Here is a 131,319-nt window from a genome sequence, read left to right as displayed (position 1 = left end):
AAAGACTGTGCCATCCGCCTGTTTTCGCACATGCCATGGAGTGAGCACTTGTAGTGCCTTCTGACAATGAGAACCAATATTCTTATTGGGCATGGGGAGAGGTGGAAAGAAGGGAATGATCTTTGTTGGGGAGGCAGCTTCATACAGAATCAGGGGCAATTATGAATATGATATTTACACTAAATTCCAAGACTTATTTGAACCAGTCAAAATTTCAAATGCACCAGTTTGGCATATCTCATGATATGTGTGTTCATTTTGTTGGCCTTGAGCTTGTGTGCCCTTACATTTTGCCCATTAACATTTTGCACAGAGAATTGTGTTTGTAGACAGGCATCCAAACTATTGGTGAATTCAACTGGGGTAGCTCTTTGGTTGCACAAGCTTGTTTTGATAATTTGAAATACCCCATAAGGAAGCAAGATACAAAAATTTGACCCCTGAGGCTGACAAGATGGACATGAAGCTCTATGAAAACTATCCAGTTCCTGTCCCTGCTCCCATGGGGAAACTTTCTTGGGATGTGCAAATACAACAAGTTTAAGTCTTCTCAGAAGAAAGAGAAGGAGCAGGTATAGACAAGGAGGCACAGTTTTTGGGCTTATCTATGTCCATGGGTCAACACACATCAGCAAAGGATGCTTCCTGATGACTGGAGAGCCAGTCTCCAGTCATAATATCATAGTTATAATGCCTAATCTGTACTGGAGAGAAAACCTGGAATTGTGGGCAGTAGAGGAGGACTTCAGGCACATGGGTAATACTTGCAGCCCACAGTGGTGTGTTTGAGCTTAACAGGTAAAACCCATTCCCTTCTCTTTCCCATCTTGAAGAACTTAAAGGATCCCTAGGGCATTTGGGAGCAAATATGTGATCCTATAGTATTATTAGGTGAAGCGTGGGTATGGGGAACTTCTCCACTATTTATTCATTTATTAACAAATATTTATTGGCCAGATACCATGTATCAAATATTATTCTAGGTGCTTGGGTTATAGTGATGAACACAATAAAGTCATTGTATGTAGGAAGATTGTATTCTGGTAGAGAAGACCAGTGGTGATAAACCAACCAGATAAACATATAATGTGAGATAGGAATAAGTATGGTTCAAAAATACAAAGTAGGCTATAAAAATACATAAACTATCAAATATTGGGGTGGTCATTTCAGAAGAAGTGATGAAGAAATGCTTCTTTGAGAAGTTGACATTGGAGGAGAAAGCTGAATGAAATAAGAAAGTGTGCCATATGATGGTAGAAGGGAGAGTGTTAGAAGATGAAGCATCAGATGCAGAAGAAGCCTTGAGGTGGGATCAAGCTTAGGTTTTTAGATAAGCAAAAAGGAAGTCAGTGTACCATACATGGAAGGATCACAGGGAAGAGCATGAGATTGCAGGCAGCAGAGAACCAGGGACCCCCATGTAGATCATGGTTAGAGTTTAGGTATCATTCTAAGTGTGATGAGAAACTATCAAAGGTTTTTGAGGAGGTGAGCAATATGATTGTTTGATATTTTCAATTCATTTTTGTGCTGCCATGTAGAGATTAAATTTCTTGGGTCAGTCACAGTGTTCAAGCAAGACTAATTATCTATTCCCTCTCATGATGTCTAACCTACAAAGAATATCAGTTCCTTAAGAGCAGAGAAACCATCTCTACATATTGCAGTTCCAAGTGCTTTGCCTTAACCTGATACTTCATAGGTACTTGGTAGATATTGAATCTATTCTGTTTGGGTAAAGAAGAGATATTTCTGATTTAGATTGGGACAGAAATACCTCAGCCTCATGTGATTTAGGACACTTCTTACAAATGTGTCTATTCCCATGAAGAGTGAAGTGGGTTCCCTCTGTTTTCTAGAGTCTCCTAAGTGATTCCCTGGGATCATGGGAAGATAATTATCACAATGGCCATGTGGAACATGCAGGGATACTTTGGAGAAGCTTTGAAAGCATCATATGAAACAGGGACAAGAAAGAGTTTGAGTCATACAGAAGGTTTGGCTTGAGGCTGGAAACCTAGACTAGATGGGGCAGCTGGTTAATTTTTTGTCATGACTTGAAAGGTACTTTGCAGATTTAAACCATGGAATCATTAAATTTTTTCTTCACCCTTGTCAGTATAAAATGTATTTGATAAGATCAGTGAGTGTTGGATAAGAAATAGGTCTTCTTCAATGGGCCCTTCTGGAGACTTGTCTTGACCTGTGTCCATAAAATCATCCTTTTCTAGCTAAATAAAGGAAACAAATCTGTGCAAGCCTCCTCATAATTTTGACTTGTGGGTGTCAGACAAGTCTGAGCTACTGCCCTTATTATAAACACCATCTCCAGAGGAGGTGAATGTCCTTAATGTTTACAGTCATGATGCAGTCATGCTTTGAGATCATCTGAGAAGTGCTGTAGAAGCACAAAGCATTATTACTATTATTATGGCAGTAATGACTATGATTATATAATGCAGTTTGGGGGAGCTGAGGAGGAATGGCAGTTAAGAGTGAGTAAGTTTTAACCCCCTGGCCCCATATATCAGTAAGTTTTGCCATATCAAAAACTTCAAGGGTTTTTGTATGCATCTGGGTGTGTATGAGGTGGGTACAGGGAGGCAGATATGGGTATTGAGATATTATTACTGGAAGATACATACTCAAATCCATTTTAGTGAAACTGCATTTAGAGAATATCATTCTGTTCCATTTACTTAAAACATAGAGTGCCACTTTGCCTGGTTTCAGTAATAATGTGTTAGTGTGAAATATGATTTCCCTGCATTATCACTTGGGATGTGATGGTGATCTCAGGAGGTCTGGGTGCAGCAGAAAGGTGTGACATGAAGTATTCATTTCACATATTACTCTAACTAATCTGGGGAACAAGAAGATGTGACAGAAGGTCTAAAGTCAGGCATCTCTGTTGTGTCCTATGTTTCTGCCTTCCTTCATCTTCATTTTTGGGAATCCGTGATTCTGAAAAACTAATATTTATTATTTCAACAAATATTTATAGAGTACTATTAAAAGCCATGCCTGGTGTTAGTTGCAGGGATGAATATGGTTTTTTCCCTGCTTAAAGGTTTTATAGGTTGGTGAAGGAGTCAGACAAGAATATCAATGGGTCTGATGTATTCAATTTCAGCTCTCCCATTGCCTGAGTGCAGTGATCAAATTTGCACCTTGGTTGTCTCCCTCTGGGGTTGGTGCATAGAATGGACTTAAGTAGCCTGGACTAGAATCAGGAAGAGCCTGAGCAAGGCCATTACAGAAGTACAGGTAAGAGATAGGTATCTGACTGTTAAGTCCTTTGAAGGATTTGATTTTTCATCTCTGAAACTCAAACATTTGGCATTATTTATCATGGAGGGAATGACTGTCTTGTAGGATTTGAATAATCTGTGGGGTTGGAATATTCAGTTCCCTGGTGGTGTGTCCTGACTGTGAGGAGAAGAGGACAGGGGTCATTCTGCAGGGGCAGGAGATATCTGGACGTTTACTTTGATTTGAGGGAATCTGTGCAGTTGACTTACTCAGCAATGTTTTGTGAGACATTCTTATAGATGGCTAGAGTTGCATGTGACATTTTGTATGTAATCCTGAATGTTGCCTAACAGTGTATGCTCAATGATAATGAATGGCACTATTATTTCTTGTTTACCAGAGTGGATTGCCAAGGGAAATGTTAGAGACCTTCTTTTGGTATTTGAGAATTATTCTAATGGGAAGGGGACAGAGAGGATGAGAGAGAGAGAGGCTACATATTTGCCTTGTCCGGGGTAGGTACAGTAGGTAGATGCTGGTTGTTCATTTCAGGCATGGAATTCAACAAGTAAACAAACCCACAGGGCTATACGAGATGCACTCTATAAATTCTTCCCTATTGTGAGAAAGCTATAAAGCCCAGGACTTTATGATTATAGAGTAAAGAAGCTCATTGTTTTGAGTTTATTATTTCAAAAGGCTGAGTATGCCTTTGTGTCACTGGGAAGACTATAATCACTATGAATTAATGATGCAGAGTACATTTACAGGGGCCATGTTTTACCCACTTAGAGATCAAACAGCTTTTGAGGGACTTCTGGAACTTTGTTTGTGTGCAAATATTTTCTGTTAATTACAAAAGAAGCATAATTGAAGTCAGTCTAGCTTCACACCTGACCTGAGTTGTAAAGTATGACCAGCTGCTTTCTATTCTCTCTGGGAGTATGGGAAAGAGGAATAACTTTAAATTGAACCAGGAAAGATAAAGTTAGGAAGCCTCTTTCTTGGTACAAGTAACATAACAAACAGACAAACAGTAGAGGACTGATTACCAAGTTGTCAAGAAAAATCTTGATGGCTATTGCCGCAAGACCTGAAAAAGCCTGCCTCAGTTTTACCATACTTCTCATTTTTTAAGAGTTTCAATAAGTCTTCTACCTTTTAGGGAACCTTTCAGGTATGGCTCAGGGACTGGAAAAACTCTTTAAGTTCTGTATTAACCTAATATTATATTTAATTGGAAATTATCATTGTAGCATTTACAGATGCTTGGGCCATTTTAAATTTAAAGGAGATATCTATTGTTTCTAAGTAAGGAAAGGCCTTCCAATGCTATTGTCAGTAAACATCTGTAACGGAGCAGAAATAATATGGATTACATAGGGACACACTCCATGGTATGAAATCACTCCTTCCTACGGCTACCTAAATGATTTTCTTTTAATATCTTTAGAAGAAGCAGAACATGGTCCCCCATTAAGATGCCTAAGTGTGGTTCCATTGATATTTATTAATGGCTTCTTATAATAGGCACCATGCTAAATATTTTCATGTGCATCCTCTCATCACATCGTATTTCATTAAATAAAGAAACAGGTCTAAGGGACGAGTGTTTGTTTTTTTCAGAGACAAAGAATGTGGGAGAACTGAGACTTGAATCTTCTGATTCTGAGATTCAAGGTACTTTCCTGTGCATATGTATAGCCTTCTATTCTACTGACACACTGCTGGTAACTCCCTGGCTGTTGGACAGACAACATTTGTATTCCATCCACCAGCATCTGCAACCCTCTCCCCAACCCCCAAGCTAAATTCTGGCCTACTTATGAAAAGTGTCTATCTCTGCTTTTAATTCCTCAACTGCTATTTTCATCCACACCAATATCAAGCAATAAAAACTTCAGGATCCCCTTTACATTCAGAAGTGCTGGTTTCAGAGGTCTTCTTCACATACAGCTGTGATGTTAAGAGCCATACTTTAGAGAATCTGTTTGTTCTAACTCCCAATATATTTCAGATCTCGATTTCCTCTATTACCACATTTTTCATCCTAGCTCAAGCCACCATCTTGAAACAGACAAAAATCTGGACCATTGTAAGAATATTCTCATATTTTACTATCCAGAGCATGGTCCATGGATGAATAGCATTGGCATCACTGGGGAGCTTGTTAAGAATGCAGAATCTCTGCACTGCCCTGGACTTGGAGAATTAGAATCTGCATTTTAACAAGATCCCAAGGTATTTATGTGCACTTTAAAGTTAGAGATCTGTGAGGATAGATCTCCCACACTTTCTTTGTCTTCTTCATTACATTTTCCTCTTTACATTCAATGTGATCTTCTAAAAATGTATGTTTATACCATTTCTCCACTTTGAGTCCTTTAAAGGCTTTCCATCTCACTTAAAATAAGGCCCAAACTCTTTACAATAACCAACAAAGTCCTCCAAGATCTAATTTTTACCTACTCCCAGGCACATTGACTTCCTTTCAGTACCTAAAACACACCACAATACTTGTCTCAATTATTTTCTCTACTCAGAACACTCCCCTTTTGCTCTTGGCATAATCTTAGTTTTCTTAACATTCCTCTCAGTTTAAATGTCACTTCTTGGAGAAAATTTACTCTTAGGTTCCTCTATTTTTCCTCTCTGTCATAAACATGCTAGTTTCCTTCAGAACTTATATTTCAGTTTGTTGTTATATTATCTATTTATGTCCTAACCATTGTTTACTTCCTTTCCCAGGGTATCTGAGGGTAAAACCCAAACTATTTCCCCAGTACTTAGCATATTGAGTGGCACAAAGAGGATATTATGTAAATATCTGTTGAACAATTGAGTAAACAGTTATGCTTCTTGCTTATTGAATTTTTTCAGGAGGATATAATTAAAGAGAAATTGTTAGCATATATAATTCTTGTAATTATTACTAGTCATTTGCAGTTTTGTTTGGATTATGTTCATTTGGCTATACAGATTCTAGAAGGCTCCTAACATAGACTTTCAGCTACTACTAGTGCAGTACTTTTTATTTCCAAGCTATTTGCAGATGTAGGAGCTAGTTCTCACTTATTTACTATAACCGATGAGTATTGCCCTCATATCAAATAGCCAGCCATCTTCTTAGTGGAAACCCAAGAAAATGTTGTCTATAAGTATAATCGTTTTCGTCCAAAGTGAATGAAGGAACGTGTTGGACAAATTTCATTCCATTTCTTTAAATCTTAAGAGAGAGTGAAGGAAAAAAAATGAAATGATAATGACTTCAAGGGCTGATGTCTGAAACTTCAGGCTACAACTGATGGCTAACCCAGGGTCAGAAAAAGGAAACTCCCTTGTGATGCATCATTGCACAATTACATAAAGCAGATGTGTAATAGAGACTATATCTTTCCCTGAAACATCTGGCATTAGTCATTATGAGAAGCAGGTGCCTAGGTCGAACAGATCACATGTGTATTCCACAATGACACATTTCTGTTGTTTCTGGGTTGCATTTGAATTTTCTTTGGCTCCCGTCAACCCAAGCACATTAATTATCAAAATGATAATGCAGAGAAAGATTGCCAAAGAAAGACAGTAAACAAGGTAGCTGCTTCTTACAGCATGATGAGGTTCTAGGTTTCAGAAAAATTACTATGTCTCCTGGTGATTGACAGCCCATGACAGTCCAGATGTAATGTTCGTATGCTTAATGCAACAGGTTGAGTTACAGCTTCCATAGATGGGACTTGTTGCAGAAGACAGGGTTTGCCTGCTAGTTAGCCAAAGTCTTTGTTAGGATTTAGCCAACCAGAGGTCAAAGTGTCATAAAAGTTAACAGAACGGTACCCTTTCTTGTCACATCAGCCTTTGTGCCTACTTTGTTCCAAAAGTACTGGAACAAGGTTTACAAATGTATAAAACTGAAACCAGAGTACATCTGTAAAAATTCACTAAGAGGACATGGTGAAGTCACCTGTTCTGTTACGCCTTTTCCCCTTGCTTTCCTCCAGCTTGGTGTTAATTCACTGTTATTTCCAGGATGAAAACCATCTGGTTATTCGGATCCATGCACATGGCTTGAATTGTGATCTTCTGGAGTCTCGTGTAGAGTTTGGCAGGAACTTGTGAACATTTGAGGTTCTAATAGCAGCCATATTTCTCAAGGTGTGATGTGCTGATGATCTGCTTCAGAATTATCTGGCATGCTAGTGGAAAGTGTAGATTCCTGGGGCTGTCCCTACAAATCTACTGAAACAGAGTTTCTGACAAAAAGTTTAACAGTATGTGTTTTTAACAAGTGCTCCAATGATCCTTATGAATTTAAAAATTTGAGAACTATTAGCTTCTGTTGAAGGTAAGTGTGCAATTTTTAAATTATTTCTAAAAAGCATTAAATAGAATAAGGGATTAAAATAGTAAACTCTAAAATTAAAAATTTTATGGATCAGCAATAATCTTAAAATCCATTTTTGGCTTGTGAACTATGGTGCTACTAGGAGTCTACAGTTAACACTTAGAAATTAAGTATATGAGTCCTCAGTGCTGACTCTTCATAGAATCAAGACTTGTTTTCAGAGATAGTGGAGTGTGTGTGTGTGTTTTGTGCACATGGGCAAATGTGTGTAGAAGAAAGGAGAGTTAACTGGGGGCCTCTTTTGTATGATTTTAGATCACTTCTTCTTATCCCTGAAATGAAGTACAGGGACTAAGAGGATTTGTCTTCTTTTTTCCTTTAGTGAAGTGACTTCAAGAGGATTTCTTTTGTCTTTTTCTTTTGCAAAAGAATAGATATCTACCATCCCTAAGTTCTTCTCATGACAATTTTTTAAAAAATTCATAGTGTGAAGATGCAAACAGTCATCATTTAAAAAACATTCAGTATGCTTTAGTCTGCACTGTCAGAAGTCAATTCTTACAAGTGTTTATTGAACTGTAATAATAAACAGAAAACAGACACAAACTGAGTGTCGTCACATAACCAATGCTGAGAACACTGACACCCAGAAAGTCCCTCTTTTTCCTGGTTCCAGTCACTAAGCCTTTCTGAGAAGAAAATATTCTCCTGATGTCTAGAATTCACTTTATTTCTAATAAATATCTGCTCGCTTTACTTATTTTTCTGTAAATATTAGTTTTTCTGTATATATTGGAATCTTAACATCTTAATTATCAATGTTGATTCAATTTGAACTTTCATGACTAAATGCTGACTTTTAAAAATACTTTCCTTATGCTATTTTATAATTATAGAGTTTTTCTTTTATTGAGTGAAATTCTCTGAGTTAAATGTGAACACTTCTGTTTACACTCTGTTTTGTTTCTAATCTAAAATATACAAATAAAAATTTCAGGATGGTAGTAAGTAGTCATTATCAACTATGAAACACTCAGGGCAATTATTTGTACTACATTATTTTAAAACAACTAGTTGACATTTTTTCCAATGGGAAAATTTGGTCAACAAGCAAACCAATTGGTTGAATATAATGTATTTGGTGTGGTAGTTTATTGGGACTAGGGAAAATCCAACAAGAATTGAGACTTGGTATCTTAGGGAGGTACAACTAAAAATAAATATGGAGCTATTGAAGACTTCACATAATGTTTTTCTATTTTAGTCATAAATAAGACTGGTATTGTCAGCAAGGTATAAGCCTATTGTCTGCAGAATTAGAAAGAAAGGTGTCATATCAACATGAAAAAAATATTTTGTTTCAGGTCTGACACCTGGTTGCATGACCAATGGAAAGCCATACAACTCACTTTCAGACTCAGTTTTCAAATCTATAAAATGAAAATAGCAATATTTTTGACAGGTTGTGCTGAGAACTAAATGAGATTAATGTTTCTAACCATCTAAAAAATGCCCGAATACAGTAATTGCTCAATCATTGTGGGCTTCCCCTATCTTTCAGTGTGGCAGCATAGCATTTTCAAGGGAGGACTAGTCCAGTAAAATATAAAGCAACATTGTACTATACCCTTTTTAAAATATATTATTTATTTGTTATTTCAAAAGAAATGCATGCTAATTACATACAATTTCAAAATAGAGATATGAAAAAAAACAAATCACATAATCTCACACTCTTGGAGATAGACATAGTAAATATTGGTTTTTATGATCATCTCACTTAACACTATATTTCCTTAGTACCCCTCAGAACACCCTGCTCTGAGTAGGTATATTCAACACTTTAGAAACTGAACAGTTCCAAGAAGACAATAAAGTGGTTGTAAATCCTATATATATATTAATTACAGGCTTAGAATGGAATCCAGCAGACTTTTTGGTCTACCTGTTATTTTTTCATCCCTCAAGGACAGATACTTGTCCTGTTAACTCCTCAAGTAGCTCCAGGGACCGAGAGTACGTCTCTTTTTACAGCAGGGTAGATCTAAGAGCAGATGTTAATAAATTAAATCATTTAAAAACTCTATTTTATTAGGCTTTCATTATATTTTAAAATTAATAATGGGTTTTTTTTTCTTTTTTAAGGGAGAACAGCACAGTGGGAAAAACTGAATTAGGAATGTCAAGAGCTGAGTCGTAGCTCCTGCTAATTCATTCATTCATTCTCTCCTATGTTCATTTCCCTGCCTTAGAATCCAGGTAAGTAGTAATACAACTCTGCCACCTTGTAGTAACAGGGGAAATCATGCCTGTGCTGCTTTGCTGGTGTGTGGCAATTGTGGAAGTCAATTGTGATGATGTATGTGGTGATGTTTTTCATGCAGTATCGAGCTGTAAGATTTTTGTATTGATATGGTAATAATAGGGAAATTAGTGTATATAACATTAACATAAATATTCTGTTGGGCTCTAATTGAAAACAATGAGCAGAACTGACTTTATTTTCTGACTTTATTTCACAAAGCAGTTTATATCTAGGTCCTTAATCATTCTAGATGAGTGTAGCAGGTTGGGAGCTGTACCTAGAAGTACCAAATTCCCCAACTGCTAGGACTTTGGTGGACTATTATGCCATCTCTTTACTGAATTCCAGTCTAGAAGTTCAGAAAACATAATTAGAACAACAGCAGCAAAAAGATAATACATTTTCCAGCCCTCATGTTACCCAGGACTAAAGGACCATTTGTGTTGCCATTTCTCCCCAGTTTTTATCCTTAGGTATCACATAATGATAATAATAATGGTTATTTAAAGCATTAAATGGGCTACATAACATTTGAAGAAAAATAACATTAACCTCCAAATATTATGATCATGCATCCTGTAAACATGTGGTAAGGCTTCTCTGTTTCTGTGCAGAACGAATATACATTTTGAAGTTAGAACACACTGGGTTGAAACAATGCTCCATCTTCAGCAATGTGACTATGGGGGTAAGTCATTATCCTCTCTCAGCCTCAGTTTCCTGAGGACTCAATAAATGGCACATGCATCAGGACAAGGCTTAGCCCATTTTAAGCATTCTGTAAGTGCCACTTCCTTTGTCCTTCTCATCACAACACCAAAATGTTTACTCATTTTAACAGATATTAATGTTTGATCACTTAGAGTAGCATGGAATATCTATTACATCTATTTTAGCTAGGAATAGTGTAAAAATCCATGCTTTTATCTACATGAATTAAGAAGCCAGAAGTTATTATTTTTTTTTAAAAAATGCTTTATTGGAAACCTGCTTGCCTTGCAAAATGCACAAGTATAAGCTATGATTGCATTAATGACTTAAATGTGAAACTAAGCCACAGCAAGAAGAGGAGGGGTAGTTTAATGATCCTGCATTGGAAAAAAAACCCTTCTTCTCATGATAGCAACTCAGGTGTCATAAAAAGAAAATGTCATGTTTTATTATACTAAAATTTAAGACCTCAGTTTGGCCAAAAAAGAAAAAAAATAGCAACCATAAAACAAAATGCATACTGTGAAAATTTATTTACAATTCAGAAGCAAAGGCTAATATCCTTAGTATCATGAAGGTGTTTTATAAAGAGCTTCTGCAAATCAATAAGGAAATATAAACAACATAGTACAGTAAGCAAAGGTTATGAAAGGGCAGGTATTTAGGTGACTCACTCTTTCCACCTGAAAGCTTACTTTGATAGTCTTGAGTCTAGGTGCAGAAAGAAAGGATAAAATTATCTTTATATGTGAATACAAAGATCGTGGTACTATATTGGAGTGTTGTGATTAGCTCTGTTTTGAATGAGTGAGTTTTCTTGACTGGCTGGGTGCTTATGGGTGTAAGTTTCCTGAAAAAATTTGTTTAGAAATGCTAGTTCTTAACTGGTGACCTTTCTAAACATTTGTGTTTACTTTGTCTTCTTTGTCAGAGCATTTGATAGCACACACATAATTCTTTCTTGATGGCTTAGTTCATCATTAAGAGCAGTGATGATTGTGCTTTGCTAGAATGCAGTGCAATGAGGTCAGGAAGGGCAGTTTATTCTTAATGCTGGTTAGGTTCAGAGTGCTATGCATTTTGAATCCTTAGGGAGATATCAATGCTAGCAACAAAAGACATCCAGATAAATTAAAGTCACCTTTGGAAGTTCCCCTAGGAGGCTTCTACTTGAGGGAGGAATGTATAATCTGTCTCTCCAGAATAGCCCAGAAATTCTGGATAGTAAATCCAGAATAGCCCATTTTTCTTTTGCATTGGAGAGGATTGCTCTTTTTTTGATTCAGGCTCAGATAAGGTAGTTGGTTCAAAATGCAGTACCAGGTTCTATATATACACATATTAAAAAAAAACCCTGTATTTAAACTCTGGGGTACTTGCTTTGTGTTTATACTTTACATGAATGTGATGATATCTTCACACCTATCCTATGAAATATGCCCATTTTGCAAGTGAGAAAATGGAGGCTTTGAAAAATTAAATCCCTTACCACCTAGTACATGGGAGCTGGTAAATGGAAGATCCTGTGATTTAGATTGAGGTTGGTCCAATGCTATACCAACTTTTTTAGAATTGTATGTAAAATAAAAATAAAAATAAAAATGCTCTGAGTGAGAGTCTAATGAACTCCTCACCAACTGACATATGGAAATCTGAGGTCTGAGCCTTGGGAGTAAATGTGTATGAGCTATCCAGAAGCATGGCTGTCTTCTGCTTCCCATCAGCATATCTGTCGAGATGATATGCAGAATGATAACTACTGATATGATAACTACAATATGAGGTGTCATAGTTTACAGAGTTTTTGATCATGTATGCAGCTTGACACATGGTATTATATAAAACACATTGTGATTGAGCAATGAATAAAAATAATTTCATCTTCTCCTGGGGATTTCACATTTCACACCTCTACCCTGGCATTGTTCTCATTGTGCCTCAGAGTTGGGTAATAGAGTTGAGCATATTAGGGACAGAAGCTTCCGGGGAAGGATGTGTATAATCAGCTGATGACTGAATACAATTGACAATTGCATGATGTAACTCCTGTTATATACACCCCACAGAAAACCCTGAGTAAGGAAGACAAAGTCACCACAGCATGCTTACTATTTATTCACCACTGCACAGTTTTTGGCTTCAATGCTCTGGACTCAAAAATGGTGACGTAAATAGCAAGAGTTACGGTGAGACTGAGAAACAGGGGATTTTATATAAACCTCTTTTGTAATGATTATGATTAAATTATTTAGTGTTATTTTTTTCTAAAAAGAGATTAGCTAGAGAATTATTTTCTAAACCTTACCTTAAGCAATTAAGTCAAATACTTGCCCAAATGGTTCAGATTTTCATGATGTTTAAACTTTTCCTGATCGCTTTTTCATTGCTCTTGGGGTAAATCCCTTGCATTACTCTTAGGATTATCTGCTTTTCCTTTCTTCTCAGCCTTTATCTTCTCCATCCTCCTCTTTGGTCTCCTCCTCTCCTTTCTCTTCTCCCCTTCCACCTCCCAGCACTTAGCTGCTCCACAGAAAGAACCAACTTAAACACATTTGTTAAATTATGCATTTTATCTACCTTATAAAGTCAATTTTATGCTTTTTATTGGCCCCATGTTGCTACAGAAATTACTTAATTTTTAATTTATGAGCTGCAATGGATTACTCCAGTATTTTTAGCTTTTTTCTTTGAATCACCCTAATTTCTTTGTAAAATCCCATGGACTGACAGCTGTACATTTTATCCTTCTTCCCACTTCCCACCTTCCCTTTATGCCTGAGGAAATGCTGCTGGTGGCCTCACATTGGAAATCTTGGCTAAAACCACTGGGTGACCTTGGGTTCTTGCAGAACTTCTCTACATCTGAATTTCTTATCTACAATATGCAGATGATAATAATAATACCTTAGGAGTTGATGTGAGCATTAAACAAGGTGATGCATATAAAGTTTTTGACACATTGTATGTGTTAATACATATTAACTATTATGATCATCATTTTACTTCTGAGTTATTTTTACTTGAAATACAATCTGTGTTTTGTAGTTCATATTTGCTTAATTACACACACACACGCACACACACACACACACACACATATATATATAATGCTGTTTTGATTTCAGTGTTTCTACACATTTTGATTGGTCTTTACTGACATCATTCTCTTCAAACTATCAATTTATTTTTCTCTTTTTGTTGCCATATAGCTTGAAGGAATCTATATTATCAGGTCTCGGTTCAGAATTTTAGAAGCCCTTAAAGGCTCTGAAAAGACTGTGGTATCTCTAATGCCAATATTCACCCACATGCAAATAAAAATAAAATAGTATATTTTGAAATGACACAAAATTTAGTAGTAAATTACCTCTTATTTAAAAGTGAGTACTATGAGCTTTAAAGTGATGAAATGAAATTAGATTTTTAAATTTTGTTATAAATTCCTGAACCATTTCACTGTACCTGAACTTTTTACTTATTTAGATGGGCAACTGTTGAGCTGATGTTAGTCTCTGTGTAATTCAACAATGTAAGCCATTTCTTTAAGAAATATACAATCATACATACATGCATGCATACTGCTATATTTGTATGTAAACACTTATATTCATATATATGTATATATGTACACATATTATATATATAATCATGGTATATTTTAAAGTACCTAAAGTCTGGAAGGAAATGATACAGACATAAAGACAACTCTTGCATCTGTTATTTCCTAGCAGATTTTTATATAGATTTCTCAAAATGTCTGTCTCCTTTCCTCATCTGTGAAAGTGGGATTATAGCAATATTTGCTTTTCAGTGTTGTTATGAAAATTAGGGAAGATTATGCAAGTGACCCTACTTGAGAAGTTATTAAGCAGTACATAACTTTAGTGAATTAAAATTAAATATGGCATGCTTTCTTTTTCTCATTAAATCATTTAGATGTGAGATCAGGGTCAGTACAGAATAATTCTTCCTTGCCTATCCCCAGCTGTTTGGTAACGCATTCCTGGATGCTTAGTGAGCACAGTCTCTTTTCCACCAAAGTGTTGTTGCCAAGTTAAAATTTTGTTTCATGACAAGGGAAAGGCCAAGGGGCAGGTGTAGAAAGTTACATTGATGTCATACACTTGTTGAAGGGTTTAAATTGAATTATTTTTAAAGTATTTACCATACTGCCAAGTGCATAGGGAATGCTAAGTAAATGAGACTATGCTAGATTTTTATTGATAATGTCTTTGGAAGCAAGGTCCATTCTGATTTTTGGTTAAAGTCAGATGTGAGGTATAAGGATTAGAGAAAGTGGAGATGAGAATCAAATCGAGGATAGAACAGCCAGAGTTAATAAGGAAACAGGCACAGTATATATAAACAGCAGTGTCAGTCTATATAATTTTCATGGCCAGTGATTTTTGGATAGCCAAGCTTAGTTTTAAAAATACTGCAAGTTCTCATTGGCTGCTATGGAGGGTGGGTGATATAAATTAGAAGGCCTTTATTTTTCTGAGTGTCATGGGGTTTGGGGTACAATTTGGGGGTAGTACCTGAGGAAGAGCTGAAATTTTCAGCAATCTAAAGGTTTTTGAAGATCCTGAGAAAACTAGGGAAGGAATAGTAGTCAAGTTTGGGCAGCCTGTAGCAAAAGAGAAGAGAAAAAGAAATTCTGGTAGTGATTTGGGAAAGAAAATACATATCTAATGGAAGCCTTCAAAACTTTTTGGAGAGATGTGTAATTTAGATCTCTTCCATCATCTTTACTACACAATCTTTAGTAAAATCTGCACTGCTCATGAATGCTTTTGTGTAGATAATTTCTTTAGAAGAACTATGAGATACAGAGGCTCCACTGACACAGAGCTAGTGCAGAGCTGGTGTGTTTGAGAACATCTAAGTCATGGTCTGCCTGTTCCTGGTCCCTTTTCCTCGAACAACCATTGTTCTCAGAGGCTTCCATTCTGTAGAGCAGGATGCCACATGTATAGCTTTGACGTCTTCAAGTTAGGCTCTGATCTCTGGAACCCCCAATTCTACTTTAAATTGCCCCAGAGTATGCATACTACTTTCATGTGAGGGTTTGGATCTGTAGTTTTGAGAATATGGAGGCAAGATCACAGGGATGGTGGTAGTGGTAGTAGCAATAATTGCTACCAGCTATAGAGAAAATCATGATATAATGATATAATGAACAGATCCATGTAATTTTTGAGTTAGATCCACTTGAACTTGAATCGAGTTCCTGTCATTGTTTGTACTTTGAGTTCAATTAACTTCTCTAAAATGAAGGTGTTCTCATCCATAAACCTGTTCTTTATGGAATTGTGAAATATGCACAAAGGCAGGCAAAAGTGGTAGGAGAGCAACAGATTGGAAGAGACCGGTAGAAACTGGAACTGCCCATTAAAGGTAATGTTTTTCTTGATTTTAATGAAGTGATATTTCTCTTGGCTTAATATTTTATAGAACATGGTTAGTTCTACAATATACCAAGAGAAACACGTACTTTGATAAGTGTTGATTTACTCTCTTTCATAACAGATGCTTGTGATAATCAATGAAGTATTTAGGTATTCTAATTTTTAAAATAATTTTTTAAAAGATTTCATTTATCTTTAGAGGGGAAGGGAAGGATAGAAGGAGAGAAATATCAGTGTATCATTGCCTCTCGTGAGTCCCTTCCTGGCAACTGGCCTGCAACCCAGGCATGTGCCCTGACCGGGAATCAAACTGCAATCCTTTGGTTTGCAGGCCTGTGCTCAACCCACTGAGCTACACCAGCCAGGGCTAGGTATTCTAATTTTTACTTAAATTGTGAATAGTCTGATAAATTTACATAATATTCAGATATTTGTACTAATAGCTACTATTGACTATGTATGTATGAAATTCAATTTTTAAAAATTATCATTATTAAATTAACAAGAAGATAAGCAACTTGTCAGTTTCTTTCAGCATAGTCTTTTAGATATTGGTAAATTTAACATTTCCAACACCAAATATGTATACCACAAAATAGCTATAACAATATGCAAAAGAACAAATAGCAATGTTTGCAAATGTAGTCTTAAGATTTTTATTATTTAATTAGCACATCGACTTAAGGTATAGTTCAAGTACTAAGGGGAGGACTACTGAACCATTTATTAGACAAAGAAAATGGAATTATTCATTCTCCCCAGCCAAGTTTATATTTCTAGTGCATCTGGAGCTAGAAAATGCCAACCTATTTGAAAAGGAAATAATCACCATCTTTCTGCCAATATTTTCTGTCTTAATAGAACTAAGGATTATGGCTAATGTTTTTCATTTAGCTGTGGCTGGGCAAAAATTTACCTTCTATAAATCTTGCTCACATAACCAATATAGTTTTTATTAAAGAAAATGATTGTTCTAGTGTTTAAGCATTTTTGGAATAACTAAGGGTTTAACAAAGAAAGTTCATTTACAAATTTCTCAAATCATGATACTCATTCATCTCTCAGAATGTCTTAAGTTTCTATTTCTATTAAAAGGGATAATCAAATATTGAACATAACTAGAGACTCCTCTGATCAGCCAATATACAATCATTTAGTCAGTAAAAGGAAAATTAGGAGGCTTATAAAATAAATCACTTTTTTCTAAGTGGAATTTAAAAAATACTTTTAACCGGGATGAGATAGCAATTAATAGAATTCATTGCTAAGAATAGATGACCTGATCCAGTATTTTTATAAGCATATTTACCTATCTTCAAAACCAAGAGAAAATGCTGTTGGAACTAGGTAAAAGGGAGAAATGGTTTTTCTTAGAATATTGTATGATCTAATATTGATTGACTTCTATATTGTAGAGTAACAGACCACAATAAAGGTATCATATGATTTGTTTATATTTCAAAGAAACAAATAAAAGATTTTATTTTATTCTGTAGAGTTGAGACATTCTTTTTTTAATATATTTTATTGATTATGCCATTACAGTTCTATTTCCCCCCTTCATTCCCCTCCACCCTGCATACCCCTCCCCCACCATTCCCCACCTTTAGTTCATGAACACATGTCTCAAGTTCTTTAGATTCTATATTTCCCATACTATTCTTGCCCTCCCCCTATTTTCTACTACTGTCTATGCTACTTATTTTCTGTACCTTCTCACCCCTTCTCCTTCTCCCACTCCCCTGTTACTAACCCTCCATGTGATCTTCATTTCTATGGTTCACTCCTGATCTAGCTGTCCTCTTAATTTGCTTTTGTTTTAGGTGTGGTTGTTGATAACTGTGAGTTTGCTGTCCTTTCACTGTTCATCTTTTTTATCTTCTTTTTCTTAGGTAAGTCCCTTTAACATTTCATATAATAAGGGCTTGGTGATGATGAACTCCTTGAATTTGATCTTATCTGAGAAGCACTTTATCTGTCCTTCCATTCTAAATGAAAGTTTTGCTGGATAGAGCAATCTTGGTTGTAGGTCTTTGGATTTCATGACTTGGAATACTTCTTTCCAGCCCCTTCTTGCCTGGAAGGTCTCTTTTGAGAAATCCGCTGACATTCTGATGGGAACTCCTTTGTAGGTGACTGTGCCCTTATCTCTTGCTGCTTCTAGGATTCTCTCCTTCATTTTAATCTTGGCTAATATAATGATGATGTGCCTTGGTGTGTTCCTTCTTGGGTCCAAGTTCTTTGGGACTCTCTGAGCTTCCTGGATTTCCTGGAAGTCTATCTCCTTTGCCAGATTGGGGAAATTCTCCTTTATTATTTGTTTAAATAAGTTTTCCACTTGTGGCTGTTCCTCTTCCTCTTCTGGTACCTCCATAATTCGGATGTTGGAACATTTAAAGATATCCTGGAGGTTCCTAAGCCTGTCCTCATTTTTCTGAATTCTTGTTTCTTCATCCTTTTCTGTTTGGTCATTGTTTTCCTCTTTCTGGTCCACTCCTTTGATTTGAGTCTCAGTTTCCTTTCCATTACTATTGGTTTCCTGTGCATTTCCCTTCATTTCAATTAGTTTAGCCTTCATATGTTCCTCTAATTTATGACTAAAATCAACCAGTTCTGTGAGCATCCTGATTACCAGTGTTTTGATCTGTGCATCTGAAAGTTTGGCTATGTCTTCATCGCTTAGATTTATCGGCTCTGGGGCTCTGAGTTGTTCTTGAGCCATGTTTTAATCTGTTTGTGCCTGTAACATATGAGGAGCAGCACCTTAGTTGTTCACCAGGGCGGGGCCACCCAGGTCGCTGGTTTGTGACGCTGTATGTGGGGGCGGTCCCCTCTGCCACTTTCCGCCACTGGGGCCTGCAGCGTCTGTCTCACTGCTCCGCTCCTTCACCGGTTTATCTGCACTCGACTGTGTGACTTTGGTCAGCCCTCAGTGAGTCCACCACCTTGTGCCCTCAGTGGGTCCACCTGCTTCTCCACACCTGGGATCTGCGCACAGCTGCTGGCCCACCTGGGTTGCACGCCCAGGTTGGTCCAGTGGATCTTTCCTGCCCGACCCTGCTCTGCTGCTGGCTCTGCCCCTCTTACCGGTTTGGCTGAAGGATTCGTTATTGTCAGACTTCTGGGTAGTTCAATTTTCTGTGGTTTGGCTGTGTTTTTATTGCTAAAACTTTGTTGTTTTTAAACTTGGTTGTGTGAGAAGGCACAGTGCTTCCACCTATGCCTCCATCTTGGCAGAAGTCTGAGTTGAGACATTCTGATTGTTGAGATAAACTGATTCCTTTACAGTTGATTCCAGGGCTTGTTAAGGACCTTTAAGGACAAAAAGTTTTCTCATTTTTTTCAGGTCTTACCCCGTGTAATTTTTGATGTATTAAAATTAGAATGATCACAAACACTATCAAATTTTTAACCAAATAAGCAAAATTTCTGATATAACATTTTAAAATAATCTTGGTTCATTATGTATCAACTCATATAATTACAACTTAATGTTGTTATATTGATATATAATATAACCATTTCAAGAGTTACACTGCAATTGACTAGTTGTCACTGTAGGGAGGGAAAATTTTTCTTTTACCCTTCTAGGTTTGTTGGCTGGTCTAAAAATCAAATTGACCTAAAACAGATTAACAGGAGAAAAATAACTTTAATTTCATGTGTATGGGGGCCTTACAAAGGCAATGAAACCCAAGGACAAGTAGAGCAGTGGGTCTTGGGTGCCATTCTGAGTTAAGGAATGGGATAGGGCCCTGAGCCTTCAAAGAGGAGGAGGGTGATTTACAGAATGGTAAGAACAGATGTTTAGTAATTAAATGTTTGTTCTGCCATACAGATAGTTCATTTGGAGATAAAGTTCTCTCTCTTTCTGGGCCATGCTCCCTGTCTAAACTTTTCTAAGTAATTAAGGGAGAGGGAAAATTTTTTCTTGATTCTGCTAGGTCTTGATTGCCTTCAACTCAAAATAATCCACATGCCAATGTGTACATGTGAAGGAGGTTGTTCTGACCCCATTCAACATAAAATTACATTTTTTGCACATTAAATAGAGCATTTATAAATTAAAATTTTTCAGTTTACTTATCATATTTTGGGACCAATATTTTTTTTATATCTTTAACATTTTTTGTAGTCTATAAGTCTTGCACCCATAAACACATTTTCCAAAAAAAAATCTACAGTTATTTCCTTCTATCCCTCCCATGTTTCACAACTGATTGCTCTCTATCTAACAAGTGTTTGTGATTGCTGACAACTGCTTGTAATATTTAACCATATTTTAAACTTTTCATCAAATTTGCAATAATTATCCATTTACTGCTCATGATGGTTTGTACTTAATGAAGGGTATTAGAGTTAACCTCATACAGATTCAATGTAATCCCTATCAAAATCACAGTTGCCCTTTTTGGAGAAATTGACAGCTGATCTTAAAATTCATGTGGAAGTACAAGGGGACCAGGATAGTTAAAACAATCTTGAAACAGAAGAACGAAATTGGAAGACTGCTTTTGAGGTTCATCAATGTAGCATGTAGCAGTATTTCATTCCTTTTCAAATTTCAAAACCTACTACTTTCCAGTTTCAAAACCTACTACAAAGCTACAGTGTTACTGTCAAAGGACAATCATGTAGATCAATGGAATAAATTTAAAAATCAAGAGAAGAATGCTTAAGTTATACTTCATGAAATTGAAGTATAAAGATGTTTGTGCTTCAAAGGATACCATCAAGAAAGTGAAAAGACAAGTCACTGAATGGGAGAAAATGCTTGCAAATCATATGTCAAATAAATTAGTTGAATCTAGAATACAAAAAATACTCTTGCAACTGAATAAGACAAGCAACCTAATTTAAAAAATGGGCAAAAAGTATTTGAACAGGAAGTTCTCTAAAAAAGATATGAGTGTCTAACAAGCACATGAAAAAAATGTTCAACATTATTAGTCATTAGGGAAATTCAAATCAAAACCATAATGAGATACCACTTTATCCTGACTGAATGGCTATACTAAAAAAGAGAGACAGTAATAATTGTTAGTGAAGTTGTGAAACATTGGAACTCTCATGTATTGCTGGTGGGATTATAAAACATCTACTCTGCAAAACAATTCCTCAAAAAGTTAGGCATAGACATGTAACACATGACACAGCTATTCCACTCCTAGATATCTACCCAAGAGAGATGAAAACATATCTTCACACAGCAATGTGTATATAAATGTTCATAGCAGCATTGTTTATAATCACCAAAATAATGGAAGCAAGCCAAGTACCCAGCAATCGATGAATGGAAAACCAAATGTAATAAGAGCTGTACAATAAAATATTATTGTTATCTTGAAAAGGAATGAAATACTGCTACGTGCTACAACATTAATGAACCTCAAAAACATTACACTAAGTAAAAGAAGCTGGTGAGAAAAGATCGCATATTGTATGGCTCCATTAATATGAAATGCTTAGGATAAGTTAATCTACACAGACAGGACATTAGTAATTGCCTAGGGATGGGAGAAGAGGTAAGGAGTAAGGAATGGGGAGTGACTGCTAATGGGTGTGAAATTTCTTTATGGAGCGATGAAAATGTTCTAAAATAAGATAATGGTGGTGATTGTACAATTTTATTAATATACTAAAACCCTTTGAATTATATATTTTTAACAAGTGAACTTTATGGTATGTAAATTACATATCAATAAAGCTGTTAAAAATGAGGTAATCTTCAATATGTAATAATCTAAGTGATTATGAGTATTTCTAACAGTAGTATTCATAATAATTTTTAGCATTTGTGTTTTATCTTTTCTATAGAAATATTCAGAATATGTCCAATTTCATGATTTTCATCTCTTTTTCTATATCGTTTTAACTCTGTCCCCATTTTTATGTCTCTCCATATAATTCAGTCTCTGAAATTAAAACACTATAGTAATAGATGTCTTAAAATCTAAGTAATAGAGTTAGGTCTTATTCTCCTGTTTTAATAAATATTGGTTTAGGTTATTTCAGTTTAATGTATGCTAAACTAATAAAACCACTTTCTGTTTATACTTAATATTAGCAGACACATTTCGCAATTATGGAATATAGCTGATACTGAATAGCCTCAGATGAATTGTTGCTTTCTCAGTCTTGACATTTCTTATTAAAGTATAAAAAATTTAGATTAATTTAAGAGACAGAATGAAAGTCATTAGAATTATTTCACCTGGGGAAAGAAAGTATATTGAGGATCTTCTAGTATTTGAACGATAGTGGCCAGTTAGTCTCCACCTACTCTAAGAAATACTCTTAAAGATTAGCAAGAATAATTTTGTGAATGTCTAAGATTTCCTGAGAGCAAGGATTTAAAACACTGAAATAACTTACCAGAGGTAAGTCTGGTATTTCATTTTTAATCCTTAGGAAAAAGCCATGCTTTAGAGTCATGGTGGGCATGATAGCTAGAGGCAGAGGAATTCCCAAAATGAACCTGTCCCCCAACACAGAGACTTACCCCCCCCAAAAAACCCACATTTTTTTTTATTGGGAGAGTTCAGTATGGACTAAATATTTGAATTACTTTTGATGTGTTTCACATCAGTCATTTCATGATTAAGAACAATTTCTAGTGAAATATATCTGTTGAATTGATAACCTAAGCTAGCTTTGGATAAAATTTGAAAGTTGCTAAGGCTTTTCTTTGGTATTCTTTTTCTTTTTTTCTTGTTCTCATGAATTATTTCTCTTCCTGGTAGGTAGCATGGTGTAGTAGAAAAGCACCAGACCTGAAAACAAAATCCAGTTTCCTACACTGAAGTTGTTCATCTGGTCCTAGTTGCGGAACCTGTCTGAGTCTTTGTTTCCTCACACTGGGGAGGATTATCAGTCCTACTTTATGGAGCTGATGTGAGCATTAAATGACATAATGTCATAATGTACTAGAAACAGAAAAATGTTTCCTTTCCTTTTCTTTCAAGTTCTCTCCTGCCACAGAAGAAAGCAGTACATTGAAATCATCCTGAGATGGTATCATCTTAAGTTATTCTTTTTTCTTTGAGTTTATTTGAGGAATATTTGAGTTTAAATATAGCCTGTCTAGAATTTTAAATATATCTGAGGTGAGGAAGGGAGACATTAGCAGGCACAAGAAACACTCTGAGTTCCCATAAATAATATTATGGAGGTGATCATGTACATCATCTAGACAAAATTTTGTCCAGCCTGCTTATGATATTATAAAGTTATCAGCTGGTTGGCCAGGATTTTGTCCTGATGCCTTTAAAGTAATGATCATTTGTATGATATTTTTAAATGATGACATACAGCTTCTGGCTAAGATGTAGGCATAGGGAGATGCCTTTGCTTCCTGAACAACCAAGAGAAGGGTAATGACCAATTTAAAAACAAATGCAGGGGCTTTGTCTGCATGGCCTGGTGCCCAAGGCTGCCCCAGCCCCCTTGGCCAGTGAATGCTCTGACCCATGTGTTTGTGCTCAGAAGGGTTCAGTCCAGGACCTTCCATGCAGCATGGAAGACATGGCCCAGTGCATTAGACGCAACCTCATTTTGAGCTAGCCCCGCACCAGGTGTGAGCTAGCCCTCCCTCTGTTTAAATTCCTGGCCCCAAAGTCCTTGTGCTCCAGAAGTGCTCAGCTTCCCTAGCCAATCTGTCCTTTTGTCAAGCTAGACTGACAGGTCTACACCTGCCCCTGTCTACCATGCTCGGGAAGGGAGTAGGAGGGCTCTTACCCTCCATTAATCATCGTCACCAACCCGCAGAGACTCTGCCCTCAGCATCCCCTCTCTCTAGGCCTCAGCCCCGGGGTAGCTGCACTAGCTTCATCCTGTCCACCTCCATTGTTTTCTGAAATCCTTCTGTCACTCAGAAATGCAGCTTTTTGTGCAATGTCTCGGGGCCCCTCTCCTCACCCCGGGGCTTTCTGTATCAACACCACTAGTTGTGCATGTGAGTTCTGATTGCTTTGCATCCCCACTGGCCTCAGCAATTTTGTTATTTTTCTGTTTTTTTTTTTTCAATTTAGCTGCTTTGGTGGTTAAGTGTAGCCATATCAAGTCATATCATTTTGAAATGGTTTCCTGATTGCCTCAGTCATACATATCTATATGTTTCTGTGTTTGGTTAGGTTGATGCTCATATTAAAAAAGAAGAAACAACACAACTCCCTTTATTCTTTTACCTTACACTGAAATTCTTATTTTACATCTTTATTCATATATAAAATAGTGGATTTTGGGTCTAGATCCCACTTTTTCTTGCGAACACTTCAGAGTGTCTGGCAGCATCAAGGTCCCCATGTCCTGGTATCAATAAATGAATGATTGTCTCTGCAGAGATTAAAAAAACTAGCTTAATCCTTCTGAGATATTTTTGACAACTGTTATACTGATGTAAGTGATTGGATAGCCTGTTTTTATGGAGATAGAATATTGGAATAGCTTGAGATGTTACATGAGTGAAATTATGGATAATAACTGATAAAGGTTAATCATATAAATAGTAGGTTTTGGGATGTATAGAAAAAAATTGCTCTGTATCAACTAGCAGCTAAAGAAGAATCATGCTAAATTTTACTAATTCCGATTAATTGAGAGACAGTCAGATAAGGTTAAATTTAGTTCTATTAAAATTTAGTTTTATATCTTCCTAGCATATACTATATAACTGGTCAAAAAAGTGTTTGCAATTAAAATTAAAAGTGTTAAAAGTGTTTGAGGTAATTTAGTAATTTGCTAAATTTCTAAAAACTGAATGAGAAAAAATTCATAATATATTATTTGTTTAAGCAGTGATAAAAATAAAGTATCAAAATTTATTTTTTCCTAGTCAGTTAAACATAAACTTTGTAGTACCATTTATTAGTGATTTAATATACCATTTCCCTTTTGTTTTAGTCTTTTTCTGATCTATCGAGGATTCAGAATGAGTAGCTTATGAATTAAATAATAAAGTGTTTTGTAATACTTTAATCTTCAGGGATTCGCAGGATTAAAATTACATGCTTCCAAACTAAACAATTATTTGTATATCAACTTATTTATATAGGTTGATAACATGTGCAAATGAGTTTCTAGAAACCAATGAACTATTATTATGCATTGTTATAGCTGCCAAACAGCATTATACTATTAGTAATGTGTTTCTAGACACTCAACCATGTTACAAAATCCATTAACAGGTCTGTCAGTGTCTATCCTCAGCTGTCACTTTAAGAACAAGCAGTTTAAAGATTGAAGATGGGGCGGGGGGGGGGGGTAGACAAAACTGTACTTGAAAAATAACTAGATTGAAGATGGCTTTTCATGTTTACACTAGAATTCAAGCCCAGGGTCATACCACTCTAGGATGGTTATATCTCTCTGATTTTGAAAGGAGAACCATCACATCTTCTTACTTAGCTATCCTTGAAGTGCATAAAAGGATGCCCTTCAGGTATTTAACTAAACGGACCCATTCTTTTGTAAACCACTCTTGGGTTATTGGGGTTTACCAAAGGAATACATACTTAATTGATACTTCAAAAGGCTGTGTGCCAGTTGAAAAATTATGCATTACAGTTTTCGATTGAGCAAGAAATGAGCCAACATTCCAGGCCATCCCATTCACCACAAAACTGCCAGAAGTGCTCATCAGTTGTTATTTCCATTTGTTATAGTTAAAGTCATTCTTGTTATTCTTTCCTGTGAATATGATTCTAGGAGATACTCTTTATTTTTTACTTCTTTCCATGTTAATTTTCTGACTTCTATAGATCATCTATTCACTTATACTCAGACTAGGATAGTTGTCATTTCTCTTATTGGCAGACATTGTATGCTAAAATATAATCAGGAACTTTTGTCTATTTTGTTCATTGCTATATGAGTCTAGATTAATGTCAGACAAATTAGCTCCCAGTAAAATTTGTTGAATAAATGAATGAATGATAAATGTCAATTTTAGCTTTAGGTAATTGTTGCAATTAAAAAAATAAAATGAAAATAGTAATTCAAATCCAGTTTTCTATATATCTTTGATAACAGGATACATTTATTTTACTTAAAACTTTCAGATAATCACAGAAGGCAAAACTCATGAACTCCTCTCTCCTTTTTGTACCTAGTCCTCGAGCTGAGGGCCTTTCTTATTTCCTTTATTGGCAAACTCTGAAAGAGCAAAATACCTTTATTTCTTTCCCGATGGATCAACCTTCTTACCCCCTTCTCCCATTGCACTCTGTCTTCTCCTCTCCCAATTTTCCTGGAGATCATGTCACTAATGTCACCAAAGGTCTCCTATTTATGAGATCCAATGGTCTCCTTCTAGTCTTTCTCTCTCTTTCTCCCTACCTCTCAGCTTCTAGAGCATTGGTTCTCTTAGTCTGCTCCTTTTTGTGAAACTCCTTTTTAGTGAGTTGGCATACTTGCGAATGCAGACATTGAAAGTACTGTACATGTAAAAATCCCATTCCTTCAGCTCCATTGTTTATTTCAGAGACCATTTTTTCCTGAGTTATTATACTATTTGCCTAACTGTTATCATTATCTCAGATATTCATCGACTTTAATTCCTCCTTCCAATGTTTTCTAGAACTCATCGCTGGTTTTGCCACATTGCAATGTAAAAACTTTCAGTGTTAACTCCATTAGGAATATATTTAAATATATCAGCACAACATTTAGATTAACCCCAACCTACCTTTTCAGTCCCATCCTTCATATGCAATGTGAGACCTAAAAAACATAATTTTTCTTGTCCCTTCTGAATTCTTGTAGCTAGGTGAAATGTCACATTAGTAGAGACAGATTAGCAAGAGAAAATGTCTAAGGTACTGTACAAAAGGACATTTGGGGGTCCATAAGAATATGAAAACCCAAAGAAGCACTGAACAGTTGAACAAATTAGAAAGGAGGGAGATAGGGACCTGGGACTGGAAGGGGAAATTGGCAATTTATGGAGCTGAACTTGTGTCCAACAAATTCTTTCTAGGCAACCCAGAAACAATGGGACAGAGCGGGCAACCTAACCAATACACTCCTACTTGAATCCCTCCTTCCTTCCTATCTAATGCTAAGGTGACTGTCCTAAGATTCCTTTCCCTGAGCACACCTTCCCATCTTAATCTCTTAGGCAGGAAATGGGGAGGGTCAGAGGTTCTTTCTGAGTCTTCTGTTTTGTAATAACCAGTTTAAAAATCAGTATCCCAAAAGGAACTTAAAAAATTTTTTAAAGATTTTATTTATTTATCTTTAGAGAGGAAGGGTAGGAGAAAGGGAGAGAAATATCAATGTAAGGTTGCCTCTCGTGAGTCCCCTGCTGGGAACTGGCCTGCAACCCAAGGCATGTGCCCTACCTGGGAATTGAATCGTGAATGTGTGGTTTGCAGGCCCGTGCTCAATCCACTGAGCTACACCGGCCAGGGCTCCAAAAGAAACTTTTGGGGGAGACAAAACTTTGGTCCCCTTCACCACATACACTATTGTCTTTTTGAACATAACTATTTAGTGCTTAACAAACACTACATTGTTATTTTATACCTTTAGGCCTTTTCATGTTTTCTACATTCTCAGTAATAACCTCATCCCTCTTCATTGTTGGATAAAATAGGCCTCAGGTATCATCTTCTTTGAGCAGCCATTTTAATCTTTGTCAGGCAGGTAGCTATCTCTTCACCTTGCTTTTATAGATTATTGTAATAAACCTGAACTCTCTTGTTTGCTGTGTCTTTCTTAAAGAGGGAATCATATAGTATTCATATAATTTCTCTTTTCCCACTCATATCCAATTAGTTATTAAGTTTTATGAATTCAGCCTCTAAAATATCTAATAGTATATCAGGTTTAGCATCTGACCCTTAATAGCCTAACAATAGATGTTTGCAGATTAAATGAATGCATGAATAAATAAACAATTAAATGTTAGTCAATTTATGAGGGATTTTTGATTGGTCATATCTGTTTTATCAACAGTTCATAAAAGAACATAAACTAATAATCCAGAACTACTATATCCTAAAAGTAAAGCAACTAGAGTATATAAACATTTACCAACATTTATTCCTAGTATAATCTGTCTTTATGATTGCACCTCATTTTCTGTGAAATAAAAACAAGATGACAGACATTTTGAAATTTACTCTAAGCTGATACTGCTTGTATTGAGTTGGAATGGGTCAATTACCAATTTCTTTTTGTTGTTAACAAAATTATTTAAAGAAACAATGAGAAATCAAATGTGGTAAGAGTCTGAAGAATATTGACTTACACACATTATTTTATAGTTAGTTTCTCAGGGGGAAATCATAAAACAGTAAATGATAATATCAAGAACAGCTCAGTGAAATAAATTGTGAATGATAGCATGAAAAAGTTGACTTTAGTTTTTCCTTGGTAAGTAATAACATTTGAAATTATGGATGTCTTTTGCTGTGATCCATGCTTACATCTAGAAAAGTCATTTATATGCTGATGAATTTAATACCCTTTGCCCTCATTTTTAGATGAACATCATTGGGTTACTTGGATGTTAGTGAGAAAAATTAAACTTCTGAAATGCTTCAATCAGGAATGAAAAATGGGTGTTTTATTGTATTTTTCTGTAATGAATGAAAAACTAGAAAGGATACATTTTATCTGCAGGAATCTTGTTTTTATATCTAAAATGTGTTTTACTATTGCTTGGAAGTTATAATAAAGCTTTTATCTCTCCCTGCGTTCATAGACGCTTGTGCATATGTGCCTATAACAAGATAAACACCTCACACATCTGATATTATGTGTGTTTATCTATTCATTACTTTCTCCTTCTGGGATTGGGATTCACAGTCAAATACTGAAAAGGAGAAGTAGAATTGTGCAGTATAATGGAAAGAGCTTTGTTCTTGACCTTGGCTGTAGTCTTGCCTCTGCCTTTACTGATAAAATTGTGTTACTTAGACACAATTGCAAGTCACTTAGTGTCTTTGGGCTTTCTTTTCTTACCTGTACAAATGATTCCATTGGACAACACAGTTTCTAAGATTGCTTTATTTTTTAATTCTTTGATAAAAAAGTGACAATTCAATGACTATGGGGATGTTGACAGAAAGATTTATTCCAAGCATGGAATAAACATTTAATACATTGACTGACTACTTGTTAAGTGAAGGAATTCTATATAATGGGTAATTTTATGTGTCACCTTCACTGGGCCATAGGGTGCCCAGACATTTGGTCAAATATTACTCTGTGTCTATGAGAATGTTTCTGAATGACAGTATGTTTTAATTGGTAGACTGGGTAATACAGATTGCCATCCCTATTGTGGGTGGAACTTCTCCTGGCCAAACACTTGATCTGGACATTGGTCTTTACTGGCATAAAAATTAGTTCTTCTTGGGTCTCAATCCCACCAAATCTTTGGACTGGAGTTATAGGTTGACTGTCCTGGGTTTCTAGCTTGTCCACTTCAGATTTTGGGACTTCTCAGCTTTCATAAGTGCATGAGCTATTTCCATATAATATCCATCCATGCATTTATCTATCTGCCCATCCTATTGCTTCTGTTCCTCTGGACAACCCTAATACATCTCGTATGTATTCCCCTTATGCTCTCCTTCTCTACCTATTTCAAATTCATCATCAATATTTATGAATTCTGTTTCCAAAATATCTGGCATTTTCCCAAGCTAGATTTTTCTGAAGTGAAGTTCTTGTTATTTTTTAAAGGTAGGCACACTGTGTCTTCTTCATTCAATTTCTATTTTTACAAACCTGTGTGAAAAGTAGACTAACAATTTTCTGAAGATACATTTCATTATAAATATACATAAGTGTTTGAGATTTTTATTCATGGCATGTGCTCTAACAAAGTTAAAACACAGGACTACTGTACAGATTATTTATTTTTTAACAGCATAATTAATTAAGTAAGCAATGTTCTAGTACTGCAGAAATATGAAAAAATATATAGTTCACATTTTAAAGAGTTAAATCTAGTAAAAAAGCAACAGATAGGAGATATATTTATATTTATATATATATCTTATGATATATATCATAAGTCCTTTAAGTAGAGTTGTTTTCAACCATTGTTAAATGGGATAATAATAATAGTAGGTACCTCGTACCATTAAGAGGTTTAGATTAAATGGAGTTGTGTTAGCTTTTGCCCAATATCTCAGTGACTTTCTAGAATCAAGTTGTGTTTTTTTCTCTTGTTACATGAGGGCTGAAGATTTTCTGTGATTCTGATGGATTTCATTGATCTCTGCTGGGCTTCATGTCTTCTCATTCTGGGAATCATGTTAAGGGAGCGTGTTAAACATCCTGTTCTCATGGTGAAGACAAGAGTAAGGGTGACAGAGCCAGACTACGTGTAGGCATGTAAATCTTCTGCTCAGGGCACATCTGGTTTACACAGATATTATTTTTGGGTTGGCCATATGCCTTGATTTGGCACAGGGAAATCAATGGATAGGGAAGAATTCTTTGCCTTCATGGAACATGACATAAGTGAGAAAAAAAATAAATATTTATGAACAAATGCAAATCTACCACAAGATATAATAGCTGTAAAACATGTACAGCAGTACAATATCAGGCACAGAGTGATGCATATAATATTTGGTAATGGTACAATAATAACACCAATGATAGTGGCTAAATTCTATAGAAAACCCAGATAGTGGAGTAATTTCATTCTTTCAGGGGAAAGTAAGACAGTGTTACAGAAGGGTATTGGGCCAGTAGTTTAGGGGAGAAAGGAAGGACGTGCTAGAAAGAAAGAACACAATGGACAAAAACTAGTAATATAGAAAGGAATTCAGTTAGAGGCTAAGTAGGTGTGGAGTTTACGGCCCTTCCTGTAATTGGTGTCTAGTGTTTAAGCAGCTCTAACTTATGATAACTTCCACGGCAAGTAACAGAATATTTAATTAAAAGTATCTTAACAAAACAAAACATGCATTATTTTACTAAACAGGAAGTCTTAAGGTGGTGAATTTCAGGATTCGCTCAGTATTATAAGGATGTTGTCAGTAACTTAGGGTTTTACCTTTCCATCCTGCCACCCTTGGTGTGATGGTTTTGCCCTTGGATCTGCCTTTCCTCTTGTGTTTTAAGTTGGCTTTTGTAACTCAGGGTTTCAAGTCCTCACTCAACAGCATCTATACGTAGAATGAGAGTTTCTTCTTTTGCATCTCTTTTAGCAGGTTTGAAAATATTTGTTTCAGAAGCCCCCTTCAGGGCTGAATTCTTATGTCTAAATAATTACTGGAGAAAAGAGATAGGATTGCCATGATTAATTTAGAATAATGAGTCTAAGGAAGTTCTTAGCTTCTCTGAACACATATTTTTCTCCTAGACAAGAATAAGATCAGGAATCTCCTAGCAAAATAAATAAATAAATAAATAGCAAAGAAAAGAAGATAACTAGCATCAATGATGGCTACTATGCACAGATGCAAGATTTGTGTTTTCTATTCAAGATTAAATGTTTGCGATGGTGACTGTCTCAGCAAATATTACCTTGACTTTAATCATTTACATTGTGTCTTTGAATAACTTCTGGCACTAAATCATAGTTAAGAACCGCAAATCAGTTAGTGATTCAGGAATGAGGCAAATAGATTTTTTGCAGACTGTCTGGATGTGTTGTTAACATAGAGACACATTATTGGGTCCAGGGCTAAGGTGTGTCCTCTACCTTTACCTTTAAAACTTCCATGAAGTTTTGCAAGTGTATCATTTGGTTTATATGCTAAACTGAAATAAACGTCATTGGGAAACTGTTGTTACCTGCCTCTATTTCTTAATATTCACATAGAATAAATCCCTTATTTTAGTACTTTTTTGTTTACTCAGGTGCTGAGCTTCATCAGTATTGTCAACTGTTGCTACAACAAAAATATCATAGACTGGGTGGCTTAAAAACATTTATTTCTCACAGTTCTGGAGCCATGTTACCAAAGGTAATTTTGTAGTGAATATTAAATGTTGACAAAATGATATGAGTCAGTATTTAGACTCACACTCAGGATTTTAAAAATGTTAAAGCTTAATTTATTTACAATGGAAAATAAATTTCTGAAGCAAAAGATAGAAATTCACTTATTTTCCTTTCTTGATCCGTATTCTAATTTGAGACAGCATGGTTCTGTGACTCACTGGGATAATCCCCCCATTTATGACATATTTCAATGCCCACACATTTTTAGTTCTCATGACTTTCTTTTGTTCATATGTTTGAATCAATTATGTTGGCTATTCATCAGTGTATCAGACAAGTGTATACTACTTTATCCTTCAGTGTCTCTCATTATAAGATTTTTGGCCCCCCACCTCAACTGCTTGGTGGAATTTAAATCACACCATGGAGCAGAGAGGAAGAAATCAGAATGCCTGGGCTTTATGAGAAAAATTATTCTTCAGAGAAGAGCTGAAAAAATATGACAAGGATGAGAACAAAGATACAACACTGGCTGTATTAGTGGGTGGGTCCCTTAAGGAAAAGGCCTTCATAATCATAGAGATGTAATGAAGAAAGAGGTTTAACCAAAATAGTTAGTATTTGCTGGACAGATCCTTTTTTTCCCCAGTTTGAATTGGTAATTAAAAAAATTTAAAACATTGAACAAATAAAGCTTTCTTTTAAATATTTATGTCAGGATTTATGACCTATCTCTTAATATTTCCTGCTGAAAGGAAACCAAATTAGCAATAACAAAAAAAAAGGCATAACAGTTTTTAGATTCATTCAACAATGTACCAATATATTCTCATTATATAAATTTTAAAAATACCATGAATAGAATATATTTAAAGTAAGTGAAAGTTTCTCTAGGAGTTAAGACCTACTAAGAATCAAATACTGTGCTAGGCAACTTCTATTCATTATCTCATGTGGTCCTCCCAACAGTGTTGAGATGCCTCCTTTATGCTCATTTTACATGTGAATGAACTTAAACTCACAGAGTATAAGTAAATCACAGTTTTCAAATAGGGAACTAGGACTTGAACCCACTTCTCTCTCACTCTAAAGGGTGTCTGAGTTATTCTCTATAGTGTTTTAAAAGAAAGCTTTAGAGAGCATTAAAATGAACTTGTGAATAAATATGTCGATTTTATATACTTGCTAGTTTAAGAAGAGCTAGCCTTCCTTCTTTTAATTATTATTATTTTATTGTTTTTACCTTCTTGTTTGGTTCTAGCTGGAAGCAGGCACTGTTATGTTGCTTCAACTTAAGGATTTATGTTTTGTTTTTCAATCAATGTAGATTTATTGTATACAGTTAGTGGAAAGACAAGTTGGTACAACCTTAATTGGCACAAGTTAGCAATATATATGACATGTTAAAAAAGTTTGTATCCTTCAGCCTAATAATTATCCATCTTTATACTTAGTCTAAAGAAATAATATGATATATTCCCAAAATTATGTCACAGATGCTTATTGCAATATTATTATAATTGTAAACAACTGAAATGACTAACAGTGAGTTAATGATGGAATAATTTTTAGGTATAGGAATACAAGGAGATTATATGCAGCCATTAAAGAACACAACTTAGAAGAGTAATAACTCATGTAACTCTTTAAGACTATCAAATGAAAGGTTAGTTTACAAAACAATGTATAAAGTATAATTTCAATTTTATTTAAGTTTACATAAACCTATGAAAAATATAAACATACATGTTAAAAGGCTAATGATGATTATATGGGTTAAATCAGTATGGGAGATTTTAATTTTTCCTTAGTTTTGTCTGAAGGTCCCATTTATTCAATAAACATATGTTGCTTTGTGGTCTAAATAAGTAATTAAAAATATTAAGATTGCATATTTAAAAAATGTTTTCTAATTTTAAATCAACAAATAAATCACACAAAGAATCATATCCTTTGGCATTTTTTAGCTCATCTTTTCCAACCTATTTCTAGTTTGGACTAGATGTTGGAATATATATATATTTCTATTCTTTTAATTCAATTATTATGCCCAAGACTTGTATAAGATTTCCAAATTAACCATAAAAAAACCTATAATTTATTCCTTAAAAATGTTTGAAGTTGCCTGACATAAAGGCAACAGGAAGCATGAGCTGAGGGTTCTTTTCGCTAAGAAAACTGACACTCTAATTAAAAATAAAAGATAATTCTAGGTATTGCTCTGCTCATTGTTATGCTGAGGCCTTATATCTGAGGCAGTCCAGAAACAATGTGCATTTTGCTTGTACTTAAGACTTTTCCTCCTTGGGTTGCTATTGTTGGAATTGTAAAACATCTCATAAAGGATGTGTACATTCCATGTAACAGTGCTTGAGTCTCTCTAAAACACCTTTTTAAATTAAAAACTATTTTAAATATGTAAAAATATATACTTACCATCTATATTATTCATATTCCATGAACTAGAAATAAATATATCTTGAGACAGCTGCAATTCTGGATTCCATGTCCACATTCCAAATAGGGAGTTGAAATTGGAAAATTGGAGGATAGATTTCCAAAGTACACAGCAGAGTCTCATACCTTGACTTCTTTTCAGTCATCTCTCTAATGTTCCCCTTGACTCACGCATAGAGTGGGGTCAGGCTGAAGAGGGAATTGCCTCTCTTTTTCCTCAACGTCTTTCCCTCTTTGCCATTATTTAAATCAATTTTTGTTAGTTTATTTTGTTCATTGATTCCATACATAAGTGAAATTATGTAATACTTGTCTTTCTTTCACTGGCTTATTTCTCTTAGTATAATGTTTTCCAGGTCCATCCATGCTATCACAAAGGGTAAGATTTTCTTCTTTTTTATGGCTGAGTAGTGTTCTGTTGTGTAAATGTATCACAGCTTTTGTATCTACTCATCAATTGATGGATACTTGGGCTGCTTCTAAATCTTGGTGATTGTAAATAATGGTACAATGAACATAGGAGGTTATATATTCTTTTAAATTGGTGTTTTGGGTGTCTTCAAATATATTCTCAGAAGTGGAATCACAGTTCTCTTTTTAATTTTTTTAAAATATTTTTTATTTATTTATCTTTAGAGGGGAAGGGGGGAAGGAGAGAGGGAGAGAAACATCAATGTACGGTTGCCTTTCCTGCATCCCCTGCTGGGAACTGGCCTGCAGGAAACCAGCCTGCAACCCAGGCATGTGCCCTGACTGGGAATCGAACCGCGATTGTCTGGTTCGCAGGCCCGCGCTCAATTCACTGAGCTACACCAGCCAGGGCTCTTTTTAATTTTTGAGGCAACTACATGCTGTTTTACACAATGGCTGTGAGTGAAATTTTGTCCATTGGCTTTTTAAGAGGGTGCCTATGGGCAATCATGCCATGCAGATTGAAATCTTCCTGCTTTTCACATCCAGTATTATGTGGGTGCCTCATCCTTACTCTGGTACTCTGGACTGGAGAGCCTGGCTTGGGGTTTAGACCCCACACTCTTTGGGGGCAACCACATGTAGCTGAGTTATCCCTCTGAACTCTCAGCTGCTACCTGTGGAAGTAGGGCCAACACTTTTTGTGTCTTCTGCCCTTCCTACCAGTATTGATGCAGCGTCTTCTGCAAATTTTTGTTTATAAGACTTCTCCTCAACTAGTCTTCGGTTGGTTATTCAGGATAATTATTCTACAATTTAGTTGTAATCTAGTTTGGTCCTGGGAGGAGATGAGTGTAGCTTCCACCTACTCTGCTGCCATCTTGGATTTCTCTCTAAATCAATTTTTAACTGTAATATGTAAAACTTATGTTTTTGTGTTTAGTTATGCATTATATTTTTCTCTCCCTTTCTTACAACAGCCCTGTCCCCCAATTAAAATTACCCTGGACACCTGGATTAGGTCTCCACATTTGGCAAAACATGGCAGCAATAAACTAAAGGAGCTCATTCTACTTAAATAACCAATGGATCCAGAGCCTTTCATTTTTTTCAATGTAGGAATAGAATCAGGGAAGCTTTCTTCTATTGAAACTGGAAAAGAGGCTGGCATTTGGTCTACCTGTTACTACCACACCCAGTAAGCAATGACAGTGATTGAATCTTTATGGGTGCTTTATTCAAATGGCTGGCGATCTGAGAAGATGGTGGGTACATACCCTAACAGACCATCTTTCCCTCTCTTTCCAGGCCAGACTTTTTATAACAGGGAATAAACAAGATGCAGTGAGGGCTTTGAAATTCAGGGAGTATTAGAGGAAAGAAGCTGCAACATTCCTGTCCTGGGCAGTTAGCTGCTCCCAGAGGTGGTGGTCATCTGTCTCTCCCTGGGACATAAAAGGCCAGATGCCTCCAACTTGTCCCCAGACGGTGATCTTAGCAGTACCCCAGGAGGCCGGCTGTTTTCCCAGGAACCTGGATATGCCTCATCTGTAGTTTCTGAAAGAAAAGCTTTAACATATACATTACTTGCTAAGCTTACAACTTCTTACCTTAAACTAAAACTCTAATTCTTGAGTCCCCTATCACTCTCAGCTGTGAATTTTTTTTTGCAGGGATCAGGTGTGGAGGCCAGTTGTAATATTATTCGGGTACCTTGTCTACTATCTAGTCCAGAATCTTTGAAGACTTACTGCCTTAGTGAGGTGTTCAATCTGACAAGGTCTCTAGGGTTTATTTCTGTTTCTCATTGGTGACTGTTAACTTAATCATCACCAGAAATCAGCTTGGTTACTGGACAACTTTCAAATCCTTCCAGCACTGTGTTGTTGAACATGGTGCTTTGAGGTGTACTTTCCAACAGAGTCTGGATGGAAATAGAGGTCAGTTGCTTGGACTCTTCTACCTCTCAGGCAGGGACAGAAGGACAAAGGTGGTCGTGAAGCACCTGGCAAGCACAAGCTTTACATGTTACAGTAGGGATATGAGGAAACCTGTCTGTTTTGTTTTGGATACTTCTCATTCAAAGGCCAGTATATTTATAAACAGTGATTACAAATGGATTATAAATTTTTTTCTAAGAAACACCCTTAATAATCCTTCATAACTATTATGAAATAGATATCTTTTATATAGCATATTCTGTATTAATTCATTTAATCCTCACAACTGTATGAGCTAAGTACTGTTATTATCATCATCTTCATTTTATGGATGAGAAAATGGGCTCAGAATTCCTAGCCTAGGGTCATATAGCTAATAAATGGTGATGTCAGATTTGGAACTTAGGTAATCAGGCTCCATCACCTTATACTGACTTTGGTTAGCTAAGATGTGTTTCTAGTAAGCTGCAGTACCAGTGGACCTGTTTTTTAACAGCAGCAGCACCAAACCAAACACCCTGTTAAACCACAGTTGTCATTTGGGGTGATGATACTGAGTTGGAAGGCAGACAAGTTTGCCTTTGCCAAAGGTTCCTGTAAAAGGCACTGATCACTGGAAAGTCACAGGCAAAGAGAAAGTTATGTCATTCAGGAGATTGTCAGGGAAGTCTCTGAATTTGAATAAAACCATCAAAATTTGAAGTGAGACCGCCCACAAGCAAGCCAGGTGTGACCATGCCTTTCAGATTATGCTAATGGACTTGGATTTAGATTACAAACTTCCTGCAAATGGCAGGCATCAGACCCGTGTTTAACCTTCTGCTCTACCATTTATTAGCTGGGTGACTTTATTTAGTTAGTTTTTCTAATTCGTTTTAAATGTTAGTCTTATGTAACTCTGCGGCTTAAAACCCTCCAATCTCTTCTAATTGCTTGGTGAGTAAAACCTAAAAGCTCTTCAACATGGCTGACAAGGACATGCAAAATCTTGTCCTTGCCTCTTCCCAGGAGAGGTTATTTCATGTTCGAACAGAATCTACTGCTTTCTTCTTTGTACATTACTCCATTTTCGGTCCATACCCAGTGCCTAGCTCAGTGTCAAATATATAACAGATTTTTAAATAATGTTTAGCAAAATAAAATGCCATGAAGATTAGAAACAGACCTGGAAATGGTTTTCTCATGGGGAATTGGAGGAGAAAACAGGGTCAGGAAAAGAGTGAGAACTGGTGATAAAACAAAGAGAGAATAGCTATTAACATTAGAAAAGAAAATGATAGGCATTGGAATTAAAGAAGAAAGACAAAAGTGCTAAATAATAAAACCTGTTTGCTTTTGGTTTTCAAAGAAGAGGAGAAATTTAATACAGCAGAAGAATCAATGAAGGGGAAGACAGAGAAAAGATATTTAATTGGGTCATTAGGAAGCCATTAGTAACTTTTGGGAGAAGAGTTTAAAGAAATTAGTGGGTGGAAGGTAGAAGCCACGTGATAAACACTGAGAAATCTGGGGCAAGGAGGCTGAGGCAAGAAGTACCTTTGAGAATGTGAATCATAAAAGGAAGAATAGTATCTCCTGGAGTTCATGTGAGAAGCTGCAGGATAGAAGAGAGGTGAATGGCGTCTCTTACTTCCCAAATAATGTATACTAAAATACTACCCTTTCCACTTGATTTGGGAGAGTTGAGGAACATGGTGATGTAATTACATTTTACACATTTCTTTCCACACCAACTACTTCTGAATCCTGGAGAGATTGTTAAGATAAATGTTGGGTATGGAAAGACCTGGGTGTGGATAAAAAATGTCCAGCCTAGAAAAAGTTTTATTTGAGCCAAACTGATGACAATTTTGGGGAAGCAATATCTCAATGAATTGAGAAAAATGCTCCTAAGAATGGCAGTTTTGGAGCTTATTTCATTTCTATATCTATCTATTTATTTTTATTTTGGCCTTTTTTAGAATCAAAGGAAGAGAAGTTAGGGTGATTACATCAAACCCAGTGGTGGTAGATGAGGGTGGCAGAAGAAAGCCAACTGGGGAAACTCAAACTCTGAGAGCAGATAAAAGGTAAGAGAGACACGTCTTTTCCAGTGGTGGGCACAGTATGTAGAAGTTTCTGGTATATCAGGAAGGTTTGTGGGCAACAAGACAACAGTGTGGTCTGTGCTCTGGTGCTGGCAACTGCCTTGGAAGGGTTTGGAAAAGAACATTATGCTAACATTTCAAAGATATGTTTTCTTAGAGGTGCAAAGACCACAGACAATTTCGAAGATAAAGATTTACCTTTGTCAAGGAAGCTACTGGCCTAGGACATAACTACACACCATGATCTGCTTTTAGTTAGGAATTTGTATTTTCAGATCAGCCTATGTGGTTACTTTAGGTCTCTGAGTGTGTAAGGCTGCCATGCGGGCCTCGTCTGAGCTTGTCAGGATTAGTATGTGGCCCCTTTTTCATCTACGTGGGTCTGCCCAAAGAAGAGTGATAGCTACACAGAAACACATATTAGACAGAGAGAGAGACCTTAGTATATAAGTTACTTTTTCAATTTTTCAAGGCATTTGTGCAGATTTTTAAAGTAATGCACATTCATTATCATTATAATATAGTCCTATGGAAAAAAATCACATAATTCCTCTGCCCAGAGAAAACTATTAGCATATCCACATTATGTGTATATGTCTAATAGATATGCCTATTGCATAAATTTTAGCATTCTAAGTCAAAGTTTTAAAGATTAGATAGGAGGGTAGTGATTTTTTTTATCGTGGAGTGCATTTGCTGTTAAACAGGATAGAACTGCTTATAACTATATTTTGCCCGAGGTAGAAGCTCCCAATATACTTTTACATTTATGATTATGCTGTTTGGATGTAGTCTAACAACAGTGAGGAATTTATGACAAAGGATTCTGAATAGCAAGCTAAGGGCAGAGGTTCTAAGCTTAATGACCCCAAAAGAGATAGTCAGTCAATAATACGTTGTAAAAATTCTGCAGAATAAATAATTCAGGCTTTCCTCTTCTACCAAAACAAACACACTCTCTCAGCAGTTCTCGGTGGACCTTTGATACCCCAAATGCTGCCCTCCATGATATCACAGCTGCTTCGTAACCAGGCTTGGACTTTTGGATGGGATTGTAACCAGGAGTGTCCTAAATCCCCCAGGGAGGGTCTGTTTGTTCTGATGGTCCTTGGAACTGGCAAGTGAAACTACTGGGACAAAAGCACTTGCCATATTTCTGGTTGACTGCTTTGGGACATAAGCTTTGGCTCTCTGTTGAGACTTTTGGGGAAACTTGAACTCTGACCTTTAAGGGTCTTAACAGGTCTGAAGAAGAAAGGAAGCAATGCTGTTACATTTTCCTGGTCTTTTATGAAAACAGTAGTCTCAAGGCACAACTTTTTAGTGTGGTTTCGAGACGTCCATGTCCTCTACAGGGAGGTGACGCTGGCCTGACTTGTAATGCCAGCTGCTCTCAGATACTGCTCTTCCCTGGCTTTTACAATGCTCTTTACATGTCATGCCAGAAAAATAATAATTCTGTGAACCTTTTTACCCCTGATAAGTGTTCGCACAATGAATTTAATTAAATTCCCCTTTATCTCTTATGCTGAAAACAAGGAATTAACAATATCCATTAAAATGACTATTACATTCACATCAAATGGATTTCAATACACGACTGAAGTGATATGAAGAAAGTCATAATCATGTGAGGCCCAATATGGTGTATAAATTTGCAACCTTTTGAAACCCCAAATTATTTTAATCTCCAAATGTAATTACCATAAATGTCAGTCAAACTTTTTCAAGGCTTCTTTCTGTTGAATCAAAAGAAACAAATGAGGCTGTGAAGTATTTAAGCTTTACAAACTCATAATTAACTCTTCCAGGACCTGTGGGCTCTCAGGCTCAGAAGAAAGGAGACATTTCTAAGCATGTCACGGGGCCTGAAATACACATAGTTTGCAGAAGCAGTGGCAAGGAGATTCTGATCAATGGGTTATAGCATCTCTTGAATTAAAGTTGGTTGGCTGATGATGCCACTAGGTTTTTAACAATAGCTACAGATTCTGCTTTTTGCTACACATTTATAAAAATGACTATGTAATAATCACGATATGATAATAGACTTTCTATAAGAGGTAAAGTTGTTCCTCTCCGTGGTGCCTTCACCAGGTAGCATTCCAGAGCCACATTTCAGGTCGAGACAAGAAATAAATAAAGGTAGTGATCATCTCACTAATGACATCAAGAGGTATGTTTATCAAAACCAAATGCTATTTGCTCAGGTAAAATTTGCCCGAGGAAGGGAAGAAAACATACTATTTCCCTAAGGAGAGAAAACCAAGTTTCAACTGAGGCACTGGATTAAGAGATGATGTTAACAGAAGAGACACATTTATTTTAGTTTATTCTTTACCACCATGCCCAGTAATACTTTCTGGCCACATTCCTCATTCCAAAGCACTGCTAGAGAATAATGTCTTAGCCTCTCCTTCTAGAGGACCAATGACCACCTTTTTCCATGTCCCATCTTCCTTCTGACACCCGTTGTTACACAGTCCAAATTTCACTTAGAAAGAAAACAAGCAATTCACACACATGAGCCCAGAAAGTGTCTGGTAACCTGTTAGATGTTTAGAATTAGCCTTATATATGAGAGGAGCGGGCTTGTTAAAAGCCCTCCTCACTTCACTCCCACTTCATCACATCAACCCAGGGCTCCATCTTTATTCACTTTCCCTGATTATTTTATGGCCTTATCTGCTTGCTACTTGTCCCTTCTCTATTGCTGGTAAAATCTGAAAGGCTGTCCTATTGAACCTGCTGCTCCCCTATTCTTTGCTTTGAACAAATGTTATTTCATTGCCCTAATAACCACAGCTGTGTAAGCATCTATCAGTCTTTTGTATTGCAGTATAATTTCTATGTATGAAAGTAATTTGCCTTCAGTGTCTGTTGACAATTTCCATCGTTTATATTGACACATTGTTCAACTCTTAGCCCTTGGCTCTTGTCTGCCCTCTCTTTCCTCTCCTCCCACTGGAGCAATTTTAGCTTTTATTCTAAACCACTACTTTAACATTAATGAAATGAAAGTAGCCTTAGCCCTTCAGTGACCAAAAGGGAGCATAAAGAGACTGGCTTGCCAGATCTTGAAAAATGTCTCGGTTTGACGCTTCCTTCCTGAGATATCATTATCATCTGTATTTGTGGATTGCCATGCCAACAGTATTGTTACCCTCAAGGGTGCCAAGGACTTTAATGTGAACCTGAGACTGGAAGCTGTCTTTGGATTCTGTCACAGAGACAGCAAGCAGTCCCAGTAATGATATTGTAGATGAGGATTGATCCAAATAAAAGGTCTTTAGAGCAGAAACAGATTCTGACCTTAGATTTGGCTGTAAACATTGAACAGGTGTCCCTGTTGGGGGTTTTACCAGGGTGCCCTTGATGTCATATCTTCCCAGATGAGATTCTGATGGAGATCCAGGAAGCACAGGAAGCCAGATAAAGAAGGATAACTGTTGCATATCTTCAAGTCTGTTAGATTTCTGCATTTCACAAATGAGTTCAGAGAGGGTAAGTAAGTCACCCAAGGCTACTCTGCCAGTAAGTGGTGGAATCAGAATTCAAGCTCTTTCTGTTATATGTTTGTCTGAAGTGGAGCTTGGGGTAGCCCAACCTCTCTGGGCAGATACCAAACCAGGGTTTTGTGGCGGCAGAGGCATAGAAGTAATTCCTCCTGGGCACACTAACATTCAGGCTAGATAGGGCGACCAATGCATTTGGGAAGTAGAGTAGTGATCTGGGGAGAAGCAGCCAGAGGTGGCCCATTTAGAGCAATTATTTAGTAGTTGTGAAGTGAATCTTGAATTACTCATAGCATCTGAAAATAGTGCCTGTGGCTTCAGATCAAACAGAACCAAGGGCTTTATGTCTTTTGTGTCATTAGCTATATCTGTTTAGTGTGCGTATTTATGTGTATATTTAGGGTTGCCATTAGTGATAGGATTAACCCGACCCTAACTCACTTTGTTTAAATTCAAAATGTCACTTCACAATACTAAGTTCCAGTTTTGAGGGCTCTGCCTTCAGATATCATCTGAAATCTGACTATTTCCCACTATCTCCACTATCATCACCATCATTTCTTGGCCAGATTATGCTTAAGAACTTCCTAACAATTTTTCGTGTCCTCTTATGTTCTGTTTCTACCTAGCATCAGAATGCATCCTCTAAAACATTAATCAGACCATGTATGTCCCTTGTCAAAGCCTCCCACTGTGCCTTCTTCACACTTGTATGACGTACAACCCATGCAAAATCCAAATTCTGCCTACCTTTAGACCCATTTCTTCTCTGCCCTCACTTCTTCTCCTTTAGCCACACTGGCTCCTTGCAGCTCTCCATGCACATCTGCTGTGTTCTTACATAGCAGATCCTTTGCCCTTGCTGTTTCTCTAACTCATATGCCCTTCCCTCAATAGCTTGCTCTCACTCATATTTATTCAGGTCAGAAAAGGCTTCTCCGAGGACCCCAACTCTCTCCCTAGCCCACCCCATGCATTCACATTTCTGTCCTTGGCTCTGAATGATTTTTCTTCATGGCACATAACACTAATTGACATCATATTACAAATCTACTTCTGTTTTATTTGCTTTGTTTTGCTTTATTGTATGTATCTCCTTCTAGAATATAAGCTCTGAGAGAAGAGGGATCATTTTTAGCTTGTTCTCCACTTTGTTTTCTGCACCTGAAAGTGCCAGACATATAACAGTTTCTCAATAAATACTTTAATGGATTAATAAATAAATGCAGTTTGTTAACAGCTTTAAAAGAAAAGATCCACATTTGTTTTGTATCTCTGCCAAGTGCCTTGGAAAGTAGTTAATCAGAACTCCATTATGCACTTGTTAATAAATATTTATGAAACTTAAATGAGGTGCTGGGACTACAGGTACAAACGAGGCAGCTTGTACTTGAGGAACTTTCACTGGAATGGAGAGAGACAGTTCAGCGTCATGACAAAAAGAATAAAAGTGACTGCAGAAGTCAGGGGAAGGTTCCTAATCTGGTCAAAGGAGAGAATATTAAACTGGGAGAAAGACAAGCTCTAGAATTTCTAGAGCTTTCTGGAAGAAGTGATAGCTCAGCTGAGTGCTAAAGGATTCTTAGGATCTGTCTAAAAGAGAGCATAGAAAAAGGTTGGCCAAAGCAGGAGGAGGAGGTACGCATGTATATAGAGCAAGGTCAGATGGACTTTTCGGACATCTTTAACAATCCAGTGTGGAGTCACTGTCAGCAGTGTCAGTTACGTCAAGGGCTATGTCAGGGCTCAGGTAATGGAGAGTAAAAGAAAGTAATGAGAATGCCCTTAGGAGGGACCCAGAACAGTCCAAACCACACAAGTCTGGACACTTGGATAAAGACTCCATCTGGACACTGATAGGAGTGGGCTGATACCCCTGATGGCCTGTAAGAACTCAGAGCTCCAATCACCCAGTGCTCGAGTTTGTCTTTGCCACGGGTCATGCTCAGAGCCCTGCCAGACTTCCACTCCACCAGACATGTGCCCCCACTGCAACCACCTCACTCTAGACCATCGTCCACCCTTCCACCTGCTGACACTGCCAGTGACCCAGACTTCCCACTGGATGCTAGCTCTGCGCACTTCTGACATGCAAGCTCTCTCTCTCTGTTTGTAACCTGTGTGTGACTCTGCTGGCTTGTTGGGAGGAACTTCCTAATAAACCAGACATTGTGGAAAGACACAAACATGTGTGAGTGACTTGTTTGGGGGATGCTCCCTTGCTCATGACAACATGAAAATGCAGACACCCACACACACATACACAAAGATAGAAAGACACAGAGAGAAAGGAAGACAGAGGAAGATAGTGAGAGAGATTGACATTAGAGGCTTGCAGTTGTTTTTGTTCACATCCCATTCATTCTTGAATAAAAAAAGAAAGAGAAAAAAGAAGGTTGGTGTTTTAAGATGAACATAGACAGGTAGTAGGCTTCTTGGTAAAACACACACAAGAAAATCTCTGTTTCCAAAAGGCTGTAAAGAACTTTATTATTTCCTGAAATTTTTTGGAAATGCTTCATGGTTCTATATAGAGTTCAGAGGTGAAAACTTGGCCATTGTAGATTTTTCTAGCTGTATTTAAGGGAGACATTTTTGAAGCACTTTGTTTACTCTAGATATAATTACATTTTGAGATTTTAAATAAAGAAATATGTCTTTTATTATTAATCTGAGATTACATATATATAGCCAAGTTCTCAATGGCTCCAAAATTCCAGCTGAGTCCCAAAAATTTTGGCTGAGAACATTAAGACAAGCCTCGCCTGATATAAAAAATGACATGGATCTTTAAAACCAACTTTCTGTGTGCTCTGTATTAATATGAAAGTTTCGTCTTAAAGCCCCCCTGCCCCTCCCCAGAGCAGCCAGTATTATACTCCATGAATGTACCTTGTAACAAAGCCTGAGTGGGCCTTGGGACATTTAAATTTGTGATTTCAGAGCCTCTAAGTATTTTCACGATACTCAGAAAACCAAATGATTTCCCCAGGGCTTCTCTGTTCTATCAGTGGAGGGGCTCAACATGAATAATCTATGGACAAACGTTGGCTCTTTGGGGTGGATTTGTTAGAATCCTGTTGGAACTTATACACTCCCAGAGTTGAACTCAAGCCTGCTGAACTGGCCTAAAACATTACTGTTGACCCTTCCAAAAAGATCATATTATGTAGCAAAATCTCAGACATTTTTATTACATCCAGTTGGAAAAACAAAAAACAAAAAAACCAGCTCACTGAAAAAAACTTTACTGGGTTGAATGCAGTTTTTTAAAACTTCTGGGGAGAAAGCTCTTACAGCGTTTCCAGATACTTATTCCCTCAGAGTTCATTGTGACCAAATTCACAAAACTGTTTTCTGGCATAACTGATAATTACACAAGCAGATGTACCACTTAATGCTTTGATCTTAATGGCTGTAAATTGAATAGTGTTGAGCCTTGTCAATATACAAGGCATTTGAAAGGTCTGCAGCAATAAACCTTGCTTTGTAATACAGTCAGGGTAAAGCATGACCTAGAGTACATTGGCTGTCCAAGAAGGCTCTCTGGGTTGTCCAGAAGTTTATTCATGAAGCCATTATTCCTGGTATCATTTTTAAAAGATGACAGTAAGAAATTATGGTAATTTTTAATTTAAAAAGTTTGGGCAAAAAATAATACTAGGTGTTTAAGAAACACATATGTTTAAGAAACGCAAAGCCTAATCCAAAGATTCAACTATCATATCTATGTCAGTAGTCTCCATCATCATTGTAGAAATATTTTCATATCTGGATCCGTTGTTACTCCTATATTTCCACCTGTTTACTAGAAATATCAGACTTACTGCATGAAGAGAAATCTTATTATTTTCTCTTCTCCTCTAGGCCAACTACTGTTTCCCAACCCTGTTGGGAAACCTAAGAAATGTTGAAACTCTCAGGGTACTACAGACATAAATGAGGCAGTATCCTTGACTCTACAGTTTTCTTCATTTCCAAAATCTATTAAGTTATTTTGGTGCCATTTTCTCCATAAAGTGGCTCTTGACTCTACCTTCTGCTCTTCATTCCCATGAATGATTCAAGCTCTCATTAAATTATATAGGATTTGGAGCACAGCGGCCCTTCTGAAGAGTCCTGTGTTCCCCTCCTCTTTATGTCTCCTGAATATTGCAAAAATCACAAGCTTCCTTAAGTCCCATTTTGTCCAGACACCTTGTCATAAAATTCAAACTCTCTGTCTGGCTTTGTCCCCTGCTGTTCCTCCACAGAAGTACCTGCTTGTCCCCATTTTTCTGTGCCCCTATCAAGCTTTCCATTCTGTCTCCCTTGTGCTCACTGCACCACACTGTGCTCATTCTATTAGGAAACTTAGCAAGAGTCTTAAGCTGGGAGTCAAGAAGTCTGGGTCCTAGTCTACTTTTGTGAACTATCTGTGTAAAGTTGGGTGTATCATTCAACTGTCCTGGACTTCAAATCAAATATGAACCAAAAGAATGATATTGCTTTAACAATAATCATTATCATAAAGAATAAATGCAAAGGCAAAAAGAATTGAGATTTTGAGAAATATTGAAAATGATAAAAGGCTAAATTCATCTAGGAGGCAAAGCATTCTCAATCTGTGAGTCCATAATTACCTCTAAATTTTGAATGAAAATTTTACAAAAATGCAAGGAGAAATATGTATTGGACTGGCCAAAGTGCTCATTTGGGTTTTTTCCATAAGATGGCTTTTATGGAAACAGCATTTTCCATAAGTGCTCTTTCCATAAGAGCATAGCATTTAGTTGTCTTTAACTTAATTAGAAACAACTTTTTTAGATTGTATTGTGGCAGCTGTCATATCAGCATGTATTTAAAAAATAATCAAAAGTGGTAAATTTTTGTGTACCATTTTCATATTGAAGATGGAAGAAGATAAGCAATATTTTCAGCATATCATGCTTTATTTTTTCAAGAAAGGGAAAAATTCAACTGAAATGCAAAACAAAGATTTGTACAGTATATAGAGAAGGTGCTGTGAGTGATCGAGCATGTCAAAAGTGGTTTGCAAAGTTTTGTGCTAGGGATTTCTCACTGGACAATGCTTCACAGTCAGGTAGACCAGTTGAAGTTAATAGCGATCAAATTGAGACATTAACTGAGAACAAACAATGTTATACCATGTGGAGGATATACTCAAGATATCCAAATCTGTAAAGTTATTGGTGAAAATGAAAAATGTAGCTTTATTTTATGGAAAAAACTAAATGGACTTTTTGGCCAGCCCAATACTAAACACCATTCATTGTGGTAATCTATTTCTTAGTCTTTCATAGTATAAAAGTAAGATACTTTTATATAGATTTGAACACTAAAATCTTGTTAAAATTTACCTATATGAAACATGACATCCAACAATTGGGTACCAAACAATCTTTTCCAGTGCATAAAAACATTATGAAAATTGGTCATGTGTTGACCATGTGTTGAAAATGAACCATAAGTTAGCCACGATAAATTTCAAAGAACTAATAGTATAAATATTACATTATCTTATTACAGTGCCATTAAGTTATAGATTACTAGCACTCTATAAAAGAATTACAACACTGAAAATTAAAATATATGTTACTAAATATACTCATGATCAAAGTATAAGTCATAAATTTATAAAATACTTAAATTTTAAAAACAATGAAAAATCTTACTATCAAAACTTTGTTATGTAGATAAAGTAATGTTAGAGAAAATTATTAGCTTTAAAGAAGAAAGGTTTAAAATTAATGAGATAAGTTTCTTAAGAATTCATTTTAAAAAGATAGAACAGCAAAAATCATACTGAAAAGTAGAAGAAAACAATAAGAACAAAAGTAATAAAACAAAAAAGATAAGGAATAACAGTAAAAATCAACAAAAAAGAAGTCATTTCTTTGAAAAATACTGATTAATTAGATAAAATTGTGACAATAGTAATTGAGAAAAACTTTGTGGAAATCACAAATAAACAATGTGTGTTAGGTGCCATTGAGTCATCTCTGACTCCTGGAGACTTTATGAAATAGTAATGTCTGCAGTACCCTGTCCTCAACAGTCCTGCTGAGCTCCTGTAGACGCCTGCCTATGGCTTCTTTTATGGAGCCAATCCATATCCTACTTGTTCTTTCTCTTCTTCTGCTGCCTTTTGTTTGTAGCATTATTGTCTTTTCCAAAGACCTGTGCTTTCTCATGCTGTAGCTGAATGAAGTAGGACAATTTCAGTTCTGCTATTTTCGCCTCCAGTGATGTTTCAGGCTTAATTTGCCCTAGTGTGCCCTAGGACCTACTTGTTCATTTTTCTGGTAGCACAGGGTACCCATAGAGCTCTCCTGCAGTACTGTATCTTAAATGAATAATTTTTTTCATATCAGCCTTTGTCACTGTCCAGCTTTCTCATCCATACATATTAATTTGAATACGAGGTTGTGCATGATCCTAGCCTTGGTGTCTAATGACACACTTTGTTCTTGGTGATCTTTCCTAATTCCTCCATTGCTGTCCTTCTGAGTCTCAGCCTTCTCTTAATTTCTTGGCCTCAGCTCCTATTTGGAATAATGGCAGAATGAAGGTAAGCTAAATCTTTAACAATGTTGATGTCCTTATTGTCTGTGCTTAAATTTGTATTTCTTTTGTAGTCATAATTTTTGTCATTTTGATGTTCAAATGCAATCTTGCTTTGGTATGAGAAATGAAAAAAGGGACAGATGTTATTCGGATCAACAGGCTACTATAAATAAGCTATGCCAAAAGAGTTGAAAACCCAGGTAAAGTAAATAAAGTCTAGAAAAATACAACTTGTGAAACTGACCAAAAAAAGAAATGCAATATATGATTAATTATATAACCATTAAGAAATTTGAGTTAGGTTGTAAAAGTTTTTCCACAAAGGAAGCACCAAGCTCTTATCTTTATGGATAGACAAGTAACACTAAATTTTCAAAGAAAAGATAATTATAAACTTACACAAACTCTTGAGAAGAGGAGAAAAATTCAATATCTAGCTTATCTAATAAGGCTAATATTGCCTTGATACTGAGTACCAGGAAAAACTATTAAAAAGTACCAGGCCAATCTCATTATTAAACATAGACACAAAATAATAACAATTTAAATCAATCGATGCATTAAGGAAATAATTATGACCAAGGTGGGCTTACTCAATGATACTCTAATATCAAATAAGTTATTACAATAACAGATTAGAGAAAAATCAAAGGTCAAATTCCTAAATAGGTTTTAAATGCTTTTGGCGGAACTGAATATTCATTCAAAATTAAAAACTTTTAATGAACTGTCAATAACAAAAACTTTTCTTAAGCTAATATAAGGATCTAAAAAATTCTATAAGCATCATATTTAACTGTGAAATTATGGAAACATTCCTTTTTACATCAGGATAAAGTAAAAAATTGTTTTCATAGAAAATTTTTTAAAGTTACTGAAATTTTATTATAACCAATATGATATTAGCAACATTGCTAGATCAAAAGTCAGTAAATTTATTGCTAGGTATAATAAAAAGTTCTAGTAATGTTCTTGGAAAGGAAGACTCAATGGTGTAAAGTTTTCAGTTTTCTCCAAATTGGTTTATAGTTAAAAGGATTCCTCTACAAAACCTCACTGAGATTTCTTATATTGTTTTGTTTTTATGGACTTTAATAAAGCTGGTTCTAAAATGCATGTGGTAGAGTAAAGATCCAAGAAATTAGAACCCCATACTTCTGAAAAGCCAGACTGTCTGCATAAGGTTGTCTTGCTGTGTTTCACGTTAAGGCTAAAAAAAGTCATTAATGATTAAGAAAATATGACACATATACAGAGGTGGACTCATTGCACATGAAACAGATAGTCCTTACATACTCCCGTGCATGTATGGAAACACTTTATGAAATGATAATCTTTTAGACAACTGTAATTGAACAACAATAAAATAATTATTAAAAAATGAAAATAAAAAGTTTTCATGTGATTGATACCCACACACAAAAAAGAGAAGAATATATTATTAATCTCAGGGTGGAAAAAAATTTTAAGTTACATTAAAGTAAACCACAAAAAAGGATTGACGATTGGTACTAAATTAACATTTAAAGGTGTTAAATTAACATTAACAATTCTGTCAAGAATGCAAAATGACAAGACATATTTCAGGAGATTACTACAGAAAAAAACAACTAAAAAAGATTAGTATGTAGGTTTCAATAAGAAAAAGATAAAAAGTCCATAGTGAAATAGACAAAAAAATAAAATTAAGTTAAAAAAATAAAGAGGTGTTCACAGAGCATGAAACACAAATGGTTCATAAACATCTGAAAGCCACTTGGTCTCATTTGCACTAAGGGAGGAAGAGATTAAAATCACAATTACATACACTTCACACATACCTGATGGTCAGCTTTAAAAGTCTGAAAATATCACAGGATGACAATAACTTGAAGCAATGGAACTCTAATGCTAACAGGAAGGTAAATTGGCTGAACTACACTGGAACTGTTCCATGTTACCTGTTGAACTTGTGTCTGTTCTCCTTGCTGCAGAACCCCAAGAAACTTCTCACTGTGTATCAGGAAACATACAAAACAAGCATGTTTTGTATCAGGAAATATACAAAACAAGCATGTTCTTAGCAGGATTGTGCATAAGAATAACTAGAAACAACTGAAATGTGTCCTCAGTGGACACAATGTGATGTATCTACATAATCACACTGGGTTATTCATTTATTGTAAAAAAACAAAACAAAACAAAAAACCTCTCCTTGGGCACCAGCATCAGCATGGATAAATAGCAACAATTCAAACTGAGGGAATGAAAACATAAGACAGAATAGTATATACAACATAATTAATTCCTACAAAGTATAATGCCCACAATACATTATCCTGCCTAGGTGATAAAACTATAAGAATAACAAAGAGAAGATAAATGTGAATACAAGATATTTCTATCCCACAGTGGTTTCTAAAACACTTCTGAAATAATTTTCTTAACCTAAGTGCTAAATACATAGGATTTTATATTATTATTATTCAAAATGTTAAGATTTATTTAATGTACCACTTTATCAAATGTTTCAACATGACAACAATAGGAAAAATTTCCATGTTAGAGCATTCTCACAAATAACCATTCTAATTTTGGTCATATCTACCTTATAATCTATTTCTTTACATCAAGCTGAATTATTCAGCACTCAGTCTTTATTTGGTCTATAAAATTTCAGAGAAAAATCAAATCCTTCTTATGCATGACAATTTTTTAAGGACTCAAAGACAGTTGTCTTCTCTCTCTTTACATTTCTTCATTTCCAAAAATCAACCATCCTTAATTCAGGTTTCAGACACCTCACTGTTTTGGCTTCCTTCTCCTGGACATGCAGCCAGAACCGAGTGCAACATTCGAGTTTTTTCTGGCCAGTGAAATGTCTGATGGGGCTAATAACTTTTCTGTTTGTGACACTACATTGATTGACATAGCCTAAAACTGACCTAGAATTTTGTAGCTTTGAACATCTCATTAATTTATATTGGGTTCCTCATCATTTTAAACCTCCAAGTCTTTTTCACATAAAGGTCTACCTAATAGGTTTTTTTTCATCCTATACTTGTGAGCTTAATTGTTTTGAAATGACATTTGGAACTTTACATTTATTGCTATTGTTTTATCTTGGAATTCATTTATATTGTTCTAACCTGTTAAGGTCTTCCAGTTCTGATTTTAATACCTATGCATTTATTTTATTTCATATATTTGTATCATTAGAAAATTTGGTAAGCGCTTGTTTGACTAATCAAACAATTATTTAGAAACCACAGTGTATGTAGTGATGTGCTGGGTAATGTGTATCTGCCCCAGTAGTTAATAAAAATATTTCAGTGAAGAAAATATTACCAAAAAAGACTTCTCTCAAAATAGACAATCTACTGAAAGTCAAAATTTTTGAATGTTTGGTGAAAGCTAGTACGCACATTTACAATCCACATTTCCATACCATTTTTCTTTAAACTTTCCCCCATTCCCTCAGCCACTTTCATGTCTTTGTTGGGAAGACCTAAATCTATACCTTCAGTCTTGACTGAATTTTCATCCCTGATTGACTCCCCTGTTTTAATACCTCAGCCTCCACAAAGCTAAGCCATCTGCAGGGTTTTCTTTTTCCTCCAAAACCTGCTCCTTTCCCTTTGTTATTATCCATATTGATTCATGGCTTTAACATTTTCTCAAATATTCAGTCCTCACTAGCTCAAAGTAGTTGTTTTTTAATTTGAAAAATCATACTGATTTTTACTTAGTATGAGAATGTAGGATCCTGTTGCTTTTTAAAAGAAGAAAATAAATAATATAATGATACAAATAAAAATGAAAATAAATAATCTGTAGCCTCGGCCTCCAGAAATAGCATTGCTATATTAATATTTATCATTCTGGTCATTGTCCCATGCATTGCAGAAACAAAATTACTACTCCTTACCTGAGTAAGCAAAAGTTTTAATATATTATGATGTGTATAGCTTAAAGAATAATCATAAAAATTATTTATGTAACCAAACATGTCAAAGAGTAAATTACTGCAAACACCCAAATTACCCTTGTATGCTCTTAGACTAACTTCTCCCCCTCTCCAAACTTTTTTTATTCTGACTTAGAATATGATAGCACATTTTGCAGTTTTTAAAAGATATTTCTTTGACTGTCTAATCTGTATTTTTTTGTATGTGGCAAATAACTTCGTTCTGGTTATGTTGGTGACATATATCCACATTATCTGTGGGACAGTAGTTAATTCATTTTGTTATTGTGTAATATTGCATTGAATGGATATGCAAGAAATTATTTATCCATTGTAGTATTAGCATTTGGGTGGTTTCCAGTCTGAGGTTATGAATAGTGTTGCTATGAGCATTCTTGTCTATGTATACACATATTTCTATTTGAAATATGCCTAAAATGGGTTAATACGACATATGTATATTCAAACTTGGTATAAAATGTATGTTTTCCAAAGTGGTTCTACTATTTTACAACCCAGCAGCAGTGTATCAGAATTTTAAGTGTTTCACTTTTTTCTCACCAATACTAAGTATTACCAGTTTTATTTTAGCTTTTCCAACTGCTGTGTGTTGATATCGCCTTGAGGTTTGATTTACATTTTCTTGTTGTGTCATAATGTTGAGCATCTTTTCATTTGGTGACCTTTTGTGTATTGCCTGTACACGTATCTTCTCCCAGGCAGTTGCCTACCTTTTTCTCTTAAATTATTTTTTGATCTACTTCTAGTTTTTTTTTTAGAACATTCCATACTGTTTTCCACTGTGGCTGCACCAGTCTACATTCCCACCAACAGTGCACAAGAGTTGCCTATTCTCTACTCTCTCCCCAGCACGTTGTTTGTTGATTTGTTTATAATGGCCATTCTCACCAGTGTCAATTGATAACTCATTGTGGTTTTAATCTGCATGCCTCTAATGGCTAGTGATTCTGAACATTCTTTCATATGTCTATAGGCTCTTTGTATGTCCTCCTTGGAGAAGTGTCTGTTCAGGTCCTTTGCCCATTTTTTAATTGGATGGTTTGTCTTCATGATGTTGAGTCATATGAGTTCTTTATATATTTTGGGGATTACACCCTTGTCCAAGATATCATTGACATATATTCCCATATGGTTGGTTCCCTTTTCATTTTGCTAATTTTTTTAAGCTGTGCAGAAGCCATTTAACTTAATCTGGTCTCACCTGTTTATTCTTTCTTTTATATCCCTTTGCTCTAGGGGACACATTGGTAAAAATATTGCTGCAAGGAATATCTGAAATTCTCCTGCCTATATTCTTCTCTACAACTTTTATGGTGTTGTGACTTATATTTAAGTCTTTTATTCATCTTGAGTTTATTTTTGCTTATGGTGTAAGTTTGGTGGTCAAGTTTCATGTTTTTGCATGTACCTGTCCAGATCTCCCAACACCATTTGTTGAAGAGACTATTTTTACTCTATATTATGCTCTTGTTCCCTTTGTCAAATATTAATTGATCATAGAAACATGGGTTTATTTCTGGGCTCTCTATTCTGTTCCATTAATTTGTGTGTCTGTTCTTTTGCCAGTATCAGACTGTTTTGATTACAGTGGCCTTATAATATAGTTGGATATCAGGTATTGTCATTCTTCCTACTTTGTTCTTTCTCAAAAATTTTGAGGCAATTTGGGTCATTTATGGTTCCATATAAATTTTTGAAATGTCTATGTCTGTGAAATATGTCATTGGTATTTTAATAGGAATTGCATTGAATCTATAAATTGCTTTGGGTAGCACGTATATTTTGATGATGTTAGTTCTTTCAATTCATGAACATGGTATGCGCTCTCATTTATTTGTGTCTTCCTTAATTTCTTTTTTCACCGTTGTCTACTTTTCTGAGTTCAGGTCTTTTACCTCCTTGGCAAGATTTATTCCTAGGTACTTTATTTTTCTTGTTGCTATAGCAAATAGAATTTTTTTCATAATCTATGTTTCTGATATTTCATTGTTGGTGTACGAAAATGCCTTTGATTTCTGAATATTGACTTTGTATCCTGCTGTTTTGCCAAATTCACTTATTAGGCCAAATAGTTTTTTGATAGAGTCTATAAGGTTTTCTATGTACATTGTTATGTCATCTGCAAGCAATGATAGTTTTACTTTCTCCTTTCCAATTTGGATACCTTTTATTTCTTTTTCTTGTCTGAGTGCTATGGCTAGGACTTCCAATACTATGTTTAACAGAAGTGGTGAAAGCGGACACCATTGTCTTGCCTTTTGACCTGGCAATTCCACTGCTGAGATTATACCCTAAGAATCCTGAGACACCAATTCAAAAGAACATATGTACCCCAATATTCACAGCAGCATTAGTTACAATAGCCAAGTGTTGGAAACATCCTAACTGTCCATCAGTAAATGAGAGTATCAAAAAAATGGTACATTTATACAATGGGATACTATACACCAGATAGAGAAAACAGACTCCTACCCTTCCTGACAGCATGGATGGAACTAGAGAGTATTATGGTAAGTGAAATAAGACAGGGGGTAAAAGAGACGCTCGCCTATAAGTGAAACCTAATGAACAAAACAAACCACTGAGGAAAATAGAATCAAAGATATGGAAATAAAGAACAAACTGACAGTGACCAGAGTGGAGGGAAAAGAGAGATAACAGGGGAAAGAAGGAGAAGGGTCAAGTCAAGGAACATGTATAAAGGACCCATGGACAAAGACAATGGCAAAGAGGATTGAATGTGGAAGTGGGGTGGGTAGGGCAGGGGAGAGTAATGGGGGGAAGTGGGGACAACTGTAATTAAACAACAATAAAAACCTTTTTAAAAAAACCTATACTAAAACAATTATTCATTGGTCAATCAGTGGTTTTTTAAAAGATTTTATTTATTTATTTTTAATAAAAGGGGAAGGGAAGGTGAAAGAGAGGGAGAGAAATATCAATGTGTGGTTGACTCTCATGCACCCCCTACTGGGAACCTGGCCTGCAACCCAGGCATATGCTCTGACTGGGAATTGTACTGGTGACCCTTTGCTTTGTAGTTTGGCACTCAATCCACTGAGCTATGCCAGCTAGTGCCAACCAGAGTTTTTAATTTGAATGTCTTTTCCTTTAGCATGAGTGCTTTATATGTCCTGGTTGAGGAATTTTTGCTTACCACAAAGTACTGAAGTTATTCTTCCAAAGTTTTTTCTGGGGGCATCATTGTTTTATCTTTCACATTTTGAGCTATAATATACCATATCGATATAACTGATTTTTGTGTAAAATATGGGAAATATTTTCCTTTTTGGCCTATCTGTATGACCCAGAGTAATTTGATTGGAATGACTATCCTCTTTACAATGTCACCTTTGTCACAAACCAATTGTATGTATATGTAAAGGTGTTAACGAGGCATCTGTTCTATTAGCAATACAATATTCTCTTAGTTACTGGTATTTAAAAATAAGTCTTTACATTTGTTAAAGTCCCTTAATTCTCTTTTTCAAGATTGCCTTGGCCAACTTTTTCCCTTTTAGTAATTACTTTATTTGAAAATTAGCTAGTCAGTACCTACAAAACAACAACAGCAACAAAAACAAAATCCCACTTTTTGAAGTTTGATGGCTAGAGATTTGAATGGAAAGATCAATTGGAGAAGAATAGATATTTTAATTATATCTTCATCACATATTAACATATTTTATTCTTCTGATTATTTAAATCAGAGGCTGGCAGATTGTATCCATGTATGGTCCTCTTATTTTTGAAAATGAAGTTTTATGGGAACACAGGAATACCCATTTGTTTACATGCTGTTTATTTCTGTACTGGCATTACAATGCAAGGTTTGGGTAGTCGTCAGAGACCACCTAGGCTGCAAAGGCTAATGTATTTATTATTTGACCCTTTACAGAAAATATTTCCTGACCTCTCACTTGGACATTTGCTTTTTTTCTTTCCACAGTGTTTTTTATTTTTCTATGTGTAAATTTTTTACAGATTTTTAAGATTTATTCCCAGAAATAAAATATATTTGGATGTTCTTATAGATGGTATCATTTAAATTTTCATTTTCTGGTCATTGATGTCTATAAAATTACTACTGAGTTTTATATATTGATGTTTTACCTAATATGTAGATTCTTTTTGATTTTCTATGTATAAAAGTCTATCCATTTTTATTTCTTGTTTTCTACTTAAACATTTAAACATTTTTTCTTTCTCTTAAACCCTCACCTGTGGATATGTTTTTCTTTTATTGATTGTAAAGATAGAGGAAGGGGGAAGGAAACAGAGAGAGAGAGACAGACAGACAGACAGACAGACAGATGTTGATGTGAGACAGAAATATCAATTGGTTGCCTCCTATAAGTGCCCTGATTGGGGATCAAACCCACAACATTTTGGTTCACTGGATGGTGCTCCAACCAACTGAACCACCTGACTAGGGCCTTACTTAATACATTTTTAGAAAATTATAATAATGTGGATCTTTGTTTTGTTACTGATAGCAGAGAGAGAGCTTTCATATCACTATTGTATAAGGTGTAGGATATAATTATTTTTAGATAACTAAAGAAGTTTACCCTGGCTGGTGTGGATCAGTGGAATGAGTGCCAGCCTGTGAACCAAAGGGTTGCTGGTTTGAGTCCCAGTCAGAGCACACAACTGGTTTGTAGGACAGGTTCCCAGTAGGGGATGCAAAAGAGGCAACCACACATAGATGTTTCTCTGCCTCTCTTTCTCCAGCCCTTCCCCTCTCTCTAAAAATAAATAAATAAATAAATAAATAAATAAATAAATAAATAATCTTTTAAAAAAGTTTACATGAGCTTTTATGGTGAATGGGTGTTGAATTTTATTAAATATTTCCTCTACATATATTGAAATAGTCATATAATTTTGCTCCTTTACTCAATTAATATGGGAAATTATACTGAAGTTTTGAAATGCTAAACTTCCCATTACTGAAATAATCCCAATTCATTGTGATGTATTATTTAGGTGTTTGTTTGTAAATAATTCATTTAGAATTTTTTTTTTTTGGTTTTGCAATTCTGATGAGAGAGGTTGGGCTATAATTTTCCTTATAAGTTTTGATATCAAGTATATGCTGTCTCAAAAAATGTGTTGGAATTTCTTTCCTTTGTTTTCTATTCTCCTGAAGGGATTGTGTAAGATTGGCATTACTGATTTTTTTTTAAATATCTGAGATAATTTATATATGAAGTCATCTAGTCGTAGTTTTCCAAATAAAAAATTTTTAATTGGATTTGATTATTTTATAATTATAGAAACTTCCACTTTCCTTTAAGGTATATGCAAGGTAGTGACAAACCACTACTCCTTCTGTAACAATTAGGAAAATCCTGGATGAATTTAAAATATATGTAATTTATATCTATCTCTAATCTATAAAAATCATTGGGAAATTGTGAATATGTAGAGATATAAAGGAATAATATCCAGAGACTGAAGAGACATTCTAGAGGAGCAGAGTTTGGTAACCATTTTCTTCTCTAGAGGTTTTTACTAAATCTAATCACAGGCTGACTTGCAGTACAGACAAGCAGATATTGCTGAGGCAAAGGGTCGGAAGAGCTTTTACCAGAGGGCTGGCACAGCCACTGGGAATCTGCATGAATCCTAAGTGGATAACTAATTTTTCCTCACCATATTGTTCCACAGGACTCCTGTCTAGGGTTATGCAAGAAAGAAACTGGACTGAAATACTCAGTAAAACTACTTCTATGTCCTAACACTTAGAAACAAAAGTTCTACATGATAAAGTTTATAGTGAACATAGAACAGCTTACACCTTTGTCACTTCTAACTAAAGTAGCAACCCAACTCTCTCCCAGCTTAATTCCTCATTAGTTCAAGAGGGTCAGCCAGTCACCCTGTCTGGTTGACAAAGGAAAAATGCTTTCTCTGAGGGAAAAGAACATTGACTCTAGTCTCTATTGTTCTTCATGACATACCTAAAACAATTATGTAACATAGGAAGAAGGTACAAAATGTGATCCACAACCAAAGAGAAATACAGAGTGGGGCAAAAGTAGGTTCACAGTTGTGAGAACATGAAACAGAGTTTATTCTTATACTATTATTTATTAGTTATTGTACTATTTTTCACATGAACAACTGTAAACTTACTTTTGTCCCTCCTTATATATCTTCAACCGCCCCCCAGATGATCTAGATTTTGGAATTAGAAAACAAGTCCTTTTAAATGGCAATTGAAGTTTGCCATGAAACATGGAAAAAAATCGATGAACTCAATAAAAAGATGGAGAATTTAAAAAATATATTATTGATTATGCTATTACGGTTGCCCCAATTTTTCCTCCTTTGTCCTCCTCTACCCAGTACCCCATTTCCCTCCAGCAATGCCCCCTTAGTTCATGACCATGGGTCATACATGCAAGTTCTTTGGCTTCTCCATTTCCTATACTGTTCTTGACATCCTCCTGTCTATTTTGTACCTATCAATTATACTTCTTAATCTCTGCACTTTGTCCCCCATTCTCCACCTTCTCCCTCCCAAGTAATAACCCTCCAAATGATCTCCATATGTATGATTCTGTTCTAGTTCTGGTTGTTTGCTTAGTTTGTTTTTTTTTAGATTCAGTTGCTGATAGTTGTGAATTTGTTGCCCTTTTAATATTCATAGTTTTGATCTTCTTTTTCTTAAATAAGTCCCTTTAACATTTCATGTAATAATGGATTGGTGATGATGAACTTCTTTAGCTTTACCTTGTCAGGGAAGCACTTTATCTGCCCTTCCATTGCCCTTCCAAAGCTAAGTGATAGCTTTGCTGGATAGAGCAATCCAGATTGTAAGTCCTTGCTTTTCATCACTTTGAATCCTTTTTGCCAGCCCCTTCTTGCCTGTGAAGTTTCTTTTGAGAAGTCAGCTGACAGTTATGGGAACTCTCCTGTAGGTAACTGATGTGGACTCTGGCCAGTGTTGTCCATGGTGTTGGGGATGAGACAAACAAAATCACATGGAGTATAGAAGTCCTGTGGAGAAGAGACAGCATGGCCACTCTCTGAGTGAGAGAGTACCCCATCCCTTGCCTGGACAGTCTTTTATTGCTTTCTGGGAGCATTACCTCAACTAAGGTCCTCATTCATCACTTTCAGGAAGTAATGATCAAACAATAGATAATAGTCAAAGAACTATGAAGGCTTATTCTGAGTCAGGGTCAGTTAGCTAAAGGGCCATAAACTTTGGGAAACAAACTCATTTCATACTTGGACCCTTATCAGAAAATTGAGGGCATTCTTAGCAAAGCAGGTTTCACAGGATTTTATTCATTCTTTCTTAGGCCTGATCACCCCAGGGAACCATCTGTTCCTGCCCAGGGCTGCACTGCCCTCTGGTATTGTTTCAGGCTTAAGTCAGGCAGGGAAAGCAAGGCAGCCAAGAGATTAGGAGACTTCTCACAGACAGAATGAGGACTCAGGCTATGTCAAAGCTGAGGGGTGAGGGCCCATCATCCCCTTTTTCTTTCTTTTTTAGAGAAGCATTTTTTTTTTTTTAGATTTTATTTATTTATCTTTAGAGGGGAAGGAAAGGAGAGAGGGAGAGAAATATCAATGTATGGTTGCCTCTTGTGCATTCCCTTCTGGGAACTGGCCTGCAACCCAGGCATGTGCCCTGACTGGGAATCAAACCGTGATTCTCTGGTTCACAGGCCCGCGCTCAATCCACTGAGCCACACCAGCCAGGGCCATCATCCCCTTTTTCTATAGCCCCCCAAGTCCTTCCCTGAGGGCTCCTTTGAGACCATGCCTGTCTTAGGTCATTCCTCCCTTGAGGAATCTTTCCCATCCTTGGCTAACCAGTCATCTGCCTGGGGCCAAACAGGGTGAAGTAAAAGGGGGCAGAAGTAGTGCCCCTGCCAGGGAAGATAAGCTTTGTCTCCTTAGTGGCTTATGATCCCAAGGTTTCTTTACTCAGCATTAGCCATTGGGGCATTACAGCTTCTGAAACCAGGCAGGGTGGTTCCCAACAGGTAACTAACTGCTTTTCTCTTGCTGCTTTTTAGATTTTCTCTTTAAGATTTGGCATTTTAATTGTTATGTGTCTTGGTGTGGTCCTCTTTGGGTTCAACTTGTTTGGGACTCTCTGTCCTTTCTGGACTTGTATGTCTATTTTCTTTACCAAATTAGGAAAGTGTTTTTTCATTATTTTTTCAAGTAAGTTTTCAATTTCTTGCTCCTCTTCTCTTTCTGGCACCCCTGTGATTCAGATGCTGGTACATTTAAAGTTTTCCCAGAGCTTCCTGAGCTTATTCTCATTTTTCAATTATTTTTTCTTCTTGCTGTTCTTATTGAATGCTTTTCCTTTCTTGTGTTACAAGTCATTGGTTTGATTCTCAGCTTCATCCTCTCCACTGTCGGTTCCCTGTAGATTTTTCTTTATTTTACTTAGAGTAACCGTCATTTCTTCCCTTCTGTTTTTGCTGTACTCCATGAGTTCTTTGAGCATCCTGATCACCAGTGTCTTGAACACTGCATCTGATAGGTTGGTTTTCTCCATTTTGTTTAGTTCTTTTCCTGGAGTTCTATTCTGTTCTTTTATTTGCACCATATTTCTTTCTTTTCTTAATTTGACAGTCTTTCTGTGTTTGTTTCTGTGTCTTAGGTAGAGCTGCTTTGACTCCTTTTAAAAGGCACTCATCTGAGTGAATGTGGCTTCTTTGAACCCTTGGTGGTTGGACTTTCATAGAGCTTGATTTTCTGACAGTTCTGGTATGTTATTTGTTTTGAGAAACAGTTGTAATTCTCTTTTGGTTGTGTAACAAGGTGAAGTGTATCTACCTGTGCCTCAATCTTGACCAGAAGTTTCAAAAAATGGAGAATTTTGACAAATAAATATAATCTAAATTTTTTTCCGAGTGAATATTATGAATCTGAAAATATAGACAGTATCTGAAATTAAGAACTTACTGAGAATGGCTTTTTATTAGACTATATACACTAGATAAAGTAGTGAATTCAAAGGCAAGTCTATAGAAATCAAAGTAAATTAGTAAGAAGAGTTTAAGGTATTTGATGGACACTGTGAAACACATATATATATTATTCATATATATAGATTCACATATATTATGACTTTGACTTATGACTTTTTCGACTGTCCAATGGTATGATAGAGGTATGTAGTCAGTAGAAATTGTACTTTGAAATACGTTTCTTTTCTAGGCTAGCAATATCTGGTACCATACTCAATGGTGATGCTGGGTAGGAACAGTGAGCTGCAGGTATCAATCAACTATATAATCATGAGGGTAAACAACTAATATTCTATAAGGTACTCATTGTGTTGAATGATTTTGCTTAACTCTAGGCTAATATAAGTATTCACAGCACATATAAGGTAGGCTAGGCTGTTATGATGCTCAGTAGGTTGGGTCTATTAAACGAATTTTCAACTTACAATATTTTCAATGCTTATTGGGATGTAACTCCATTGTAAGTTGAGAAGCATCTATACCTATTTTGGCAATATCACCACAGACAATTTTAAAATAAGTGTTTTGTTAGTTAAGTTAGTTGAGTTTGGATGCTTACAGCAACAAACTCAAACCACTGTATTAACAAGAGAAAGGCATATACCTGTCACCCATTAGAGGAGTCTAGAAATAATTCACTCAGTGCTTATTTGACATTTCCATGGTCATTTGGGAACCAGGACATTTTAATATTTATGTTCTATCAGATTTTGCATGTGGTTTTCATCCTCAAGTTTGTCACAGTGTCTGAGATGGCTGCCAGAACTCTGGCCACCATGTCCTCATTAGAAACATAAATGGAAGAATGGGGGGAAAATATCTTAATCCTCATGGCATCTGCTTTTAACAATCAATATAGTGAGCAATTAATATAATACATTCTAGTATTTGAAATTTCCCTTATGGAAGCTATGTAACTCACTTTCTGGCCAATCACTTTGGAGTATAAGGAGTATGTAGGGAAAAATAAGGAGGAACAGGAATGTGTGGACAGAGAGTATAATCTTTGCACTTTTCCTCACGGGAGATACATGGTATGCTAATATATGTTCATATGGTCATATAAATTTTCAAAATTTACACAAATGAAGTGTTTTAACTACAAGTGGTTAAAACAACTCTCTCTTTAAATCCTGATTTTTATTTTTTTATACTTCTTGTGTTCAGTGGTTAGAGAGCAGCAGATATTCTTTTACAGAAATGCACTTACTTCAGGTTTAACGGGATATATTTATGTTATTTGCAGTCATCTGTGCACAGTTAAGCTATTGCTAGCTGTCCTGCTGTGAGATTGCTTCTAGGAATACTGCCCTCTGTGACAAATCAACTGATGTTGTGACAGCAAGGCTCAGGACCAGAGGACTAAGAAATGTGACTGTGGAGGGAAAGTAAAGTTGGAAAAGATAAAATCAGAAGTTCATTGCTGAAAAATCCAATCTTTAAACTCTCATATGAAGAAAAATTTGACATCCTTCTTAAAATTTTACATTGATTTAAATGGGTTGTAAAGCTGAAAGTCTTCTAAATAATCGATAGTCATAGGAATTTTATTCCTATTTGCAGATTTGTAGAAAAGACTATTGTCTTTTTATTTTCTCCATAGAAAATTATATGACAATGTCATTGTGTTATAAAGGGGTGATAAAGAATATACAGCCACAAAATGTAAGATATGTAGCAGGTAGTTAATTTAAAATTAATTTATTATGTTGTCTTTTCAACATTCTTAATAGCTGTTCACTTTTGTACTTAGTAGTCTTGTATTTATAACTATGTATTCTTATTTGTAAAGAGGTTTCAGAAAATTTGAGGTTTTTATAAAACCTGGATTTGCTCCTGCGTTCTTCCTGATGCTACATTACTCACTAAGAAGAGCAGGTAGGGGACTGTCCCAATTTGCAAGCCAAGTCCTTGGATCTGCAATGCAACAAATTCAAGTGACATGAGACTTTGAGTTTTAGGAACAGTTGTCTTCCTCTCTCTCTGGGGGGCAGAGTAGGATTAGGGGGAGGGAGACCAGAATTTGGACAGGTTAAACTGCTTACCCGACCCCGACAATGACAGAGACTGCCAGCCTCTCAAACTTGGTCAGTCTCATCAATCAACCCGTGCTTGAGCTATTAGCTCTGTCAGCTTCCTCAGAAGAGACAATTCAAGGGTAGTTTTCCTCACCCACTAAGACTCCCTCAGTCAGAAAAGCAAAACACTTACTCAGAAGGAGGGGCAGGAATGCATATCTCTGGCAAGAACTGGCCCCAATTACTTTCCATTTACAGAGATTCTTGTACTCATTTCTGCATGAAAGAGATGCTCAGCAGAAGCCCTTGGCTTGCTGGTACAAGAGTTGGGGCAGGGCTTGCGACCTTTGCCTTAAAAGGGAGTGGTTGTGATACCAGGAACAAGAAAGTTAAAACAACTTTGCCCATATACTCTCACAAGTCATGTCTGATTAAAAAGAATAGCAATAAACACATGCCAATATTTGTTTGTACATGCATTGCATTACTTTTGTGGGATGGGCAGAAGTGAATCACTGGCTGAGGTTACTAGTAATGAGAGCCAGCCATTAAGATTTGCTCTCACTTGGTAACAGGGACAAGACTATAGTGACCTCTCTTCTTGGGTTGTGAGGATTATTTAAATCTGAAAATAGTTGAAATTTTGGGACTCAAAAGCAAATGGGCTAGATGTCTAAGTATCATGTAACCCCTGGTGTTATTAAAAGTTATAAGTATTTACATGATTTGAAGAGAAATCATAGTGCATGTATTGTAGAAGCTCCTAAGATACCAGCTAAACAGCTCAGATAGTGTCACTTCTACAACCATTCATAAAATCTATTCTATTGAAAAAATTTTTTAAAGTATCCTTATATACTTATTTTATTACTTTGAAAATAAATGGCTAAACATTGTTTCACAAGTTTCTAGCACTCTTAAAAATCATGTTATCACTATTGGGAGCCTCATGATCAATATTACTTAGTTTTATATTTATCTGCTGTTTGGAGTGAAACAAGGGAAAGGCATCTCAGCTGGCCTTTCCCTAAGTCCTTTCTTCCTTACCTCCACTGCCAAATCTCCCAGGGAATTAAAATCATGTCTGCTGGCCACTTAAATTAATGAAACTGCTCATGTCTGAAGCAGGAACATCACCTCCATGTGCTCTAGATACATATGTGACTAGAACTGCTGTGAAACGCACACCTGCCCCGAGTGTCAGTGTAATCCATGCATATTAAGCATTGACTTTAAAATCCTCATCCCCGGAAACCTGAAAGAAGAACTGCTGAAGAGCTGTGGAACATGAACAAGCTGTCCTTTGGCTTGATGAAAAAGGAACTCTCCACATCTCTTTGGAAAAAGCTTGTCTTGAGTGTTAAGAGGAGGGGTCTTCATTGGACTGTCTTATGGCTTTATAATTTCCTTTAAAGCAAGACCATTGTAAAAAAAAAAGCATTAGTTCTGCTCTTTGTTGCTTACTTAGCCCAATTCAGCCAATTGGTTATATTAATTAGAATGTATGCTTGCTCTAAAACAGTAGTTTTCATTTGGGGGTGATTTTGTTCCCCAAGGGACATTTGATAACATCTGGAGACATTTTGATTGGGGAATTGAGTGAGGTGATGCAATTAGCATCCAGTAAAAAAAAAAAAAAAAAGATCAGGCACCTGCTAAACAAAGAATTATCTGGTCCAAAATGTCAACAGTGCTGAGTTTGAGAAACCCTGCTCTAAAACAGTGCATGTAAAGTAGAAAGAGTGAAGTTGTTTCAATGAAAATGTGTTGAAAAAGTTTTACGGGCAATTGAAAATGCATCCCTTCTATCACGAGCTCCCAAGTCTCTTATGTCATTGTTAGTTATGGCTACATCAGTGGGCCCGAGTAAAGCAGGTTCTAGTGCTGACCCCTATTTTTATTTTCACTGAGAAAGAGAAATGGGTTGGGGCAGACAGCTTCACCTATGTTGGGTATCATTGGATGGAGTAATCTAGTTGCTGTTTCAGAGTAATCAGTCAGGTTGGTATAAAACCCGCTAGAGTTTACCGCAAGTAAATGTATCTGTAATTTTTATAATTTTTACGAATAGACTAGAGATTACGAGTCCCTTATAATTGTTGTTATGTAAAAATCTTATCTGCTATCACTAAGTAAATATTTGTTGTTCCAGTCTGTTATACTATAGAGATTAAATTCTAAGTATAGCCCTAACTGCTGTGGCTCAGTTTGTTGGTCTTCCTCCCACAAAGCAAAAGGTTGCTGGTTTGATCCCTGGTCAGAGCACATGCCTGGGTTGAGGGTTGGAGCTCCTATAGGAAGCAACTGATCAATGTTTCTTTCTTACACTGATGTTTCTCTCCCTCTCTTTCTCCCTTCCTTCCCCTCTCTCTAAAATAAATGAATAAAACCTTTTTTAAAAAATCCTAAGTAAGCTCTGGCTGGTGTAGCTCAGTGGATTGAGCACGGGCCTGTGAACCAAAAGATCATGGTTGGATCCCAGTCAGGGCACATGCCTGGGTTGCAGGCCAGTTCCCAGCAGGAGACTCACGAGAGGCAACCATATATTGATATTTCTCTCCCTCTCTCCTTCTCTTCCCCTCTAAATATAAATACATAAAATCTTTAAAAATAAATCCTAAGTAAAAAACTCAGAGATGATATTATTTAACTGTTGATAGTCTGTTTAGATGACTAAAATCAACTTTGTGGAATTGATAAGAATGTTTATAGAATATATATTCATTGTTAGTGTAAGAGAGGTGGTAACTGAATTACTTATGTGTTTTTAAGTTAAAGTTTCATTGTTAATTTTAAAAATCACATAACTATACCCACCCCATTCCATATACCTCTCCATTATACTTAGACCTTTACAAAATCTAGTTTTACTTGAACTCTGGAACCATTTCTGAGTTTTGCAACTATAGTGGGATATCAAAGAAAAACTAGAAAATAATTGTAGTGTTTGAAATTGGTCTTCTAATAAACAAACTAAATAAATGAGCATTATTCATCCTATGGAATTTAACAGTGATGTGAATTCACTTAGAATAATACAGAAAAATGGCAGAAAATGGGGACAACTATAACTGAACAACAATAAAAATTTTTTTAAAAGAACATGGAGAACTATTATAAAGAACAAAAATAAACTAACATCTGTTTTTGTAGAAAGTGGAGCAAAATTAAGTGAATAATTTATAAATTAGGAGGGATTATTTCTTAAAAGGAAGATGGTTGAATATAATATATATAATATATATAATGTTTACAAAAGGAAATTTTAAGTCTCCTCTTTAGTTTTAAAAAACATTTCACTTATGTGCAACAGTTTAAATATTTTTTTTTATTTGCAGCCTGTATTAGTTTCCTGTGGCTGTTGTAATGGTTTATCACAAACTGATTGGCTTTGGCCAGTGGAAATTTTTTTCTCTCCCAGTTCTGGAGGCAGAAGTCTGAAATTCACGTCACTGGGCCAAAGTCAAGGTGTCAATAGGGTCCTGCTCCCTGTGCAGACTCTATGGGGGAATCCTTTCCCTGCCTCTTTCAGCTGACATTCTTTGGCTTGTGACCACATCACGCCAATCTTCAAGGCCAGCATTTTCAAATCTCGTTTTGCTTTGTCAACTCATGTATGTGAAATGTTCCTTTACCTACCCTTTATTTTATTTTATTATTATTTTTTTTAGGACATTGCTTTCAGACAGAAAGAGGGAGAGGAAGAGGGAGAGAGAGAGAGAATCTGAGAGTGAGAGAGAGGGGTCGAGAGAAATATTAATGTAAGAGAGAAACATCAATCAGTTGCTTTCTCATATACACCCTGACCAACTACCAAACCTACAACCTGGATATGTACCCAAAGGTTCGGGAATTGAACCTGTGACCTTCCATCTATGGGCCAACACTAACCAGCTGAGCTACACTAGTCACCTGTATCTCCCTTTTTGGATACAGGAAATGGCATTTAGGACCAACTCAAATAATCCAGGATAATTTTCCCATCTCAATATCATTAACATCATCATATCTGCAAAGACCTTTTTCCCAAATAAGGTAAGATTTACGGGTTCCAGGAATTAGGATCTATTATCTTTTTAGGGGACAGGGGATTTTTTTTTTTTTAGCCTATTACACAATTTGAGGGATTAACTGAGTTCTTCATGGGTACTTCCAGTGTTCGGATTTTTTGATTCAAAAATCATGATCTTTGCAATTTGTTTCACCCCCCCCCCCCCAAACCTTTGGTTTCTTCACTTATGAGGTAAGCCTAATAATGGCATTTATGCTATAATGTTGTTATGGAGAAACTGACTTAATGCAATTAAAAATAGAAGAATGGTTGGTACATATGAAGTTCTTAATATGTATCAGCTATCAGTACTTGGTGCTGTTTGTGTTGATAATACCATTAATATAAAATAAAGATTATGCAAAAAGATAATTGGGTACTTGCTTGGTGGTCTATGGTATAATCCACATTTTTTACTGTTACTTTACTTTGTTTTGACAAGTTTAATGAAGGGAGGTCACAGAAGTAGTTAAAGTAGTGACTTGACATCCAAAGAATATATTTGATCTGCTTTGTGGAGTTTATTTAACTTTATCTACACCAGGGACAGACTAAGCTAACCCCCAAATTGAGGAGGCAACTGAATAATCCAGTTTGAACAAAAGTTCCCCTTAAGAATAACAGCCTCAAGAATAGCAGATATGTACTATTTGCTTTTTACTCTAAAAATATCTGAGTCTCCTTTTTAGCTTTTTATGAACATAAACAAAATCACAAACTTTATATTTAACAGAATCTTTTCCTGCTAAATTAAGTACTGTCTTTATATAACTTGACTTGTTTAATATGTCTCCTATTCAGATTGGCCTTTCTACCCCTTAAACATGAAATTGTCTTCTTACCAAATTTTTACTGTAGTATAAACATGTTTGTTAGTAACAAATCAACATACAATGTATAAACCCCTTTCAATAAAATGTTTTACAGGGTTTTATAAATATAGTTGTATTTTAACATACATTTTAGGTGTCATTATTTTGAAGAAACAACTATTGTAGCTATTGTGCCCATTAATTGGTAGGGTATGTAATTTCTTCAAGGGGCTACATTAGGCCAATGGTAGAGTCATTGACAGGCCAGAGTAAAAAAAAATAATATTGATTTGTTTTTTATTATTAACGTGGTATGATTTCAAAACAATGACATTTCAAGTAATTATGTCATAGGTACCCTAGTGGAAATAGTACTTCCATTTTTCTCTCTACATTTCTCCAGACAATAATCAAATGTAGTTCAAGTGCAATGACAATCTATTTGTAGACCTTTTACTATTTGAAATACTACTAGGTTAAACAATATAACATTGCTGTTCTTGTAGGCTGGAAAAGGTTGAAAGGTTCATATAGCACAAAGTAAACAGACAGCACCCCTGTGAAAAGGGAGCTCCATTTTCCAGACTTATTAAATTAAAGTTGCTAGATGAAACATTGAAGTATATAAGGAAAAGTTTGCATTTTCAAGTTACTTATATTTATGCCAATAAATGTAAACTGAGCCCTGTTTCATATCCCTTAATGTCAATGATCAGGGGAACATAGCCTTATTAAAAGAAGGGAAATGAGCCCTGGCTGGTGTAGCTCACTGGATGAGTGTGGGCTGTGAACCAAAGAGTCGCTGGTTTGATTCCCAGTCAGGGCACATGCCTGGGTTGCGGGCCAGCTCCTCACTGTGGGGCATGTGAGAGGCAACCACATATTGATGTTTCTCTCTTTCCCTTCCCCTCTCTTTAAAAATAAATAAATAAAACTTTAAAAAATATATTCTCTCTGATTTCTTTAAAAAAAAAGAAGAGAAATGAGTGAAAGAAATTCATAGTGAGAAAAGCTAGGTAAACAGAAAACAATAAAAAATGCAGATTGCTATAAACTTTGTAATCATTTCTGCTTGACAATGTTTATCTCTTTAAATATTTATCTTCTTACCCATTTTTATGTGACTCATAAAGTTGGATATCACTCAATGTTTAGCTCTTTGGTGTCTGAACATGGAAAGCAGATTGCCCTGGCATTTTTATATACTGTAGAAAAGAAAGTCATTTTCATTTATTGAGATTTGTTATTTGAATATGTTTTCCAATATAGCAAAGTACACCTACAAAATTTAATGTACATGCATTTGCAAGTACACTATTCTGAAGTAGCATCAGGTAAAATTTGATACTTTCTTTTGGAGAAAATGCAGAGAACAAAATACATGCATGTACTTTTCCCATCTTACTCTCCACCCTCTTTCCCTTAGTGATCAGTGACATTGGTAAAGCTATTATATTTTCCATAAAACTGTCCCGAACATCCATTCATCACTTCTTGGTCTAGGGGTTGTTCTGGAATGGTAAGTGGTTGGGAACATGCCATATCTCCAATGGAAGGATTATTACCTTGGGGGAAAGGTTTGATGACTCAAGAAAGGAGAATGACTGTAGGGAATAGGCATAGAGACCCTATTAGTATGGGTTTTACTAGGAAGTTAAGTTTTATATTTATATATTTGTTTTTATGGTAAATTTCATGAGTTTCTTATATCTGTGGAGTTTTCCTATGAGAAATTTTACATGCAGAAACACATTAGCCTTGCCATTGATCACCTCCATGAATTCTTATCAGGTTTTATTCTATCAGAACTGTCAGATTCTTATGACCTAGTTGCCTATTTCATGTCATATTTTGTAGAACATTGCATTTGGGGATGGATGGGAATGAGTAAACTGAGACCACCTCATAATTTAAAAAGCAATCTGGTTCTAAGTCAGCATGTGCACTATATACCAGTAAAAACAAATGAAAGTAAGGAAATGACTGTGGTTCAGTAATTTATGGAAAATGTTACAGTTTTATTATCTATCCATGCATTTTTTAAAAAACACCTTTGCCATAGCATAAGGTACTTAGATGAAAGATTGGATTTGAGCTCAGAAGTGATGGGAAGAAATGTCAATTTTCTATTTCTTTCTATGTCACTTGACAGATAAATCAAAAAGTGAGGAAAAGGGAGATATAAGAGAATAAATCAATTAGCTGGCTAATTTATACTATAACTTCTGTAGGCAAAAAACATTGTAGATGTTTAGGAGAATCAAAAACTTGACAAGAACTTCCTTCAAAATTCCATGGGAAGCAGGTGAGGGTGGTAGAGATAAACCAAGATTGGACATGAGTTTATATTTGTTGAAGCTGGCTGACGGGTACATGGGCTTTTATATTCATCACTCTACTTTGGCATATGTTCGAATTTTTCCGTAGTAAACAGTTTTTTTTAAAAACTCTATAATTTAACTATTTCCCAGCAAAAATTAATACTCTAAATATGAAAACAAGAATGTTCATTGTGCACTTATATGACAGGCTCTATATTTCATTAATATATCCTATTTCCACAAAATCTTGGTTTCCACCTTTTTCTTGAGCTAGCTCATAAAATTCCCTAACAAGTAACATCCTCAACATCTCTAACCATGCTTCCTTTTAATGTCAGGTGATTGTCATGAGAGGACCAAGGTAACAAAAATCACAACTAAAGAAGCAAGAGTGACGCCTTGACGTATAGACCAAAGAGAACTGGAAGAATGCAAAGTTGGGTAAAAGTCATGCTGAGTTAGTAGACCCGTTCTTTCTCCTGTAACAGTATAAAGATTCCAGAGGCTACAGTGTAAAGGGGGGCAACAGTATGTTCACAGGTGTATGTACACAAAGCAGAGTTTATTCTTATAATATTATTTACCAATTATTATATTATTTTTTTACGAACAACTCTAAACCTAATTTTGCCCCACCTGTAGTAGTGACTCAATGTGTAATCTCAATGTACTTTATAAGCTTACCCTGGTGAGGTACCCGGAGAAGCGAAAAATGGAATGAATGACTCAAAATCATACACGTGTGGTCCTGAAGAGCTAGAATTAATCTGATCCCTCCTGTCCCTGCCATTGATGTATTCTTTAACAAGAAGTGAACAGCATTGCCAAGAATTACTTCCTTGCTTCCATTGTATATTTACAACATGAAAATGTTAGGATAGAACTTGTACCTGTCTGTCAATTGAAAGGGGGAGAAAGGAAATATATAAAGCCAGGTCTCTGCCCCTTGCTGTTACTCACAGCATCTGTGAAAACAAAGCTTTAAGCAATTTATTTTTCATTTTGCATAACTAGTACAATTTTGTTTATTGAGAGAAGGTTATAAGTTCCCAAATAATTTATTTTCCAAGGTCAAAAAATACTATTGATCCACTAATAGAGATGAATGATAAAATATCACAGACATAAACAGGTGTATACAAAACCATCGTTTTAAATTTGTTCCACTGTCAAGTACCACATTTCTGAATTTGATTTTGCAACTCTATAATTAATGGGACCTGTGTATTATCTTCATTAACTCTTTCTTGACTCTTATTCCACTTAGAACTGGCTAATCCTTCCTTTATACTATGCCATACACCGCAATTCTATTACAGCACCAGTAACACTTCTTTTAATTTACATGTCTGTCTCCTTCTATTGGACTCTACATTTTCTAGACCAGAGATCCTTTCAATGCTCAGTGCAATGACTGCCTCTTTGTAGGTTTCAATAAATGTTTATAGTAAGCAGATGGCCAACTGATTAAATGTCTTACGATGGCTTTTGAGTTATTTGAAGCTAATTTTATAATGTAAGCAAATGTCTTTGCCTTTTCCCTTCCCCTTTTCTTACCTCTCCCGTATCCTTCCACTAGGGGTATGTGTAGAAAACAAAAGTATTTTACCTACTGACTTCCCATTTCACAGGGAAGTGAACTAATCTCTGCATGCTTTATATTTCTTGATGATTCTATTATTCAGCATCTATCATGATCAAGGCAGTCAAATGCTGTTGATTGTGGAGTGTCCCACCACAAATCCTTATCACATTCATTCTTCTAAACTCAGTCCTGTCTTCTAACATTCTGCTTTTCTTTTTGCTTTTTTTCCCTTTTTTCTCCCATTGTCTGCTAGGTCATTCTGTCATACAAGAAAATAAATAGCTTTGATAGCTCTTTTGAGACCCATAGTTCTGAGGTCCCATGGTAGTAGGAAAGTATTTCTATGTAGGACAAATAAAACAATCTCTTAACCAAGAGGCAAAATAGTACCACAAATATTGGGAGGCATTGAATTTTTTTGAGGCTTAAATTTGTCAAACACAGTGTTCATTTAAATGTCAGTGTTTTTCTCCTTTGTTATTGAATGTTTTTCTACCCAACTGTGAACTAGAATAATTAGGAGAATGATTTGTTTTGTAGGATCAGGGATACTTATGTAGCTTTTCTTTATATTCTCCCAGGAATCATGGAAGATGAAGAAGTGTTACATGATGAATAATTTAGAATTAAGAAACATGCCTTTTGAGAGGGTCCTCAAACAGGTTCAGTTCCAGGTTGAGTTTGGGCAAATATTCAGATTGATTATTTTATTCTTCAGGCACTATCCCTAATTACTGGTAATCTTTCCTGTTCTCCACTAAGTAGCCAAAGTTTTCTTAAAGTCTGTTGAAACAGGTTGGTAATTCACACTATATTAACAGATCTGGCCTGCCAGGAACATTTTTTCCCAAAGAATGTTTTAAAAGAGGAAATTTATTGACTTAGGCAGGTACAAATAAACTCATTAGCCAAGATTGCTTTTTATTTTGCACAGTTTTAGATCAAGACCACGTTTCTTCAAAATGTGAATACATTAGCCACCAACATGAGATAAATATGGGAAGACATTTTTAGCTCTATTTTACAGGTAGAAATATCAGGTCAGGGGTTTGTTTCTGGTTATATGGGCCTGAATGATCCCAGAAATAGATTCTGTGTCTGGTAACTGAAGTCTGTCAGAACAAGACAATTCTTGATAACAGATAAATGCCAATTGCTGAGTGAGCTATATTATTTAATACTTATCAGGAAGCAATAGAGATTTTTGGCTCTCAGTAGTTTGAGGTCTTAGATTTGTATATAATTTAGCTCATTACTGATATAAAAAATTGGTATTTTGGAAAGGTGGATTTTAAGTTTTTAAAACAGAATAAAAAAATTTCCCAGAGAAAACAAAATAAGATTATTCAGAAATTTATATGCCTCTCTTCTCTTCTCTTCTCTTCTCTTCTCTTCTCTTCTCTTCTCTTCTCTTCTCTTCTCTTCTCTTCTCTTCTCTTCTCTTCTCTTCTCTTCTCTTCCTTCTCTTTCCTTCCTTCCTTCCTTCCTTCCTTCCTTCCTTCCTTCCTTCCTTCCTTCCTTCCTCTTTCTTTCCTTCTCTCTTTCTTTCTTCTCTTGTTTTATTTTTAAATTTTATTAAATCTATTGTGATAACACTGGCTAGTAAGTTTGCATATGTCTTAAGTGTACAATCCTACAATGCATTATTATATATTGCATTGTGGGTTCAGTGGCCAAAGTTAGGTCTTCTTCTGTCACCGTGTATTTCACCACCTTTACCCCCTTTTACATCCCTGATTCCCCTTTCCCCTCTGATAACCAACATACTTTTGTCTGTATCTATGAGTATTTGTTTGTGTAGTTTGTTCATTTTTGCTTTCTGTTTTATATTCCACATCTGAGTGAAATTATATGGTTCTTTAGTTTTCCATCTTATTTTGCTTAACATGATATTCTCAGGATCCATCCATGTTGTTGCAAAAGACAGTATTTCATCTTTTCTTATGGTTGGGTAGTATTTCATTATATACACTACTGGTGGGAATATAAACTGATACAGCCACTATGGAAAGCAGTATAGAACTTCCTTGAAAAATTAAGAATAGAGTTATCATGTGACCCAGCAATGCCTCTTATGGGTCTCTACCTGAAAAATTTGGAAAAAATTATTCATAAAAATATATGAATCCTTATGTTCATTACAGCATTATTCATGGTGGCCAAGACATGGAAACATACATATATATACACACACACATACATATAAACACACACACCCCTACTTTTAAAATAATCATTTAGCTAAGTGGTTGTGTGTTGATAGAAGACTACCAGTATCCATCTAATGGATGAGGTTTGACCTTAAACATAGATTTGAATTTCATGCATTATATTTTATCCTTAGAAGACATGCTAATCCTTTTCTATCTACCTCCTGTTAAGAAAGCATACGGATTTACTTAATCTTGCGCCAAAAAATTAGTCTTTGGAATTGAAATGAGAATAGAGCAATAATTTGTGATTATGGTATTCTGCCATTAGCTCAGTTGGATGTTTTTATGTATATGTTATATATTAACTTATTCTAAACTATTACTTTAATGGCACCACAGGCTTTAAAAGGTTTTGAGAGATTATCTTATTAGACTCCCTCCCTACCTTGAAAGCAGTTCCACTAATAACATTTTCATAACCTCCCTTGGTAACATATCTCTTTGCACAATCATCCTCATCGCAGGCATTTTATCCCCATATCAAATGTGGATTTTTTTTACCTACAGTTAATTCTATTAGCTCCACAGTCTCCACTGAGGTTGGAAGAGAATATCTAGCTCACTTTCTCTGTGTATTAGTATCTACCGATTCCTGAGAGAGGAGGTGTGGCATCCTTTGCTCTTAGTGGGAACAAAGTACACTATTACCTCTGGAATCAGCATGTATCTTAATATATTTTGTCATGTCCTATGGTCATGTATTCAGTGTATGAGTGAGATGATATATACATTATTTTTTTTAATTCCTGTAAAACAATTGATAAAGAATGGCCTATTTTATTTTTAAGACATCATCATCTGGTGCTTCCCTTTGAGCTGTAGAATGAAATAGAGGAAAAGTTATTCCAAAGATGATGGCTGTTTTTGACCAATTTCTTTTGTTTCTTGTGGTCCATTTCATTGGGCCAAATATTTAGGGAGAAGGAAGACACTAATTCAAATTTTAGGAAACAAAGAGGTTGAGTTTAATTTGTTTTTTTTCTGAGGAGGAGGGTCTTCATCCTGAAGGACTTCCCCACATATAACTTTATAGTGTTTTTCTCCTTTATTCCCCTGCCCTCCCCCCCAAATCTTGGGTGTCTCTAGAGACTAATAAACTATCCTCAAAACTGAATAACACCCAGAGAGTCTCATGGCACCTGAAGAGCTACGGGCAGATGGGTGTGGGGACTGGCCATCAATTTAGATCTAGACCAGGTCAATAGCATCTGAAGGCTGTTGTCTCCTAACAGCTGTTCAGTGGCCTCTGTGAAATGAAGTGATGGCTTCCATCCAGGTTCTGGACAGCTGTCTTCCTCACAAAAATCATTGCCACAATTGGCATTCATCGGCTCTCCTGCTGGCAGCCTCTGCAGGCAATTCAGTGAATCTCTTTTCTCTCTTCTTCTTCACCCTCCTCATCTTCCTTCTTCTCTTCAGTTCTGCTCTCCTTCTCCTGTCTTTCCTTTTTCTTTCCTCCTCCGTGTTACCAGTAGGTGGCCTGAGGAAAGAAAGAGCAGCAGCAGCTCCTGAGAGAAGAATGTGTTAACGCCTCTCTGCCAGGGCTTGCCAAGGGACCTGGGACCAAGGCTGTTGGGACGGAAGGCTCATACCTCCCACAGCGTCGCCTTCACCTTCACTGCCCCAGCCCCAAGTTGCTTTGCTCAGGGTGTGTCAGAGTTTACTCTGGGATTGTCTATTTTATCTATCAAGTTTCTCCTTTCATCGCACTGCAGGGAACATGGGCTGTGTTTATAGAATGGATGGGCCCAAGGGGAATTTCGAGTGATTCAGTAGTTGTGGTATTAGCCTTACATTATAATTCCCTCTCTGGCACAACCAGGAGTTACTAGGGACAGAAAGTTGTACTGTTTGAGATTCCCTTTTCTGATAATAGCTGCATGTTTTGAGGGGATTATGTATGATGGTCGTCTTCCAAAACCCCAAATCAACACACTTATCTCTTGACCAGACATTATTTTGGGTATAAAATCTATTTGACAAGCTTTTAATACAGTAAAAATGAAACTCCCTTTTTTAATTATATTGAACAAATCACTTAAATTAGAAGGAATAAAATTCTACAAAGCTAAGACTCTTGAAAATCTGTGGCATGGATTATCAACTTCAATTTTTTTATTGTTGTTCTATTACAGTTGTCCCAATTTTCCCATTGCTCACTATCAATTTCAATTTTTTTAATGCTCTTTGTCTCCTTCAGATAGTGATAAGGAAATAGTAGTGGTACCTTCCATCCTCGAAATGCCCAAGACTGCTTTCAGGTATCCAACTTCATTTTCTCAGTCACAGTTTAAGAGTCCAAAAGTGGACCAAAGGAAGACTTATCACTAATATCCGTGTTATTTTTCCAAACAGAAGGAGGCAATGGTAGGACACGATGCTCTCACACTATGGAAAGGGAAAGAAAATTAAACTATTTTGCACTGGTTCAGCCCTTATTTAGAAGCCCAAAGTATTCTGCCCTAGGCTGCCTCTCTCTGGAATTTAAAACCTGTGTGCAGTGTTGTTGGGGAAATTCAGGCAACATACCACTTTAACTCATTGAAATGCTGATCATTAAGAATACTTAACATGACCAACAAGATATCCAAGACTTTCAAGTGATCATATGAAATCTAAATGAGGAGCTTGAATTGGGGCAATATTAAACAGATGTGAAATCCCAGATATCCTTTGCAATTTAGAAAGTAAAATTGCTTAGCACAACCACTTTGGCAAAGGGTTTTGAGTCTCAGAGTCATGACCAGGACCCACAAAACAGTCATGTAGGGAAAAAGTGAGGTTTAGAGTTGGAAAAAATACCCTAACACCAGCTCTAACTCCACAGTACTAATGATCCATTTTCTCTCATTTATATAATGGGACAAATCATTCTCTGTCACCTTATGGGTTATTTTTGTTGCTTAATAAGTATAAAGTTACTTGGAGATCAAAGTGCTAAATAGTATTAGTAATTAAAACAAGCAACTGTGAACCAAATGTAAAAAGAGAAATAAATAGCTTTGGAGAAATGTAATTTCTAAAATGGACAGATTGTTTAACAGGTAAAAGAATGAAACACTTTTGTGATTCACTTATTTATTAGTTTAGAAAAGGTGATAGAAAAAAATCTGAGAAATGACACAATCAGGTTGGCTATGTGACTATTTGTTCTATTACAAAAATCTTCGAGACACTTCTGACTACAAAACAATGTAAAAAGGAAATAAAAAAGAAAAAAAATGCCATTCTGATTTATAACCATTTGCAGTCTGAATGTGCTTTGAACTTTGTATTTAAAAAGAAAGCATTTTTCTGATTTTCTACCGATTCCTTTTTTTAGCTTACCATTTCCAAAAATACCTCTCTCCTTGAAAATGAAAACAAGTGAGGAAGAATTGGTTTATAGATGCCGAACTCTCTACCTCAAGGAAGCCCTCTTTAATGCAGACAGGGCAAAATGAGTGTGTGAGAAGGGGTGAGATTTTTAAGGCTTGGGCAGTAGTGAAAGTATCATTTCCTGAGTCCGCACCTTTTTCTGTCATTGTTGGCTGGGACTTTGTCTAGCACTGTAGCTTTCCCATCTACACTAGTTAACATACCATCTTGTCACCTCCCTCTCTTCATTCTACATTTTCTTACATCACGACATCAGAAGATTAGAGGATGAATTGAGTATATGTGTATTATGCATATGAACAATATTCTTTTGCTAACATTGTATGCTTGTCATAGGAAAATATTTTTGTATGTGCTTTATATTTATTTTTCTAAGCCCAGGAAGTCTTCTCTAAACATTTACTCCATGGGCTACAAATCCAAAACTCATTATGGACTAAAGAGACGATAACAATAAAAGAATCAAGCTTTTCAGGGTGAGGGTTGTGTCACTGGGGAGGGCCACACCCAAGTACATGAGGGTATATACAATTCTGGGGCACCCCAATCACATCATATTGTATGTGAATGGTGCCCCCTAGTGTGGAGCAATGCATACCCTGCCCATTTGTCCATTCAGTCCATCCTCCTTGAACTTGCTATGTGCCAGGCATGGTTTTAATTGCTGGGAGAGCAATGGACAAAGCAGACAAGAATACCTGGTCTTGTGGAACCCAAAGACATTCTTATTCAATTATTTTTTAAAAAGCAAAAAAGCACCGTGTCATCCAAATAAAATACATCTGCATGCAGAATTTGCCCCATGGGCCCACCAGTTAATGACCCTGCTCTAGTGTTTTAAATTATTTCTGTGATCTTGCAGGTTCCAGCCACAGGGACAAAGCACAGAAATGTCCTGACCAGAGGTTAGCACCCACTGTTTAGTGCATGCTTAATGACAGCTCTATATACACAGCCAAGTCAGCTAATTAATTTTCAATTAAAATTCTCTATCCCCACTGCAGTGTCTATACTTGTCACTCCTTCTTCCAAGAAAACATAATTCCTAGAGGTTATCTGTTTGGTAAGTGAGGAAGGAAAACTAGACAGAGATGGGGGTCATGGCATTCTGCCAAAGCATTGTCTGCTGTAAATACCTGTCGGTCCTGGAGACTGATGGGAGAGGTGGGTGGCAGAGCAGTGGTCAGTGTGGTTCCCTAGCCTATTCACAATCTGCTCCTTACTGCCTACAAATTTAATATTTTTCCAAACAAAAAGGAAGATTCACTAATGTGTCAGGTCTCTTAGGAGTTGTGCTCACAGAAGCAGGAGAAGCACAGAATGCAAAGAGCTCTCTCTTATAAAGAATTATTTCTCTGCCTTATGGCATCTTAATGCCCTTTGATGGAAAGGTTTAATTTAATATGCATATAGGCAAAGTGGAACTAAATGGGGGGTCTGATCACCTAACTTGCTTTCCTGTCTGGAAGATTTTCCTTTTTCCTTCCTTTCTTTTTCCCCCCATTGGAAACTTAGGTAAAACTGAAAAGAATGCTTATAGTAGTTTTCAGTAAGAAGCTTTAGAGAAATGTGGCAATGGTACTCAAAGAGGTGAAAAGTTTTCCACCTCACTTTAAATTTTGTGAAACAAAATCCCGATTCAAAAATATTTAAGGAACCTAACTCAGAAATCTGACGAGAGACAATCATAATATACAGGTATAAAAATAAAATTTAAACATTCACATCTTCCAAGAAATAGAGCCAAGATGATCTATTCTTCCTTTACCTGTCTCCCAGGGTCCCTTGTTTCTAGCCCCTCTCATAAGTGAAGAATAATAACAATAATAACAACCAGAAGAGAGAGTGTTAACTTATCAAATTTAGAGGAGTAAATTACTTTTCCCAAAGTTTGAAAGCATTTCCTGAAAACCGTCAGAGGTATTAATTTTTCCCACTCTCTCTTTAAATCACAAAGCAAAATTCCACTGTCCCTCCCCGCCTCGCCCCCCCCACACTTCTAAAAAAAAAAAAAAAGTTGTCGAGTTTTGCTTTTCTATTCACTGCAGTCCTGGCCAAAGTAAAGCCCTCTTTCTCAATGACGTCAAGATCTTTACCAAGATTAGGCTTTCATTTCTCTATTGCAGCAATTAGCCAGGGGATGTATAAAAGGCTTCAGGGAGACTCACTGGGCTGCAGAGAGAGCACTTTGCACCACAGATAGCACCGGAGCAAAGCCAGAGGGAGTGAGGAGAGGAGAGGAGTCAGTCGCTCCAGGGAAAAAGAGTGAGGCAGGCTGGAGAGAAGGAGAACAGAAAGTGTGTGTAAAACGGAGTAAGGGGGGGGGGAACTACCCTTAAGCACATTTTAAAAACTGGCAATTCAAGAAAGAAACAGCCTACGTATCTGAACATAGAGACAATGAAAAGCTAAAGAAAATTTTGCAGTCTCTGCCACAGTCTCATAGGTGCTTGGAAATGAAAGTGGAACTGGCTGTCTTTAACCGACTCTGAGAGGGGTTACTGGATTAGGGACGGGTACGCCAGTTTTTTTTTTTTTTTTAAACATCTTAAATCCTGAAAAAAAAAAAGCAGCAGCTCCGAATTGAATGAATTGATGGGCACACTCCAACTGCTGGGCTGGACAAACTGGACTTGGTCTTGCCATTTCTGCTTCTTTGAAAGAGGAGAGAGCCTGGGCTTCCTTTTAATTTGGTGTTTTTTCCTTCTCCCCCACCCCCAACCTTCCCCTTTACCTCTCCCACCCCCTCTATTACCACCCCCTTTTAAATAAGAGGGTGAAGGGGAACCACAGTGCACACGGGAACTGACTCAGGAGGCAGAGAAGATGGGCATCCTCAGCGTAGACTTGCTGATCACACTGCAGATTCTGCCAGTTTTTTTCTCCAACTGCCTCTTCCTGGCGCTCTATGACTCGGTCATTCTCCTCAAGCACGTGGTGCTGCTCTTGAGCCGCTCCAAGTCCACTCGCGGGGAGTGGAGGCGCATGCTGACCTCAGAGGGAATGCGCTGCATCTGGAAGAGCTTCCTCCTTGATGCCTACAAACAGGTGAGCTCACCCAGAGGGGCCTCTTAGGTCAGCCTGGGCAGGGGCTGCAGTGTTGGGGACTGGAGGCCCCGGGAGCACTAGGGTGAGATGGTGGAGCCCTATTTGGGGGCCCAGTTGTTCCAGTGAGCTCCTGCCTTGACTTCTTACACCTGTCACACAAGTTAAATTTGGGGGTAACAGGTAGTAAGCCATACTGACTCTGTGTGACCTAATAAGGAGTCTTTCTAATAAGGGGCATTTAATGGCTTGCTGTGACTTCGAAGCAGAGGATGTTTGTGCTGGCAGGGTGACTTCGGGAAAAGTCTGAAAATGTTGGGGGAAGGGGGACTGCTGAATTTCATCTGCTCTTGTTATCAACTGGGATGTTGAGGGTTTTTGCTTGACGAGAGGCTACGTGAGCTGTGTCCGGAAAGACAGTTCAATGACTGGGCATTGCCAAGCAAGGGGAAGAAAAGAAAATACCACTCAAACTGTTAGGGAGATGATGGCACTTCACAAAATGGTGACACCATAGGTGTGATTTGGCATAATATCGGCTTCATTTCTGGTAGAGGCAAGAGTTAACATAAGCAAGCCTGTGTGTACGGTGTCATCCTCTCCACTGATTCCGACTGGAAGGAACCTTTCGGATGGGGTTATCAGGCCCTGCATCCTGAGTTACTAGGTATCAGTTTGCAAAAAGAAGATCTGAGCACCGGCTGTCAGAAATCCAGACTTTGTAAGGGAAACCACATTTGCTTTGCTTCTCAAAAGTAAAGTAAGTTGTCTTAGAAAGAGCAGATAGGTCTACGGTTCGTTAAATTTCAAAGTTGCTTTAGCGCCCGCCTTCTGCATGGATCAGGGGCCTCACTCACCTGCAGAAGTTATATCCCAGGGGCTGTTCTCTCAAAGCCAGGAGCCTGGGGTCTTTGTTTCCAAGCGAAAAATGCCAGCATTTTTGCCTTTTCGCTGCTTGGAGCATGCTCAACTCAGATCTTAAGGAGCAAAGTGTAACATTGTGTCATTGGTCCTTAGTCAATTTGTCCCTATGCCCCTCTAACTCCTGAAGGTCCCTGGGGAAGAAGAATTGACTCCTTTGGCAAAAGTTGTAGTCAAAGCAGACAATCTTGGTTTTCCCTGTCAGTATTGGGGGGCCTTGTCCAAGATGCCAGGGAAAGCAGCTTTAGAAGAATATAAAAACTGATGAAGTAGTACCCGTAGGCAGGCAGTGCTGTAGAAGCAGATGAAACTCAGAATAAAAGAGGGGGAAGGGAACGGGTTCTCCAGAACTAAACACTAGAAAACTAAAACTATGCACCAGAAAGGGAAAGTAAGCCACCTCTAGTCACAAAGAATCCAAAGTAGGTTTGTTCCATTAAAAATCAAACAACTGTTCAGAAGAAAAGATCCATTGTAAATTAGCGAAGTTTTACTATAATCCATGTGTTTTGTATTGAGAGGAACCTGCAGTTTTGCATTTTTTCTAACGACTAGAGAATATTTAGAGCTCTCGTCTGTACGTGAAAATTCTTTTACAATAATATAAAATGATGCTTAAAGTTCTAACAGTAAAAGTCATTTATATTAGTTATGTGGGGCCAGTGAGAGATGTGGTAAGAAGATTGAGGTGATCATTTTGTTTCCACAAGTGTATACACTGAATGTGACATTTTTATGTTTTTGTTGTATTTGTAGGTCTTAGGAGATGACATGGCAATATTGCTGGCTTGGTCTCAGAATATTAAACTTTTAGTTTTATGAAAAAGAATTGACTTTCGCCTATAAAAGAAAAGTCACTGCTTGGGAGAATTTTACTTATACACATGCATACTTATATAAACATCTCTCACATGAAATACAGGGGTTACCCACATATATTAAGTGATGTTGTTTCTCCTATTAAGCAGCTTGTTGAAATTAAAAGGGAAAAACAAACACTGTCTCTTTAATAGAATTTATTTATTTTTTTCACTAATGTATAATGTTCCATTGTGTTGCAATATTTTGTTGTTCCTATTCCAGGAAATTAAGGAGAATGAGTGATTTGTTTCCTTTTTCTTATATGGTTTGTATATCCCTCCCCTGTATTGTTTCTGTGTACTGATTTGATTAGTGACCAAGTTCATGACTGGTGTTATTAAGTTTGCTTCTAATGATTTATGTGATAACTTCCACCATGAGAAGAAGCAGCCCAAGAACCCACATGTCCAGAGACAAGACTGGACTGGGTGCGTAACGGATGGAAACATGGCAAACACACCTTGCATTTAATTTAGCTCTCCTTCTGTCTCCAAGTATGGCAAGGGTGGTGGTGGCTGTGATGGCCCGTTAGGGTCACTCAGAATCTATGAAACAGGTTGGATCCCTTTTCTGGTTGTTGTTGTCATCTGTGCCATAGTCTCTGGGCGTAGCCATTTCTAGAGACACATGGGGGAGGTTCCCTTTGAGGTGGCATCACAATAGTTCACAATCCCAACTTGCATTATTGTGAGGCTGCCATGCCAGAAGCAAAGTTTTCCAGCATGAGTGTCTGTATATGTGATAGGATTAGGCGTGCCATTTCCAATTCTCCTTGTTGTTGAATGTCAAACCTTTGGGAAGATGTTAAGAGAAAGTGCAGTAAAGTGTTATCCCTGGGATGGGCTGCTGTAAGAGGCAACACAGAAATTAAAACAGAACAAAGGAAACCAACAAAACCCCCCTTTCTTCACTAACATATTGAATGGGATTTAAAATTAACTTTGTGGGGAAGCTTTTAAAGATAATTTGGGTTTGGCTAGAGGGAGTTCCAAGCACTGTCTTGATTAAAAAAGTAAGTCTACAGAAACTTGTGAGAGATTGAGGTATAGACATTTATTTAAGTGTCCCTAGTTAGTGCCATTGCATCAAGCCCTGCATCCTTCTGCTGGCGCTCAAAGACTAAAAATGCAGCCAATGAGCAAACTGCCTATCTGGGAGCCTACCTCCTACCTAAATGAGGTGTAGGAGTAAACACACAGTACAGACGCTGACAAGCAGTTTAGCTTCCTCACGGTTAAGATGGCAGCGGCATAGAAAACATATTCATTTGAACATATAATTTGGGTTTTGAAAGGGTCTCTTTAACATTCTCCTCCTCCTCTTCGTTCACCTCAAGCCTTTTGACACTAGTTTGTACAATGGAAAATGGCTTTTTAAAAAGAGAAACATTCTCAAAAGAACATGAAGAGGGCCACAGCCAGAGCTTGTCTATCACTTGGGTTAAACAGTGGGAAATGAGAGTTCAGAGCTATGTTTTCAAGGTAGGAATCAAAAAGAGAATGGCTAGAAGGGAATTGAATTCAGAGGAAAGAGTAGGTAGCTCATTCTTCAACTCTGATTTATTTGGCCAATTCGAATGTTAATGGTTAAACCACTGCTTAAAAATTGTTTGGCTACAATTGTAAGGACATTGATGTAGCCTGGTCATTATGTTAAAGAAATTGAAATTTCCTGATAGCGAATAAAGCCATTCCAGGGCTTTGAATAGCAAGAAGGATGTGTAAAAACTTGTCTGCCATATACCTACCCCTGATTTTTATCACTTGCTGTATTCTGTATCATGAGATTAGGTGATATGTTGTCCAGAAGCCTTTCTCAGGCTGTAGAAAAGGGGGGAAAAAGTGTTAGTAGTATATGCTCTCTTTCCAGCTTCTACTTGATGAATGGTCCTTTCTTTGTTCCTCTCACCCTGCATTTCACAGTCCACATGTTAAAGCAGCATTACCCTTTTCCCAACACACTGAAGACTGTCAGTAAAAGGAATCTTGTCATCAAAGAAATCAAATGTATAAATATGCTATGTATTTACACTCATGTTCATATTTATAAATATGGCCATCACAACATTTGACCTTGGCTCAGAGATGCTCTCTGTTGTAAAAATGCAAATCCTTTATTTACCTCTCATGTTGGTGATGTGTTGGCATTTATTACAATAACATAAGAAAGGACACTTGTACTAGTTTAGACGAGAAAGACAAAAGTCAGTGATGACGATATTGCATCTTACTTATGTCCTTTCTGATCGTTCCAAAATAAAGGGACCCTTTGGGAACATCGGAACTTCAAGACCAATTAGTGGAAATGATGCTTCTTGTGTTTGGGCATTAAATATTGGGCAGTGTTCTCTTTAGAGCAGCTAATGCTGGCAGGGAAAGAGGTACCGACCTAATTACTCTTCCGCAAGAGTAAAAAATGCCTTTTGAATGCCTCTTTGGCAAATATGTCTCATTAAGGACAAAAACCAAACACAAACCCTCTAAGAAGGAGAAATTAAGATGATACGTAACTTGTGGCCAGGAGACTTTCTGTGCCACTGTGGGAAATTAAAACAAAGTTTGGGAGTATCAGGGGATAACTTGTTTTTGTTGAGCTTCTTTCCTGCAGCCCAAATGTTATTATTATGGGACCAACTTTATTTGCTTCATCATTTTGGCTCTTTGTCAAGGAATGATTTGCTCCTGGGGAAAGCAAAGAATCTTCCATCATTGAAGACAATGGTGATTCTCCCATTCCTTTTCAGCAGGGTACATAACCAAGCAAACCGAGAAATTCTTCGTTTGCAACTCAAGTTATAACAGGAATTTAATTTTCATGGTGATCAAATAGGAAAATGAGAAATGAGCACAAATGTCCTTTTAAGAGATTTTCTTTGTAGTTTAAAGCAAACTTTAATTTTTTTAATTTCTAAACTTTTTTCTTTATTATTGCTATATTATGTTCTACTAGCAGGTTTTTAGAAAGATGGTGTAATTTTATGATTAGTACATGATGCTTATAAAAGCAGATTATTGGTTTATTCACATTGGGACTCACAAAGCAGGCATGTTCTCCCCCGACCCCCAAATAGTATCATTAATAGCATTGATCTTACCCATGCATTTCTCCTAGTTGGTCATTCTCATGAACATGGTGTCTGTTATGACATTCTAATCTGCCCATAGTAGGGTCCCATAAATGCTCAACTAAATAAAGAAGATGCTCAACAAAATCAAGAACAAACCAACAGCATTAAGCGTAGTTGATTATAACAGTACTCTACAGTAGGGCTCTAGGAATTATATGTCTAAATTATCTATCTCTGAAAGCTCATTAATTGCCCAAATATTACTATGTTCATTGCAGGTCAAGGTTATTATCATGTGTAAATTTTTTTACTGATCTTTACCTAGGACTATCATTCATTCAATAATTCGATATATGTCTCCCAGCTTAACAAAATGCCAAATTCCCCCCCACAAAGAATATTATGTATTTAGTAACTTTCTTAATTCTTTTTTAAAAAGATTTTATTTACTTATTTTTAGAGAGAGGGGAAGGGAAGGAGAAAGAGAGAGAGAGAAACATCAATGTGTGGTTGCCTCTCACATGCCCCAAACTGGAGACCTGACCCACAACCCAGGCATGTGCCCTGACTGGGAACCAAACCAGCTGCCTTTTGATTCCTAGGCTCGAACTCAATCCACTGAGCTACACCAGGCCGGGGCTAACTATTAATTCTTAATTTTAGAGTGAAGGTGTTGTACTTGTATGTAAGGTAAACTAATATGTCTATATTTTGGAAAGAATTCTGTAGCTGAATTTTACTTTGTCAATAAGAAGAAAGAAAAAGCACTTTAACTTTCCAAGAAAATTAACTACAGGTAATAAGAGAGTAACCTGAGATGGAAGCATCAGATTAGATTACTCAATTGAATAATTGGGAATCATGCAAGGATCAACAGTTCTGCTTGGGTGACAGCCAAAGGTGTCAGAGTTTCTTAACAAGACCATGCAATTGTTGGTTGGTCTTAAAGATTACTCCAAAAAGCAGATGGATAGTTTCATGCACCAAGAACCTACAGGTCTATAGTCCAGAGATAATTTTTTCCCTGCATATGGATTACTTACTTAACATGAGGTAGAACAGCTATGGATTCAGACTGATCTGAATGCATTCAGATCTTTATTGCATAGTATGTTGAGGAACACAGCACAAAAATATGGTTAAAAACAGACATACTAGAATTGTTACTGCTATTTTATTTTAAGTGGAAAAGATCTAATGGTAAGGTGATGTTAATGCTACCCATCACGTAAACCTGCAAAGAAGTACCAAAAGAGCCCATGTATTGTAGATTATAATATGTTTAAAATGTATATCTTTAAATTTTAAGTATATTTTAATATCTCAGAGACAAGTGTGGCTTATATAAAATAACAAGACTGTCAAAGAAAGACAAGTACCATACAGTTTCACGCTAATGAATCTAATGAATAAAATAAATTAACAAGGAAAATGGGGACAGACTCACAGGGAACAGACTGATAGCTGTCATGGGGAGGATAGCTATCAGTATGACAGGGCTGAGTGGAAAAAGTGAAGGGATTAAGCAAAAACAAATAAACAAAAACCTCCTGGACACAGACAACAGCATGGTGATTACCAGAGGGAATGGAGTGGGGAGAGAGGGGAAGTAGAAGACCATATAGGGAGGATAAACAGTGATGGACCAAGACTTGACTTGGGGTAGTGAACACACAATACAGTATAGAGATAAGTTATAGTATTGTATACCTGAATCTTATATAATTTTATTAACCAACATCATCCTAGTAAATTCAATAAAAATGAAAAAAAGAAAAGAATCCATCTAAAGGGATTATGTCTCTTTATGTAGTACCCTTACAGATTAACCAAGAAAATTAACGCAAATAAAATAACCTGATCCCTGATAGTGACTGAAAACAAGTGTGCCTGTTTAAATCACACCAACAGCTTGCTTTTCTAAGAAATGTTATTCTAAGATTTCTTTTAAAAAACCAATAGTACTTGTTTTAAACTTTCCCTGCTAAAAATGTTCAGAAGGGAGAGACAGGACTTTATTTTTTTCTCTACAGTTCAAATGAGTTTATGCATTAACATTAGCTAGAAGCTTCTGAATAAAAGCCCTTGAGTGTTTTATATCAGTAGAGATTGTTCAGTCTTTAGCAATTCACTTCTAAGTGACTTCAATTAACAGCAGTGTTATATGTGGTTGTATTTATATGTGGAGAATAAGTCGATCCAGTTGGAAGTATTTTGTAATATTAAGGACATTGCATAAAAATCAATTGTACTTCCATAAGTTGTCCCTGATGTTATTGGCTTTGATTAAACCACTCTAGGGGAAGATCCAGTTGTGTTCATTCACACTGAAGTAATTGGCTCTTTTATGTTGCCTGTTTTCTATTATCAATTTACAGATCCAAAGGCAAGAAAACTTCAGTCTGTGTTCAACTATTTAAACCACGTAAAAAAGGGGCTCATGGAGCAATTTTCTTTTCTCTTTTGATTTAATCTTTATTATATTTTTTTCCATTACCATTTAGTCCCCTTATACCCACCCTTCCCCCAGCAATCACCACCCCGTTGTCTATGTCCATGACTCCTTTTTCCTTTTTGCTCAATCCCTCCACCCCCTAACCACCCCCACACTAGCTGTCATCTGTTCTTCATCTATGAGTCTGTCTCTGTTTTGCTTTTTAGTTCAGTTTGCTCATTAGATTCCACATATGAGTGAAATCATATGGTATTTGTCTTTCTCTGACTGGCTTATTTCACTTAGCATAATGTTCTCCATGTTCATTCATACTGCTGCAAAGGGTAAAATTTTCTTTTTTTTTATGGCCAAGTAGAATGCCATTGTGCAATATCCCATAATTGTTTTATCCACTCATCTATTGATGAACACTTGAGCTGTTTCCATATCTTGGTGGTTATAAATAATGCTGCAATGAATACAGGGGTGCTTATGTTCTTTAGAATTAGTTTTTTGGGTCCCTTTGCATATATTCCCAGAAGTGGGATCTTTGGGTCAAAAAACATACCCATTTTTATTTTTTTGAATTAAAAAAATGAATTTGGGAGCTGTCCTTCTCTCAATTTTATGAAATAGTTTGAGGAGAGGTGTTAGTTCTTCTCAGATTGTTTGGCAAAATTCACCTGTGAAGCCATCTGGTCCAGGGCATTTTTTCATTGGAAGTTTTTTGATCACTTCTTTAATTTCACTAGGTATAATCTGTCTATTCAGATTCTATGATTCTTCCTGATTTAGTTTTGGACGATTGTACCTTTCTAAAAATTTATCCATTTCATCCAAGTTGTCCAGTTGGTTGGCATATAGTTGTTCAGAATATTTTTTTACAATCTTTGTATTTCTCTGGTGTCACTTGTTATTTCTTCTCTTTAATTTCTGATTTTATTTATATGGATCCTTTCTCTTTTTTTCTTGATGTGTAGGGTTAAAGGTTTGTCAGTCTTGTTTATCTTATCAAAGAACCAGCTCTTGGATTCATTGAGTTTTGTATCCTTTATTAGACTCTATTTCATTTTTTCTATTCTATTTCTGCTCTGATTTTTTAATTTCCTTTCTTCTACTTACTTTAGGCTTTGTTTGTTGTTCTTTTTCAAGTTCCTTTAAGTGTGAAGTTAGATTGTTTATTTGAGATTTTTCTAGTTTTTAAAATAAGCCTGTAATGCTATGAATTTCCCTCTTAGGATTGCTATCCCAGTACCCCGCAGATTTTGGATTGTTGTATCCTCATTTTCATTTGTTTCAAGGTATCTTTTGATTTCTTCCTTGATCTTGTTGTTGACCCAGTCATTGCTTAATAACATGTTATTTAGCTTCCATGTTTTTGTGTGTTTTTTAGTGTTCTTCTTCTGATTAATTTCTAGTTTCATAACATTGTGGTCAGAGATGATGCTTGATAGGATTTCACTCTTCTCAAATTTATTGAGACTTGTTTTTGTGTCCCAACATGTGGTTTATTCTAGAAAACATTCCATGTGCACTTGAAAAGTATGTATATTCTGCAGCTTTGGTATGAAATGTTCTGACGATATCAATTAAATCCATTTGATCTAGTATGTTGTTTAAGGTCACTGTCTCCTTGTTAATTTTCTGCCTGTATGATCTATACACTGAAGTCTATAGGGTGTTAACATCCCCAACTATGACTATATTTCTGTCAATGTCTCCTTTTATGTCCATCAAAATTTGCTTTACATATTTAGGTGCTCCTATGTTGGATGCGGAAATGTTTACTAGGGTCATATCCTCTTGTTGGATAGTTCCCTTTATCATTATGTAGTATCCTTCTTTGTCTCTTACTATATAGCCTTGGTTTTAAAGTCTACTTTGTTGGATATAGGTACTGCTATCCTAGATTTTGTTTTTTGATTTTTTTTTCATTTTCATGAAGTATCATTTTCCTACCCTTTACTTTTAGACTGAGTGTATCTTTCAATCTGAGATGGGTCTCTTGGAGGCAGAATATATATAGGTCTTGTTTTCTTATTCATTCAGCTATCCTCTGTCTTTTGGATGGGGCATTTAAGTCATTTATGTTTAAAGTGATTATCGATAGATAGATACATATGCAATGCCATTTTATTGTTAGATTGTTTTTCCTCTTTTTTTCTGTTTCTTTTTCTTCTTCTTAAAGCAAGCCCTTTAATGTTTGTTGCAGTACTGGTTTGGTGTTAAGAAATTCCTCTAGCTTTTTCTTGTCTGGGTAGCTCCTTATTTCTCCTTCATTTTTTAAATGTTAGTCTTGCTGGGTAAAATAGCCTTGGTTATAGGTCCTTGCTTTTCATTTCCTTGAATATTTCTTGCCACTCCCTTCTGGACTGAAATGTTTCTGCTGAGTAATCAGATGCCAGTCTAATTGGTGCTCCCTTGTAGGTAACTACCTGCTTTTCTCTTGCAGCTTTTAGGATTCTCTCCTTGTCTTTAAGCCTTGTCACTGTAATTATGATGTATCTCAGTATAGGCCTCTTTGAGTCCAACTTGTTTTGGACTCTCTGAGCTTCCTGGACTTGTGTACTTTTTCCTTCACCAGATTAGGGAAGTTTTGGGGATTAGGGAATAATGACCTCAGAGGGGTCATTATTTCTTCAAATAGGTTTTCAGTCTCTTGCTTGCTCTCTTTTTCTTCTGGTATTCCCATGATGTGGATGTTATTCTGCTTCATGTTTTCCACAATGTTTCTTAAGCTCTCTTCATTTTTTTAAATTCTTTTTTCTTCTTGGTGCTCTGCCTGAGTGTTTTTTTTTTTTCCTACCTTGTGTTTCAGAAACACTAATCTGATCCTCTGCTTCAGCTAACTTTCTGTTTATTCCTTCCAGTGTATTATTTATCTCAGATATGGCATTCTTTATTTTTTGACTGATCCTTTTTTATGGTTTCTAGGTCTTTTTTCATGCTAGTGAGTATCCTTATAATCATTACTCTAAACTCTCTATCTGATAAATTGCTTGCCTCCATTTTATCTAGCTGTTCTGGAGAATTCTCTTGTTCTTTTATTTGGGTTCTGTTTCTTTATCTTCCCATTCTGGCCACTTCTTTGTATTTTCTTTTTTGGATGCTAAACTAATCAGCTGCTAAGCCTCAGTTTGTTAATCTAATCAGATTGTAATCAGCAGTCTGCCTGAAGTACCACGCGAAGGGGCAGAGTAATTCCTGTGGGCAGGGCTATTGCTGCCCCTCGGGCTGATGCTACTCAGAGGGGAGTAGTCTGCCTGAGAGAGATGGCGCCTGCCTTATGGGGAATGACTGAGCACAGGGATCTTGACTGCTAGTTCTCTCCCCAAAGCCATCAGCCCCAACCTCTCCTCAAGCATCCCTAATCCACCTTCCCTGCTCTCCCTCTGCTAGAGCCCAGGGTAAGTGGCCGCAAACAAAATTTTGTGCATTGGCCCTTTAAGAGGCTCTCCAGCCATCTCTCCCTGGCAGACAGAACCCCTGCTGCTTTTCACAGCTGGATGTTTCCTGGGTTCTTTTTTGGCTCTGGTGCTGTAGACTGGTGAGACCAGCTTAGAGTTTAGACCCCACACTTCTCAGGGGGAAACCTCCAGCTGCTGAAATATCTCTCTGAAACTCCAGCTGCTGCCCATGGTGGCCCAGCCAGCCCTCTGGCACCTCCTCTGCCAGTCACATTGTGCTGAAGTGGTTTCTTCTGTCTGTCCTTGATTATGAGGCTTCTGTCCAGCTAGTGTTCAGCTGGTTATTCTGAATGATTTCTCTACAATTCAGTTGTAATTCCAGATTGGCCCTGGGAGAAGGTTAGTGTAGCTTCCACTTACTCCTCTGCTATCTTGGATTTCTTCCAGAATTTTCTTTTGCATCTGTTCTGCCTGAGTATTTTATAATTCAGAGGAGTTTGTTAATAAAATGGATGATAGAGGAGTAAATGTTTTGTGACTTCCCAGGTAAAAAGATGAAATAAACAGATAAAGAACATGAAAACTGAGAAATTTAAAGTATAAATCTAAAATAATTTTATGTGTTTAGTTGTTAATTTGTTTGTTTAGTGAAATGATGAAGTTCTGGTCATAAAAACCCAAAGTAAGCAGTAGCTACAGAAGCATCCAGGGAGGGTGTCCTACTGATAAGAGCTCAAATCACTTCTAAGGATAATTTTAAAATATATATATAAAGAGAATTGCCCAGAAAAGGTGGCATTTTGTTTTACATGTTTGGGAGGTATCTGATAATGGCAACCTACAACTACACAGTGAGTTTTCATGTACAAAAAGCTATTTCTCTCATGATATCCTTCTATAACCATATGAGGAAGACAGGCATTATTACTGTCATTTACAGATGGAAAGTTGAAGTTATGAAGAGGTTAGGTGGAATGCACTCTTTTTATAACTGGTAGACCCCATGTTTTCTAGCCAGGAATAGAACCCACTGGTATCACTGTCCACTGAGTGAAATTAAATGACTTCACATTATGCAAGAAAGTAAAGGTCTTTCCTGAATACTTTAGAATTTGGAAGTGGGAATTCAGAAAGAGGTACTTCGTTCAATGACTCTAATAATTTGTCTTAAAGTAGACCATTTAACTTTTTAAATGAAGTCAATTAATCATTTGTTATATAATGTGTACTAAGCATTGACAGCAAAGTAAGGATAGTGAAGAATACCAGCCTCAACTTAATTATGAAGAGAGTTAACTTCAGTGGCGTCAATGATAAAAATAATTACCTTCAGTGACTACACAGAATGAAACAGACTTTTATTCTCTTTAGGGCCATTTTTTACATTGCCTGCCATGATGCATCTTTGCTCAAATCAACATATGTTTACCACATTTTATTAGAGCTAATTGTTTTTATATAGAGTGAATTGAAGTGACTACATGTTTAATGTGATATTCTCTCCTTCTTCCTTTTATTCACAATCAGGTGAAATTGGGTGAAAATGCTCCCAATTCCAGTGTGGTGCAACTCTCCAATCCTGAAGGAAGTGACAACATTGGAAATGGTGCCCAAGAGAAGAAAATTGTTGGAACTGAGTGCCATCTTCTTGACTTTGCCAGTCCTGAGCGTCCACTCGTGGTCAACTTTGGCTCAGCCACTTGACCTCCTTTTACTAACCAGCTGCCAGCCTTCAGCAAACTGGTAGAGGAGTTCTCATCTGTAGCTGACTTCCTGTTGGTCTACATTGATGAGGCTCATCCTTCAGATGGTTGGGCGGTGCCTGGGGATTCTTCTTTGTCTTTTGAGGTGAAGAAGCATCGGAACCAGGAAGACCGATGCGCCGCAGCCCACCAGCTTCTGGAGCGTTTCTCCTTGCCGCCCCAGTGCCGAGTTGTGGCTGACCGCATGGACAATAATGCCAATGTAGCTTATGGGGTAGCCTTCGAACGTGTGTGTATTGTGCAGAGACAGAAAATTGCTTACCTGGGAGGAAAGGGTCCCTTTTACTACAACCTTCAAGAAGTCCGGCGTTGGCTGGAAAAGAATTTCAACCAGAGATGAAATCTAGATTAACTAGTTAAAGATAGGATTGTAACAGAGCTTTTCAAAAAAAAGAAATATATATGTAAAGGAAAAGAAACTAAGAACTGAATCCACTATTTCAACTGAATCTCATTGCCTCGCTGAATGACAGGAATTTACATGTGAGAAGAATGTAAACCTCTAACATCGCAATACTTCTTTCACCACTCAAATGGCATTTGGCTAAATAGTAGTCCCATCACTTCTCTTAAAAAAAAAAAAAAAGAAACTTAAGAGACTTCTGATTGAAAATATCCCAAGATGGAGAGGAAGAAACCCTGTTTGCTGCAGCTGATGTTTTGAGACCTGAAGGAAAGACTTACCTGACTAACTACCATGTCAGGCAAACTGCTGTTCTTATCAGTATAAGGGGTATTGCCTAGGATTTATTTGGCATGGATAGAGCTCAACAAGAAAATTCTTAAATGTTTACTTATAAGGAGGCCTTGAACCCAGGCCATGTGGTTAGGACCTTGGCCTTTAACATGTTAGTTTCTGATTTTCTAGTTCTAGCTGTGTTGTGCTCAGTGTCAGTCTGAACGTCCCAGAGCTCACAGGTGTATTTGTAAATATTAAGAATGATTCCTAGCTGGAGGGTAAGCATGATCATCTGAAGCCTGAGGGTAACTTTTGAGAGGTGAGAAAAGCTCTAAAAGGAAATCGAGTCAACTAGCTAGAAAAAATGAGGCAGAAGGATTAGAAGGCTTCATAGAGTTTCACCTTGAGAATGGCACCAATTTCCTACCCACAGAAATATACACAGAAAAAGAAGAAGCTCAACTAAAGGTAGCATAGAGAATATACATAGGAAATCAATGTATTTATCATACACTCCTAGACTGAAGGAGAAAGAGGGATGAAAGGAAAAAACACACTCTAATATTTGTATTTCTGAGGTTTCTTTCTGAGAAGTGATTACTTTTTGAAACCTGTTTGTGATATGTATTATACACCTGTTAATGGGTGAATTATACTCCATGATACTGACTAAAAGTGAAACCAGTGGGTTTACGAGTGCTGGTCTGTCCCTCTTCATTTCCACAGTTTTGATGTGGCCCTACTCATTCTCGATCTGAGTCTCTATAGAAGTGTTTTCTCAATGCTGAGCTCCTCAGGTCAAGATATGTATCCATTCCATTTCATTCTCGGATGTTGTGGGAACTTTCAGCTGCTGTGGGAACTTTCAGTTTGCCTTTCAAAGTAGGTGAACTATAATGAATGATTGGTACAGACAAACATGGTTTCTTCAGTTGCTAAGTAAAAGGAAGAGAAAGTTAGTTTGAGATAATTCCCATCAGTAATTGTGGAGACTTTTCTATAAGACAATTTTCACAAGCATGGAATTTTGTAAAATGAAATTCCCATTGACATTTGAATTTGGACTTGGCTCTTCCTTTGTTTATATTAGTTGAGGTCTATAATCTAAGGCCTCTATAGTACATTAATATAAAGCTATTTTAATATATAGATACCATATTTCTCTTTAAAAATGAAGACACAATAGCTTTACCTATAAGTAACATAAGTAATATCTAAATATCATAATTTCCAAAAGATTTTGTATCATATTATGATACAAAATATAATAAATGTTGTATCATAAATTTTATTATAAATTTAAGGATGCTGTCAAATAACAGTATATTATTATATTTATATGTACAGTCAAAGGTTCTTATGACCACTCCATCAATAATTGAACCATAAAATAGAAAAAATGAAAAAGATATCTAAAGTTGAAGATATCTTTCAAAACTAGTTGCCTGGAATGAAAAAAATGTGGGAACCGAGTGTGCAAAGACCGGAAGTCTATTTTTTTTTAAATTTGGAGCAACATAGTAATCATATCACTCACTAGCCATGTTATTGTTTAGATATTAAAGGACCATTTTAACTTTTTTCAGCAACATTTAAACCTCATTTTAAATTCAACAAACACACCCACAGAGAAACAAAGCAGATTTTGAAAATGTGGCGGCTATCCAACAAATTCCTGGAAAATCACTTTGAGACCAGATTATATGAAAGTTAAATAGTTAAGCTCTATAACACAAGGCTTATCAGTGGGCCCCACTGATGTTTGTTTTCAAAGTGGTGTCAAGATGTACGTGGTACATAAAAGAACAGGTGGTTGCAGCACACCAGCACTGTTGTCCGTAAACTTCCCCTTTGTTCTACATGTACAGCAATGGAACAGGATGTTGGAGAAGCTGGTGGGGGGATGCGGTCTGGCGAAGGTAGGCAGTGCTAGTTGTCTGGGGGAAAAGGATGAAGGGTCACCCAGTTGTGATACATTTTTAAAGAAAGAGAAAGTTGTGTGTGTGCAATTCCTCTCCCTGAGGATAACCCAATGGAGAAATGAAGCAGTGGAAGTAGACATATAAAGGCATAGGCTGAATATCAGGGAAAAAGATATGTTCCATAGAACATAGAAGAGTCACTGGAAGAAAGACTGCTGGGGGCCAATGAAGAAAGTAAATTGACAAAGCTCAGGAATTCTATAATATATAGAATGGCTCAGTGTTATCAAAATTATGATAAGCCTGTAATTATGTAACCTATTTATCTCAACATGAAATTTTATGATTTCCTGTGATGTATCTTTTATGAATTTAACAAAAACTCACTATTTGAGATAGAGGGGAATTGATGCTTAGTTGATATGCTCAGAGAAATTATTAGATTCTCAGTACCCACCCCTCTTGTCCTGTCTTTTATAAAGTATGTTCCTTTGAAGAATTCTAGTTCTATTCTCACAAGGTAAAAATTTTATATATGCATATTTATAATTTTATATATAAAACTTTGAGATGTCTTTCTCAGTACCTAAGCATCTTTACCCTTGCTGTTTACATGGAGCTATATGTTAGCTCGTCTGTTATTTAAATAGTTTCCAAGTGATTTTAGTATCATCAGAGCATCTGGATTCTCTCAAATGTGTAGTCTTTGAAAGACTTCTGTCTTGGAACTATTAAAAACTTACCTTATTTTATTTTATTTGAAAATAGTAGTGGAATCAATAATGACTCTCTTAAATGGGCATGAACTAAATGCCTGTACAGTAATGTAGACATATTCGATACAGACATTAAAATATAACGGACCTCTTTAGAAGCAGATTGGAACCTCTGTTGTTGCTTTGTATAGCTAAAGTGACAGTCATTTAACTTGTCTGACTTTTTATATTTATGTTTTGGATCTCCAGTCCTGTGTCTTCACCTTGTTTATAGAATGTACCCCTGATTATTGGTAATATCAACTTCTAAATGGCATATTGATTTAGTTAAATCCTGCCATTAACCAGGAAATGCCTATTCTATGATCAAGGAGAAAAGACTGCTGCCTTTCATTTCCCCCGAGTGTATTTAACTAGTTAGGCTCTTGAATGGAAATTAGGAAATATGGTGAGGTCATGTGTGGGTACTGCCTGCCCTCATAAACACTAGAGGGGCAGGTGAAAGACAATATCTAGGCCTTTGGGATAATTCCCAGCCGGATACAGGGTAGCCTCAGCATATCCTATGGGCTATGTCCATAATAAGAGGAATGCACTGATGTACAGGACTTCCCATTCTGTAAATCCTAAAAGATAAACCTGGACATTTATTCCACCTGACCTCTGACTGATGGTTTAGAAAATAAGCTCAGTTAGAATCACATGGCCATTGCAAAGAGAAAAATGTGGACACCCACTTCTGAAGGATTAATGAAAACCTTTACCTACATTCAAAACTTTTCAGAACATTCCCAGTGTCGTATCTCTCAGTGGAGATTAACAATGAGCCTTTTAATTCTAGGAGGGATTTTTTTGTAAAAGAAATGATATTGCCAAAAATCAGAGCTAAAGTGTGTTCATTATATTCAAATCTCCTCCCTACTTCCTCCTTTATTTTAAAAATAGAAGCTAAACCCAGTCTTCATGTTGAAGCTCAGAACAGGGCATAAGTACCAACCTCTGCTTGGTGATCAGCACTCTCTTGATGGTGTCCTGAAGTCCTTGAGGAAAGAAGGAGGCAGGGCATGGGAGAGTTGAGAAGTTGCTGACTGGGAAGACCTTGGCTCTTCTTACTTAGTCTACTAATTTGGGAAGGTTCTCAAAGAAACTTCACACCTCTGGAGGAGAGCTGAGTGTCACTGAGTGACTTTAGGATGAGCCAAATATTAGGCCAGTTCCTAATGCCTTACATTCTGGATAACACCAGAAGCAAGGCATGAGACTTAAGGGACCCAGCTCTGTTCCACAGTGAGTCTGAACCAACAGAAAGCAAACATGTATAGATATCCGAACAGGACCGGTCATGCAAGTCGGGGCTTGCTGCCTTCCTTGGGCAGTAGCACCAGAGCCCCAGGGAGCTTAATTAATATGTACCGAGGAGACTTTGAAGACCTGGGAAATGTTAAATGAAGTCATTATTTTGGCTCAAAATTCCCCTCCCCCCACCACTCCAAAACAAACAAGTAAACACACAAAGGAAAGAAGCCCACAGAAGGGGTTGGAAATAAATAAAATTCTCTCAAAACTTCTCCAGATCACACCATTGGTGGGTGTGGTTTTTACCTGTGTTAGAGTTGAAGGATGTGAAAACATAAGTGTCTAGTGTTTTATAACCAAAGCAATGGGAAGAGATTGGGAAGGGAATGTTGGCCAGTTTTGTTCAGTTTTGCATCACATTATCACCAGACTCCATCACTAGCCCAAGTAATCGGGCCCCCGAAGAGGGAGACTATGATGTGTGGAGGTTACCAGTGTGCGAATGATAACTACTGACGAAAGAGTCATCGACTCAGTTAGTGGTTGGATGTAGTCACAGTGGTTTGCTTCTGCCCATCTTTGTCTTCCTAGCAAGGAGAATATTCGGGGCACGATGCTATGAGTACTGGGTAAATGTGGTGAGGATGCATGTGTGTATCTCTGCTTCTTGGTTGCAGAAACAGAAATGCTTTGGAGACTATCAGTAGAGTGTTATTAAATTGGTGCTGAGTGGTATGTGTGCTTTTACAATTTGTTCTTGTATTTTAATAAGTTTTGAATAAAAGAATAAAGTTACTCTTTGGTTCTATTTGTTTATTTTTGAATTACTCTCTAGACCTTGCCCTTGGCTGGAACACATTCATGGTTGACAAGGGAAAGAGAATCCATCATTCTAATATTTATTTCTTGGTATTTGTGGGCAAAGTTGCCAGCAAGGCCAGGTTATTTTAATCTCATGCTGTGTGCCAGTCTTCAAGGAAATCAAGACAAGTTAAAAGAAAATCTTCAGATACTTTCCATATTCATGAACAAGTTGCACACAGAATTCATGGAAAGGGGCCTACTAAAGAGACTGTGGAGCAAACTTCTACTTGGTTCTATTTACACCCAGGTTTTCTAACTGCAATAAATAAACTTTCCAGGAAGGTAGTTAAAGCAACACACACACCTGTATGTATTTGTGTGTGTTAATTATATATATAAAATACATATGTATATACTTATATACATATAAATATAATTTGTTATACAATTGTCAGTACATTAACATGGGAAGAAAAATATCAACATCTGAACACATTTATATTAAGCACTTTCCACTCTAAGAAGGTATAAAGCAAATGATGAATGGCCTACAGGGGCAATGGCCTGTTAATGACAAGGATATATTTGCAACATGATTAAATATGTGCATTTTGTTCCTGAAAAGTAGGTGACTCAACTAAACAGTATCTCTTTGGACTCTTGTTCATGATTGCCTGCACACAATAATTTTATTAGTACTTGCAGTGTCTTATATAATATTCCTGAATGTTAATGGAAAACTAAGGAATGATTACTTTGACAGCTATTGATTGAGTTTCTATTCTTCTCAGGGTTCACCCTATGCTAAGTGCAATGGGATGAGCAAAAGCAGTAAAGCTAAACTCATAAAGACATGACTTCCTCAAGGAACCTGTCATTGATCTATGGAGACTCTGCAAGTGACATACTCATATTAGTCTACAACAAAACAAAACAAAAGACCTGAATATACTGGCTGATATAACCAAACCCTGGAAATGATTGGGATGAAACTTGCCTCAGAGACCAATAGATCCTGGGACTTAGAAGCCTTCACTGTTTAATAGGTCTTTTGTCTTGTCTCTTTTGGGGGGTGTCAGCTTTTTTGTTCAGACTGTTTTTTCTTTATGTTGGGTGGCCTGGCTCGGGGATGCTCCTCCCTTGCATACTTACTGGCTCAGATAGAGTTTGACTCAAGTCCTGCAGGGAAGGATGGGAACTGGACTAACTTGTGTTCCATGCTTACTCTGTTTCCTTGGGTCTGTTACCAGAAAAAGACCAAGACATGTTGGGAATGCACAAAGTATGAGAAGTTGACTTAGTGGCCATTATGTTTTTTGTTTGTTTTACTGAAATAACATGGGTTGATAACACTATATAAATTTTAGGCATACAACATTATAACATGATATTTATTACATGCTCACCACTAAAAGTCTAGTTTCCTTTTGCTAGAACACATTTGATCCCCTTTACCCATTTGCCCTCCCATGCTCCCTTCCCCTATGCTAAGCATCATTTTGTTTTCTGTAGCTATAAGTTTGTTTTTGTTTTAATTCATTTGTTACTTTTTTGTTTTATATTCTTCATGGAAGTGAACTCATGTTTTTTATCCTTTTCCATCTGACTTATTTTACTTAGCATAATACCCCCAAGATCTATTCACATAGTACAGTGGTTAGACATTTATAAAACTTACAAAATTTTACAATTCCCCCTGATAAGTCTAATACCTACTTGACACCATACTTAGTTATTACATTATTTACTATTCTCTAATTATTCTTTTTATTGCTGAGTAATATTTTCCTCTCTCTCTCTCTCTCTCTCTCTCCCTGTACCATATTTTATTTTCTGTTGATGGGCTCTTAGGTCATTTCTATGTCTTGGCTGTTGTTAATAATGCTGCAGTGAACATAAGGATACATATGTCTTTTTGAATTAGTGTTTTCATAGTCTTTGAATAAATAACTAGAAGAGGAATTGCTAGGTTATATGGTAGTTTTATTCTTAACTTTTTAATGAACTTTTATACTCTTTCCCATAGTGGCTGTACCAATTTATAATTCATCCACTAGTGTATGAGGGTTCACCTTTTTCCACATCCTCTCTAACACTTGTTATTTTTCATCTTTTTGATAATAGCCATCCTGACAGATATGAGGTGATATTTTATTATGGTTTTAATTTGTGTTTTCTTCATAATTAGTGGTATTTAACATCTTTTAATGTGTCTGTTGACCACCTGTATGTATTCCTTGGAAATATGTCTATTCACATGCTCTGAATTACCAGTATTTTTAACTTCCTTAATAATAAAGGTTAAATAAAAATGCAAGGGCACCTCAATATGTTATATGACAATAAATAATAGCAAGTCAAGAGAAAGGAAGGTCCCTATGGATAGAGCTGTCAGAATAGACCTTGTAGAGTTTTAAAAAATATAAATGAAGTAGGAGGAAGGGCAAGATTTAGATAGGGAAGAAGATGGTCTGTTTTTCACTTAGTCAATATGTTTATTAAGTGACCATGAGTTGTAAATAAAGAGGCTAAATCAGTCAAAAAAATAAGATACTAAATATGTCCATCATCCTTAAAAAGGAGAATTCAATTCAATTCAGTAAAAGTTGAGAACTGAGGATAGAAGCTATGTTTTATATTTCTTTGTATTTCTTCCTCTCTTGGGTGAGCAGAGATTTAAGTAACTAAAGTTCAATCATCAATGAATGTTTTGAGCATCTATTAAGTCATAAATAAAGCACTAGCCACCCAAACACTATATTCACTGGGTATACATACAATGACATAAAACATAGTTTCCCATAATATAAGTGTTTACAGGCTAGTTGGTAAGTGAAAAATCAGGCAGAATAATATCTAACGTACCAGATATCTCCAATTATGCTGAGCCTTCAAACCTTGAAGTTGTGCTATTTAACTCCATCTAGAAGGACCTTTAGAAGATACTGAAGGGAAAAAAGCATAGAAAAGTATATTTTAAAAGTGAGGGTGTCTTCCAGCAAGCATTGAGCCCTTAAAGATATTCTGGGAAACTTTTAAATAAAATTTCTAAGTATAATGCATTGTACCAGGACATTTTGCAAAAGCACTGAGAATACTTTTCCAGTTTTCACATGGGTTAAAATTCACTGTGGCTTAGTCATCTTAGGCAACTGCCATGTCCTAGATTTGTGCAGTGCACAAAAGGAAGGTATGCTAGCATAAAAGGCATAGAATAAATTGCCAACATACACTAGGGCCAAAACTTGAAAACTTTTTATTAAAAAAGCAAGTTCTATTACTGTGAAGTTAATGAGTTGTCCTGGGTGAGCTTGCACATCTAACCTTCAGGAACGGAAGGGGTTTACCTTCAGGAATGAAGGCTGGCTAGAGCTTCGCGGCAGGTTGGCTCCATTGTACCTTGTAGCTTAAATATTCAGGGGGGATGATTCTGGGTCTTGCAGCTGCCTAGGTCTTCTAGAGTAGAGACAGAGATCCCAGGCACCTCTTGATAGATTGTGATCATTTTTGCTGGCTCAAACCGAGGAGAATGGATTCAGAGAATGCTAGGGGAGCAGAAGTCCACTCATTCCCATTCCTGCTTCAAAAAGGGGACTTTAACTTCTCTTTCCTCTCCTGCCTTTGCTGTCCCTTTCATATTTTTCCATGTCTCTTCAAAAAAGGTAAGAACTTTAACCTGAATGCAGGAGAGAAGATAGGGTAGAGTAAATTGTATAGTTAATAAAATCTATGCAATTCTGGCAAAAATCTGAATTTCTGTACTTTAGACAACACATGTGAGGCAATTTATGTAATTTATGAAAATGGACATACCACAGTCCCAAGTCTCCTCACAGGCCACTCCCATAGGAGGTGGCATCTCTATTTAGTGCTGCAGGATGTTTATTTCTCTGCTGTAGTCCCTGAGTTTTCATTGACTTTTCTGTTTCTGCTCCCCCTGTTTCATAGGTTACCTCTGTGATTTTAACTGTTCTAGGTTTAGGTGCTCTACCAATTCTACTAGGAAAAGGAGTGTACCGTAAATGTTTGACATAGTGAAGTTTCTCTAAAGTGAAGGAAATCTTAAGAGGAATTCTTTTATTCCCACTCTCTGACTGTACTAGGAGAATCTGACCCCGCATTTCCAACTGTCATTGTCGTATGGAGACACACCTCCTGCTTTTGTAATACCCGCACTTTCCTTCATCAAACCCATCACTAATTATTTGTTTTTGCCAGTTCCACTACTGATTGTATCCATTTAAGTGTGCTCTTATGGAAAAATTTCTTCTGGAGTATTTTCAGTTTGTGCACATTTCTTACAAGTACCTCCCTTGGGTGCGTATCAAGGAATGCCTCCACATATTTTGGAAAGTTCAAAATTCTGGCTTGTATCCACTTCTCCCCTTATTCTGGTGCTCAGGCTTCCACATAGATTGGTGGTTGATATCAGGTTCACATTTTAGTGACACCTTTAGAAGATTTGTCATTTTGTATTATTGGTCAACATTTACATACACATCTATGAATATATTACTAATGGTAATATATCTAGTTCATTCTATGGCATAAAATGGTTACCTTTTAAACCCTAGAGAAAAAAGTGAATCCCCTTTATATAATTAAGGAAAGAGATAGGTCAAACCCCAATTGAACAGACAGTTGACATCCTAGTGACCAGGTTTAGAAGAGACCAGGCATGTTCCTGCTGGGTGTGTCATGATTATGGAAAAGACATCAAGAAGTCATTCAGGGTAGGGGCTCTTTCTGTTTCTTAATGATTCGGGCATCTCTAGTTACACCTGTAGCCCAGAAACTTGCCATGCAAGTGGCAATAATCCCTTGACTGCTGTGTTGCTACACTGACTTCTTAATCTTTGGAAACCATCCTTTAAAGTCACCAATGACCTTCTAATATAGACAAGTCCAGGGGTCTTTTATTTTCTGTCCTCATTCGGTAGTTCACACCATTTGGCACTTCTAACCCCCACAGCTTTTTCTCTTTCTTCCACTGTTCCCTCATCTCATTTAGTCTATTAAAAATGGGTGTTTCTTTAGGATTACTCTTATGCATTCTGTTCTTTCTGAAATAAGGAGGGAGGAAATGTCATTACAATTTGCGCTAGCAATAGCATTAGGTTTGCCTGGGAGGAGCAAAGACCTAAATTGTTAATGACTTAACCAAGACAGGTGCTTATTTTTCTCTCATGTGAAAGGCCTGAGGTCAGTGATTTGTAGCAGGTATTGAAGCCTAGTTGCATGCAATTCTTAGAGATATAGGTTCCTTCTGGCTTTCTGCTCTACTCTCATGAAGTCTCAGAGAGCTGACATATCCATATCCCAGCCAGCAGGGTAGAAAAAGGAAAAGAAAAAAAAAATGAGCAAAATGTGTCTACCAGCCATCTTTCAGGGAGATTCTTAGAAACAATGGACATTTCTATTTATATTCCATTGGCCAGGACTTTTGTCACAAGGTGAAGCTACCTGCAAAGAAGGTTAGAAAATGTAGTCTTTATATTGCATAACAATGTGCCCATCTGAAAATTCTATTACAGTACAGAGGAAAAGATATTTATAAAGATATTCACCTATATTTTATTCTAGAAGTTTAATATTTCCTTTTCATGATTATGTGTTTTATCTACCTACAGCTAATTTTGTTCATGACATTAAGTAAGAAATCTAAATTGACTTTACCTTTTCATCAGATAATTAATTATTATAGCGTCCTTTTTTTCTTTTCTCCCAATGAACTATAATGCCAGTTCTGACAAGTTTTCATAGTATTTAGAAGATAATACTCTATGACTTGATGAGTAATTGGAAGACTTTTGTCCATTATAAATATTCTTGCAGCTTAGATATGTCCTAAAATTCAACTTCAAAAAATCAAGTTATTGGTTAGAAACATGAATTATTAAAAGTTAATATTTTTACCTAGCTCAAGAGAATTTATTTTTGTTGTTAGATCCATTAAATTACTGCCTTTATTTGAGTCTCTAATTCTAATTTGTCACTAATAATAGTGAGCTTTAAAAGTCATGGATTATGTGTGTTATATTTGTTCTACTTTCTCTATAAACTACTATAAAAATTCTGCTTTAGAAAAAAAGAAATTCTACTTTAAGATCTAGAGAAGCACATATTTAGATTATTAGCCATGGAGATTCTATTGCAGATGGTATTGCTAATTTATAACTGTGAGGGCAGAGATCTTTTCTGCCTTGCTTATTATTTTTATCCCCAGTGAGTGCCCAATACAGTTCCTTGAACATGGTAGTTGCTCAATAAATACTTGGTAAATAAATGAAAAAAAATAATGTATATTTATAGTAAGACTAATACAAGACTTAACAGTTTCATTTACACAAACTGGATCTTCTACAGTATCTTATTTTCAGAACTATGTTGATATATTATCACTCAGATAAACTGGCATCTCTTTCTCAAAGGATTTATTTTTTCATTCAGTAAGGCAGTGTGCTAATGAAAATAAAGAAGAGGAAAGGGGCCATCGGAATATGGGAGCAACAGATAGGTGTTTTAAAATACACCTCGATTTTTAAGTACCAAATAATGTAATTTCATCAGAGGTCCTTATTGCATCATGAAGTTTGTCAATAAATAAGCTGATGGCCTGAGTTGTCAGAATACCTGGCTTCTTGTTGTATGTGACCAGCTATGTGACCTTAAGTAATAATCATTGCCCTGGTCCAGTTTCCTTATTAGGAATTAAGAGGCTGGCTTTTTTTCCCCCTGAGGTCCTTTCCAGCTCTAAATTCCTATAGTTTTTATAATGACTCCATGTGTATTGTGTTATCCAAATTCCCTGGTCCACAGTTGGAGGTGCTGGCCGTCCCTCCTGCTACTCAGCCTGAGTGGATGGTTTCCATGCTGAATTTAAGTCTGGTGCAGTGAGACCTTCATGATTTTTAAAATGAAAGCCTTATTTAAATTTTTTTATGTAAAATTTCAAGCTCTTAAATATTGGCCACAAAGTCTAATAGCTTTAAAACACTGTTTTATCCAAACTAAACAGAACAGCTGGTTGGGTTTGGCCTATGGGCTGCCAGTTTATGCTTTAAAGGACTTTTTTTTTGTCCTTATGATTTTCAATAACTACTTTTTTCGCTAGTGCACAACAGCTGCTGCATATTATTTTCCTGCTGCATCCACAAGGGATAGATCTAGTCCAGTAGAGTTGGATGATAATATGTTCTAGGATGACATGGTAGGGATGACATAGAGAAAAACTATATCATGGTCAAATTTCACTTAATTTCGATGTGTGATATGGCTAGTTATTTAATACAGGTCCTAATCGGAAAATTGTCATATTATTTGGGAGAAGAAAAGAGAAGTCTACGAGGGCTTCAGAAGTACTACACCCATCAATTTAGTAGAAACCTTGAAGTCTATTTCCCATTTTTGAGCAAAGAAAGAGGACATAAAGTAGGCTCAGTGAGGGAGGGAAGCTATTTCATATCGAACCCATTATATTCCTTCTATGAGTTTTATGCCAGGTGATGTCATCTAAACTGAATTAAAATCTAATTGGCCCTGGCTGGTGCAGCTCAGTGGATTGAGAGTGGGCCTGCGAACCACATGCTTGCGGTTCGATTCCCAGTCAGGGCACATGCCTGGGTTGAGGGCCAGTTCCCAGCAGGGGACTCACAAGAGGCAACCACACATTAATGTTTCTCTCCTCCTCTCCTTCCCTTCCTCTCTAAAGATAAATAAATAAAATAAAATAAATATTTAAAATCTAATTGTATCAGAATGGTGTTTCTGAAAATCACATGAGCATTGGAGTCAGACTTGGGTGTGAAACTAATTTTAGTCACTAATTGTATGATCTTAAGACTTATTAATCTTGTCAGTGCCCCAGATATGTCTTCTACAAAAAGGAAAATAATACATCTGATGCTTATTGTGGGGAATAGAAATAAAACATGTACTTACATGGAGTATAATAAAAAATAGCCAAACAAACTAAATCGAACATACTTCTTTTTGGAATCCCTCCTATATAAAAGTTTCTGTTTGTGCCCTATCTAGAAAATAAATCCGAACAAAGCATTAGTTCTGCCCTCAAAGACTGAATGTCGTAATTGGGAAAATACAGTATAACTATATTTGGCTTTCATTCAGCGTAGACTCTAATGTTTATTAACAGAGAGCACGAGAGCACATGTAACAACTTTATGAACAATGTTATTATTCTTTTCATTGAAAATTCCTCAAATCTTAATTATTTCAGTAGAGAGAGGTGGATTGAGAAGAGACGCTAGGAAATACCTCCCAGGAGAAGAAAATAGCATAAGAGAAACATATTTTCCAGAAAGCATAGGACATATTGTGAACACATTGATGGAAAGTATCATGGGAACAGAAAAGAGACAGTACTGGAAACAGAGGTTTTAGGCAGACAGGACCATTAGCAGAGGTATTCAACTCCCCCATCACCAGATTCCAACAGAAATGGCAATGCAATGCCATGCAAAAGATGTGGGAGAACAAGAAATTGTGAAATTGACCTGAAATTTTCAGGAAATGTCAGCTAAATAAAGTTTTTTAAACGGCAGCTTAAATAAAACATAAAAGAGTGACCTACAACTTTTCCACCTATAAGAGCAAGTGCTCTCAGCTTGGGAAAGTTGACATGAGAGGAGGCTCTGGTAACTTATTGATGGGACTCAAATGCAGAGAAAAGGCAGGTCTTGGGTAAGGAGTCACCAGAAACAAAAACTAGAGTACCAAAATTTTCATCATAAAGAAGTAGAGGAAATTCATTGGACAGCTCCTATTCTAGTAAAGACCAAATATACCTGATTGTTTTTCTTCATCTATGAGACATGTAAATAAGGAACATTACCAAACACATAAAAATGATGCTGTATTCATGATAAAACCACCTTTTCATGAGTGGGAGGAGAAATGAAAAGTGTTTTTATCCTTGTTATTAATATGATTAAAGAAATTGTCACAGCTATGAAAATCGAGCAAGCGGTGGTGAAAAGAATATATTCTGAAAAAAATGAAAGATGGGAATTTTAAAAAATGCTTAATTAAAATAAAGCAGTAAAAAGTTAAATACACTGAAAACTGATGCTTGAAACTTTGAAAATATCTCCAAGAACCTGTGGGATAAAAGAAATGGAATTCTTAAGAGGAAAAAATTGAACACAGATTTAGGAAAAAAACACTACATGAATAGACATCAGTAAGGAACAGACTGGAGGAGCAGAAAGAGTGAGTGAAGAAGTAAAACAAGAAATTGTTCTGAACTGAAGAAAAGATCCAAGTCTGATTGAGAGGCCTCACCAATTATCAGTTGAGTTAAATGGAATTACATGAACACCTAAAAATACTGATTGAATTTTTAAAAATCAAGATAAATAAACACTTAAAAGCATAGAAACTAATTTAAACAATTTGAGGGGAGAAAGAAACCTAAGTAGGGCTGGCATCGTATTTTTCCAAAATACTAAAGACAATAAAAATAGAAAATGAGCAGAAGGGTATTGGATTCTTAAAGACTGTCATGCAGGAATCCTGTACTCAGTGAACTTGTCATTAATGTGTTTGAGCAAGGGAAACATATTTCAGATTTTGTCATCACGGTATCCTCCTGAAAAAAAATTTACTTGAACCCACAGCCTAGGAGACAATTTATAGTTAAAACAAAATAATAATGAACTCAAGAATAATAAACTCAAGCTGTAGTTAAAAATTTGGCTTTTAGCAATAAAACTGTTTGAATATCATTAATTATATCTTGAGTAATAAAGCATTTTAAATGTCAAAAAATCTTTGAAACATTCATTATAAAAAAGTAATAATTGGGTCTAAATGTTCAGTTTACATACAAAAAACAATGAAACTGATGCAGAAATAATAGTTATAAAATAAAATCATGTCAACTGTGAAAATAAGTGGGTACTTTCATTGTTAATATTAAGAACTAGAGAAAGTAGGTTGTAATATTTTAAAAATAGAAGTTAATCTTTTTATCATTGTAGGAAGAAAACATGATGTAATCCTAAATCCCTAGAGAAAAGAATTTCAGATAAATGTCCTGATACAATAATTAAATAAAATAAGCAGTAAGTATATACACTAAAATGTCAACAATTTTTAGTTCTATATTATCTAAGTATGAAATAAGTTTTTTTGTTTACTTATTTATGCTTGTCTACATTTTATGCACATTTTACAATAAACACAAATTAATTACTTAATAACAACAGATAGTTTATATTGTTGAGTCTTTGCAGCAAATGGTATTAAAGTAATTAAAATTATTTTCAAGTGTGGAAAAACATGTAAACTTTTCCACTTTGTAAATAAGGACACATGTAGATAGACCAAAATATCTTGGAATAGTGATATTAAGATAAAATGATATCATTTCTTTTTTAAAATTTATTCTAATTGTTGTTCAAGTACAGTTTTCTGTCTTTTACTCCCATTCCAGCCCACCACCCCCCCAGTACTCCCCAGATATCATTCCTTGTATTTTTTGCACAGGCTGTCTATAATTACCTGGGGTTATTTTTATAACAAAACAAACAAATGCCACTGAGGGCTCAGGTGGGGCTTGCAGTGCAGGATTTGTGAAAGATTAAGGGGTTTAGATGGACTCATGGTCAATGGGGAGCCACTGAAGCTTTTTTAAGAAGGGAAGCGATATGAACAGACTTGTATTTTAAGAGATTAAGGCGAAGTATTGTTATTATTTAAATTGGATTCAAGTGGAAAACTGACTGGAATTTATTTTAATGGTCTAGACAGGAAGTAATAGGGTCAGAACTACATTTCTGCAACAAATAGATGAGAGGAGAGACAATTGATGTAATAGAGAGGAACAGTCAAGGGGGTTGTTCCCTTGAACAGCATTTAATGTTAGAGTTTGGGAAAGAGAGAAACCAAAGAAATACAGAGACAATGTTATTGGTAGAACAATGATGCTCTTAGCAGGGATAGGATAGTGAAGGGAAGCAGGAAGAGGAAAAGGTATAGGATAAAGGATGATGAATTTGATTTCAAATATGTCAAATTGCCGTGGCTGATGACACATCACGTCTTTGGGATTTTATGGGATCATGGTTGCACTCCATGTAGAAAGACTCTTTTGGAGCTTTAATGATCTCGTTGAATGATCCTTCCCTCCCCTGACAGCACATAGGCAAAAAACCCAGAGCCCCCCAGCCCCCTATGGCCAATGACCCACCTGAGTGCCAGCTTTTTCCCTGCCTTGAGTTTGAAATTATAGCTCTATCTCCGTTATCAAAGACCCCAGCTAGGTCTAAGAGTTTCTAGCTGATTCCTTACATTCCAGGCAGATCTGCTCTTAGACCCTGGCAACTAATGTCGCCACATTGGATCAGGCACTTTATCAGTCAGCCACTCCCCTAGGGTGTGAAGAGTCTGCAGAGCCCCTCCCCACTCTGATGGAGCTCTGGGAACCTGAGATGTTCTCAGGCTTTGCTCCCTTCTCTTGCCTAATCTGTGAGCGAGCTACGTTGAGGAGGAATATGGATGGTTTTGGAGGAATACTCCGTGTCGTTAAAGTTTCTGAGGTGAAAGATGGAGTCAGATGTGCTCAAGAAAGTGGGTGGGTCCCAGTGTGGGGCCTTCATTTGTGTTTTGCCTTGAATCACTCACTGTACCTGCTAGAGGACAAGCAGAGACAATGAGCAGGGCAGTTTTTAAAGGGCACTTAACATTTAGGAGCATATTAACATTTTGGTTCCTGATGCTAATCTGCTGAGTATAATGGCTAGTAAAGGAAAAATTAGACACAGATTTTTTATAAGGCGTTTCTTCTAAACCACAATTAGAGGCCCACTTGAAGAGTTTCCTTTCCCTTTATGAGTCACAGAAAACTGAAATCACCATTTCCTGTTGAGAGAAAACATGAGAAAAGAGAAGAGATGACCACACTTTGGTCTACCCTGGTTTTCTGCTTTATTGGCTTGGTTCCTGAATAAAGAAGACCATTTCCCTCAGGCTTCATCTCAATCTATTCCTCCTTTAGTGTCCTTAGCATCATTCATAAGCCCCAAACTGCTCTCAAAGAGTAGAGTTAGCCACTTAAATGACTTGTACATCTGATCCTATCCTCTTTTTAAAAACTCTGCCTCTACATGGAGACCTACTTCTTCTTCTATCATGTGGCCCTGAATACAATAACCACAGCTGATTGGATCAAAGGGGTGGCACCTGTGCCCGTGTTCTTAGGTACTAAAAAGGGGTGATGGTAGACTCCCTAAGATGCTATGTCAGATCATATGCAACCACAGGAGGCCAATCAAGATAAAAAGGAGAGACAGGCCAAGATGCAAACACGTATGCTGCCCCAGAGAAACAGAAAAGTCGCCCCACTCTTGGACTTCTCAGTTCCAGTTCTTGTCCTTACATGGCTCTGCTTCCATTTTTTTCCCCTCTGACTTGCCTGTAAAACTTACCAAGCTTTCTTACATTGCAAATATTTTCTATAAGAGGACTAGGTGTCTATTCCTCATCACAAAGAATCAGAAAGAATCATAAACTACATTTGGAAGTACTTAATTCATGATTCTTAAGATTCAATGGTTGACTGCTGGATTTGGTCGTGTTGACCTTTCATCTGTCACATAAGAATGTTGGGGCACAAGACATTAAACAGCTTTTCAAGGTCACTCAGAGAATTGCTAGCAGATTTGGGTGTGAAATCTTGGCTTGGTTTTCATTTTTTGTCATCCTCATACTAAGTTCTATTCTACAATCAGTTCTACTTCATAAATAGTGATGATAAATGAAATGGGATAAGCACCTTACATAAAATATCCACATGCCCCTTGGTACAATGAGAAAATTCAATCTTTCCTGGTTAACTAATTTTTACTCTCCTTTGCCCCAGAGTCTGCCCTTTGTCTTAGCTTATTCTAAAGGTTATGTTGAATTAAAAAGCCAGTGAGCAAATTCTCTGTATGTATCTCCTTCACCCTTTTGACTGCTCGTAACTGCTCCTTGGGAAGCAATATAATATGCTTAACTTCGTATGCAACCTAGTCATTCGCCAAAGTCATTAAAACACTGGAAATTTGAACAGAATAATAGAGCTCTCCCTCTAATCTTAGGTCTCAGAATTCAGTTGATCCTCACTGTGGACAGAGCCTCATGTGATGAGAAGACACGAGACCATGTCTGATCCATTTCTGATTTCTAGGAACCTGTGAGCTGGGCTGCCTAAACTGCCCGGAGGAATCCTCTATATCATCCATGGAGTATATGCAGGCCACTGTGGAATTGCATTTAGCAGAGAATATGGTTGGTAGGCTCCCTTCAACCTGCTTTCCAGATAATTTTGGTTCATGTGTTGAGATGTTGCATTATATTAACATTTCAACCCTCATAGCAAACTATGTAGAAAAGGGGTAAAAGGATGTTATAGCTTTGGATCTTAAAGGCATTTTAGTTTATAAAATGCTTTCTCATACATAAGCTTACTTGCTCTCAGAGAATTCTATGAAGTAGATGCTATTGTTTCTCTCTCTCTCTTTTAAAAACAAATGAGCAGACAAGCCTCAGAAAAGTTAATGACTTTGGTAAATGGCAGAGTTAGTACCTGACCTCAAAGTCAAGTATTTTTTTTGCCTGTATTCTGCTACCATTCATTCCTTCAATTAACAAACATTTCTTTAGTATCTATGTAGCTTGGGTCCTGTGCTGAGGACTGGACACATGGTAGTGAACTTCACTCTTCATCTTGGGAGATCAGAGCAGGGGTAATGTCCAAGCTGAGAAGGGAAGGAAGGAGCGGTAAATGTCATTCAGGCAAAGTAGGAGGGCTGGGAGCATTCCAGGCAGATCTAATTTTTATCTCTAAAGTATCCCAAAGGGCCTGAAGTGTGGAAATTAGTCAAGGAAGCTAAGAACTAAATTTCCACAGCTGTATAATCTGCTATTTAAACATGAAGATATGCATCAATTAGATTTTCTTTTTTCCTTAAGAATCATATTAAGTATCTTGTCACTGCCTTCTCAAGAGCTAAAAAATTTTAACATTTTTCAAATGGCATTTAGGGTTCTTTTTTTTCACTTACTTGGTGATTTTTTGGCAATTTAGTTTGTTTTTACTATCTCAATGGTAATTGAAGGTAGAGTTTAGACTGTGTCCTTTTCACAAGAACTCCGAGGTTGCTTCCTCTTTCCAGGTCACCCTTTTACAAAGGCTGGAACCTCCTTTTGCCAAAGACAAGTGATATGGGTTCCTCAGAGAGCAAGCTTCAGAAAAGAGGCTTCTGGCTACAGGAGCAAGGCCTGTTCTTGGGCAGTCCCTGGGGTGTTTATGACAAAGACAACACCTCCAACCAGTTAAGCAAAGTCCTGACTCCTTTTACCACGCACAAGACAACCTGGCTTCACGACAAGAATAACAAAGTCACAGGTGAGACCAAATTGACAGCCTATCTTGGTGTGTTGGAAGGTTGACTTTGTCAGCTCTCAGATTGGTAGCTGTCAGAAAAGAAGAAAGGATCATTAAGTCTAGTTTCATCATCTTCCTAACGAATCCCGTATTCCACTGGCTTTGAGAAGAGTCAACACCCAAACTATGTAACAAACATTGCATTTGGAAGCAGGAGAGCATTCACAGGGGTGAGGTGAGGAGAAAGCTCATGACCCAACCATCAGAATAGCAAGAGCAGAGGACAAATCTGTCCTGGGATGGATGGTGTGTTACATGTATTGTACAAGGAGATAAACCTAGGACTCTTACATAGGAAGTCAAAGGACATGGTTAAATTCTGTGTTCAGTTATCATTAAGAAGGTTATTTCTAGCTCAATTCATTGGAAGTAGCCAGGTTGGCAGTTCATGATGGGAAAACTCACTACTTTATAGCATATTTCAATTCAGGCTGACTACATTTCAAATGTTTAATAGATGCATGTGGCTACTGGCTACTGTACTGGACAAGTTAGAAAGCCAACCTGTTAATTTTCAGAGTGGACTATTTCCCAGGAGGGCAAACCTGGAAAGGGTCACAGGGGTGGCAAGGAGAATAAGGGACAGGGTGCTTAGCAGGAGCTCGGATGATGAACTTTTCTTGTTTTCTCATTTTATCCAAGGCTGGCCAGCAAGGTCAATGCCGGTGTCTGCTGCTCCACCCATAGAAAGTATGCTCAAGTCAAGTTTTCCTGGGAAAATTCTCATTTTGCCTTTCCTTTTTAATTTTATTTAAAAAGCCCACTGGCTATTCTTCTCAGTGCTTAATAATGTTTTTTCCAGCTCTCTTAGGAAACAGGGCCCTGAAATTTCCCTCATATATTAGCCCCAGTGGACCCTGTCTCTGTTTCATAGAAACCTTGCCCAGAAATGAGCTCATGGGCCGTCTCATCCTGACCAGAGGCAAGTAGTGCTGTCTGGGTCACCAGGAGCAGAGGTCAGAGGTAAACTCAATGTCCTGGAATAATGTGCTGCTATTTCCCTGCATAGAGACCAGTTGTAGATGGTGCCCAAAAGTGACTCAGCTCTGTCCAAGGCATACGAGGTCCTGGCAACTTCTTGAGCCCATTGTTTAGAATGGCCAAGCATGCCAGTCTTTGTGGATGTTCCTTCTTATGACCCAGCCTTCTGCTCCTGACTGATCCTCTGGCTTGTACCCAGACTTCTGTGCCTCATATTGATAAATACCTAAAATAAAACAGTACCTCAGATGCCACTACCCTTGACCTGGTATTTTTCTCTAAGGAAGGTTCCCAGCTTGCTCCTCCAAGTTCAGGGAAGTCATCTAGCATATGGCTATAGCTGCCAGATCTGTACTGGGGACAAAAGAACCAAGAGACAGTCAGTAGAAGAGATTCCATTTGCCTGAGTTCTGTGCTTTACTTACTGTTTATGAGAGTTGCCTGTGTTGTGCGTGGGTGACAGTGGGCTATCTGAAGGAGCTAAACCATTTCTTTTTTTTATTTTATTTTATTATTTTTTTATTGATTTTATTTATTTGTCTTTAGAGGGGAAGGGAAGGAGAGAGGGAGAGAAACATCAATGTAGGGTTGCCTTTTGTGCATCCCCTGCTGGGAACTGGCCTGCAGGGAATCGGCCTGCAACCCAGGCATGTGCCCTGACTGGGAATCGAACCACGATAGTCTGGTTTGCAGGCCCGATAGTCTGGTTTGCAGGCCCGCGCTCAATCCACTGAGCTACACCAGCCAGGGCTTAAACCATTTCTATTCATCCTTTTTAGCAGTAACTAACTGGGGAGCTCCGTGAAACTTTCTGGGAGTGATTAAAAGGCTTGCACTCTAGGAAGATGCAACATATTTCTTGACGGAAATCCAAGGCAAGTCAGAATGAATACTAAATATTTTTTGTTTGAATTATATCATCTTCATCATCTATTATTATTACTATTATTGTTGCTGTTGTTTTCCGAAGTTCTGTCCCTTTCTTAAATTTTGTATATTTTGATTATTTAAGTGTATTTATATTTTTTTCTACTAAAGACTTTTTGGCAGCCTAGTCCACCAGAAGACAGTGTGTGTGCATGTATGTACATGTATGTGCATATAGGCAACTGCAGCCTTTATGGCTGCAGTCTGGGTCATTATCCACAATACCATCTGCTGGTATTTTATCAAGCCTCTTTCTGTTAAAAAGCCATTAAATTGCTTCTTGTAGAAAGCTTATAAATTAGCCCATATGACAGATAAATATGACACCAAGTAACTTTGTTTTAATTGTCCCTGCTACCACGTAGTGTCACTCAGTCTATTTACTTACTGACAACAATTTAATTAAAGATACCCTAAATACGATCATGTCTGTGGATTGTGGGGAGTGTTAGGATTGCAATAGTGGAATAATAGGCTAAATTCCATATGGTTCTATTTATATAGGCAATTGATTTCTGCCCTGTGGTGGAAAATGATTTATTTGTTAATAATTTGAAGAAATAAATAAGACTGGAGACAATTTTGTATTTATAACTTCTTATGATACATTACTCATAGAATTTCACTCAAAAACCAATTAAACACATTGTTATTCCATGGTAAATAACCTGTATTGTCTTTGGTATGTATTAATGTATAATACGTACAGGGTCCGGCAGAAGTAATGCCTACTTGAGTGTGGTTGGTAGGGTAATGATATGGGTGTAATAATTTATAGTTTTAATTTAAACATTTCACCTAAAATGCCATATGGTGTGTTTGTGTGTGATATTGTTATGTTACAGAATTACATGCTTGTGATTTTGTAATAAAAGATTTTGTAATAAAAAAGGTATTATTCATACCAGACCCTGTACATGAAGCTCAATCCTCTTTGCTTTCCAAGACCTCTCCTGTGTCCTACCATTTGGTATCAGTCCTACTCTAATCCTTACTGCCTGTGGGAGTTGCCTGTGCTATGTGTTTATGCTTTGGGGATAGCTGAGGCTGGCGTAGCCAAAGGACCAGTCTAATGGCTGAGTTATGCATTGCTGGAGCTAGACAAAAGTTCTCATCCAAGACAACAAAAATGCTGAGACCACAGGCGTTGGCTCAGTCAAAAACAGCAAGGATACAGCCAAAGCCCAAATTTTAGTTGAGAATGAAAATGAACACTGAATCTGGAGGGGCCAAAGTGAGAGACCAAAGTGGAGAGTAGAGAGTCAAGAATGGGTAGATTTAGCACATAACCAGTCAATGCAGGATTTGGACAACAAATCCTTATTTACCATGATCCCCCCTTCCTCTCTGTTAACAGAATCCTGCTTATCCTTTATGAGCCAGCCCAACTTCTGCTTTCTTCATGAAGCCTTTTTGGCTGTTCTAACCAAATGACTCTCTTTTTGGAATTTCCATGGCACTTTGAGCTCAGAGAGCACAGTTTAACATTTAGTTGTGCTGCCTTGTACTTTTTCCTTCATTGTTTTTGCTCTAGCCACATAGGGACTGCATATTATCACCTTGACTCTGCCTGGTACTTTCCCAACTATGACTTTATTCTTCTGCTTCCACCTGTTTGAACTGGACTCTTCTGACTTCTCCTTATCAGATTCTACCTGCCTACCAGGGTCCAGGTCAAATAACTTTGCCCCATGAAGCTTGTGCAGCCCGTGACAGCCAGAGACATCTCTAAATTCACAGTGGCTATCATCAGTTTTATGAAAATTATTCTTATAGATATTTTTAGATATCTTCTGTGTGATCCTATAACCCAATATTATAATGATTTAACTTGGGGAACTATGGGAAATATATAGTTGTTAATAAGATAAAATCCACTTCTGCTCCTATGCTCTATGACATTGGTTCTCCAAAGTGGCTTTGCATTAGAATAACCTGTGGCATTAAATAAATACAGGCCCTAACCTAGATCAATGATTGATGATCTCTGGGGTTTGGCCTGGATATTCATGTTATTCTGATGCATGACCAAATATAAGAAGCATTGGTCTATGAGGAGACTTGTGAAGAATAACTAGGGAGAGTTTATAAAAACTACTGAATGCCTCAGTTAGACCTTGCTAGAAAGTAATAATTTAGTCACTCCATAAGATAAAGCATGCCAATGGTTAGAGAAAAAGTTGAACTTAAAAAAATGACAGTTCCATAATATTTTGCTAGATTTGTGACCTTTTTCATTGTGTGTTTACCATCTCTTACTTTATGTTCTGAGTCTGTGTTATTTTTTTTATAACAAAAATGAAGAATGGAATTTATACCGCAATTACCTAAATGCTCATCTTGAGGATTTAGGAGTCATTCTTGTCCAAACTTATATTTCTGTATCTAAAATCTGTATTAGTCTGTACCCTGGGTTGCAAGTGACAACACATCATATCAAATGAGTTTAGGCACAAATAGGAATCTATTAGATAGGAGTTCACTGGCTGCTATAGAGACAGGTTGGCTGTTAACAAGCCATTGCTTCACTCCTGTGGGCACTCAGCTGCATTCATTTCCCATTCTCCCTGCAGCTGGGCATGCCCATGTGACCGGGTTCTGCCAATTAAATGGCCTGACTCATGAATCCCTTTCCTGTGCAATACTCCTTTCTCCCCCGTCCCCATTTAATCCCCGAGTGGAGAAAGCTCCAAAGACAAAGAGAAGTGGTAAATGAGATGAAAGGTATTCAAGTCCCAGAATCACTGCTCAAAGAAAAGCCACATGATGGAGAGACACAACCAGTACAGAATGTGTGAGTAAAGTAAAAATGTATTCATAATGTCTTAAGCAACCAAAGTTTTGGGTTGGTATTAATCATTGAATACATAATTCAATGTAGCTCACATAATAGAAAGAAAAAAAGGAACAACCAAGTCATGAGAAGGGCTATTAAGCAATTGGGTTCCTTCAACAACAACTAAAACCAGCATTAAAATGTCTTTATAAATGTCTGTTTACTTGTTCCTAGAGATCTATTGAACTACCTTCTCCCAATAGGTGGGGAGAGTGAGACAGATCAGGTGCCATAAATTTCACTCAGAGGAGAAAGATTTGTTGGGACTTAGAAGCAAGTGGGAAAGAATACAGAGAAAAGTTATTCTAGAGGCATTGAAAAAGAGCTGAGGGAGTCATACTGTAGCTTAGAGCTTTATCTCTTGGGCCAGGTTTTCTACCTCCTTTGAAGGGAAAGGAAGATAACTGTATTAATACTTTGATATAGCTCAGAATCTACAACGTTGCAGTGCCTTTTTGATACCCAGACCAAAGGGATATATGTATTTTACTCTTATTAATTATTAACAGTTTATGTATTTGTGCCTGGGCTGCAATATATAATAGTCAGTACCTTGTAGACTTTCTATAGCACTGTTTTTGACTCCCAAGTCTAATTTTAATAAGTGTCTAATATGTTTTCTCATCAATGGTGTATTGAATTGTCACTTCTTTTTCACCCCTCCCAAGTTTTATTTGGGTGTATGAATTCAGGTTAGAAATTCCATTAAATAATAGAAAGAAGGCACACTGTTGTTTTTTTAGACCAAACCTAAATTAGGAACACCTCTCTTTTCTGGAACACATTATGCCTCATTGTATGGAGATGAGGATTTTAAAATACTGATAATTATATATTGATCAAAGAGGTTTACTTTTCCTTGTTTCCTATTAAATCCTTTATAATATCAAGGAATACTGGAATAGTATCTGCTTGCTTCTACCTTTTTGTTGAAGATGGGAAATTTCAGTAGTTAAAACATTGCCCTTCCCTAGGACCCAAGGTGGAATACAAACAATAACAAATGAGCTTTGCTGTCTTACAAATGAACCACACAACCACAGTAAAGAAGATGGAGAAGGAAAGAATGAAATAATTTTGGGAAACAGTATTACAACTGAATACCGTAAGGCTAAAGACAGAAAGAACTATACACAGATCTTGTAGTGAGCAAATTTGTTGTTCAGAGATATATGGATTAGCAATTCTGCAACTGTTTTATTTGTATTCTAGGACTGAATAAATAAATAAATATAATGGTGTGATAATGAAAGCCAGGCTTTTTTTTTGTTAGCAAAAGAACTTGCAAATAAGTAAAAAGGGAAGGCTAGTAAGAATGCTGTATTTTTGGATAGGAATCAGAGGTATCAGTATGAACTTCTGGTTTTAATATACAGGGAAATAGATAAAGGTATGTATGTATGGATAGGTTAGAATATACCCATATATTTCTAGCCCTGCCACTGAGAGAACTTAGAAGTAATGACAACCCAGTACAAAAAGAGCACCCAGGCCCCAGATATTAGTTTCTTTTTTTTTCATTAAATTTTATTTATTGATTTTAGAGAGAGGGGGGAAAGGAGTGGGAGAGGCATCAGTTTGTTGTTCCACTTATTTATGCATTCATTTGTTGCTTCATGTTTGTGCCCTGAGCAGGGACCACACCTGCAACCCTTGGCATATTGGGATGATGCTTTAATCAACTGAGCTACCCAGCCAGGGGCATATATTGGATTTTTTCTTTTTAAAAAAGTTATTATTTATTTACTTTTAGAGAGAGGGGAAGGAAGGGAGGAAGAAAACAAGAGAACTATCAGTGTGTGGTTGCTTCTCACACACCCCTAGCCAGGGACCTGACCCAAAACCCAAGCATGTGCCCTGACTGGGAATCAAACTGGCGACGCTGTCGTTCACAGGTTGGCACTCAATCCACTAAGCCACAGCAGCCAGGGCTGGGTTCGTAATACTGTACACTGGTTAAAAGATCTACACTCTTCAGAGAGATGTCTGATTCAAGAGTTGGGGTCAGAGAAAATGCACAGTGATCCTACAACGATTTATAATGGCATAACATTTTAAGCAGATGCTCAAAAGCTGATGGAAGCAAGTCAAGGAGTCAACCTAAAGGAACACCTACAGCTACATCTGAGACAACCTGTGTAGTCAAACACATAGTAATAATAATGGCTAAAAATATGTAGCATAAAGTAAATATCCATGGGTCCATAAAGACATAAGTAATTAAATAACTGGTAGAAAAGTGACAGCTCTTTAAGTTGAATTTCAGTGAAGAAATGAAGAAGGCCTGGTGGATATAGATGTCAAACCAGGAGGAGCCTGAAGAGGCATGACTACTAAATGTAACGTGGCATCTTGTGTGGGATTTTGGAACAGAACAGGACAGTAGGTAGAACTAAGGAAATCTGAATACACTATGGACTTCAGTTAATAGTAGATCAATGTTGGCTGATTAATTATAGGAGAAAGTAGGTATTGAATGCATGTATATTTTTAAGTTATTCAAAACTAGTCTATTAATTTTTTTTAAATCACCATTTGGTAAATACTACAGTAGCCATTGTTGCAGCTGAGTATCATCAATAGGTATAAGAATTTGTGGGCAAAAATGTGAAGAGAAATAGAACACTTAATGTGGTTTAAAAAGTATCCCAGAATAAAGTGCTTTTCATGGCAAAGAGAAAATCACTAATTTTGTAGTAAAGAAACCTGGCAGATGCCATCTTATCTAAATGATGAAAGGTCACATCACCAGTAATGTCACATCACATCAACTTACTGACAGACTGTGCCACATGGTACTACCCAATGTCCCTATAGGCAGTGCTTCTGAAGTTTGAACATTGACATGCATCCCATAGGGATCTGTACACATGAAGATTCTGACTGAGGGCTGGGGTCTGATGCTGCTCTCAAGTGGACTACACTTTGCATATCAAGGTGTGAAGGAGAAACCTGTAACCTTTTCAACAAAAGGGGGGCCGCGGGGGGAGTTGGGTAACAGGAGAGGATTCTCATCCCTTTTGTGACCTTCCTCCAGATTTTCCTGTACCTTCCTTGAGAAGCAAAGGGATAGCTTTCTTGCCCCAATGTTTTTTTTTAGCATCATATATATTGAAAGCTTAAATAAGTACTATTTCTAGGCAAAAGGTTTAAGTGAGGGCTTTTCATGTGACAAGAATTCTTCCTTCTTAGAGTAGATATATGCGTCTGTTTTGGAAGAGGCAAGAGATTCAAGCATACTTTACTTAATAGCAATAGTTGGATGGTTTCTGCCTATTAATAACTGGTGTCTGTGAGCAGTAAACTTCGTTACAATGTACATAGGAAGGGCACACTAAGGCACCATTTAGAGAATAATCCTGAAGGTCTCTAACAACTGCCATGAAAGACCAGGCAGTGCATCAGCACCAAAGCTGAAAAGAAATGTTCCAGCAGCATAGGACCGTTCATAATGGAGTCACTGTATACTCATTTGTTGGTGTTGATTCAGATGGAATTTTGTGTCCTCATAGAATTCTGCATTTGGTGGCTGTTCAGGCTTCTCAGTAGCCAGCTAGTTGCTGCTGGCCTGGCCGACATCCCTAACCTTCCCATTTCAGAGATAGCAGCTGTCTAACGATGTAGAACTAAAGGGCCCTCTTCAGCAGGATGATTTGAAAGAGCACTTGAGCTGTTTTGTCCTTGGCCTTAGTTGTTGGACTGAAAAGATCCTCAACTGTAAGCAGACTTGAATGGCTTTGCTCCCTGGTGTGACTGCATTTGATGTTTCAGGGTCATATAGGAATTCTTGAGAGTTGAACAATCCTTATCTTAAAAAAATAAAATTGGGGTGGGAGAGTGGCCAGGTGTGAAGATTTGGGTCAGCCCCTGGAGAGGCTCCCTCTCAGCCAGGGGCTGGCATCAGGTTGAAAATGGCTGGAGATAATGCAGTTATTTTTTTAAATTTTTTTAGTCCCAGAACATTTTTTTCCTGGCTCCACATCACAGCCTCTACTTTCATTCTTTTTGCTCTCAGCAAGCTTTCCTACTGTGTTCTGTCATCATTGAATCAATGATTGCTAAGAAAATCTACCTGGCTTTCTAGTCAACCCTGTTTTCCCCTTTCCCCACTCCAGGGTTGCCTCACCAATTACCTTCCCTTACCTTGTGTCTTGCATCCTACAGAGTGATATTTTACCTCTGACATAATCCTAGAGACCCTTTACCTGCTCTTCATCGGGATCTCTTCAGGCAGGTGATGCCTTCCAAATTCTGTTGCAGTCATCTCTCACCTAGAATTCTATTCTAAGTCAAACCTTCAATCACTTTTTCAAAAAATTTTAAAAAAGTCAATACTATTTTGGGTAAGAGGTTTTTACTGAAACCTTTTACTCAAAGATTGAAGACATGATGTACTAAAGTAAGAAATCAAAATTCAAGAACCTGGAATCCAGGAAACATGGAACCAACACAGGAGAAGACTAAAATTGTTGTCATCTGGTGATGAAGCTAGATTCCCTGGATGGCAGCTGTAAAACGGACCTGACGATTGACAGTCCAGACTGAACAAGAGAGTAGAGGACCTTCGAGGAATCAAATCGAACTATACTGGGAGTTTGGAAGGAGTGTGAGGGAAGAGAAGGCATGTGAAAAGATCATTGTTCATATTTAATAATATAGGATGAGTTAAGCAAGCACTGTACATACACTATGAAACATGAAGCAGCAAAAAGTGAGAAGGAACAGCTAAAGGAGTTGCAAATGTTTGCCTCTGAGGGTGAGACCTGGAAAGGAACACTAAAGAGACGATTTTTTTTCTGAAAACCTTGGAAAACTCTCACATTTTCATATATGTGATACATGTATTATTTATTATTTTCAAATAAGTGAGTGGAGTGATTTACTTCAAGGGGTAGATAACACTGATAATGGTCTTAAGAGTCAGGTAAGAGAATGGCATTACTAGAGTAATTTAATTCCAAAACCAGTTTTTAAGCACGTGCTGTGTGCCAGATACTATGGAGACAAAGATAAATAACATAACATTTCTTCCCTCTCACAATCTAGGCCACATAAGACTTGCACACAAATATGATGATGCAAAATATGATAAGGAATAATGCAAGGAATGCCCCAGGGAGTATGGAGGAAGGAGCAATGACGTCAGAGTGGCTGGACCTGGGAAGGAGGCAAGGGGAGCCCCATGTGACTGGCATTGCCCAATACCTGGTGTGAACTGGTTTTTTTTTAAAGATTTTATTCATTTTATTTTTATAGGGGAAGAGAAGGAAATAGGGAGAGAAACATCAATGTATTGTTGCCTCTTGTGTGTCCCCCACTGGGAACTGGCCTGCAACCCAGGCATGTGCCCTGACTGGGAATTGAACCACGATCGTCTGCTTTGCAGGCCCGCACTCAATACACTGAGCTACACCAGCCAGGGCTGAACTGGTTTCTTTTCCAGTTCTTGTTTCTCTGTTTTCATTTGAATAGAATGTAAATGATAAAGAACCTCTCAACTAATTCTAAAATATCCTTTGAGTTAGGAGAGAATTGCAGAGATTGGGTGACAAAGGGTGTCCAGTGAGAATGGCAAGTGTTCTGTGAGAGGGAGTATAGAGAGTATGAAAGAGATTTGGTGTGTGGTCAGTGAATGTTCAGAGAAAATCACTCTGTTCCGCCAAAATAAATGAATGAGATCCTGAAAGTAAACTGGTTCATAGTGGGTCCTGGCAATAGTTGTGGTTGGCCTTGCCTTCCCAATGTCTAGCTAGTTGTCTGGCATGAGGGAGGCAGGTCAATTTAGTAGAATGAAATGAGCCATCTGTCCTTTGAGGTAAATGCAAAGGGGCCATTTGCTGAAGGATCATTACTAATGATACTGCAGCTAGTACCACTGATGTTGATGCTCGCATTTACTGAGTATTTAACATGTGCCCCATTCAAGTGAGCACTTTATTGAATCATCCTGGTTTCTTTCTCTAGGTGGCAGGTGTTATAAGTAAGTTCATTATATAGGTCAGGAAAACTGAGTCTTAGAGAAGTGAAGTGACCTGGGGATTTTGAAACAGATACCTTTTTCTCTTTAAGTTACATAGCTGCTTAGATTTACCCATTTATGAAACTGTGTAACATTGAAGGATTATGACATTGTGGCACTGCTTTATTTTATTCTACAAGGTGCTCAAATTTCTCTATTTCATTAAGAGTTAGCCACAGAATTATATAAATATGATCCCAAATGTGGTATAAAATAGTACATATATCTGGGAGAAAATATGCAATCCTGTATTTCACTATATCTAAGATGGTATCAGTACTACAATGAACCATAATTTCACATACCACTAAGAAATAAAATATTCTGCTAACTAAATTACAACATGCAATCAATTATAAGGCATTACCCCAGTTTAGTGGTGTTAAAATGTTAGAAAATGTCCATCTCTTAATGAATAAAATATACTGGGTGTATAGTAGTGAAATTATACATGATTTAAATTCTCCTTCTTATAATATATGTATGTTTTTATAATAAAAAATTGACATATATTACTTTTATTCTTAGAAAATAAACTTTTTAAGTGTTGGAAATATTTAGAACATACCCACAACCAGAAATACAGATGTGTAATATAGATAGTAGACATTAGTAATTCATTCTATTTTTACATTTTTGAATCAAATTCAGTAACAGTCTTGTGATTGATATGTGTGAGAATAAATTCCCTAAAACGAACTGATGTTTGTTTAAAAGGGAAAAGGGATTTCATGAAAAACACGATAAAGGCATTTTTTAAATTTTAATTCCTACCTCTGCCTCATGCCAAAAACCTAATGAACACAAAACTTTCCTTTGGAAAGGTAAACTTTTAATATGCCTTGGAAGTTGGAAATGATTAACATCCCCAAACATTAGTTCATGAATTGTAACCACCCATCAAATATAGTGGAACTTAGATCAAATGGATGGAAGACATTGCAAACCAATGGACACCTCTCTGAGCCTTAGGCAGAGTATAGAGATTCCTCTCAAAGCATAATAAGTGAGGAAACTGCTAGGTTTTTCTAATGATATATATGTTTTAACTTTGAAAAGCTAGGGGTGAGGGTGTGGATACCATGAGAAAAATTAAAAATGTGATTGTTAGGCATGTACTGCAGACAGAAGATAAACACTAAATCTCGAAATAAAGACCTTTGTGATAAGATGCTTCCTTGCAAGCCAGATCACATGGGCTGGGTGATCTGCTCTGGAAGGATCTCCCTGGGACAGAAGACAGAGTAGATCTGCTAAGAAGTTCATAGATGACAAGGCAGTTAACGCAGGTCAAACACCTGCCTGTGCAATTGTGCTTTAGGAAAAAGTAGGCCAGGTTAGAATTGCTAATGTGCAAAAGATGAATGATAAGCAGAAGGGATCCCAAACAGGATCTTGGCACAGCTGCTGCAAAAACAAAAGGATGAAAGAACATAAGTTATATTAAAGGGCAGATGAAAGTACATTTTAGAAAAATGTACACTTCCTAGGAAATAGAAGAATATTTTAGCCAAATATTTCTTTATACCCTCAGAGAATTAGAGAGACAAAGAGAAATACTGGGAAAAAATGTGATGATTCAAAGACATCATTTAATCACTTTTAGGTAGAAAAAACATTGGCAAAGCTCAGGAAAGAGGTTAAGAAAAAAATAGCACTGTTGCATAAATAGAAACTATTCAATACATTAAAAGCAGCAGCAAAAAATAGAGTGAATATTACTCAAAACATTTTAACCCTCAGAGTATCATGCCAGTGACATCATATTCAGGTTTGAGGGTGTCACAAAGGAAAATATAATTAGAGAGCTGATAGATCTAAAAGATAAAGGAGATAGGTGTAAAACTTACAGAAATAGAAATATATTCAAAGATGGAATAGAACAAACAAATAAAAAAGCAACAATTTCTAGGATGTTGGGATGGTATATGAACCCTGTAGAAAAAAAGCAGTTGACCTTTAGGGGTGGTCTGATTTTAGAGCTTCCTAATTACACACACACACACACACACACACACACACACACACAATACTTTAGCTAGCTAAGATGTTGGTTTTGTATAAATGCCACAAAATGTCATTTCAAACAAGCAAGGACTCATAAAATACGCCATTTATAAACTCCTCTTGAATAATAGGAAAAAACCCAAAAACATATATGAAGAAACTTTCTTAATGAATAAATTCAAACCTCCCAAGGGATATATCAAAAAATGAATACAGAAAGAGAGGTGTTTCTTTGAAAGAATTGTGAAGAAACGTAGAATCAATTTAAATATGAGCCATAGTTGGGACAACAATGGGATTATGATGACAAACTGAATGTAAATGTTAAAAACCTTGGCAACACAAAATAAAATATGGTGCATAAATTCTGACAGTGTAGGAAAATAGCAGTGGAAGAGAATGTAGCTGGAGAAATCTTGTCATATTTCATAGCTGGAAATATTGCACAACATAAATGCTACCTGAAGTTGAAAAAAATCAAGAAATAGAGCTTGTATTATAAATAGAACCACTAAGAAGACTCATAAGGAAGAATAAAAATGAAGTAGATAAAGCACCATATAACAATAGATAGAAAACAAAGAAATTTTGAGATACATATCACATAAATGATTTTAAGATCCAACTTACCTCTTATAACAAATAGCTATAATAAATAAAATTCTTTTAAAAGAAAAAAGGACTTTCACCTTAGTTTTAAAACAAACTACAGCAAAAACAAACAAATAATCCATACTGCTAGAATATAAAGACCCTAGAAAACACCTATATTTCCATTAGTATCAGGATAGTTAAATATATTTCAGTCCATCCATACTATAGAATATTCTAGAGATTAAAATGAAAACATACCTATCATCTGCCTATCTATCTATCTAATCTATCACCCAGTCTATCCAACCATCCACCTTCTCATACATCTAACACAGATGTAGATATATAGGTACATATACCAATATGGAGACATGCCTAAAATATTTTATTATTTTAAAATAATAAATTGCAGACAATTTTTAATAGCATGAAATTGATTTTAAAAGCTTGTAAATAAATAGAAAATTCTGAAAGGATAACAAGCTATTTATATTAGTTATATCTTGAGTAATGCAATCCATATTATATGTTTCTGACTAAATTTTTTAATCATGAGCATGTTTTACTTTCAAAATTAATATTAAAATGCTTTTTCTTTTAAAAAATAATATTTTCAGTTACTTTATTATAAAACCAAATGCTGTTATTTTATAACTAATTTAAAAAATGGCTAAAAATAACATAAAACATCAAAATTCACTTCACAATTAAGCTAATTAAATTCATGACATTTTGAAGAAAACATAGTATGTGTTCATCATTTAATATATTTTCCTATCAAAAAGTACAGTTACCCATACAGTTGGTTGTCTTTTTAATTTAATACTGTTTTCTTTAGCCATGCAGAAGATTTACACCAGTCAGGATGGCTATAATAGACAAAGCAACAAACAACAAATGTTGGAGAGGGTGTGGGGAAAAGGGGACCTTAGTTCACTGTTAGTGGGATTGCAGACTGGTACAACCATTATGGAAAACAGTATGGAATTTTCTCAGAAAAATAAAAATTGATCTGCCTTTTGACCCAGCGATTCCACTGCTAGGATTATACCCCAAGAATCCTAAAACATCAATTTCAAAGAACCTATGCACCACAATGTTCATAGCAGCACAATTTACAATAGCCAAGAGTTGGAAGCAACCTAGGTGCCCATCAGTAAATGAATGGATCAAAAAATTGTGGTACATATACACCATGGAATTCTATGCAGCAGAGAGAAAGAAGGAGCTACTACCTTTTGCAACAACATGGATGGAACTGGAAAGCATTATGCTGAGTGAAATAGGCCAGGCATTGAAGGACAAATACCATATGATCTCACCTTTGACAGGAAGCTAAAGAATAAAACAAGCAAACAGAATAAAAACAAAGACGCTGAAATAGAGAACAAGTGGGCAGCGACCAGAGGGGAGAGGGAAGGGAACTTAAGGGGGAAAAGGGGGAGGGATTTTGAGGAACAAGTATGAAAGACACAGAGATGAGGACTGGGGGGGGGGGGGGGGGGGAATGGGGGGGGAGGGGGGAGACCGGGCGGGGTGGGTGGGATGGGAGAAATAGATTAAAAAAAAATGTACTTGAAAAGTAACTAAATAAAATTTAATATTAAAAAAAATAAAGGCTATGAGTGTACAAGATAATGGTTTGGTCATGAATAAAACAGAACTTGCGAATAAAAAAAAAAGTACAGTTACAATTTAAAGTCAAATCTTGGAAGAATTTAGGTTATGTTTTACAATTTTTGTTTTTTTAAATAAACAAATCTCTGAAAATAACAATTTTTTAATATCTTGCACAGAATCTTTTAAAATTATATAGAAAATTTAAGAGATCAAATAAGAACACTATTAGATATGTTAAAGGGATTGCAGGTGATTTTCTTTCTTTAAAGTATATTAAAAACTTCTACAACTAATATGTATCACTTTTGAAACTGGAAGAAAGAAATTGCAAGAAAGAGGCAAAAGCCAAGTAACAGTATGGAAATTTCATTTAAAAAACGTACACTTCTCAACTGCAGGGCTTTCTACCTCCTTTTTTAGCTCTTCCTTCAAGACTTCCAACTGCGAACACTTGTTGAACCCCCAACAAATACTAGTTTCCCTGTAGTTTATATCTCGTGTGTGCTAAGTAGAATATTTAGAAGCACAGAAAAGAATGTGATCAATTGGATAAATACACCTGGGAAGCTAAGGGATGTTATAGTGGAAGACATTTGAGCTGAATCTCGAAGAACCATTGTTTTTCCAGTCATTTAAGATCAAGTATTTAGAGAGTCACAGCCTAAGAAGAATCCACTTAGCAGGAGGTAAAGATACACAGTAAACCATGCAGTTTGGCTGAAGGACGTGCTCTGTTGTCTGGTGTGTGTGAAGATAATAGGCCTGCAATTGAAGACTGGGGTCTACTTGTGAAGGGCATTAATGTCACCCCCAAAAGTGTGAATTTGGTGGTCTGTGAGGTTGGCTGCTATGGTGGGAAGGACAACAGATTTATTTCAATCACAGTGAAAGTGGTGATGAGTCATGAGATTTCTGTGTATCGCAAAAGAAACAAGTTTTTAACAGCTTGAGAAATGCTATAGTAGGCGATGAGAAGCCACCACATGTTTCAAATCAGAAAAAAAACATATGAAGATGAATTGACTGTGAAGTTAATGAAGCTTAAGCTTGAGATCTTCACGTTCCAAGACATAAAGAGAGCCCTCCTGGAAATCTGTGTATGCTTCAGACACAGCAAAGCCTGACTCTGCCCCTACTGACCAGGCCTATGCTCAGTAGGACAGACAGCATGTGCGGGAATGAAATAATGATGATATTCTACTGAGAAAATCATTTCTGCACACTATCTTTCTCTACATTTCTCCTGAGGCTCTTGTTTCTGCCTTCTCAGTGAGCAGGGAAATACGGGGCAAGCAGTAATACCCTAAGTCAATAATGACCACAGATGTTGACTTTCTGGGTTGAGTTCTCTTCCTTGCCCTTTGCAGTAGCAAGAGAACAGAACAAGTGGCCTCTGCAACACTTGGGCTGCTGCCACCTTCTTTCAACTCTGTTCAAACTGAACTTCCATCTCTTCCTTGAATATTCCAGGTACTTTACCTCCTTAAGTCCTTTGTGTCAGCTGTTTCTTCAGTTTATTTTAAAATTACAGTTTATGTTTAAGATCTTTCCCTTTACTATGCACAGGGCCTGCTTTTTCTTATCCTTAGCATCAACTTCGATGTTACTATACTTAATTAGAAAGACATACATTTCTTTCTCTTTATTTTTATTGTTGACACTGTTGCAAATTTCCCCATTTTCCAGACATACCTCGGTCTGACCATCTGCAGTCATAACTGATAACCACAAAATCTCAATGGCTTAAAACAACGAAGGTCTATTTTTCATTCACACTCTCAGACCAAATGGCTCAGTGGAACCATTCTGCTCACTGCAGCCATTCAGGGGCCTAGGTTGACATTTGTCCCATTTCACTGCCTGCTTCTATAATATCCTTGGTAGAAGAGCATGGCAAAAGTGGAGCCATGCTCCACTTTTTTTAATATATCCATTTGAAAGTGACACACCTGTCCTCTACTTTCTGGCCAGTGCAAAAGCATGTGGCCAGGCCTAATACTAGGCAGTTTCAAAGTGCAATTGACTTTTATGTTTGGAAGAGAGAGGAAGACTAGAAGCATGAAGGGTAGCACTCAATTCTGCCATTCACCTCATCTAGATCCCCTCTCCTCTCTCTTCTCTGTCTCATTGTTGAGTTTGAGGAAGTCCAATGATAAGCTTCGCTTGAGTTTGGAACTACTAAGAGATAAGACAAAGACTTCAAAAATAATCCTGAAGATCAAAGTTTTAGCTTTATTACTAAGTGGTGAACAGGAGGGAATGGCTTAGATATGTGTTTACAAAGAGCTTCCTCATAATTAATGTCACATTTAAATGGGCAACTTTTGGAGAGGGCTTTCAGAGGGCAGTTGGTGCCAGGAGTAAGAAAAAAATTTGAGGCTTGAGGTAGCATGTTGAAGACTCACTCATAGCCTCACTAGTCAGGTATGTCCCCATCTCCAAAGAGGAGAAAAGAATTAGGTGGTAGAGGAATGTTTAGGTGGTGATCATAGTAATAATTTCAATTGTATCACACAAATCAATATTGGTTGATATGTTAATAATTTATATTCCCTATGTAATTATGTACTCTAATATTATTTACTATATTTATACTATTTGCATTAAATTATTTTGTGCTATTATATCAATATAAGTATATTATTGTTATTATTATTTAAGATAAGGACTATAAACTGACCCCAAATAGCTTAAGTTTATGTAT

General features: G+C 36.6%; 1 protein-coding gene across 3 annotated transcripts; it reads left to right on the top strand.

Moving 5' to 3' along the window:
• Positions 1-9,756: 9,756 nt before the first annotated feature.
• Positions 9,757-95,643, top strand: DIO2 (iodothyronine deiodinase 2). Of its 3 annotated transcripts, XM_037154806.2 has the most exons (4): positions 9,757-9,856; positions 10,517-10,590; positions 81,038-81,312; positions 93,527-94,102. In XM_037154806.2, the coding sequence occupies exons 2-4, from the start codon at positions 10,560-10,562 to the stop codon at positions 94,100-94,102; spliced, it is 882 nt and encodes a 293-aa protein (XP_037010701.2). In that variant the 5' UTR covers positions 9,757-9,856; positions 10,517-10,559. The 3 variants fall into 3 exon arrangements, with proteins under 3 accessions (XP_037010701.2, XP_053529380.1, XP_037010702.2); XM_053673405.1 differs by lacking the exons at positions 9,757-9,856; positions 10,517-10,590 and adding an exon at positions 31,882-31,956 and having other exon boundaries at positions 93,527-95,643; XM_037154807.2 differs by lacking the exons at positions 9,757-9,856; positions 10,517-10,590 and adding an exon at positions 80,457-80,561 and having other exon boundaries at positions 93,527-95,643.
• Positions 95,644-131,319: the final 35,676 nt, after the last annotated feature.

This window comes from Artibeus jamaicensis, unplaced genomic scaffold, assembly GCF_021234435.1.
Source record: "Artibeus jamaicensis isolate MK-2021 breed Jamaican fruit bat unplaced genomic scaffold, CSHL_Jam_final contig_851, whole genome shotgun sequence".
Classification (NCBI taxonomy): Eukaryota; Metazoa; Chordata; class Mammalia; order Chiroptera; family Phyllostomidae; genus Artibeus; species Artibeus jamaicensis.
This window is presented reverse-complemented; position numbering and strand designations above follow the sequence as displayed.